Source organism: Mixophyes fleayi, chromosome 1, assembly GCF_038048845.1.
Source record: "Mixophyes fleayi isolate aMixFle1 chromosome 1, aMixFle1.hap1, whole genome shotgun sequence".
Classification (NCBI taxonomy): Eukaryota; Metazoa; Chordata; class Amphibia; order Anura; family Limnodynastidae; genus Mixophyes; species Mixophyes fleayi.
In genome coordinates, this window is record NC_134402.1 from 430,487,349 (window position 1) to 430,631,527 (window position 144,179).

At 39.7% G+C, this 144,179-nt stretch overlaps 2 protein-coding genes across 3 annotated transcripts in view; one reads left to right on the forward strand and one right to left on the reverse strand.

Moving 5' to 3' along the window:
• Positions 1-2,763: 2,763 nt before the first annotated feature.
• On the forward strand, positions 2,764-88,168 carry RICTOR (RPTOR independent companion of MTOR complex 2). The gene is made up of 38 exons (XM_075184209.1): positions 2,764-2,855; positions 5,842-5,889; positions 22,974-23,071; positions 36,701-36,765; positions 37,980-38,111; positions 38,376-38,439; positions 43,059-43,185; positions 44,163-44,332; positions 44,453-44,520; positions 48,278-48,345; positions 50,734-50,816; positions 51,109-51,196; positions 51,694-51,784; positions 53,590-53,656; positions 53,763-53,843; positions 54,117-54,217; positions 54,357-54,522; positions 55,131-55,232; positions 55,709-55,755; positions 55,913-56,048; positions 57,709-57,908; positions 59,514-59,640; positions 60,961-61,125; positions 62,116-62,192; positions 62,268-62,346; positions 63,728-63,837; positions 65,232-65,319; positions 65,966-66,058; positions 70,386-70,492; positions 71,046-71,275; positions 72,367-73,369; positions 74,242-74,419; positions 74,732-74,816; positions 75,423-75,644; positions 77,098-77,256; positions 80,560-80,683; positions 84,094-84,232; positions 86,530-88,168. The coding sequence occupies exons 1-38, from the start codon at positions 2,807-2,809 to the stop codon at positions 86,602-86,604; spliced, it is 5,112 nt and encodes a 1,703-aa protein (XP_075040310.1). The 5' UTR covers positions 2,764-2,806; the 3' UTR covers positions 86,605-88,168.
• Positions 88,169-98,746: 10,578 nt separating this feature from the next.
• The window catches only part of OSMR (oncostatin M receptor), a 64,981-nt gene continuing 19,548 nt past the window's right edge, over positions 98,747-144,179 (reverse strand). For both annotated transcript variants that reach the window (XM_075184220.1, XM_075184219.1), the window contains 17 exons: positions 134,029-134,129; positions 132,669-132,835; positions 131,307-131,481; positions 128,550-128,825; positions 126,976-127,105; positions 122,867-123,012; positions 121,216-121,346; positions 120,550-120,718; positions 115,576-115,652; positions 111,925-112,141; positions 110,601-110,783; positions 107,602-107,703; positions 106,958-107,137; positions 104,013-104,174; positions 102,439-102,532; positions 101,006-101,078; positions 98,747-100,337 (listed from right to left, as the gene is read on the reverse strand). In XM_075184220.1, coding sequence (XP_075040321.1) covers positions 99,807-100,337; positions 101,006-101,078; positions 102,439-102,532; positions 104,013-104,174; positions 106,958-107,137; positions 107,602-107,703; positions 110,601-110,783; positions 111,925-112,141; positions 115,576-115,652; positions 120,550-120,718; positions 121,216-121,346; positions 122,867-123,012; positions 126,976-127,105; positions 128,550-128,825; positions 131,307-131,481; positions 132,669-132,835; positions 134,029-134,107 — 2,892 coding nt within the window. In that variant the 5' untranslated portion in view covers positions 134,108-134,129 and the 3' untranslated portion in view covers positions 98,747-99,806. The remainder of the gene's footprint in view (positions 100,338-101,005; positions 101,079-102,438; positions 102,533-104,012; positions 104,175-106,957; positions 107,138-107,601; positions 107,704-110,600; positions 110,784-111,924; positions 112,142-115,575; positions 115,653-120,549; positions 120,719-121,215; positions 121,347-122,866; positions 123,013-126,975; positions 127,106-128,549; positions 128,826-131,306; positions 131,482-132,668; positions 132,836-134,028; positions 134,130-144,179) is intronic.

Below are 144,179 nucleotides of genomic sequence, written 5' to 3' on the forward strand. Positions count from 1 at the left end.
GTCCTATACCCCTGACCAATAGTGAGCCTTGTTTAACACAAGACACATCACTACCCACTTTCTTCATCACGAGGTCTGATAGAATCTCCAGGCCTAATACTAAATTAAATACTAAATTCCAGGACTTTGTTATGTAACTTTCAGCATTACCAGTTCATATGTATTTTCACTTGCAGACTGTTCCCACATCCAATACCTGACACACTGTGTTGCATCTACACACCTTTTGATAGTTACTTTGCTCTACAAAAAAGGAGGATGTAGATGTATGCTATATGTGTTTGATGGAAGTGACATCACTGCAAACCACTTGCCAACCAGGAAGTGCTGTCTGACAGGAAATACATGGCAGCCATTTTCCATTTTCAGTATATACCACATAGTAAAGACATGTTTTTACAGCTCCCCTGCTCCTTCTTCTTGATTTGAACTCAGACAGTTCTATGCAGAAAACGAGGCAGAACGGGGGCAGCCAACTATGGCGTCACATGACCTCCTATGAACAGTGCAGGGAGGTCATACCCTTTTGAAGGCTGGAGGGTCATACATGTGGCACTCCGGCTAAACCAAGTTGCCTATCACTTGAATAAGGTCTGAGCACTCTACTATAGTCAATCTTCATCCCCTGCTTGTCCGGGATATCCTCAGTTTAAGTAGGCAGGAATATGAAAACCTGTAAACAATCAGACTATTGGAATAGTGACTAGAGGAGGTGCTGATCCTGGGGGAGGCACTGACTGTCCCTTTGTGTAATTGGGTTAGTGAGGGCTACATATGACAGGGACAGAGTCATGATGTGACGAGGGGAATGGAAGTTACAACGCCACAGAGTTAGCATTACATTAGTGAAAGGAGTGGGATCTTTAACAGCATAGAAACTTATGCAGGAAAAATGTGGTGTCAAATTCATCAATGAAATAAATTTTACACATCCAACTTGTTATTATGATTTAACAACTGAAATGAACACTTTATCATTCATTGGATGTGAGGAATAGATGCATTAATTGTTTTATGATCACGTTCAGTGGTCAAGTCATCTCTGTGGGTTGAGAAAGTATTATTTGCTTTGAAACACAGCATGTTAATTGCTTTGACACATCTATACAGAAGCAAAGTATCATTAGATATTAATTTAATGGTTATCTTGAATTGGGAAAAACAAGATAATGTCAAGTATGGAGTAAGAAAAACACAGTGTAAATGTATCAAGCTGAGAGTTTTCCGCGGGTTTGAAAAACCGATCAGAATCTAGCTATCATTTACCTATAATATAAAAGCCTAGTGGCGTGTGTCTGTGTGAGGAAAAAAAAAAACCCCAAGCTGCAGCGCCACCTGTTGGGCGGAGTTATACACTGCCCTACTAAATTCTTAGTGTGTGTGGAAAAAAAAACTCAGAAAGGGCTGAAATTTGGTATACTAAAATGTTTTTAATTTGTTAATTTAATTTGTTAATTGTTAAAAGTGTTTATAAAGATTTTAAAAAAATATATATATATTTCTTAAAGGAGAAGTGACAGTTGGGAGTGGTTGGTGGTTGCCGGTTGTGACAGTTGGGAGTGGTTGGTGGTTGCCGGGGGTGACAGTTGGGAGTGGTTGGTGGTTGCCGGGGGTGACAGAGTGAGAGGAATGTGATACTCAGGACCGCTGAGAGAGATACCTGTGTCTGGATAGACATCTGGATAGATGTGGCGATAAAGATGAAGGATGAGGTGATGGAGAAAAATGATGAGGTGGTGACATGTGGACAAAACCACGTTAAAAAAGGGCGCTTGCGTCGGGAAGTAACGCTCTTCCCCTGAGGAGGCCTGGGCTAGCCCCAAATGCATGACAAGAACCTTTTTAACACCTTAAGTAGCTTGATTTGACTCGAATGCATGAGTATCATGCATGGGTTAACTTGTTTAGTATATTCTACAAAATGACAGCTAGAATCTGATTGGTTGCTATAGGCGACATCTCCAATTTTCAAACCCACCGGAAAACTCTCAGCTTGATACATTTACCCCCTGGACTTCTTAAATGAAGTAGGAACAAAAAAAATATATAATTCCCATCTGTAACACAAAGGTTGATATCTATAAATTCAATTTAAAGAAAAATAACGTGTTTTTTTCCCGATTTTAAAAGCAAGCCAACATTCTTACCCCTTATATATATCACCAGAACTAGTAGTTCATGGGGCTGCCACTAGTTCATTCTCCACCCATCGCTCACCTAGCACAGACCTTCTTACAAGTAAACAAATCGGCCATCTTGGCTTAGGGCAGAAACACCAGACGCCCCAATACTGATTATATGTTATTGACTATATAAAACACTGATAATGTGACTGGATTTTTCCCCCCCATTCGTCTCTACATTTATTTAATATAAATGTCAGCGATGCGTGGATCTGGAACTACAAGTCCCAGCATGCTCTGGCAAGTAATGCTGATATTTTTAATTCAGCGGCGACCTGCAGGTTACCTAACCCTATGTGAATCCGAATTACCTTATTTTTACGTTGTTTCTCGGAGTCTAAGTTCTCTGTGACAGAATGACTACGCTCACGACTTGCCCATAACAAACATGGCCGCTGCGGCCTCACAGACGACGTTTGCCCTTAAACATCCAAAATTGTATATATGCCTGTGTTACCCTAAGTCACCCCCACTGCAAAGAGCACACGAGTCTCCCAGACAAAACAGACCCCCCCACCTCCTTATCCTGTCAGCACCTCAGACTCCCCGCCTACTGCCTGTCCTCTCGCGGGACGGGCCGAGGTTTCCGGTGTTGTGATGTGAATGTCTCCCCACCGTGGAACATGGCGGCCAGCATCCGCGCCCGCTCCCTCCGGCACCTCAGGATAAGAGGTAACCGGGCTCTCTGCGCCGGCCGGCGGGCGAGGTGGGGTTGGGAGAAGGGTGCCCCAGGCCGGGGATAACGGGGGGGGTGGTCTGAGGGGTGGAGGTGGAGAGGGGGCTGCGACGTGACAGGGTCACCGGGCAGAGGCAGCCCGGCCTCCCTCTTATGCTCTGGGTGGGGGGGTATCAGGGGGATATGTACCCCACCAACATGACAGCAGTGACACCACATACCCCTAACCTGGGAGTGACCAGTAGGAGCTTTGTCCTTGTGACACCCCCGTCTCCTCTGTTTACCTTCTGCTGTTATCTCATATTTTCCTCATTTATTTCCTATTTATCTAGCCCTATATATATCTCACAATTACATATTCTCTTTACACCCCTCACACCTTATATTTATCTAGAATTAACCCTGCACACTAATTTTCTAAATGTGTCTTTGTTGTATTTCAGAACTGTCCATTATCTGTCAGTTGACACATTTATTTTATCCCCCTCTGTCATATGTATCTTTTTCATATTGCTTTCATATATCTTTCATTTATTTGTGTTTTCATTATCTTGCTGATCCCATATATGCATTTAGATCTGTTGTCTTGGTTTTCAATGGTTTATTTTGGATTTGACTTGTGCAGGAGAAAGGGTAAATGTGTTTTGCATTTTTTAATAGTGAGTATGTAATATGCTGCTTTTTAAAAACAATATGTCTGCCATTAGGGGTGATGTATTTTAAGACAGAATTTTGTTTAGAGATGTTTACATTTGTGGTGTAGAGAGCACACAATACAGTGTCTAGTTGTATATGCCCACATCCTTTTTTAGCAAGGAGATGATGCTTCAGATAGTGCTTTCAAAACATGTTTTGTGGTGGAAGAGCAGAAGGGTTTGGACTGACAATAACATTAAAGTACTGCCCCCTAGTGAACAATGTGCTTCCACCATAGTCATTGGACCCACTAAATGGCTACAGTCTACTGTTTATTTTCTGACTGCTGACAAATGGGCTTCTGCCTAGTGATCTAAGCTTGGTGCATGCAGTTATTTACATGAGAGCACTGCTGGAGAAGCGTCTGCAGTTTTCTCTGGTTGCTAGATTATTTTAACCCTGTTGTAACACAAAGCAGCAAATCAATATGCCAGACATTAAGCTAGGGAGCTGCTGGTATATTTTAGTAGGCTATAACATGACCAATGTATGTACTTTTGTTTTAAAAAGAATAATAAACAACCAGCTAATAAAAATAATAGATGACATAATGTATCAACAAAGTCACACATTATTAGGTGACTGCTTTTACTTGTGCAATTCGTATATTGTTTTTTTTTTTATTGTATGCTGCTAAAACAGTTGTTGTTAGAAACGTATTCATTAATATTTCCCATAAGGCAGTTGGTTTTGAATTTAATTTTTTTTGTTTTTGAAACCAGACATGACTCATGTTGCATGCTTGCATTAACACACTACTGTTAGTCATCATCTTAAGGGTTTCTTTCATTTTTGTCCTTTTGATTTCATTTACACATCAGGAATCTTGGGCACTATGAAAGTCTTTTAAAATAGCTGATGAATGATTATGGAATTTCATTGAATCAGTGGGATGTATACAAGAGTTAGTAGTGATCTAATCTGATTTCAGTTCCTGATACCAGTGTAATGTTATATTATAGTAAATTAACGGTATGTGCTCTTTACATTCAAGTGTTATTTTTGTGATGTAAATTTACACAATGTACAGTATAGGCATTATTGAAATCAGGGTCACTGCTGATAGTGTCACATAAACATCTTGCTGTATAAGTAATCAGATTGCAGCTATCAGGCTTGCAATCTTGCTTTTCCCCCTGCTCTGAGCCAGTGTTGTCAAAGTATTTAGAGTTCCACATGTACGTTATAACTGTATGCTTGATGGGGAATACAGTAATAAAGTCCTACAATTGAGGTTAACAGAGGATGTGCATTACTACAGTTTATCAGCCCTGTTGTAATGGAGTATGCACCTCCCGCTGTTTAGATAGAATTAGAAATTGATATATAGCTTTCCCATCTCAAATTAGTACTTTTATTCCCAGTACTTAAGCCTTTTAGTCTACATTTTGGTCACTAAATTGAAATGACTAACTTGTTTTGTTTGCTAGATTGGTTTGGAACTGACAAACCTTTTATATGGCAATTTGGAGTCAAATAATTAGTGTAATCTAAAATCTCTATTAAAATCAAGTTAAGACAATTGTCACATTTTCTCACATCGCTGTCATATTGTGATGTTATTAGTGACATGTAATATGAAACCTATTGGCTGTGTACTACATTTGTTCTCTGTATCCAGTTTAAATCTTCATCACTAACTTGGACATTTTCTGGGTTCTGTGTTGTCACACTTTCATAGGGAGAGTCTCCTAGTGGGCTCTATCACTTAGTAGAGCATTATTGTAAAGCTATGAAAGGAAGATTTTTGAAAGATTTCAGTATTACAAGCTCTGATACCCTGGTGGGTGAGTATTATACAAACCACCTGTATTGGCATGGGGAATACTACTATCTGTATTGTGTGGACACTTCAAGCTGCTGCTCAAGATCATAATATGATCAATGTCATTTGAGTCAACGTTTTGCCCAGCGCTGGTCTGGATCATGCAGGATGCATCCATTAGGTTTAGCTAAGGCAGATTTTGTATTGTAGCTCGTCGGGAACACCCACCAGTTATTTGGTAAAATTGGGAACCAAATTGCATCTAAAATCTTGTACAATAATTTTTCTATAAACTTCAAGATTACCGCTGTGTGCTCATGAATGGCTTTCTCCTCTGCTTCATATATCCTGTTTTGTTTTTTTTGTTTTTTTTCATAATGTAGGAAAAAATTTGAATTTTAACATATAACCCGGTTACTATATTGTGCGTTTTTTCGCCTATTGTTTAATTTCCCTTGAATGCTATCACCCATATTCACGTGTGTTACTGGCGACTATGTAACTGTGCTCTCTCTTTTTAGGTCGGAATGACAGCGGGGAGGAGAACGTCCCTATAGATCTCAACAGAGGTAAGATAATGGGATGATTTTAATGAGCTCGGAGGTGTTTTTCTCTTGTGTAGAATTGTACAATTGCTGGTCAGGTTTTTCTATTTCAACATCATTGATTGGAAAGCTAAGTCATTTTGTTTGTATCTCTTATAACATAAGTGGAGAATATTGTGCACCATTCAAAGGAACGAGTGTGGCAATATATAATATGTCCTGTTGTTGTGTTCTGTAACCTACTTATAGTGTGATCCTGCTATGTAGGAATTTGCTTATTTCACCTTGAACTAACATTTTTTGATTGAATAGTATATTGAAATAAAAAAAGCAAAACCAAGAAACCTATATATCTTGTGCCTTGTACCTTAAAGTTGTTTGTGTGTTTTTTGTTTTATTATTATTATTATTATTATTATTATTATTATTATTATTATTATCATTTATGACTATTAATCTAGAGCGCCTTTTCTTTTGAATTTTTCAAAATATAAGTGTTAAGTGAGACAATAGAAAAAAGATTCAGCAACCATATAACAGTTTCCAAATAAAGTAATTGTGAGACGTGATGGAAAAGTTTTCAGCACAGTAAACTAGATAAATCCTTATTTGATGTTTTCAAGAAATGAGATTATTTGGGCAAAGCAGATCCACATAAAATACGTTTCTCTTTATTAGGATCAATTTTAGTACTTGATATAGTTTTTAATGTACTGTAAGGAACACAGAACATGTTTGACTGAGAAAGGCGCACAAAGTGTATACTGTAATGGATAGCGTGACAATTTTAAGGCTGGCTGGACGAAGCACAAACAGTTTGTCAACTGTCAAATGTCAGCTGTTGATTTATATGCAACGTATAGGGAGATCACGAGTATCATCCCTGTGACATCAATTGTCAGATTTATGGTTGTCTTATTAACACAAAAATCCTATCCTAAAGAACCATCAAATCGCCTTATTCATCATATTTGATTCATGGTCATTTGTTTTAAAACAATTTGTTTTTGGTGTCCGTTTTCAGATGAACTCCGTGTACTTATATCAAAACGTGTTTAAAAAGGAAGTTTTATATACTGCATGAATTAACGATAAATACAGAGCAGTGAAATAGAAAAAAAGTCCCTTATTATATCTTTATGGTCTGTTTTGCATTGTATTTGTCTCCAAATCTCCTACACCAAGCTGGAAAAAAATGATTAAGCCTGCTGGTGGTGCATGTGTTTCTTATTCTCCCTTGCTGGTTTAAGCGTTAATGTACGTGTGATGTGAAGCACTCTGCAGGTATCTGCATGTTGTATATCTATCCAGTATGGAAGGTGTCTATAGCATGGATGGTGCTTTCTAAGGAATATGGAGTTCCTGCCCAGCCATAAGATTGCTGCATTTTTTTCATAATAGTCTTTATCACCCCCATTAAAACGGTTTAGCTTGTTCTTCCCTGACAGGTCTGTATTTCACTTAAGTGTAATGTAGTATAGTAGAGCCATGATTCTTGGCTTAAAGAAGAGTACCACTCAAAACTAAGATTAAGTACAACTTCTATTTTCCATCTGCCATGTCCGAATAGCAGATCTCTCCCAGAGGCCCAGGCGGCTCAGCGCTGCGGAACGCTATACTATTACGACTTTCTAGTTTCACATAGGTGAATGGGAAGCTCACGGGGATGGGACATCGACAGCACTGCTGTTAGTTTGGATAAAGGCTTGTTTTGGTAGGAGAGAAGATTGCGGGACTGGAGCACAGCCGTAATAACACACCGTAAGTAGCTAGACCTTTGTATTTTATCTTATTGAACTCCACCTAAAACTAAAAACGTAATTATAATTTGAAGGAAGCATGCGCCGTATTGACATGTTGTTTTCAATTTTTATTCTGTTAAACGAATGGAGAATAGTGTGTGTTTGTTTTTAAAGTATAATTTTATTTTTCTGATGAAGACATTCATTAGTTTGAATGGGATAATGTTAGATTGATATCATTCCTTGTCATTTTATACAACAACCCAAACTAATGGCCCAATTATCGTGGAAAGCTGCAGAATACTTGCACTGAATTATTAAGCAATATTTTTTTATTTAATCATTACCCAGACATGGTATAGACAGTTATATATATATATATATATATATATATATATATATATATATATATATATATATATATATATATTAAGCTTATGCTAGGTTATTCTGAAAAATCGCTTGGGTTTCTTTGTCAAGCTAAAATATGGGACTGTTTGTCCTTATCTCTTCCTGAAACATTTCTGAAATCATATCAAATTGGTGTTATATGTTCCTGTGACATTAATGCTTTCTGGTGGTTACATTTAAAACTTGGGCTAATGTGAATCATATTGCCCAAAAATAAAGTGCGTGCAGCCCTCCTTGCATCTATGTGTTGCCCACTTATTCTGTCTCAGTGTTTCATATGCCTGCTGTGTACAGCTATGTATTGCTGTGGGAGCAGAACCTCACAATGGACTGTCTGCTCGTCTAATGAAAACTAAACTGAGAAAATTAAGGAAAGACGGTGGGATATATGCACTGAGCTGCCACATATGTTAGTGTTGGTCTGCAGCTAAGCAACTGAGTGTGCAATATGTTATTGGCTATTCATAAATTGTAACAAGCTTCTGACAACTAATTAGCAAACAGTGCAAGCAATGAAACTTCAGTACAAATATTATTGCTGTGTGTGTGTGTATGTGTATATATGTATGTGTGTGTATATATATGTATATATATATATATATATATATATATATATATATATATATATATATATATATATATATATATATATATATTATGCATATATACACATACTGTCATGGCCAAAAGTTTTGAGAAGTGAAAAATATTTGTGTCAAAAGTCTGCTGCCTTAGTTTTTATGATGGAAATTTGCATATACTCCAGAATGTCATGAAGAGTGATCAGAGCAATTGCAATTTAAAGTCCCTCTTTGCCATGACAATGAACTTTATCCCAAAAACATTTCCACTGCATTTCAGGCCTGCCACAAAAGGACCAGCTGACAGGTCAGTGACACTCTCGTTAAAACAGGTGAGACTATTGACGAGGACAAGGCTGGAGATCACTGTCATGCTGATTGAGTTAAAATAACAGACTGGAAGCTTTAAAGGGAGGGTGATGCTTGAAATCATTATTCTTCCTCCGGTAACCATGGTTACCTGCGGGAGCAGAGCACCACCAGTGCAGAGCTTGCTCAGGAATGGCAGCAGGCAGGTGTGAGTGCATCTGCACACACAAGTGAGGCGAAGACTTTTGGAGGATGGCTTGGTGTCAAAAAGGCCAGCAAAGAAGCCACTTCTCTCCAGGAACAACATCAGGGACAGACTGATATTCTGCAAAAGGTACAGGAATTGGACTGCTGAGGACTGGGGTAAAGTCATTTTCTCTGATGAATCCCCTTACAGATTGTTTAGGGCATCTGGAAAAACACTTGTTCGGAGAAGGAAAGGTGAGTGCTACCATCAGTCCTGTGTCATGCTAACAGTAAAGCATCCCGAGACCATTCATAGCCAAGGGAGTGGGCTCACTCACAATTTTGCCGAAGAACACAGCCATGAATGAAGAATGCTACCAAAACGTTCTCCAAGAGCAACTTCTGCCAACCATCCAAGAACAGTTTGGTGATGAACAATGCCTTTTCCAGCATGATGGCACATCTTGCCATAAGGCAAAAGTGATAACTAAGTGTCTCAGGGATCAAAATTTTGAAGTTTTGGGTCCATGGCCAGGAAACTCCCGGGTCCTTATTCCCATTGAGAACTTGTGGTCAATCCTCAAGAGGTGGGTGGACAAACAAATACCCACAAATTCTGACAAACTCCAAGCATTGATTAGGCAAGAATGGGCGGCCATCAGTCAGTATGTTGCCCAGAAGTTGACTGACAGCATGCCAGGGCGAATTGCAGAGGTCTTTAAAAAGAAGGGTCAACACTGCAAATGATGACTCTTTGCATAAACATAATGTAATTGTCAATAAAAGCCTTTGACACATATGAAATGCCTGTAATATTACTTCAGTATACCATAGCAACATCTGACAAAAAGGTCTAAAAACACTGAAGCAGCAAACTTTGTGAAAACCAATACTGGTGTCACTCTCAAAACTTTTGGCCATGACACTGTGTATATATTTGTGTGTGGGTATGTATATATTATATATAATATTAGCTTAAGTACCCAGAGTTGTCAGTGTTTAAATTTTCAAGTTATTAAGTTAATGTGTTGGATGTAACTGTCAACATTTTAAAATTGCAGCTTAGAAGCTCTTCCGACACACCCATTAGGTGGCTGCCCAGCATAGTTTTTTGGTTTTATATTAAACATAATCCAAATCTATCCAGTGGAAGGTCCTGAACAGGTTCCCCGGGTTAAAGTTCTGGCCAGCGTACACTAACGGGAGGTCCGACTGGGACCTCAACCCTCTGATATGTCTTCTGGAATCCAGTGTTACCAGTCTGTGAAATTTTCATCCAAATCCATCCAGTGGAAGGCGCCGAAGGTCAAATTTCTTTCCAGCGTACACCAACCAGGTCCCTAAAACCCTTAGAATCTGCCCGGGATCCAACTGGACCACCTTGTGTTGGTTTCATCTGAACCGATGCAGGGGAGTCGAAGATATTTATTTGCCTACAAATATATATATATATATATATATATATATATATATATATTTTCTCCAGTATCATTATTCTGTGTTTTTTCACAACTCAGATGGAACTGTTCTGATCCAACTATTATCCTTACATTGAAAAACAGAAAAATATTTCTCGCTAGCTGCTATTCCAAAATGTAATTTTAAGTATAGTTGGACAATCCATGCACGATTATGCATCAGTAAAGCACAATGCTCATTAAAAGATCATTCAGTCTTAATTGTAATTCCATGCTAATCAGTACCCACCGGCCTTATCTTTATCACAGGGGTGGGTTAGTGTGTGTCAGGGTGATGAAGCTGGTTTCATTACTTATTTTTAAACAAGCTTTAAGGATAAAAAAAAACGTCTTGGCACAACACACGCATTTTATAAGATCTTTTACAGAACAGATTTTCACAGGGAGGTAAAAAAGTTCAGTGTTCAGTGGACCTAACCCAATAAAATGAAAACTCAATTAAAAAGCTATAAGTAAGATACCTTTGAAATACTGTATGGGCAGTGACCCTGACAAACTCATAGCAACCCATGTTATAGTATATTGTACCCTTTATAATTTTGGTTTAGAAAATGAAAGCAAATATCTAGTTGCTATAGTGACAGGTAATATGTGCTGCTCTCCAGCCTTCGAAGGGGCACACAGAGAAAGTACCTTTTTAATATTAAAATCTCCTGACATTGTAGCGCTTTGCCCCCCAATACAAGTATGATGGTCTCTAATGATACATTTGCAATCGGCTGCATTGTTTCCCTTTAACTCTGGTCCACAGATGCCGCCATCAGTCTTTTGGTCACATTATCCGGTCTCTGCAGGGTCCAGAAGTGATCCAGTTGGTTGGCCTTAGGTTCAAATAAATGGATCATGTCCTGCTTGGTTACCCACTTGTGTAACTGAAAGAGGCAGTGGGCCTGTTGTGGTTAGCATTGTATCGAGACTAGATTCTAACTGATCAACTAGTTGTCTTCTGAGTAACCAAGGCCATTCTTACAAATAGTGGAAGGTAATTCATTATCGACTAAAATGTTAAATTGAACCTATATATGTTGTTTTTTTTGTTTTCTGGCCATACTTAAAGTGTAATTTCCATAAATCTGTCTTCTGTTAAAATAAACCATTTTTTTCACTGAAAATGTTTTTTGTTTTGTAATGGAGAGGAAAGCAACTTTTAGAAAACTATTTTGGTGTCTAGATTTAGCATATTTGGACTGTTATAGGTCCCTTTTGGTCCCCATGCTCTGCACAAGAAATGGAGCATCCAAATGTGCAGTGGTGTTGAGCATTAACGTGTCATGACACTGCTTCACTTTGATATTACTTATCTGTGGAATAAAGCCATGACACATGGGGGCTGGACCCTCTCCGAGCTCCGCTGTGACTGGCTCTGCACATCCATTCCTCCTGTGTGCAGGACCAGTTTCATCATAAAGTCTGCGGCACAGAGTTCATTAATCCCATGGAGATTACCTCAGAAAAGTTTATGGGGTGAAAGTGTCCTTAAACCTCCCATGAAGAGCCTAAGATGTCAAGCCGATTGCCCTTGAGGAATGTTTTTGCTGTCTCTATACCTCCCTCGTATCATTACATAGCAGTGAGTCTGGAGCAGTATAATATAGATAATTTTACTTGCTCCAGTTGTGCGAGTGAATTAATTTACAATAATGTTGCCATACCTATGCCTTTTGCCCTCTGAATATCCACTACATTGTGTGCATAGTATATTAATTTATAAATGTCATCCAGTATCCAGCAAAATAATTTGCTTCTGATCTAACCTTATGATTAGTTAATAACCTTTACAAAATTAATGTTTGTAATCCTTTTAAAAAAATAAATAATTTTATAAAAGGTGGTTTGTTTTATTTTGAAAGTGTTTAATGCTCCATGAAATGGTTTAAACCTGTATCAAATCAACCCCTATTTCTGTGTGATTGTACATTGGAGGTTGTCATGGTGATATGTTCTAGCTGTGATTACAACTGATATATAAAGCCTGCATTTCTGAGTGTACTTGTATGTGTCTTATGATTTAGTGCGTTGTGTTGCCTCAAGTATACACATTACAAAAGTAATGTGTTCTCCTGACGAGCAATAATTGTTTTTATTTTGAGTTGACTTGAATCCTATTCTAGTGAGCCTATAAAGCTTACAGCTGGCAGCACTTGTCCACTTAGTGGCCCTAGCTGGAGGTCTGTGAAGTGCAGCCATTCTTGATCACATGGGGAGATTCTCTTCCTTTGCCCTGGTGGTGACTTCTGTCCTGGCCGGGAGTAGCTTCTTGATTAACTGTGTGGCCATATCAACCAGAAAAACACTGTAAATTAGTTGTGCTGCAAGCTAGGGATTAGTGCCTCAGAAAAGGTCTTGTGACCCACACGCTTGTGCTGTGCAGGGAATGGGCTTTGTTTCTTAAGATATTTATGACCGTATCCTAGAGTTATTCCAGTCACTGTATGACTTCAGCAATAAAAAGCTTCCCGTATCAGCAGCCTCGCAGAGTGCCTCTTGCATAGTAATTAATGGCCTTATTTAGTGGACTGTTAAAACTTAAAAATAAAGCAAACAGTGGGCTTATTTTCTATAACTGGTCTAACTTCTGCAACATGTGAATGTTACACAATAAAGATCTGTTATATATCGCTTTACTTAAATACCAGCATTTTGTGTCTTGAGACAAATTAAATATAATAAAAAATACTGCAAAATACCTGTAAACCTATTGGAAGCAATTTACAAGTCGGCATATTGATAGTTAATTTTAGAGGGACATGATGAAGTCAGTTACTCTGAAGACATGTTGGTGTTGTATAGCGTTTTCAGATGAACAAAACAAAGGTTGCTTTCAACTCTGACAAAATGTAAAAGAGGGAGAGAAAGAGAAGTAGTTGTCTTTTCATGGTGCACGCTTAATCACTCAAATAATAAAAGTTAATGACTTTTTTATTCATTTCTTTAAAATGGCAGCAACGGCATAAAAAAAAGCAAAATGTAAAAAAATATATACATAGAGAATGTGAAGAAAAATTATGTGTGTTTAAAACTTTAGCAGAAAATAATACTTGACTCTTTTTTTATAATCTTTGTTCAGTTAGTGAGGGTTGTGCGGGGAGAACATTGCTTAAATAAATATTAAATATATAATCCTGTATAAAACTTAATAGAGAAAATGACGATAGAATTGTGCAACGCTCTCATTATTTAAGTATATATGTCTTGCAAAGGCATGAGGCTAATTACTTTAATCAGTTTTTCACGGCCCTTCTATTAGGATCTCCAAGTCAAACCATGCATTTATCCAACAAGCTGGAGTAGCAGTCCCGCCTCTATGGATTGATGAGTCATTGTCACTAATTGCTTGAAGGTGTATTGCTAATCTGGTACTCTCACTATTGTAGTCAGTGGCTATGGCCTCCTGTTTGTATCGATAAACAGATTATAGTGAATTGCTGTCTCAAACCCTTGCTGATGCGCGTAACTAACCACAACCTTATGATCATTCCTGGAAACGGAACAACTCTGAATCCTTATTATTCATATTAGATTGTGCTGCATTCCCTGCTAGAACAGATATGCGGTTTGCTTATTACCTTGTTCACCGATCTCTAACCAATACTAAGGTTACTAAAACATCTAAGTGCAGACTGAATTAGCTGCTAGGTTTTTACGTGTAGAAATACCGCAGTTACGGAACAGAAATCTTTGCTCAATTTTGTTTGCAAAAAATAAGATTCTAAAAGTATCTGCCTCTCGCTTCTGTCTATTAATGCTATTGTATAATCCTAGGAGTTATCCAGTAATCCCATGAAATATATAATTGGTATTCCTCCTACACTCCACTGAAACCACCCTGGCCAATGTAACTAATGATCTCCTCTCTGATAAATTCAGGGGTCTCTTCTCCCTGCTCATCCTCCTTTTGCAGACCCTTCACTCTCTCGGCCTCACTGGCTCTGTCCTCACATGGTCTACCTCATACCTCGCCAACCACTCTCTCTGTATCCATGTCTGGTTCACATTCCGCCCTCCCTGTAGGAGTCCCTCAGGGTTCTGTTCTCGGCCCTCTACTATTTTCACTTTATACTACCTCCCTAGGTGCTCTCATCACTTAATTTGGTCTTCAGTATCACCTATACGCCGATGATATTCAACTTTACATTTCTTCTCCTGATTCCCCCCCTCCCCCTCTCTCGTGTATATGACTGCCTTTCCGCCATCTCCTCTTGGATATCCTCACGCTTTCTCAAAATTAACATTGCAAAAACCGAACTCATTGTTTTCCAACTGTCTAAGTCCTCATTCCACCTAGAACTCTCCATCACTGTTAAATACACCACCATCTCTTCTGCCCCCCCAACTCCCCTGCCTGGGCGTCGCCCTCGACTTCTCCCTCTCTTTTGCTCCCTACATTTAATCCCTTGCCCAATCCTGTCACTTCCAACTACGCAACATCGCCCGCATCCAGCCCTTCCTATCTCAGGATGCAACCAAAACTATTATCCATGCCCTCATCATTTCCCAGCTTAACTACTGTAACTTTCTCCTCACTGGCCTCCCCCTCTTCCACCTTGTCCCCCTTTGCTCTATACTCAATGTGGCTGCAAGGCTTATCTTCCTTTCTCGCCACTCTTCTGCCTTGCCTTACACTGGCTCCCCTTCTCCTACAGAATCTCTTTTAAACATCTTACCCTCACCTACAAGGCTTTCTCCCACTCTACTGCCCCTTATATCTTCAATCTCCTCTCCATTCACACTGCCACCCTGTCCCTGCAATCGACCATTGACCGTCACCTCTCCTCCAATTTGATCACCTCATCCCACTCCAGAATTCAAGACTTCTCCAGAGCTGACCCCCTCCATTGGAATGACCTCCCACGCTCCATTCGTTTGTTCCTAATTTGTGCTCCTTCAAACGGGTGCTCAAAACTCATCTCTTCCTCAAAGCCTACCAGCCTTCCACTTAACCCTCTCTCCATGCTCGCTCTCATCACCTCACCCCTCCTCTGACTTCCTTTGTGCCAGCCGTCTGTTTGCCCTCCCTTTAGGCTGTAAGCTCTTATGAGCAGGGCCCTCTTCCCTCCTGACTCTCTACATATTCTTCTGCTATAATTGCTTTGCCTGGCGCCTCTGAAGTCATGTTATTACTCGTTTTAATGTTCTGTACTGTTTTCCCTGTTTGTATTGTTGATGGCGCTCCGAAAACCTTGTGGCGCCTTATAAGTAAATAATAATAACTTCCACGCAATGAGCCACCGGACATCACTGTGACATCCGGTTACACTCGTTATCAGGTACTATGGCACCCAAACACTATGGTTTTTCCTGCGCACCTCTAGGTGATGCAAGGAAAAATCTGTGATGTTACATAACCGTGACTGTGGAGCTCATCCACACAAGCTATCCCTCAACCCCCACCCCCCGCCCCAACACCAACACCCTACATTGTTTCAAACCGAATGCAATATAAGTGGTCCATCTATCACTTTTGGTATTGTCCAAGCCTTGTGCCGTTATCTGTTTGCAATGGAAGAGTGAGGGAGAAATAAGTCATCACACTTTTTTTTACTTTTTAACAATCGGTCAGGTCAGAAAAGTTTGTCTGTTTTAACAATCTGCTGGATGTGTTTTCTAGTGTAAGGATTTACTAATTGCGCTTGGCTGGTAGGGTGTAAGTGTGGATGCGCTACAGAACACAGGTTCCTCCAACTAGTAACCCTAGAAAAAATAATACTTATCTGTTCTCAGCCATGGAGCACAGACTGTAGTTGGTTGGTAGTAAGGGTTTGCTTGGTGGTTGTTGTTATCAGAAGAGTCTAGTTGGGGTGATTTGGTCCTGGCCTGTGGTTCTCAAAGCATCAAGCTCGGGTAAGGATATTGGAGTTAGTATTAATGCACATGGAGGTAGTTGGTAGTGTGTATCTGGGCATGGGGGTGGGGTGGGTGCAAGGGGGAGATGGTAGAGATGGCTGTTGGTGTATGGAGTAAGAAGAACGTGTACGTGCTGATAGGAGACGTATAGGGATAAAGGGAGAAAGAAATGTATAGGCGGATGCAGAGGGGTGTGGTGGTCTAGGGAAAGACAGGCTGAGTTTAAAAATAGGCATTGTAAGAAGTAGGTGGCATGATAAGAGGTAGATGGAATATGAAAGTGATGAGAATGTGAACAAATTGTGGTGACTGGAGTTAGAGGAGTTGGACGTATGGACACAAGTGTAGAAAAGGGAGTTATGTGTTCTGGAAGTAGAGTATAGCAGGTATATGGTTGAGAGGGGTGAGTGTAAAGGTGTAGTCAAGGGGGATGATTAATGGAGAGTGATAGATTTGGTCAGGTATAGATATAGAGTTTACACACAACATTTTTTCCCCCAGCACACTGCTATAGCCAGCAACAGATCTGCCATTTCTACTGTAGATAAAAATGCAAAAGTCTTTGTTGCACACATTTGCAAATGTATGTTTAAGCCATCCGCCACGCCAAGGCGCTTTTGCTAATAGGATGGTCCTACTCTAAACAATGAGAGTCCCATATATTTGGGCCATACATATGTGTTTTTAAATTGAGAGCCAACGTACCAAAGAGGTACCACAGAAGCCTCTAAACAGCAATTCAGTGCCAGTACCCCTCTCAGCTACTGACACCAACATGCCTCTCAGACAAATACAAAAGTGGAAGCTGCTCAAATCAATTTATAGGCCATAACAGGTGCTTGAAAGGGTGGGGTTATCCTGCAAGGAACATACACACAACAGATATAGAGTTATAAGGATGAATATGGAGTCACTGAGGTAGGGACGCTAATTAATTTATGATGTGTGTATATATGTAAGGAAGGGATCTAAGCAATTCAGTGTAAATGTGCTGATTTGTCAGGTGGGTGATGGGCAGGAGAGGGGATATAGGGTAGGGGTGCAGTGGTTTGTTAGAGTAGGTGTAAGGTGAGAGATGGTGGAAAAGAGGTGCGTGTTATAGACAGAGTATGAGGGGATTGCAGTAATAGTATAAAATCAGATTTTGAGCAGATATAGGTATAAAAAATGCAAAAATACATAGCAATGAAATAAAATATAAAATTAAACTGTAGGTATTCCCCAAATGTGTTTCACCACATGTAGTGGGTTCTGTGGGCAGAATTGGAGGTGTTTTCTAATTGGTTGATTGAAAAGATTTTTAAATGATGGTCTGTGGTGACTGATCATTGTCACCCTGTGTGTGGTCAGCAGTCTGATTTTCAGTAATCACCACCTTGTACAACCCTCCAGAGTATCAGTATGTTACTTTTTGGCTTTAGTTGTCCTGCCCTGTATGGATACATGATTTGTATCGGTCCTTACGCCGTTTGTTCACCTTTACCCTGCAGGCGATGGAAGCAGATATCTCCTCTGATGTTCTTGCTCAGTTGTCTTGAAAGACAGGTACAAGTAATCCAGGCTTCTGTTGGAAACCATTTTCAACTTTTCTAATGTTTCAAAAGGTTTACCTTCATTCATGTTCCTATAATGCACTTGAAGACATTCTTGTATGACCAGTGGGGACTGTATTTAAGATACATAGGCACGTCAATACATCTGAGACTTACTGTCATGTTATAAGTTCTCTTATCATCTCTAACACTTATAATGTGCATAATTAATCTGATTTCCGTTATAATATGGTCTCCTTTTCCAATATGTAAAAGAATGTGGCTATGCTTCCTAACTTGCATTCATTTGGGATGAGTGATAAATACTGTTCTTAGATACATTGATACTTGTAAAGTTAAGATTTCCCAGTCTCTCCGCTGAGCTTATTGTGGGTATTTTAAACCCTCTGTTTGGTGAAAGGTGGTGTGAGAGTAAACACATCCTTTCAAGATGTTGTTTAGCTTTTGCTTGCTAAGAAATGTAGCTGGTATAAATGGGTGGATTGTAATTGCTTGTGCAGCTCTGCAAAGTTCAACCTGCTCTTGTCATCCTGTAAATAGGAACTCTGAGAGTAAAATAATCCAGTGTGCAGTGATGTGTATAATCATTCTTCTTATTCTTACAAAAAGAAAGACAGTAGAATTGGTTCACCCATCCCTTTTCCACTTGGTATTTCACTTCTAATCAGCTGGACTTGTCATAATGACAAATTGCTTGTTTGTCTGCGTGCATGTCTGCGTGCGTGTGTGTGTGTGTGTGTGTGTGTGTGTGTGTGTGTGTGTGTATATATATATATGTACATATACACATTTTTTTGTAGGACAATTACTCGCTGGTCTATATATCTAGAGCTTATGTGCAATTTCATTCAATTGGGGTTATTTAAAAATGTGTGCACAGGAAAACGAACAACTGCTGAACATTAATACATTGAAGGGCGAAAAAGGCCTAACATTTACGACAACAATACTGACTGTTTGTATAAATGTTCCCCCAAATTGAGAAGTTCACCCCCTTTTTTCACACTGCAGTGCAGGGGGCTGCAGGAAATGAAATGCATGTGCACCCTGGGTACTGTTACTGGTCTTGCAAATACATTCATTTACAAACGCCTCTTCTAAATGCCTGTATGTGTTAATATATAATAATTCTTGTTATAGGCTTATATGACAAAGCATAGTAGATACAATCTCCTGTTTACTCATAGCATGCATAGACAGAGTCTTAAACTACAGGGCTCATAAACCACACCAACAAATCAGCTGTGAGTTTTTATCAGTTCAGTGTAAGGTAGACAATCATGGTGAGTGTGGTTGATGTGGCTTAGTATGAATATTGCTATTAAATGTAATGTTAGTAAATTAGCACTATATACATTCATCCATTCTACAGTCAAATTTTGGACATTTTATCAGTTAAAAACCCTTTAAAGTACCCCACATATGTTACAATTTAGTCATGCAATTAAATTTTTATTGCTTTGTACAGGCATCTTTCCGTGTATAAAAGATTTGCAGTCAAATCCAATCAAAACAATGCAATCAGATTTTATACAGTGCAGAATTGAGGATATGATCTTAATGCAATTTAATTGTTCAGGGTGCTGTTAATTGTACAATTCTTTCCCCATTCCTTGCAGCGGTGCCTGTGTCCTGCTAAGGTTAACAGGGCAATCTGTGTGTGCATGGGGTTTAATCTCTTGCTCTCTTTCAGTGCAATCCAATTTGTTTCTTCAGATCTCGTAAAAATTTGCAATCTATAATAAATCAAAAATCACATTTCTTTTGTGAATTATTGTAACATCTGTAACAACAGCTTTATTATGTGAGCAATGTTAGTTGTTGTGCCTCATCTCCTCATGTGGGACGTTGATAACTGACAAACTGAAGGTAAATGTGAAAGTGTAATGAAATACTGTGTAGATACATTGTTTAATCATGCAATTTATAGAACAGTTTGTCATTGGGGAAAATGAATGATATTTAATTTGAGCTCAGCAGATGAAAAATGTTTCAGTTTCTAATTCTGTCAGTAAATTAAGGGATGTTTTTTTCCTTTCTACCACAAATGCACTGAATTTTATCAGGTGCAGTGATTGGTGTTTTTTCTTACACCGGCAATAAGCTAGAGCTGGTTTTGGTAGAACTGAGGCTACTGGAGGACAGATTTTGGATTATGTAATTTAGGGTGCACAGTGTTTCAGAATGGGTTATCTGACACTGTATGAGATGCTGCACAGAATGTAAGATCGTTCAGGCCATGGTGAAAGGCCCTTGTCATATATTCAAGGTCAAAATATCTTTATTGGATTATATTAAGGCTAAAGATCTGCTCTCTGCAATGCACATGATTGTATCTAAGGGCAGGAAAAACAAACCTCTGCCAGGGTGGTATGAATGACATTATAATATGACTATTATTTCTAGCCAATAACCTGCCAGCTAGCAGACCTGTGGAGGTCCTATGCCAAGGACCCCTGCAGCTCTGGAGAACTGAACAAATAAGGGGCGATTGGGGTTAGAGTACTCTACTAGAGCACTACCGTGAAGGAAGCTGCGGGGTTAGGGATGGGTTATATGGTATACAAATGTCGAATATGGCAATGCGTCTTAATGCTGGGTCCTCTTACTGCCATCCAGTAGCCAATGCCGTATGATGTCTCCAGGTGTGATCGTTGTGTTACACACCAAACCATTGATAGTTTTACTTGCAGTACCATGATTTGCTGTCTTTGTAAATATGTGAATATGTTGCGGCAGGAGCAGTGTTTGCACTAACCACTCTTTGACAGTATTGGTTTCCAGGTTGTTTATAGCTTAATAAAAATGTATTTTTAAAAGGCAGAGTAAACGTGAACAAGTTTGGGACCCCTGGAGTTGCTTTTCCCTCACAGCCCAGCTTGTGATTGGTTCTTCTGCTCACACAACCCTACACTTTGAGGAGCTGATGTAGAGTTCCACCCATAGGGAGAGCCGTACACATATTGAGATGTCTGCCTCCGTCTTCGCAGCGTATCCACCTATTTTTCTAGAATTTGTCAACATCAGCCTGTATTTACGCTTGCCCTGTATCCGGTGCAAAAGATGGGCCTTCTATCAGGTGTATTCGGCTGTTTCTGCGTGAGCCGCACTTGCACCTTTACTGCATTCGCCCTCAAGGTTAGAACGCCCTTTCCTTCCTCCATCCCACTTCAACAGACGCAGAATCATGCAGGTTAGCGTAAGCGCTTTCTGGGCATACTTGAGTATTTTCTAGCAAACTACGCTATGTAAACTGGTCTACACCCCACTCTGCATCAGCCCCGTAATGTTTAACAAAAAACTGTAGGACCTCCGGAGGTTCCCTGTAGCAGCCCCTTGCCCCCGGCTAAAGGGGAGGGTCCAGTGACTTTTAGGAAAATATTTTGCTATGCAGTAATGCAGCTTTGTATCCTGAATGGAATCATTTATTTGATATTGAATATAACTCCAGTAGAGATACTTTGGTGTAAGTCCTCTAATAGTCTGAAAATAGAATCCATTGTTTCCAGTGACCTTGGTATTATATTATATTGTATTTGGGAGGATTGTGAGTGTGTTCTGAGTGCTGCCTGCTACAATCCCTAGCATCCTCAAACACCCCCTGAACGCGAGTTAAAAAAAAAAGAACCTATTAACAACGGCATGTTAGATGTGACATGCGGTTTCACTGGTGTTTTAATGCAAAACAAATGCCAGTGGGTATGTGAGCCTTTAGCTATGCAAATGTTTGTAGATTCATGCCTTCACTGACAGACCTGCCTGAAATGGGTTTGCCAAAACATATCGTCTCCCACTTGTTAACCCTCTTGATATCCTGCGTAAGTGATTCTGACTTCTTGGTTGGGAATACTCGAACAATGATACACTTGATTTCTGGCAACATCTAATTGCATAATGAGTTCATATTGGTTGGGATTTAAGGCCGAATTACCGTTACTCACTTAAGCTCATCACATACAAACCACTTTCAAGTATTTTGGAATGATGCAGTGATATAGTAAGAAAATAACTTCTGTGCATTTAAACAGTGAAGACACTTAAATCTCAAACTCAAAATATTTAGACCAAAACATTGAGCACATGGGCGTTTCAGGGTTTTTGCCAAAAGCATACATTTCTTTAACCCAGTCTGTTTCTCCAAATACACTCAATAATAATTATTCCCACGCATGAAACAAATACTATAAATAAACCTAAATATCACTTAAAATGGATGTTTTAAAAACTGCTCTTGGCAGAGAGATGTTATCCCAAAATTTGTGGATTTGTACGGCTAGATAAGTATTCTGGCATTGATTGCACCCCCGCCCTCCCCCCAGTTTTGTTTTTTTTTGTTTTATTTAATTATATGGTCGTAAACCAAGACGAAGGAGAAGGCAGTTGAGTTTAACACAGTATATATGTTATTGTGTTTGTTCAGCATATATTATTCAGATTATTTGATCAATAGCACAACACCTGAGCAAAATACATAGACATACTCACAAATGTTATTGAAAAGGTATATACAACATGTAATTTGTGCTTACCATGACATGTAGCAGCTGATAAGAACTATATTGGCTGAGTTTATTTAGTTGTATCTTGGCACTAGAGGGAAATATTTAATTTATGTGTGGTTTCTTGTTTTGTTTTTTGTTTTTTTCCATTTTTCATTATTTGTTTCTTTTATTTCTTGCCATTTGTTTTCTATTTGACATTCGAGTATTATGTTGATCAGTGGTGAGAATTCCAGAATAAATCCACTTTGGCATTTGTCACAATTTATTTTCTTGCATCATGAAATTAAAAGCGGTTTCTCCACAGAGCACATTTGTTATATTTTTGCTGGTATCTGTTTCTGCTGGACTATCAGTGTTATTACTTATTAGCGGTTTGCTAGAGCATGAAATGTCTTTGTTTATCGTTAACCCCTTCCATGTGGTTTGGCTTTGGGTTGGGAATATTTAACGTCTTTATAATTTTTTTGTCTTATGTTTGATTTTTGTTTTTCTTCCAAACCAGAACCAAGTGACAACCTGCGAGAAATTTTGCAAAATGTGGTCAAACTTCATGGAGTCTCTAACATGCGGAAGTTGGGTCACCTGAACAATTTTATTAAGGTGAGAATTGTAGTGTTTCTATGTGTGGTCACTTGTACGTCACCACCCTAAAGGTCAGGACTGTAATGTTTCATATTACTGAGAAGTAGTCTGGGATTAGTCGTCCATTTTGTATCGTGGCTGTAATAAGATATGTGATTGCTTTTATATTTATTTACCTCAATGTACATGTAACACATAGGAATATGGGTCAACTTGGAAATATTAGATGCTGTGCTTTGTATGCTACAATTGATGAACAGCATTTTATTGCTCTGAATGTGACACCAGACTTAGATTAGATCAGACACGAGAAGGTCAGTGGTTTGGTATTGGGGGTGGCAAGGCATGCTGGGACTTTCTTGTCTGGTGATATCATTCCCTCCTGCTCCCTTCGTTCCGCCAATGACCGTTGCCTCTGGTCCCCTCCGATCACCTCATCCCACTCCAAAATCCACGATTTCTCCCATGCTGCCCCTCTTCACTGGAACGACCTCTCTCGCTCCATCCATCTGTCCCCTAACTTGTGCTCCTTCAAACTCACCTGTTCCTTAAAGCCTACCAGCCATCCACCTAACGCTTTCTTAATCTCCTCCGCTAGCTCTTATCTCCTCTCCTTCCAGCCCCTCCCCCCCTTTTTTTTTTCACTCCTGCTGCGCTATATCCCACTATATCCTCCCACCCCACCCCCAACCGGCTCCCTTCTGTGCCGGCTGTCTGTTTACCCTCTCTTAGGATGTAAGCTCTTATGATCAGGGCCCTCTTCCCTCCGGTCTCTGTACCTATTCCTCTGCTCGAAGTCTTGGTATTATTTGTTTATTGTTCTGTACTGTGTCACCCTGTATAGTCTACTGTTTGTATTGTGTACAACACCGCGGATATCTTGTGACACCTGATAAATAAAGGATGATAAAAATAATAATCAGCTGTGTGACTGAGAGAAAGGGTTAAGTCTGGCAACTGTTGTCCTGGATGATCTATCGCTACTGCACTGCTTGCCTAGCAGGGAATTCTATTAAAAAAAATCTGCATATTTAAAATCGAAGAGCACTCCTGTTAATGTTTGTTGTTCGCTTTAGCTGATTTATCCTTAAATTTAAACTCGTTCCTTACATGGTGAAATACATTTCATATATTTACTATCAATAAAGCAATAATAAAAAAATGTTTTCTAACCATGTCTATATTTGAAACCTTATTCACCACAAACATCATATTGTAGACAAGAGGGGCAAATCTTCTTTGTTTTATGCCTTTTTAGGTGTCATTTTGTATAAACAAATTGTCAGCTTCAGAGTTTGTAGAAGTCAGATGTTGTTTTCAATGTTGTTAGATTCTTTTATCTCTGCTTTAAGTGATATAGGTGGTATCTCTTGCAGTGTGTGGGTGGCAATAAAGTTGCTTGGACCTTGTTCACAATATCTACTAGTTCTGATCCTCCACTGGAGTGGGACATGTAATATTTAGTATACAATGTTTAAGGAGCTTCCTCCTTTGAATGCCTCCCTCTTACACAACAACAGTGTAATTAAATCCGTTTATTTCAGAGTTTTCTCAGGTTTTTTTTCCCCCCTTTTTTTTTTCTAAATGGACGTTATAAAGGGGGAGCTCTTTGTGGAAAATAGAGGACATAATGAAATAGAGAAGACCATTAACATTTAACATGTCAGTTCATTTTTTACCAGACACAAAACAAATCACAGAAGGAACTGCCCAGACGTGACATACGGGGAATATGTCTTTAAAGACTATTGCCACCCAAAACTGGAGTTTCCTAAGTGTTTTGTTCCCTCCAACTGGCAGTGGTCAACTCTGACAATGTTGGCCACCTGCCGCTAGCTCCATTGTAATTAGGAGTGGGTTTAATTTAGTATATTTCATCCCAAACTCAATTCCTAAACGAGTTGAACCAGTGACGTCTCAGCATCTCAGATGGCTTCAATGTCTCCTCTTGTAACAGATCCTATAAGGACAGTGTCACAAAGATTTGGGAGGTGATCTTCACTTTTAAAGTGAAATGATAACTTCCAGATCCCTTTTTACGTTAGTATTAGACAGATCTGCAATAAAATGTCAGGTTATCACTGAACAATATATTTTACTTCACGCTTCATAATCTGATTTACATTTTTAATTTTGCACAGGTTTTGGTCTATGGATTGTAACCCAGGAATGATTGTGCGTTCCATTTATATTGGGTATGCATCTTCATTCTGCAAAACTATTGTAAACTAACAATTGTTCTTTAATAATAGTTCTACCAGTTTACCTAACTTACGTTTTATAAAAGGAACCTAAAAAATGGTAAATTGAATTGCTAGTCCCAAAGCATAGTTAATCAGGAGTCCTGGTTTGATATATTGTAGAATACAGTAAACTGTAATCTCTACTGTGTAAACAGTATTTAAAATTGTTCCATAAATGCAACCATATATCTGTGAAAAAAGTGCTTATGTCTGTAAGGCACTAATATAATTAATATGAAGATATAAAAATATTTTTATAAAGGAGCTACTTGCACTTGTCTATAGCATCTTGGACAAGTGAAACATAGAGAGAAAAAAAAGAATAGCCATGCTAGTTGTCTTTGAACTTTCAATAATAATCTGATTTAAAAATCTAAAACCAGATATGAGTCAAACATTACATGCTAGTGTTTTTTTAAAAAAATGATGGTGTGTTATTCTTGTGAATAATTTAAAAATGACTCCTCTGTTATGTGTTATGATTAGTAGTGATGTTTTTCTGTCTCTAATGAGCCCCTGGAAAGTTACTCCTAAGAAAAGACAAAACAAAAATACCATAGTGGTGGACTTGTGATAAAAATGTGAAATGTCACGTAGCTAAATGCACTCCCCTTCAGAGTTAGTGAAAATCATCCTTAGGTCGTAATAAATCTGTAGATCTGATCAGATAAAAATAACATCTTTATTCTATAATAAAAAATATGTAGTGCATTATTTCAAAAGTGACATAACTTGAAAGTTACACTCAGAATTCTTACGCTTTTTGATTGCTCACCTATAATGTGAGAATTATCTGCTATCACAGAAAATATGTACTTGCAATCGCCAATGGTAGTCGACTTTTCCTTCCAGTAACATCACCTACGCGTTTCGCAGGCATTTGTCCTGCATGCTCAAGAAATGCCTTGGTCGACACGTTTTAATGGTTTATTTCACAGCAATGCATTTCATAACCTGCTCTGAAGATTTGTGAGCGAACCATATTCAATCTAGCATTTCCTTTTTTTTTTTTTTGTCCTTTTTTTTTTGTCCTTTTTTTTGTCCTTTTTTTTGTTGTTAAATAATAATAATTTTAAATTAACCACCTAGCACTTCAAGCTATACCTCCCCTTGCTGAATTGTATCACTGCAGGGGAACATCTACTGTTACAATATAATATTAAAAGCATAGTGATAGTGCTTCTGACATGTCAGCAAATAGAGAACTACCGTATGGCTTTGTGAATCAATGGAACTCCACCTCAACCACAGGACAGGCAGTTACCTCTCTTCACCCAATGTTTGTCCAATGAGTCATGCAGCAGCTTTATCTCGGCAGTCCTGAGATGGTTTATAGTCCTGAAATGGTTTATATTTGCTTAGTATGTACCTACAGGTCATGGGAAACACATGGATGAAAGAGGTAGACCAAGCATATTCAAATCAAGGGCTTCAATACAGGTATATAACTATGGTTGCAAGATTTGCTGAGTCCCTTTTAAAGAGGGATGAGTGTTGGCAGTAGCTTCAGTGACCTAGACGGCTCAACTGGCTAATGTTTCACCAGCAGCAGTGTGTAAAGTGATGTCAGCTTGGAACTGAAATGAAATAATCATCAGCAAAGGGGAGCTGTGAATTTAAGAGCATTCTCCAGGATCCTGATATCCATGTATTAATTTGAAGTGTATGAATATAAATTTCAACCCGTGGAGAAAACCAGCTAGTTTAATGGAAAACAGTCCAATGAGAACTCAACAGAGAGCACAATATCAGTTGGGTTGTAGTGTTGGGTTGTCGCTCCTGGCAGTGTACATTTGCCAGCTCGGTGGTATAAGAAGCACATACAATGGGCTACTTAGTAGAGGAAGAAGGTAATCTGTCTAGATTAATTATACTTCACCATGTTCTTGACAAATGGACGAGTGCTGTTGTGGCACCGACCCAAACAACTTTACAGCCTCGTGGGCTTCTTTCGACCAGTGGCATGTTCTGGTGGTCTATAATGCTGTGGGGTGCATCTTCCTGGCTTAGTGTGGGTGCAGTCATTCTCTTAGACTGCATGGTCAATGCTAATCGCTTCTTTATGGTACTGAATGACCATCTTCACCCTATGTTGCAAAGTTTCTTTTGTGATGGAAATAGTGTCTTCCAGGATACAGCGCCGGCAACAGCACGTGTGGTCGCCCAAGAGTCTGAAAACACTGTGACATATGGATAACATCAATCACCAGACATATACTCATTTGAGCATGTATGGGATGTTCTGGAATGAAGCCTGAGTTGGAGTTTTCCACTACATCAACCCGGTGTCTGTTTAGGTCCTTTCTTATGATAGATGGTGCTGCAGTTTTATTTACACCGTTTATGGTGCACCGGGCATCACTTAGACATCATACATCCATATACTTGCCTAATCTCCCAAAATGTACAGGAGACTTCTGGAAGAGTAGGGATTACCCGGTACCCCCCCAGAAACAATAAATAGACAAGTAGCAGCCTGACCTCAGATCCAACTTTATGATACATTTCTCAGCACTGATGTTTCTGTTTTGTTTTGTTTTTGTGCACAGTCATAGTGCGACACCGCCTCCCAATTCTTAATGAGCAGTTTGCAGAAAACACATCTATTGCAGCTGACCTTTATATCAGAGATGGAATACTATAGTTATGTCTTGTAATCAGTTGTTGAATTGTATTAAGGAGTTCATGCCTCTAAAATAAAACTAAAAACATATTTTTTTTTTATCTAGTAAAACGTGTAATTTTTTTTCTTTTACGCTATTCTGAAGATTTTGGTAATTGTGTTTTGTTTTTGTTTTTTTGCTTTGCTCTTTGTTTTGTGCATGTGGTAGTGTGGTGTTGCTTTTGAAGTACTCATGACAGGAAGGGTTAATTTTAGCTTTTGTATTCTGATTCTTAAAGTGGAAGTACAACTGTTTCTCTTTAATATAGAAGTAACTTTGTAATGTAAGATTGAAGCATTTTGTCTACATCAAACTATAATTGTTATTACTGAGCTGAATAATATACATGAAACATCTGAGTGACTACCATGGTCTGTCACCTCTCTGCTGGTTGTGTGGCATACAGTATGTATATATGTGTGTATATGTAGAGAGACAGAGAGAGAGATATGCACACGCACTCAATTCACAATAAGTAACTCAAAGCTTAAAAAGCTGTGCATAGTCCATAATTAAAAAAAAACAACCCAAAAAACAGGATCCATAGTTGTTCAACAGACCAGCACCAGCAATAAGAAAAATACATAATTTAATAGAAAAAAAATAGAAAGATACATCACAGTAGTATGCCCTACACACACTTATACACACTGACTGTAGATTAAGGCCTGTTTTTAAAAGAAAAGCTTTTGGTATCGCTGCATAGATAGCTGCGTTCCGGTAAATTGCTGTAGGATAGTCTGATCTCCACTGCACCTCAGTGAGTGTAAATCTGATTATTCACTCACTGTTTTATATAGTTTCATGAAATTAATCCCACTCTTATTATCATTTTTACTACATTTGGAGTTTCCTGGAGCGCACTCAGGGTTTACCTGATTGAACCCCCGGATTAATTGTCTGCACTCTTGGCAAAGGCTGCATTTTAGAGCAATATCTTTTTACAAACCGTGGGATGGAGGGGACTGGACAGACTATTAATTCATGTGGCCATATTATATCGGGAGATTATTACAGCACTTGCTTGGCTTTATTAAGCAATACCTTATGTAGCACTATAAAAGAGCTACTAATGTATTGATTTTAAAAAAGATAATCTTTTAGTATAACGCTCCTTGAAATCGGCATATTGTTCACACATCCTGTGCGGCGAAGGTGGTTGGTTGTTTCCTGGAACTACTCCATCTCCAGGCTAATCTTTCTCTTTGGGTTATTGGCCTATTTTAAGAGGTAGCGTACTCATTTGAAGATTGAGCACTCTGTCTACATCTACACTGTGGTTGATTTTGAAAAATAACACCTGCTTGATTGCTGACTTGGCTAATTGCTGGTTTAATATTGAGTTACAAGTCAGTTGGACACATACACACCACAATGAGACGTTCACTGGGTGCAAAGTGCCCTACGTTTATAAAAACTACACTGACCTTCCTTGCTCTTGTCAGACGTCGGGTAAACCAGACGTAGGGCAAGTGCCTTATTCTCGGCACCATGCTAATTTGCGCTCCGCACCCAAATAGTGATTGGGGACACAGTTGTCCATTGCGTTGCTTTTCATCAGCTTCGTTATATGTAATGTAGTCTCCTCTCGGTAAACAAAGCTGTTGAATCTGTTCTGTTTCAACAGCGTATAATCATCCAGTTGTCCTAGGGCTAATGTTCTGTTTTATGTATTTGATGTCAGTATGGATGTAGCATGTTCTATCTTGCCCAGTGGATGGTTGGTCATCCATGCACACACAGCCTGCGTAAAGGACAATTTCATTGGCATGTGTTATTATTTCTTAGGCAGCACATGCCTAACATGGATTTAAAGGGGTTTTGACAACTCCTTGTTATGTAATCCCCATGTAGTAGTTTGTTGTAGGTACCTCTCCAGAATGCACACAGCACGATGAGAGTGCTATCGCTGCTGGTAGACTGAACCCATCCTGGCTATCCACACCGCTGGTACAGTGATGTTCAATGTATGCAGCGCGTGATTGGATAGAAGGAGCAGCCAAGGTAGACAACCACTTTATAATATCCCTGTGTACAATTTTTAGAATGTCACAATTGCCTCATAGATAAAATTTGATGTTAAGAAAACACTTGTCAAATGATCTGTGTAGTCAAATGAAAATACGGTTTCCTCCAGGTATAGCGGAATTCCAGTGACCTTCACTGCTAAAATACTCCCCCACCCCCCCCCCCCCCCCCACCCCCCCCAAAAAAAAATAATAATAAATTGTTGGGGTCCTGTCCCTGTGATCCCCTGAGCTCAAGTGTAAGTCGCCCCAACCAGCACCTGCACAGATGCATTTCCAGACATGACTTCCTGGAGGGTTTATTAGACAGAAGATGATTGAAGAGGGAGATTATTCAGAAACGTGGTCATTTTGAGTTTGAACATTTTTGTTGCCCAGTATTTCAAAACTGTTGTATTGCTTTGTGTGGGCAAATTAAATGATAATTGATCTCTTCTGGGCATGTTCTTTGAATGAAAATATTGATTGTGATTCAGAGTTGCCAGTGTGCAGTTAGAGGACACATACCCGTACAGTTTTATATTTAGTTATGTTACATTGATTGCCCTGTGTAACATTCACAGGATGATCTGTTTATCACTATTCTGAGGTCTGCTCAAGCTGTAGTCGTCATTCTGTGAACGCACTGTGGAGCCTTTCATGAAGACCTGGTTTCTCAATTCATTGGTGCACATGTAAAATATATATTGACTCAATTGTAGGTTTCCTTTAAGATCAGTGCCTCAATTTTCCTCTTTAACTTATGTAATGGTCACCTCATCAAGAATCGCTGCTTCCACTCTGTGAAAGAATAGGTAGTAAGAATTATATCCAGCATACAGGACAAGTGTATGCAGTCGTGAGAGGTTGTCCATAAGTAGTGAATAAGAAGAGAATCTACCAATGAATGTATAGGACAGCAAGAGATGACTGCTCAGTTTCAGCCAGTACTATTGCAGGGATCTTATGGGGTGACTGCAGACACATTCCCTTTGAGAGTTGTGGGTTACACCTCTGTTGTGTAGGTCTTATAGTGGCTAATTGCCAGAAAAGCATAACGTTGCTGCTCATTCGCTATTAACTTTTGCATACCTCTCGCCATTTGAACCTGCTCATTTGGAATAGGGGGCGTGGTCCTGTCACTTTGGGGGTGAGGCAGCATTGGGGGTTAGGCTATGTTCACCAAGGAACGTAGCGAATGCGTGTGGCGCCAGATCACCACTATCAGAGGGGTGCACATCCCCCGCCAGTCAGGATGGCAGGACTATTCTCTTGGATTAGGAATTTCTTGTCTTTTTCACACAGTAGCTTTATTTCCTGTTTCATGGAAAGGAATACGTCTCTAACCGACTTTGATTGTGGTCCTTAGTACTACCAGCGACACACATTTTGTTCTGAATTTATGTTTTAGGTGTGTTTTGCCTCTGAGTTGCTTGTCTTGGTGCTTTGCTCGCAGACCTGCCCACTTATGTAACGTTATGACATTCCATGGTGAAGGCAAAACACCCTGTATATTAGGATTACGTAATACGAAAACATTGTGCTTATTGTGCCCACGTATACATTCCAAAACAAAACTTTGTGACTCAACAATCTGCTGTTGGAAACACAGCTTTTTCGGACACTGGCGATCTGAAGAGATGACATGAGTGTATAGTGTTAGGAAACAGTTGGAATGCCAATGAGATCTGCAGTTTTTGGGCTTAGTCATTGATTATAGATTTCCAGCCTGATGAGAGGTTTCAGCTCAGCTGTTACATCTCTTAGCGTGTCTTACTAGGAGTCTATTTAATGCTGTGCTTAATATATTCCACAATAAGGTGTACTTTTGTGCTCCGAACTCAACAAATGGGCAATCCGTGCAAGTTCTAGAAAGGAGCACCGCCACGGCCCCAACATTCATACAAATTTCATAACACCGCAACGCAGCCCAGTAAGGGCAAAAATCTCCCAAGGGTGTATCTTTTATTCAAGGTGCTGAAGTGAAAACACAGTATCTATGGAGCGTAGCCCCTTTTTCAGGTAGTTTGTGTTAAAAAAAACCTGATCTCTTTCAGCCGAGAGTTTTCATTGAGAATTTTACCGAATGGGCAATTCATGGGACTTCAAGGAATAACAGACTCAGATGATCATTTTGATGTTAAGGCAATTCAGGTAATGGGCAAACTATTACTGGAGAGCTTTAACCTTGATACATTAAACACTACTGATAATCTAGTTGGTGGAATGTACAGTGCAAATCTTTTATAGAACGAGAAAAAGACACAAACTGATGACTGCACATTTTTGAATGTAATTGGGTAATGCTTCAAAGAAGTTCTAATTACCGTAAAAAATATTTGAAAAGAAGCCTATATTTGTATACAGGAAAGTGAAGACTATTAGTAACATAACAGGCAGGTTGTACAATGTGTGAGACAACACTAATGTCTGGAAAGAAAGGGACTTTTCCTTTGCTTATCTTGGGCTTCATGCAGCTCTACTATAAAAGGGGCTATCTGTTTACGTGTAATAGCCCTAATGTAATATATCTATTGAGAACAAGACTGGTTGAAAATAGTCCCATCAGAAATTGTAACTCTGAAAGTGCTGAAGCAAATCTAAAATCAGACGCTTTTTTTGCTAAGCTTTTCTAGCAGTAGAAACGGAAAGTATCTCTGCTCCATTGCCAAGCATTAGATTGTGGAAGTACCGTCCAGAGTGGGTAATATTATTAAAAAGTTTAATGCAAAGCAAAGCTAAATGGATTGAATTTAAATTTGTATACCATTTTCCCAGAAGGTTTAAGTAGAAATTTAGATGATAGACTTTTGTCTGATTGCCCCTTGTTACATACCGTAGATACACTTTTGAACGTAATGCAAAATAAATATATTTTGAATTATGATACAATTAAGTGAACATTTTTATACCTTTTTTTTTTTTTTTTTATAGGATATGCAATTCTGTGATGCATTAAAGCGAAAAACCTTTCATATTTGCATGCATATGACTGCATTAATATAATTTTGTATGTTTTTAGATATGTTTTAAGTCATTTTCGGCACCTGTGCAAGCCACAATAAAGACACTGGTCTAACACAACCACGAATACCTGAAGAAGGACTTAAGCCTGCAAAATATTGTTTAAGAAAACAACACACTTAAACAATGTACTCACTGGACTGACATTTCTTTGCTTAGGCTTAATATAGCGGCCTGTTTTCCCTTGTTCTCTATGTGACCTAATAATGGAAATTACTACATGTACTTTTCATCAGTGCTACTTACTGAGCTTCCAGTTTGTTAAATCACCAAACAAGCTGATAAATCAGTTCATATTTGCAATTTAACACAGTAAAACATTACTGCACGTGAAAATATGAAAACCCAGATTTGTATTTTGCTGTAGGATACCTCAGCGACTGACACATGATTTAAGAATAACTAATGTGTCGACCTCCTGGGAACATACACACATTGCTACTGTTTGAGCCTGTGTAATGCAACTGCCCTGATGGAATGTAAAATATAATATGGATCATTGGTCATTGTAATTAACAGATTGTCGGTACACACTGACACATTTAATTCTTTAGCTCTGATGAGCATTCAGAAATGTGTACTGACATCATGTTTAGTAAATGGAGCAATGCTCCCTAATTTTTTTGCAGTTCTTTAGGCTGTTCCCATGTGGTAAATTGTACCCATGTTTATGTATTTAATAGCTGTTCAATGACTAAGGTATTTAGAACGTTGTCTTTTATACCTTCTCTAGTCCCAACATTTATATTAGAATACATTATTTTATACATTTACACTCTAGATTATAGGTAGACAACCTGTGGCTTGTTACCTGTTGAGCAAATCATGTGTAGGGTATGCTGAGACTTTTGCCGCTTTGTATTTCCTCACCCCCCCTCCCCAAGATTGTTTTGATTGTTTAATCAGTTGCTTCAAGTGAAAAGCTTGTCTAAAACTGTTGTTACCCATAAAGCGTATAAAATACAGGGGTGGTCTTGAGACGTTATCAATGGGAAACGCTAGTGTTAGACTAGGTACACACTACAGAAAATTTCTCCCGATGCGATATCATTAACGATTTTTGCCATCGACTGAAAGTCTCGATCAGCAGCCGATTCCTGTGTACACACTATTTACAAGGTTTACCTTCAGATCTGTGCTCTTCATCTGTCATAACCATTGGCTGAAAAGATCCGGACTCTATGGGGATCTGCCTACGCTGCAGGTCGTGACTGCATGCGCACTACAGGATTTGCCTGACATCATTACGTTGTTTATAGAGATTTTTAGTTCGGTTATAAAAACGAATGAAGCGATATGATGTTCTTTGGAACGATAATGGTTCAGTGTTGCAACATTCATACTATTGCAATATCTGGTTGAACTGTTTATCGTGTGATTGGCCCGATAATCAGGTGAAAACCCTGTAGTGTGTACCCAGCCTTAGTCTTATCTTGACCTAGATTCACTTTGCATTTGATTTAAATCTTGCTTTTTATTTTTTTATTTTCCTTTATTTTCTTTTAAGCCAGACATAGGGAAATATCTTTTCCAGTGAAATAATTCCCTAGATTCATTCGTTGTCGGGAAGCAGCTCTCCTGCAATTGGTCGTCTTTCTGTTTGCATTCCTTTCTGATGACCTGACCACAGCTATGGTTTTCTTATGAACGTAGTGGAGTAGTTCTCTGTTGTGGAACAATCATTCTTTTTTTAAACGTTGTGTCTTATTCATAAGATCACAAGGTCTTAAGGAAACTTTCTGCTGTTTTCAGTAATTGTATTTGCTTCCGATTTGCATGTCCTTTAACCGCTTGACTGCTTCCATACATTTCACAGCACATTAAATTATCGGTGCTTAACTGTGCGCATTGGGGGCAGCCTGTTTTACAGATTGCTCATCACCCAGAATCCTTTGCAATTAGGACAGTTAGGATTTTTTCTTGAGTAGTTTTGATAATTTACTCATTCTGTACTTGTGTTTTCCTTATTTCCAGTTTGGTTTTACTTTTTATTACAGAATACATATATCAAGCTACTTAAAATCTATTTTGCAGCGTATTATAGATACCAAGTTGAAAATAGACGCTATTTGACCTCACCCGTCCCCTCCCGCCCTCCAAAATGGCGTGATTCACTGAGAATTCTCAGTGAAATCTTGGATCCGGGAGAAATGCCAGCTCCCCCGGGAGACTGACCCGAATTTCGGGAGTCTCCCGGACTTTCCGGGAGAGTTGGCAAGTATGCTCTATTTATGTAATATTGTATGGTATAAATGCCATCATGTGACCTTGCTTCAGCCCCTCCTCCCCCAAGAACATTAGCATGTCATCACTCACAGGCTGATTCACGGCACTGTTACCTGCAACAGTCAATCATCAAGATACTTCCAAAATGGCAATTTTTTTCTGTGCATGTCTTATAGCTTCATTGGTCCTGCATCAAATGTAAGCTGGTTTCATGGCTCTTCGTGTTATTCCAGGTAGTACTATTTTAGCCTAGTTGGTGATTCCAGGCATTTCATAGCATTGTACTGTAAATGCAGACTAGTGACAGATAGCAGAAATGGTCCTACTTATAGGAACTGAGAATTTCAGATGCTTTAACATAAAGGATTACAAACCATACCCAGAGCAATGTTGTTAGCTTGTAGGCTTCTGTCCATACAGACTATCTTCTCAGACATTCACTGTAGAATAATGAAACATGTCTGCTTCAATCTTCGTACTATGTAACTATCCAGGAAAAACATATGCGTGTGGATGTAGCTTTAACTGACTCTTATTATGGGGAAGCACTGAGGAAGGCCTTACTAGGGCGATATATAATGTGGGAACGTTTACACCACTGAGAGGTTGGGGTAATTTTCCTCTTTGATCATTGTTGTAAATTAAATTCTATAGATGAGCAACAGTGGAGGGTTTAATCTGAAGAACAATGACAGGATAACTGACTGTACGAAGTAGGACTCTGTGTTCTTGTCGTACACACATCGCTTATATTCTAGAATCCCCGGACAGCTTGGTGGGAGCACCTCTTCACATTGTTACAGCATGTGGCATTCCAAAGAAGGCATGTGATGCCCAAACAATATTGTGTTTCTTGAGTGTCCTGTTTGTCTGTTCCAAAATTATAAAACCTTTAACATAAGGACATACTGTGTAAATTAGAAGAAAACCCCCCCACTGAGGAGGAGCAGCAGAACTGCTAATTACCAGTAAACGTACAGTGAATATAGGAATCAGGGCAAGGCGCAGCTATTTACAGTTTAACACGTTCATGTTGCATCCTGTTTACAGCTCTTGTTTCAAGCTGTACATAAAAGTCCAGAGGCCAAGATGCATTTTATGTATGAAAAATTCACCTTTGTGTTAATAGTATTGTATTTATTTTTATTACTGTTTATTATTCTGTAAAAGTTCAAACAATCCCATAATCTGTTTCCGCTCATTGTTCTGCTTAATTGAAACTCAAGTGTTTGTTTTCAATGCTCCTCTGTTAAAAGAATATATTAATCTGACACTTCAAGCAATATGTCATATTGCTGGTGAAAGCATGGCAGATAATGTGTGCTTGTTCAGACTGGTGTTAAGAGTAGATATTAAAATATATTGATGTTTATTGATCATTTGCATAGAAAATATTGTGTTATGTTAACCTGTGTATAAGGTGATGTGTTGATGCGTATTATGTGTACTACTAATCTTCACCTTGTGTATTATGTTTCCTTTTAGCTTCTATGCAATGTTGGCCACAATGAAGAAAAATTAGGCTTTATGTATGAAGACATAATTATTTGGTAAGTGTTGTTTGGCGTACAGTAACTTTTTTTTTTTTTTTTTTAAATAAACAAATTTCCTTCCCACATTGCATTGCTGTCTATCTATATCATGTTCATTGATGTTGTGTCCTTTAATATAATAAGTGCACCTGTGAAGTACTATTTTATCTAATGCTGCTGATCACCCATCACGTTGTACCATGCCCTACCATCCCTATACCGTAGTATGTACCGTACACTTGCCATATCACCAAGTGCATACATCACTACTGAGTGACTTCTCTCTAATTCTACCCTTCACAATCATAAGAATCAGACGCCCGGTGCAGGAGACGATTACTCATTTGTGACACAAACATTAGAGTAGCTCCTTGAATTTAGTGATTGGTAATCACAGGAGGCCGATGTGGGGCAAACAGCAGCTTCGGGTAAAATAACACTTAGCGGGCGCACGTAGCGTTTTAACATTACATTTTCAAGGATATGCATACGCATGTATATATGTAACAGGAGAATTAGGTTATTTAATGCAAGATTCCATTCAGAAGATAAAACATGTTATGTACATGTTTTTGATTTTTTTTTTTTTTTACAATTTAAAAACCAGTGACTTAAGATGGTACTAACCACGATAATAAAGCTGCAAAATATGTATTGTGAAAGCTCTACAGCAGGCCTGTCCAACCTGCGGCCCTCCAGATGTTGTGAAACTACAAGTCCCAGCATGCCCTTCCAGCTATCAACTGGTTGCCTACCTGCAAAGCATGCTGGGGCTTGTAGTTTCACAACACCTGAAGGGCCGCAGGTTGGACAGGCCTGCTCTACAGATTAGATGAGATTTTTCTTGTCATTAGTACAAAAAAAAATATATGTATGGGCGTAAAGTTGAGCCAGACATGCAGCTGGTCTCTCCAGGGACAGAGAGAGGCGTTGGGGTGACGGTACAGCAGAAGTGTAAGCCTCTCCAAACATGGGGTTGGCTGGGGTCAGGAGACCAGGGACCTGATCTCTATGAAGAGCTCAATACTATAATATTGCAGGATACATTTGCATGTACACATCTGTTTAAAGGAAACCATTTCGGGCTAGTCTTGTGGTTTTTATCTAGTTATTGCATAATATTGACCTGTGTTTAGTATGCTTGGCATTTCTAATAATCACACATCGAAAAGACAACTAACGAATGATTGCTCTTTATTCATGGCCTAACTAAAGTAATTTCCTCTTTCCAGCTTGCGATTAGCTTTGTTAAATGAAGCAAAAGAAGTGCGAGCAGCGGGCCTCCGAGCTCTTCGTTATCTTATCAGAGATTCCAGTATTTTACAGAAGGTGCTAATGTTAAAAGTAGATTACCTAATAGCCAGGTAAGTGTCTTCAGCAGTCACCTCCTGTATTTCTACATAAACCATATAGTTGTAGCTACATTGATACAAGTCTAAGGCCTAAGCTGGAGTGTTCACTAATGGTATTCAGAAAGGTAAGCTATTGATTTGTAACATGCTGTGTATAGTGCAAAGTTTGTGGTCTGTTGTAGAGAAAGTTCATGTTTATTATATATATTTATGCCTGTTGGTATAATATCAGTTATATTTATATTTATTTCATAATGATTTTCTGTTTCTTTTCAGGTGCATAGATATTCAACAAAGTAATGAAGTAGAAAGGACGCAAGCGCTTCGACTAGTCAGAAAGGTACAGTGGAGACAGAGTATAATATTCTGTTCTTCTGCAATTGGTTTTATTAGTGCACATTTTCTATTAGGACTTTTAAGCTGGGATGGGATAGTAGTTGTCTGTTTTAAAGGCCCTTTGAAATGAAAATATGTAGCATAGTCATTACAACGATGAATGAAACGCTGACAACACTTACCAGACATGGTCATTGCGAAGCTCCGATTCCCGACATACTGCTAATCCCGACTGTCTGAAAAACTGACGTCCAACAATTGCGACCCTTCAACATTCCGAGACCACAGATGGACGTCACTTTCAAGGGAAACACCATTATTCCTGCTGTTAAGGGGGCAATGCAAGGAGGCGTTGGCTGTACAATGTAGAAGCCTTCGTAAAAAACATAGTACTGCCAGCGCCCCCTTGCATTGCCCCCTTAACAGCAGGAATAATGGTGTTTCCCTTGAAAGTGACGTCCATCTGTGGTGTCGGGATGTCGATGGGTCGCAATTGTTGGATGTCAGTTTTTCAAACAGTCGGGAGTGAAAGGTTCACGATGACCATGTCGGGGTAAGTGTTGTCGGCGGTTTCATATTCGCACTATAGTACCCCACCCGAAAATGTGTGTTGGCTCATAAAAAATGGCTACAAATTTCAGCATATAGTCAAGACAAGTTGTGATTGTGGTTGATGATCTAATTCCCTTGCACTTCAGTGCTTCTGTCAGTAGTCCCTTTAAAAGCATAACTCCATCCAAAACTATAAAGTTAATTTTGGGGTGTTACATAAATGATGTTACTGGTGAGGCAGCATGGTGGCACATTGGTTAGCACTGCTGTATCTGGGTTTGATTCCTCCCATGGCTCTATCTATGTGGAGTTTGTTTGCTGTCCCTGTGTTTGCGTGGGTTTCTTCTGGGTACTCTGTTTTCCTTCCACACAGACTAAAAACATACTAGTAAGTTAATTGGCTTCTGCCAAAATGGTCCTTAGTATGTGGGTGTGGAGTAGGGAACTTAGACGGTAAGCTTCAAAGGGCAGTGGTTGATATGAATGATTCCATAGAATAGCCGGTGATAAATAAATTATTATTAAAACACAGATTTCTCCCTGTCTCAACACTCCAGCGACCCACTTCTCTCTCTTACCAGGGCAGGATTCTTTGTCCCTCTCTCATCAACTCCCAATTGTCCATTATTATGAAAATCACATGGAGGGAGGAAGGTGAATCAGTAGTAGGATAGGCGAGTGCAACGTTAGACCTTTTGGAGTCCTCTGAAGACCCTCCAGTTGAGGGCAATGCCTAACCCCACATAAATAAAATCCTGTTTTATAGCATTATATTATTCTGTCATTTTTTGGAAACTCTTTGATTATTAGTAGCAGCTGTTTTATATAATGCAACTTTTAATTTTGTTAATCCTTTTAAAGATGTTCTAATACCTTCATTGTTAATGGTAGTGCTGAGTTCAGAATGTCTAAAATGATTCTGAAATGAGCAAGTTATATTGTTCAGGCTTCTATGTAAACAGTTGCTTTGGATGCAGGGATTTGGTTAGTGTGTGTCATCGGTGCAGCATGTCTGGAACTCCACAAACGTACTTTGCTTTCATACGTACACACCAAAACAGAACTTGCTTTGGTTGCACATCTACAGTCATCTGTTGACTGTATAAACATCCAGTCTGTAACCCTGTCTTTCTCTGTGCGCACACACGTCCTCACTTGACCTCTGCTCGTGATCCATTAGATCAGGCAAATTCTTGGGGTGGTATGAACAGAGGTGCCAGCTTAACAGTTCCAGTACCCAATGTGTTACGATTTTTTTTTTCTAAAAATGCAAAGCCTAGTGCCTGTGATTTTATATAAAATGTGCATTACTCTTTGTAATTTTCTGCTCCTGATTAAACTATTTTGTGAGCTCCCAAATACACAGAATTCCCATCTCCTTTTTTTCTCTTTAGCAGTAGGGGGACAGATGGTGTACTAGAGTTATTGTTAGGAGGCTTTGCACTGAAAAATGATTCCTCCTCCTTTATAACTGTCCTCGCTGCTTTTTAGGTCTTTACCAGTGCACAACATAGGAGGGTGGGCACAGGACTGTTGCCCTTATTTTTGTCGTCTTTTTAGAATTTGAGGGACAGTCTCATTTGCCCCTGTATTGTTGTCGGGTAGTGCTGATCGGCCCTTCTATCCAACCGTGGGAGTCCCTGATCTGAGCTGAGTGTGAAATGGCCCATTGGTCGCCTATGGTGAGGTAGAGTTTGAACTCGCTGTGCATACCTTCAGCTTAGCCAGTCCTCCCATTCTGGTCACTTCAATATCCTGGGCTGGTAGGGCAGATGGGCAGTCATGCTATTCTCAGCAGCCTGGGGCCTCCCTGAGACTTGGGCTAACCAGAGGAGAAGAGGGTGTGCTTAGAGAATGTGTGTTCCATATCGGGGTCAGTAAACTGCCCTGTTGGCTTTTTTCTGGGATGGCGGTTGCTGCTATCCTCCAGATTGCCTTCAGCCTGCCAAAACAGCATGGCTATCCACCACTCTTGGGTCCAGCCTTCCACGAGGTTACAGTGATATGTGGCTGATGAGGGCTGTCTCCTGAAGGGTTTTGTCTCTTTGCGCTGTTCTCTAGCCTGCATAGCGGATGACAAGTGATGCTCTTTCACACTTTAATGAGGTGGAGCAGGGTGGTCTTAAGACAGCACTTTTCATTGATTTTACGGAATGTCCTAATCAGTGTCCAAGAAGAGTAATGGTAGGCCCAACTTTCTGGTCCATGGTTATTGGTGTCAAATACCAGACTGAATAACCTGTGGGACAAACAGGCCCCCTTTTTGTTTTACCTATATTCCTCTCTGCAGACCCAGGTGGCACCCCTCATGTAATGCTTGGATCCTAACAAAGCCTGTGAACTCCCTTTCCTCGCTTACCTGTTCTGGTGGGAGAAAATCCAGTTACCTTGAGTGTTTCTGTCTTTGGTCTCATGAATTTTTCAAGGAAAGTTGTCTGCAGATGACTTGTTTCCTGAAGCACAAGTTAAAAAAAATAGGCTCCTGGGGATGTTTTGGACAAGTCAATGGTGGACCTTTTATCATGAAATGAGGAAGCCAAATCTAGGGAAGACAACTAGGAGGGGCCCTTCCACAATTTAGTAGTTCCTCTGAAATTTCATGAGTCCCTCTGTATGACTGATTCTGTTGACCGCTTGAACAGGATAGGTATTTTCAGCCCACAACATTGAAGAACCAAGGTAGAATAATGTTCTCCCTTTTTAGAAATCGTCCCCCTTGCCCAGTTGTATTTTCCCCCAGTCCTTTAATATGTTGGTCTTGGGCCAATGGGCTTTTGCTCCTCAATTCTAGACACAAATTTCCTGGTATCTTTGATTAAGGTCTAAAACTATGCATACATTCAATTCTCCGGAGGCAAGAGCTGTCCTTTAAATTCACAGTAATACTCACAGGGTCATGACTTTTTAAAGTGCTCCGGTCACGTATAGTCAGCTATTTTGCAATCTTAATCAATATTCACTTTGTCTATCATGTCTCAGTGGTGTCTCTGGTACCTAGTACAATGGTAGGGTAAATTGTTGTTGTTATTGGTTTAGTCCTCAGAACAGCTTCCTCCACTGTGTGTTGGTGACAGGTGCGTTTTAAAGGGATATTATTCAACCTTTTGCATAACTTGGACTCTGGTCCCGTTGCCTCTGAGCAAGCTGTATGGAAGCTTCCACTTGAATTACTAGAATAATTTAAAATCTTTAAAATAATTTTTAAAATCATATAACACACATAAACCAGAGTTAAAGAAGGTCGAATTTCCCTTACTGAAGTTTCCTCACCCTTCCCACCAGTTATCTGTTATGTGGAAGTATTATGCAAATAGCATTGGATTGAACTTCAGATCTTTGCTATAGCCGATAATATATGCTGTACTGATACTGTTTAAAATCTGTATTAGTCCACCCTAGTATTAATAACTAATTTGTCTGTCTGGCAGTCAGTAATCCAAAAACATACTAGTAGGTTAATTGGCTGCTATCAAATTGACCCTAGTCTGTGCGTGTATGTTAGGGAATTTAGACTGTGAGCTCCAATGGGGCAGGGACTGATGTGAGTGAGTTCTCTGTACAGCGCTGCGGAATTAGTGGCGCTATATAAATAAATGGTGATGATCTCCTGGGCCACTGAGGTGTCTCGGATGGATTCCAGCAGTACGTCATGCTGGTAAACAAAAAATAAGGACAATAAGGAGTAGATTTATCAAACCTTCTAAAAAAGGATAAGTGGAGATGTTGCCAATAGCAACCAGTCAAATTCTAGCTATCATTTATCTAGTACATTCTAAAAAATGGTATCTAGAATCTGATTGGTTGCTTGGGATACTTAAAGGTTACTTTGGATACATTTATACAGTTTATAAGGTTACTTGGGGAAATTTTAAACACATCCAGACTTACATGACAAACATTTTGTGTCATTAAGGAGCAGGTTTGAAAGAACTGATTTTTTTTTTTATTTCAGAGAGATGAAAAATCTGCATCACAAACCAGTAACTGCTGATCTGGAGTGTCGCCAGCTGATCTGTACACCTGGGGTGCACAAACACTGTAGTTACATAATCTCTTGCTTGTGTTTTTCAGATGATTACTGTGAATGCTTCCTTATTCCCTACCTCTATAAGCAATTCCTTGATATCAGTTGGAAATGACGGCCTTCAGGAGAGGGACAGGATGGTGCGGGCCTGCATTGCCGTTATATGTGAACTAGGTTAGTTCATTAGCTAATACAAAGAATGGCATACGCCTGATGAGTCCTTTCATCATCTTATCAGAGGGAGTTTTGTCATTTCTAAACATTCAATATATTTGATCTCTAAAGTATTTGTGTAACTTCGATTTGTAATTTGCTGTAAAAAGTTTTCATTTTCAGTAGAATAAAGTAGAAGCGTGTTCTAGCATGTCCATGATGTTAAGATATGTAACCATTTTAATGCAAGGAATTTCAGAGTAGCAGATTCTATAATATCAATTTTTTTATGTTCCATATAAATGGTTCTAGGACAGATAATGCCAGCCTGAGACTCCAGATGTTGTGAAACTACAAGCCCCAGCATGCTTTGCCAGTAGTTGGCCAGCCGTTAGCTGTCAGGGTGTGCTGGGACTTGTAGTTTCACAACACCTGGAGAGCCACAGGTTGGTCAGGCCTATTCTAGGGGATCACTGTATAATGCTACGCAGAAATGTTTTATCTGAAGGGATTAATGATCCTGATAAATACTTTCATTGTATGTGTTCACCCTACATGATGACACAATACAAAAAGCATTCACTATGCCCCATTTGCAGAAGTGTTAGTGTGCATTGGTTTTTTTTTTTTTTTTTTTGCATGAATTATGGCCCCTGTTCTGGTCATTTATATCTCTAATGCACTGATGCAGATACCCAGGACAGAAATGCTACTGCAATGTACTGACAGCATATATGGGTAGGCATAGACTGAAAACTGGAAAAAGAAGTTGCTAAGCTTACTGTGTGTGTGTGTGTGTACACCTCTTCTGGCCTCTTAGTGGTCCGTGGTCCTTCTTACACTGGCTGTGTTCTGAGTGCTAAACAGAACATGTGACTTGTTCCAAGTCCACACCCGCGCACAATGGTTTGGTAAATGAATAATTGGATTGACTTGTTCCATTCTTAGTTTCCAGCTGGTGCACTTTCATGATTAATTTCCATTTTGTTCTGCTCCAGCACTTCAGAACCCAGAAGTGGTGGCGCTCAGAGGCGGGCTCAGTACCATCTTAAAAAATGTGATTGACTGCCAATTAAGTCGAATAAATGAAGCCCTCATCACCACAGTCCTGCACCTCCTCAATCATCCAAAGACCCGACAGTATGTGCGCGCTGATGTAGAATTAGAGGTAGGTGTGCCGATCAGTGGACTGTAGCAGGGACAGCGTTTGCTGGTATTCTCCTCATCTATTTATTCCATGCATTATTGCATTAAGCACAATCTAATTGTATATTTGTTTTTGTTTTAGCAAATTTTAGCACCATACACAGATTTTCACTACAGACACAATCCGGATACAGCGGAAGGGCAGCTGAAGTAAGTGGTTAGAATTTGCATTGCTTGATGTCTGCATGCATGATGTACAGCTGGTAGAAATCTAGCAGCCAATGAGGTGGCACTCCAATTTAGAGTATTAGAAACTAACACAAAATTGCAGGTATCGGTATTAAATCTTTACAAAGTCCAGCTACCTAGTTCCTTGTATTTGTTTAGCTAGGGCTATGTACAGTATGTAGACAGCCCTAAGCTAACCCGTATGTATGTGTGTATATATGTATATATATATATATATATATATATATATATATATATATATATATATATATATATATATATATATATCTATCTATCTATATCGTTTTTTTATGCTTTGAAGATGATGATTTGTTCCAGTAACGTACGCACTTAAATGTCAAGTCCAATGCCGATGGCGGTTTTCTTACAAAGGCTCATTCCCTACATACTGTTCTAGAACTATTACGTGTTACGGAGAGACAAGATCCTATTGATTTCTTAAGTGGGCTAAATGGCTCTTTCAGCCGTGGAAAGGTGTTTGTTGCTGAGTGCTTTAATAATTTATCACCGACAAGGAATATCCTTTGCAGTTTTTTATGTCTCCTATCCATATAATAATCGCTTTTGTTGCCCCATTGCTAGAAACAAAGTCAGTTTGAGCAATGTGTGAGTTTTGCACGGTCACAATGGTGATGTTACCTGCTCATGGGTATCATTGGACTAATCAAGGTTTCCTTTGAACAAAAAATAAATTGTATCAATTAATGAAAGTTTTAAGAACAGTGATTATTTGCATAACTGGATGGGGATATAAATCAGACTACATTTGTGGTATGCTTATGGGATTGTACGAGTAACAAGAACAATTGAACCCAAATTTCTATTTCCATTGCCAATCATGTTTTTGTAATTTGTTGTTGGCAGTACACACTTATAGGGAATGTCCATTCAGGGATGTTTCCTTCTACTGTTGGAACATCTTATAACCACAGGGCCCCCACACCGCTGCCTGTACTGGCAAACACGCAGTTCTCTTCATCCACTTGATCCACTATTATACCTATATAATAGTGTCAAAACTATTATTAAACAAAAACAAAAACCTGGTGCTCAGAATGTGACTAAAAAGGAGTGTCGGCGCCTGCAGCTGAAAAGATCAGTGAGATTTTAAAAACAAATAGTAACAACACCCAACAACAGCGCTGGTCCGTGAGATAAATAAAAACAATTTATTACATAAAACAATAAAAGAAACAAACACTGGCCAGTCTGAATATTAAATGCAATGAATAAGCAATAATCACTGATAACACCACTCTCCAACCAGTAGACGGAGGTGTATGTTGCACAAAGTCAATAGTAACTATACAAATTCAAGTAGTGTTGACTCCAATACCGGTAACGTGGAATGTGGCCACACCAAATATGGTACGTAATAGTGATCTCAGATGATGATACATTTTCCACGCTATAGTATGCTGACAATAGCCCAAATACAGGTAAGTGTTAAATGGATGGTGCCCAAATGCAGGTAAGTATTAAATATAAATTGCTGTTAGTCCTCCTCCTCCTTAGCCCGAATGACATAAAATCCACTCCCCGTAATAATAATAAACTATTCTTTATATAATGCCAATCCTATTACGCACTGCGATACAGAGGATATATCCGTCCCTGCTCCATAGGAGCTTACAATCTTAATTTCCTACACACCACAAAAAGACTAGGGTTTGTTTTGTCAAAAGCCAGTTAACCTACCAAGTATGTTTTTGCAGTGTGAGAGGAAACCAGAGCACCCCGAGGAATCCCTCACAAACACGGGGAGAACATACAAACTCCTCACAGATAAGGCCCTGGTCAAACTCATGACCCCAAAGCTACTAGTGCATGGAAAACTCCCAATGCCACCTCATTCTAGGAAGCTGCACCGTAGGGACAAAACTGTTTAGGGGGCAGAAACGGTGAGAGCAGATTTGTGTCCGATTCTCCCCGACACCTCGTCTTTACCGCGGCGCACCAGTGTGACTTGTTCAGAAGATATTTATAGGTAGTATCAGGGTTCCAGGGAGGAACCCTGCCATGATTTTACTGAGCATTGTCATTGCCTTGTCAGAGTGCACATTCCCTGTTGAGGTTCTTCTATAAACACATCAGTCCTCACCTCAAGTAAATATAACCCTGGGAGTTTCTATATCCATTAAAGATGGTTGAATTGTAAAAAGTTTTTAGCTTTAGTGTGTTGCAAGCTTGAGAAAAGAACGGTTTGGTTATTATAGAAGTGTCTGTTTACATTAATAGTATCTGTTGTTGCTGTTAGTGCTGAGATTCCACACCACAGGGTGTTGTGTTCTCTTAAAATATCACTTGGCTGATCCGGTGCTAGTTAAAACATTCAGCTCAATTTGGATTTGCAAAGCTCTGTCATAAATATTGTCATAGTCTAATCAATAACACTACTGTACCTCTGTTATGTAGACTGCCAGCATTGTGTGATCCGGTGACCCCTGCTGGTCAGAACAGTGATATATAGCACAAGTGACATGATTTGCAGGCAAATTGATTTATATTACATATATGGGCATCACGCTGGCGTAGTGGTTAGCACTTCTGCCTTATAGCACTGGGGTCATGAGTTCAATTCCTGACCATGGACTCATCTGTGTGGAGTTTGTATGTTCTCCCCGTGTTTGCGTGGGTTTCCTACCACACTCCAAAAACATACTGGTAGGTTAATTGGCTGTTATCAAAATTGACCCTAGTCTGTCTATGTGTGTGTTAGGGAATGTAGATTGTAAGCTCCAATGGGGCAGGGCCTGATGTGAGTTCTCTGTACAGCGCTGCGGAATTAGTGGCGCTATATAAATAAATGGTGATGGGGACATATCTTGGTTTACGATGTAAAATATACTATATGGCATATTTAATGGACTCTAGGATTGTGTGAAGTGCAGGCCTGTCTGCTCTAGTCAGGTGTTTGATGCAGTCTCTTTGTTTAACTTGGATTATGTACACTGGTCAAGTCTGGCGTTATATGGTGACATTACAAAGGGGGTGAGATAATGGAATTATACGTTTCAGAGTCGTTGTATAGCGGGGATGATGTAAAGAGGGAGCGCTGAACTTAGATGTGTTGCTAAGTGAGAATTCACACATTGCTGGCATGAAAAAAAAGTATTGCAGTGTGTGACTTCCTCCACATTTTTCTCTTCGGATTTTTGCTGCATCCTATGAATGCTTTTTCACATGATGAGAACAGCTGACGGATTGGAAGTGATTTGTTTTATATAAAAGTTTGTTTTAGCACTATGTAATGTCCACATTTGGATTTCTGGGATATTCGGAAATTGAAAGTAATAGTGCTGTCATCTCACTGTATATCATTCAGTTTGGTAAAGCTTTATTGAGATTCCGTTGTATTGAAGCACAGGTGTGGCTCAGTTGACTTGTCTTATCATGGTGCAGAATGCGCTAGCATTGGTTCTTGCTTATGAAGATCTTTTATTTTGTCCTAAGCATATCTTTATACTTTACACATTATGAAAGATATTATCTACTTGTAATAAGTTAAACCTGCAGCATATAACACTGTATAATGAATTCTCTTAATAAGTGTTATACTTTATATGCTGCCTACATTGACTTCTCATACATTTGCAGACCATTGCGTTTTACAGGAAACCAAAGTTGTCTTTGGAAAGATAACCCTTTATGACTCCATCCACAGTTGTACATACGTTGGTGTGTTCTTAGCTTCTCACTGAGATGTTTTCCCTTTCAGAGAGGACCGAGAGGCCAGATTCCAGGCGAGCAAACTGGGAATTGTAGCTGCATTCCGATCGTGGGCAGGTTTGTGCAAGTCATTGGATATTACTGTGGTGTGAATGGCATTATTTTAACCGAATTGCTGCTACTTCTCGGTTTTGCTGGTTGCATGAATGTAGTATCTGGGCAGATTTAAAATTGGAAATGTGCCATGGAGCTCGCCAATTAAGGCTCTGATTTTGGCAAAATGGTATTAAAACACCAACATTGATTTCATTGCAATTTTGTAAATAAAATATATATTTTTTTTTTATTATTTTTTTCTGGTCTTACAATATTATACCTATTAAAATACCTAGATTTGCATTTGATGCACAGTTCTCCATGTGTCACAGAAAAGATTACACTGGTGGTACATGCTGTATGTACCAACACTACTTCCCACCATTTACCAGTGGCTCTGTCAGTATCAGCCATTGATTTGTTAGGTGTCTGTTTCTGTTGCTTTCTTACAAAATCAAACCCTGTATATTATGTATTACATTGCTGTGCGTTTCTCTGTATCACACACTAGTGCAGATCACTTGTTAACAAACATTTTTCAGTTTTTCTTTCCAAATTACAAGATGCAGAATATTCCCGTTTTGGTTGTAAAAGGTTTGGGCACAGGCTGTTTTTGAACATCTTGTAAAATAGATAATTTGAGCACCGTTTTATTTTCACATTGTTGGTTTTAAGCATTTTCTTTGGGAGCAGTGTATCTGGTTCAGTGCAGTGTATGAATGCTGCCTACACGCTTAAATCGGATTTGGAAAATGTTTTTTCATTTTTTTTGTTTTCTTATTCCTTGGGGGATATTCAATTGTCGGCGGAAACGCCGAAAATCTCGCCGTCCGTGCACTATTACCGTTATTATGGTAATAGTGCGCGGAAAAACCGTTACTACAGTGATTTTCTCCCTGAGCCGCGAGCTGAAATCCAGCTAACTACTACCGTAATAACGGTAGTAGTTTATACGCGGCGGGATTTCCAAATAATTGAATACTATTTTTCTAAGAATCTAGGAGCCAGCCCCAAAATTGTAGGAGCTAGGAAAATGTTAAAGCCTTTTTATATTTATCCGCTAATATAGCGGACCATACACACATCCCCCATCCCTTTATAGTCATAGTCACCCCTCTTAGACATTACACCCCCTTCAATCCACATCATAACACTTCTCTATCCTCCTCTAAATCAGTTCCTCATGTCGCTCCTATATCTCCCCCCCCCCCCCCCCCCCCCATCTGTTCTCTGTGCTCCGTCTCGCACATCAAACCAGTCACCCCCGTCTTCCACATCATCACAGATGCAGAGCGTTCTCAGAGTGCAGCACGACCCAGCGCTTGGAGGAGAAATGTCCTGACTCGCGCCACCAGTCTCCAGCGATTTATCGCGCCCTGCTTTAAGTCATTGTACATACTCTTGCTGCTTTAAAACCCCAGCCATTTTCGGACATGAACCTCACATATTTTGCTGCGTTAACCAGCAGTGCAGCTCTACTGGGGGAAAAAAAAAAAGTGTTCGCACTCTAGTCCATTACAGATAGTCAATGCTCCTTCTACAATTTTAGGAGTGTGTCCTTATTGTAACTTCTATAGGTCAAAAAGCTGAGCATGCAGTTATTTAAGTTGCCTCTTTATATGAATCTGCCAGTCCACACACAAGTCTGCCGAGCGGTCAGTCATTCTGGTTCTGCTCAGTTAGTAAACATGGCAGCATGGTAGATACAGTTAGTTAAATATTGACCCTTCAGTAATTTCATGTATGTTATCTAGCTCAGTGATACATCCTTTCACATATTAATGTCAATAGAGGCTTCAGTTGCTCTTTAATGAAATGCATTGTTTTATTTTACTAGCTCTTTCTGTGCTCTGTAGCCATGTGTTTATAGCATGAGGCAGAGTTGTTTTATTTGCTTTGGACGGGGATAAAATGTAAAACTGCTGTATGGGTACAATTTATATTCAATGCAATGTTGCCGGATCCAAGGCCAACAAGAAAAGAGCACAGATGTCTGCTAAAAAGAAAGTAAATGAATGTTGTAAAGGGTCCAGGCAGGGGATTACAAGCAAATTCATTAAAGCCCTATGAAGGTGGAACTGTACTGTCTGTAGGTACACGTCCGTAGTTCCCGTATTCCAGGGGCATAACGTTTCTGCCCTGTCCTGTGCAGTTATCATGTCAGACACTTACTCTTGAAGGTTCCCTTACCTACTTATCTGTAACCTGATCTGTTTGATGTGCAGCATGAGCAGAGTTAAAGTACAAAGGTGTCTGTGTAGGATGTTGGAGCATTATAAAGTCTCTTCTTTTACTGTTGTTTGTCTTCAGCTTTGGAATCCAGCCAAATGTTTTACATCTCTTTATAAACATGTCTTAATCAGTAATACATATCACCCGCAACTAGCCTGCTTTTATTATCCTACTTAGGTATCATTAGCCTCTGTAAGCCTGGAAACTCCGGCATCCAGTCTCTGATAGGAGTTCTTTGTATACCAAACATGGAAATACGGGTAGGTCCAAGCAGAATGTTTGTTACTGAAATTTTTGTTTTTGGCCAGAGACACTTTTACTTTTCATTACGCAACTGCCCGTGGTCTTTTTTCTTTTATTATTTAAAGGGGCAGAAGATAAAATATTTTGTGCAAAATTAGGTTTGTTTTTATTTCACTTAAATCAGATATTTAGCAGTTTAATGCTATGTAGCTCTTCATCCTGCTTATCTTTTTTAAAGCCACATTGGTACAAAATAAGAGTTTTCAACGTGCAAGTGTGTCCATTGATTTGTGTTTTGTTGTTGTATAGCGAGGTCTTCTTGAGGTACTGTATGAAATATTCCGCCTCCCTCTTCCTGTTGTGACAAAGGACTTTATTGAAGCTCTGTTAAGTGTAGGTAAGTACAGGAGAGGGCAAGCAGTACCTGTCAACCTGACTCCTTTCCATAGATGTGATATTAGTTTGCTTTTCTCATTTCTTTCCCATCTGCAACAATTTGGGCTGAAATAAGCAACTGATGAATAACATTTTAAATGCAAATTCCACTTTATGAAAAGTTTCCACCACTCCCCTAGCTTAATAGTGGGCATCCTCCCCGGGCACCCTCGTACTCTGCTCAGTTGGAGTCACTAATGACATTTAGGCCCCTACATAGGAGTGGACACAGTGGACCTCTATAATTCACTTAATGGAGGTGGGAGACTAATTTTTTAAAATATTAATAAGGTGGCAATATCTGTAACCAAGATTATTGCAACTGGACAGTAAGTGAGTAAAAACAGTTACATTGAAGGTTTTAGGTCAGGTGGGATGTTGGATTCTATATACATCATGACTATACTGCAAACCTATCTTTAACATTTTATTATTTTGCTTGTGTCCTTTTAACTTAAGACCCAAGTCGCTTTCAAGAGTCTTGGAGGCTGTCAGATGGATTTGTAGCAGCAGAAGCTAAAGCTATTCTTCCACATCGGGCGCGGTCCAGGTATGTGTTGTGGACAATGTTTTATATAATGTGTGGGACGGGGTGGGCAACATTTGGAAAGCTGCTGGCATTGAGTATTTAACCGAAGATGACTGCTGATGTGAAGAGACGGATGGATAGGAGTTTGAGTTTAAAACAGTGGTCGAAGTGGGCTGGTATACATCGCCTCGCGCTCCACTGTGCCGCCCGGGGCCTCGCGCTCCACTGTGCCGCCCGGGGCCTCGCGCTCCACTGTGCCGCCCGGGGCCTCGCGCTCCACTGTGCCGCCCGGGGCCTCGCGCTCCACTGTGCCGCCCGGGGCCTCGCGCTCCACTGTGCCGCCCGGGGCCTCGCGCTCCACTGTGCCGCCCGGGGCCTCGCGCTCCACTTTTAGATTTCACAACATATTTATCAGTGAGCCTGACTAAAAATCAGCAAATCATAAGGTTATACTAGAAATGTCACAGGTTTTATAAAGTATTTCCGTGTCAGAATTACATGTGATGTATTTGTTAGAAGCCAGTTGCTGGAACAGTGGAGTTCCTTAGTGTGTGAGAAGTAGGTCATAGATTAACAATTCTATAGGTAATATTGTCCCCATAGAGATTTCAGGACGGCAACTTTTTTATGAGTGAACCCACTTGACCTGCAGTTATTTTAATCTGTATCTGATCTACCTAGACTGGCTTGTTTTTAAGATTGTTTGCTGAACCGTCTGTGTAATTCTACTTCCTACTGCTCACCACTTTGCAGATGCTAAATGTGATTATGTAAAATTGTTCTCAGAATTGTGTAATTGTTCTTTGTAACAGATTGGAATTGCAACTTGAAGGCTCTTTGTTTATTACATGATCATTTGTATGCTGTATAAAATAAGTATTTGGATTTATTGGGCCTTGTTTTATGTCTACATAATGTTTGTGAAAGATGGCTTACATTGAAACACACAGCATGATCAGTCTTGTGTCCTCACACAGCTTCAGAGCACAGCACTGCGGAAATGGCATTTTCCAGCTGCTGTCTGTATAATTGTGTGCAGGGTGGAGATGTGGATAGACTCCCACTATTGGATGGAAGACTCACATTGTAGAGATTCTACTCTACTCCTGTATTAGGGGCACGGGGCCTGGTTTACAGCTAGGGTATATCCAGGTAGCAGGTGTTCCTCTGCAGGGGAGAAAATATAAATTGTGTGGACAGATTCAGAGTTGGGAGAAGTAGCGCATCCCAGCTCAACTCTAAATCGGTGTAAAATACAGCTGCCATTGTTTACCCAGAATTTATAGCCCATTCAGCGCAACATGGTTTGTGCAGATGACTTGCAAATCCTAACTCTAAATTAGGCCTGCTGTTTGCTGGTAAGCAGCAGGGACCCATAGTTGGGGAGAGCTGTTTAAATTATATTTAGAAGAATAGTAAAGCTTTGGATATAAGGGATGAGTTTTTTCTTTTTTGTCTTTCTCTCCTCATCTGACATTCCCCTTCTCACTTACTGTAGCAGTGACTGTTTGAAGAAACACTTGGTGATCATGTCTTTGTGTATGGTATTATCAGTGAGCAGCAACAATTATTTACTACTTGATCTTTCTGGTTTTCTTAGCAAACAAATTTCCTCTCTGGCCTGGGAATTGTTAATATTTTGTATTTGTAAGAACACGGCAGTGTACATGCACTCTCCATGTCTATATAAATGTTTACCTCGCTTGCTTCATATTATGTGTTGGTATTTGATCAAGAACCCTCCTTGTATTTGTCAACGGTCATGGAACTAAAATGTAGGGTATAATTTCTATTATCTAAATAGTACATGAATATTTGTTTTACAGGCCTGATCTTATGGACAATTATCTGGCGCTCGTACTTTCTGCTTTCATTACTAACAGCCTATTGGAGGTAAAACATGAAACAAAAGTGACATACATAAAACGCATGTTATAAACGTGAACTGTACATAAAACGCATGCTATAAATGTGATGCTAACTACGTGACTTTACTTAGGGATTGGTGGAGGTGATTACAAGCAGCGATGATGATGTATCTGTCAGAGCGACCATCATCCTGGGAGAACTCTTGCACATGGTATGTTAACCTGATTCTGCTGGCCGCTTACAGCGTTGCCGTAGAAACGTGCATGTTGTAAATGTGTAGTCTACATCAGAGGATGCACTGAAACCTAAAAGACCCAATTCATTTGTAGATCAGGGGTTGGTGGCTGTATATATTATACACTTTAATTTCCTGTACTTCTGTGCAGAATGATGTGGTTTTTGTCAACATCCTGAGTTTTTGTTGTTTTTTTATTGCAGCTGTTTTATTTATCTCCTATTTGTTTTATTTTACTTTTTTCCATAGGCGAACACAATCCTCCCCCATTTACACAGTCACCACTTACACTGCTTACCAACGCTAGTGAACATGGCAGCATCGTTTGATATCCCTAAGGAGAAGAGACTGTAAGTATTACCGTTATCTGATGGGAGGTTTACATGATAACTGATTAGCTGGAGATCACGTTATCTGATGGGAGGTTGTAGAATGTACGTGAGGCTTTTCACATCAGTAAATGAAGTATAATGTACGTTATGTTTACAGACGAGCTAGTGCGGCTTTGAACAGCTTGAAACGCTTCCATGAAATGAAGAAACGAGGCCCCAAACCATACAGCCTGTATCTAGATCACATTGTGCAGAAGGCAATCACTACCCATCAGAAAAGGGATCAGCACCTGCGTGTCCAGAAAGATATATTCGTTCTGAAGGCAAGTACCGACCAGGGGCTCATCCTGTAATCACTCTGATCATACAGGGCAGGGCAGCACGGTAGCTCAGTGGTTAGCACCTCTGCCTCCCAGCACTGGGGTCATGAGTTCAATTCCCGACCATGGCCTTATCTGTGAGGAGTTTGTATGTTCTCCCTGTGTTTGCATGGGTTTCCTCCGGGTGCTCTGGTTTCCTCCCACACTCCAAAAACATACTAGTAGGTTAATTGGCTGCTATCAAATTGACCCTAGTCTGTCTGTGCGTGTGTGTGTGTGTTAGGGAATTTAGACTGTAAGCTCCTATGGGGCAGGGACTGATGTGAATGAGTTCTCTGTACAGCGCTGCGGATTAGTGGCGCTTTATAAATAAATGATGATAACATGGCATCACTATGTCACAAGAAATGTGCTAATATGGTCAGCTTCATAGACCTGAACAATACACACGATTTCTTTATTATACATTTTATTTACCCTTTTCATTTCAATTTATTTTCATTGATCAGTTCTGTGGGTTTAACAGTATTGTGCCTTATGGTTATTAAAAGGCATTTTAAGAGAGCTGTATTTATCTTTCTAATACATAGTTTATTTGTGTTTACATGTAGGATACAGAAGAAGCTTTGGTGATGAATCTACGAGACAGTCAGGTCCTCAATCACAAAACTAACCTGGAATGGAACTGGAATCTCATAGGGACCATACTCAAGGTCAGAGTTGTATAACCTGTTCTCATGTAGGTCTGGCCACTAAAGTAATTCGGTAAATGAACTTAAATTGAGTACTGGTCACAGATACAGCAATGTTTATTATTCAAATTCCACATACCCCATTTGTTAGCTCTGTCCCTTTTAATCTGCGTCTATCATGAGCAGAATCGGCCATGCTGCTTGCTTCATAGACACCAGTGCAGCAGTGTCAGCTGAGGTTATGTTATCATGAGCAGAGTTGACCTTACTGCTTGCTTCATAGACACCAGTGCAGCAGTGTCAGCTGAGGTTATGTTATCATGAGCAGAGTTGACCTTGCTTCTTGCTCCATAGACACCAGTGTAGCAGTGTCATTTGGAGTTATGTTATCATGAAAGGGTTAGAATCCATATTCTCAGCCATGGGCATTCCCTTGTTTTAACAAGACCTTTTTGAATCGTCCTGTTCTAAAATAAAAATATTTGTTAATTTTTCAGTGGCCAAACGTGAATTTAAGAAACTGTAAAGATGAGCAGCTGCACAGGTACAAAATCCTATATCATTTCAAATGTTTTTAAGATGTTTTGCTGCACAGACTGTTTCCAGCAAGAACAGCTTGCATAAATTTTTTCTAAACTTTGAAACCGCTGGAGCATTAATCCATTTCTTTTGCTTATTTCCCTTTGTTCTCTCTGCTAAAGGTTTGTACGGCGGCTACTGTATTTTTACAAGCCCAGCAGTAAGCTCTATGCCAATTTGGATTTGGACTATGGCAAAGCCAGGCAGCTGACGGTAGTAGGATGCCAGTTCACAGACTTCCTGCTGGAGTCAGAGGAGGTGAGTCACGTTTATCTTAGGATGCTGTCATTAACTGGCAAACACAAGAGAGTCTGTGTAACTCTCAGGGGAGTACCTCTAGTCCTGTTCTGTAACTTATGTTTTGTGCACATTTATATCTACAGCTGGGATTAGTGGCCCATCTCAAATGATCTTCTACATATATTGTTGAACTAGAAATCCCAACTTGATGTTGCTGTTACTTCACAAACAAAAGGAGAGCCACAGTTTGGTCAAATCAGCTGGTTATTTTTTAATCCATACCATAATTTACTCACTTAATGCCACTTTCCTGTATTTGCAAATAAAGTGCTGTTTTTTTTTAAATAAAAGCTAAATTATAAAATGAATTATAGCTGCACTGTACACTTGTCTGTGCTCTCCTCGCATAGTTGTATGTTCCCTTTGATGTTTATGCCATGTGATTTCATGTCACTCCAATGGCCAATGAACCATGAGTCAGTTGTTGCTGAAAGGGACAGCTGATCACCACCGCCATGGGAAATTAATGTTACCTGTAATGTGCACCACAGTCGTCTTTCACTTATCTCGGAGAGAAAAACATTGAGATTTATCAGCTGTGACTAGAGGATTGTAATATAAGTGTATGTGTACAACTCTATGTATAGGTCTGTGGTTCTAAGTGGCTTTTATATTCCACTCCTGTATTCCCACCATTCACGGAGAGGTGTCTTAGTAGTGTGATCTTGTGTTCTGCACAAGAAATAGCAACACAAGGTTTTTTTTTCATTACTTACATTTGTGGGGTTTAATTTGAGTTTGAGATTAAATGGCCAAAGATATAGAATTGATATGTATACATAAAACAGAATATATTTATGATAGGACGTTAAAGCGCCATAAATGAATGCTCTTGGCACATATATTATTTTGTGATGGCATGTGTCTGTATTTCTTGGCCTGTTAATTATGTGCTCCCCATGCGTCTATATGGAGAAACACATCATTTCAAACCAAGATGGCAACGGTGGTGCGAAACGCTGCATCTTCTGACGGGAGGAGCTGGGAGTATTGATTCTTTCTTGCTGAGTACTGACTAAGTGTACTAATACTCCTTATTGTGTCCACATGCAAAAACATGTTGAGCAAGATGCTTAAATGAGATCCAAGGGATTTAGCGTGTTCCTTGCTCAGCGGATGGCCACCAAGCATTTTTCCTCTTCCATTTGCAAAATGAATTGATTTTTAAATGTTCTCGCAGGTGGAGGCGATCCAACCTATTCCCGTGCTTTTAATAGGCATCCTTTACCAGTGTAATGAACACATTCACATGTTCTATAGAGACGTAATAAAGACAGTCCGAGTGTCTTCTCACTGTTATGTTTTAGACATAAACCTGGGTATGGAAAGTTTCTATATTAATGAAGCGAGGGATAGTAGCAGGACTTAGAAGTGATGTTTTTACTCTTTACCACTTACAATCCCATAAAAGTTCTCACAGCATTTTTACAGGGTTTGCAAAAGCAGAATGTGTATGTGCTATGGGTAGAGATGGGGGCACTTGTGCATGTGTAATAAGTAGGACAGTATGTTGTCTGGCTCAGGAATAACCCCATTGGCCTTCATCACTGCATTATATGTAATATAAGATAGAGGTGACTTCATGCTTGGGGAGTCCTTACATATTTCTTCTGCTCAGGATGGACAAGGTTACCTTGAAGAGCTTGTGAAAGACATTGTGCTGTGGTTAACGTCCTCATCGGGAATGAAACAAGAGCGCAGTCTCCAGAACAATGGCTTACTGAACACGCTCAGCCAGCACTACTTTCTCTTTATTGGCGCCCTCTCCTGTCACCCTCATGGTGTCAAGATGCTGGAGAAGTGCAACGTATTTCAGTGGTAAGTGCCATTTGTCCCAGTATAAGGACCATGACTGGACCTAACCTTGTGACAAAGTGCATGTAGACTATATTAGATGACGCTCCTCCGTGTCTTCGTCCCCAGTCCTGTTTTATTGAACTTGAATCATGTCCTAGAATGCAGACTTTTGTTGCTCCCTGATGAACAGAATTAATATGCATGACTTCCTATAGTGGCTGGTAAGGGTCATGTGAGTGTCCAGGTTTTCTGTTCCAAAAAAACGGTACTCCTAATTCTGTTCCTTGCTCTGTATTTTACAGCCCAGATAACTGGATGTGCCCTCATAGCTGTACTATATTATTTCTTTCCCGTCACCAATCATTAAAAATACAGAAGAGTCAGTTGTAGACCATCTAAAATGTTGCTGGGGACTGTTCAACCCAACAGCAAAATATACAGATGGAGCACAGTTCTTTGCCACAAATGGAATAATCGAACACCACTTAATTTTGGGGGCATGTTGTATTAACCCCTTCTAATTTTAAAAAATGTCTGCTGTTTTTTATTGAAGCAAAAAGTATTATTCCTTGAACATTGAATGTTGGTAAAATAAATGAAAAACTTTGCTTATCCGCTTTGACTATTTTGCTTTTCAGATCTCTTGCTTACTGTACTGTCCTGCTGATCTTTCAGTAATGCATGTTTGAATTAAAATATCTTTATTGCTTTTGATTACAGTCCCTCCATATTTACATGACATTGGTCCTTTGTGGAAAGTGGGTATCTGCAGTTATCATTGACTATGGAACTTTGGCATCAGCAAATAAAAAATATTTTAAACTAATTTAATTCTAGTTTTGTGGGGAATTGGGGTATCTTATTAGGTAATTTCCAAGCCAAACACACAATAACCAAATAACAAAAAATCCAAAACGTAATAGACCGTTTTCTTTTATTCCTCGAGGAAACCAGTTAGATTTATATAGAGAGATCCTTTTTCCAAACACCCAGGAACCCAAATGCTATAATTGTCCATGTCAGGAGGGGAAGCGAACTGAGAATATCTGTGGCCCTTGAATCACAGTGTTGTGTTATGCTAATACTGAATTGAAGGACAGGTTTTCCATTTTATTATATGTAAACCACATCCAACTAAAATTAATCATGTTATCACTTGTGCTATTTTATGCTATTTTATTTCCTGAATTCTTGCCTTTGACCTAAAACTCTGAATCCATGCAAAAAAGAAACGGATGCAGCAATGTAGCACATATTTCCATTCCACCCTTTCTATGAGATCTCTATTTCTACCCATCAGCTCCATAAATTAGTTTGTTTTTTATTTTTTTTTGCTTTTGTATCTTAATGGTGGCCTGTTCCTTCCCAGCAGTAATGTTCTGTCCTCTATACACGATGTGTGTTACACCAGCAGACAGTTCCAGGGCATAATTGCTTTTCTCAATCTCAATAACCTGCTCTGCTTGGAGGCTCACATGAATAATGCTGGGTGTATTGATTTTCTGCCTGAGTTAGAGAGCTCATCTGACAAACTGTCTGATTGACAGCAGCTTTCACCTTGTTTGAAGTTTGCATTTCTTGAGAGCCCCCTGTACAGATGCTCACATTATCTCTTATCTATTGCAGTCTCTTAAATCTTTGCTCACTTAAAAACCAAGACCACTTATTGAAGTTGGCAGTCTCCAGCTTGGATTACAGCCGAGATGGGCTTGCCAGAGTTATCCTGTCAAAAACCTTAACCGCATCCCCCGATGTAAGTCTGATTAATGTATAATGTATGTATTTTCTGTCCTGTTGCTTTCTTAGTGTATTCTTTCCTCTTCAGTGCTTTACTTTTTCTTCACATTTATGAAGCAAACAATTACATTTTCTTTATCCTTGTGTTTTCATTCCATTCATTTTGCAGTGCTTGCTATACCTTATGTTCGCTCACAAATTGTGTGTATGTATAATATAGGCCTTGGAAATGTTAATGGGGTAAAATGGTCATATTGTATTATAGAGAATTTAAAGAGAGTTATCTGTATTGTAAGAGCTACATTTTATAAACTAGTGATTAGTGTACCTTACAATAGAACTTCCACAATAAAATGCTCTGTGACACATTGCATGGAAACATCACTGCTTTGTGTATTTGTTAGGTCAGAATTTCTCATGAAGAAAGTGACCAGCCCCCCCGCCCCACACACCCCATCATCCCCACCCCCCAACCACACCACAATATACAAGAGTATACAAGTGCCTAATTGGGACAAAATCGGCTCCTTCCCCGTTCTGGCCAAACTCTGACCACAAATAGTCTGATTTGGGTAAAACCTCCACCCATTTTTATTAAGCCCCACCTTTTTGTGGCCCACAAATCGGGATGTCCTGCCAAAATCGGGTCAGTTGGGAGGTGTGCCTTAGCCACTCCTGGCTATAAATTCCATGACTTGCAATTTTACAAACTGCACAGAACAGTGAAGCAAAAGGGGGGACTCAAAAATTGTGTCACTGGAACTTTGTACAGCGAAACCTCACTTATTTCTTGTTATCTGTAAATAGTTTACATACACTCTAGTACAGCGTTTCCCACATCCATGCCTCAGAGGCCCCTAACAGCGCATGTTTTCCATATCACGTTGCTTTAGTACAGGTGTATTCATTACTGACTGACACATTGTAACAGATCTACAGGTGGTATAATTATTTCACTAGTCACCTGGAAAACCTGCCCTGTTAGGGGTCCTGAGGACTGGGTTTGGGAACCACTGCTCTAGTATTATCCTAATACAATTCTGTAAGATGTTCTGCATAATTTCCTCATTGGCTTTGCCATTTTAGCTAATGTTAAGTTGAGTTCCAGGTCATGCGACAAATTAATGTGAAATATCCACTGAAAGTGGTAAGAGGATATATTTTTCTGAATGTTTGAAAGCTAGTTGTTAAATGCTCAGAAAAGCAGAAATGGTGGGGTAAATTAGAAGGGACTATTTATTTTAAAACACAGCTAATATAGTTTTGAATATGAAGTAACGTGTTGTGCCATAAGCCATGATACAGAAATAACTTTTAATATGTTATCTTTGTGCAGAGTTGTCGTCTGTACGCCACAAAGCACTTGCGGGTTCTCCTGAGAGCCAACGTTGAGTTCTTCAGTAACTGGGGGATTGAATTATTGGTGACACAGCTCCATGACAAAAGCAAAAATATCTCCTCAGAAGCCCTAGATATCTTGGATGAGGCCTGTGAAGATAAGGTGATTAGAGGAGTCTGTAAGAAAATCAATGTGTCTTCTGTATAACACCCGTCTGTATCATGCCACCCTTACCACCAAGTACATTCTCTGCACTGACGCCATTAGACTAGATTCAGTCTGTTATAAGGCTACCTCGCTATTATCACACCAGCTGTGACCTGTGCTTTAAGCAGACAGAATTTTAGTACTGTGATCTCAAACATCATTTACTAAAAGGTCCACTAAACTTACAATACCTGCTGACTTTCAGTGACTAATCAGAAGATACTGAGATAAAGTTTTGATTGTGAGGGGGGTCTTTATTGTACTATTTCTTCTTGTCATTTATCTGAAAATGTTTGATAACTGACTAATCGCTTACATTCACCAGCCAATGCTAATTGTGAGTCTCAGCTTGTGTCCAGGTATAGGAACTGTCACGCTTATATTGGGGAATATTAGCCATATAATTGTGCCTGGTATATGATGTGTATTTTAGTGACAGGTTAAGCTATTCTGGGCAGACTATGAGAAAACGTAAAGCAGAAAGATGATGAAATCACAAGCTTCTAATAGGTTTTTGGTTTTATTTTGGTTTCTTGTTGTTCAGACCACCTAGATGTGACCCCTAATAATGTCACCCTGTTACTAGACCATGTCTCCCAAGCTGTTGTATTGTGAGATGATGATAAAACATAGTTCACTCTGCAAACCCCCTTAGTGCTATTCCTGCAGCACGGACATTGTACATACATCTTTTACGTGTATTGATCATGACACTGTTAAACAGAGCCTTGGTGAAGGTCCTGATTGAAGATAGATATAATGTGTGTGTGTGTGATAGTTGTCTGTAATTAATAGTCCTTCTCTTAGTCTCTATAGTATAAATCAGATTCCATCCAGTCTGAAAATGACACTGAGAAAAACAAATATAGTCAAATGCCTGATAAAGTTGAGGATGGCATGTACAAGATGTATAGTCTGTGGATAACAATGTCTCCCTCCGCCTAGGCTAATCTCCACGCTCTCATCCAGATGAAGCCTGCCCTCTCTCACCTTGGAGATAAGGGACTGCTCCTTCTGCTGAGGTAAGCTGGCCTGTGCTATGTACAGTTCATTCTCTATCCTAAGCCTCTTGTGTTAACCTGGAATTTGTTTTACAGGTTCCTGTCCATTCCAAAGGGTTTTTCCTACTTGAATGAAAGGGGTTACGTAACCAAGCAGCTGGAGAAATGGCAGAAGGTAGCTGACCTGAATTATACATCTTATATATTAATGTAGAGGAAACTGCAAACGCTGCAACTAAAAATAAACTTAGAGCGCTCTGCCTGACAGCTAAGAAGGAGGCTTGTGCCTTTACTAGTGACACAACATTGCTGGTCTATCTACATGTATCAGAATGAGTCTCCTCTGAGCTTTTCACTATAGACATGTACAGCCGTTTCATCGTCTAATCTTTTTACATCATCGTAAATGTTGCAGGGTTTACAGAAAACCCTGGAAATATCTGTCGTCTACACACACTCATTAAACAGATATCTAACTAGACATATGTTATACTTCCACACAAAAAGTCAAAAACAACTAAATCTCTGGCGCTAATAGGTCCCAAATAATAATCAATATGTTATTAAATATTAGGCAATAAATGCAGCAACTCAAAAAGGAGGTAGTGTCAAACCTCCATATAAATGCAACGACAACAAACAGAGAGTTGCGCAGGAATTGCCTGATAAAACATTTATTAAATCAGATCATGTGAGAGCAACCAATGTAAAGCTTTCATAGATCATTAAATAGTGATCATATAACAGTAATAGCATATAGAATATATAAAGATATAGATAAAAATTATGCTTATAAAAAGCAAGACATAAAACAATCATATTACATGGCTTTCAAAAGAGAAAAACATTGCTATCAATATATAATTAACCCTTATTAGACAGTATCCAGTTAGATAAGGGTATCCAACAGCTGAATCAATAACATTTGCAGGTGCTAGTAACCCTTAGAAGATCCTAAGCAGCCGTGGAGAAAACCAATAGAATGTCAATTCCAATAAATCATCTGTAGAAACAGAAGTTGTCTCTTTTGATAAAGAGGACAACTTCTGTTTCTGTGGTTGCTCTCACATGATCTGATTTAATAAATGTTTTATCAGGCAATTCCTGCGCAACTCTCTGTTTGTTGTCGTTATATGTTATACTTCACCTCTTTGTATGCCTGCATGATTTTCTCTTCTGGGCATCTGTAAATATTAATCAGTTCCATGTAAGTTTCAGTGACCTCACCGTACTCTGTCAGCTTTCAGCACATTGTCTCTGAATGATCACATGAGATCAGCATCACAGGAAACTCTCCACACCAACAGCCAATTTATCTATTTCCTAAGGCCCTTGTTACACAGAGCTGGAGATCTCGTTTTATTGATCATTGTTCTCAGGAATGGGATGTCGGCTAGTAATTGTACATTAGAGGCAGCCTGTAATATTATTGTTGGTTTATTCATAACTACACAGTTACAGTTTAGGTGATGAATAACTGAGCTCTTGGGTATCTCCAGTAGAGAATAGTTTAAAACAACGAGCATTGATTGACGCGTGTCTCTTCCTATGTTTAGGAGTATAATCTAAAATATGTTGATCTAGTAGAGGAGCAGCTTAACGAGGCTCTGACTACCTACCGGAAGCCTGTGGATGGTGACAATTATGTCCGACGCAGTAATCAGAGGTAATTAGGATCATCACAGAGTCATGGAGACCCTACAAAAGGGGTTGTAACAACACTTAAAAATGCACAGCCACAAAATCACTCACTTCATGATTTGTCTCTCCTGCATCTATTTGTACTACTCTTGAGGTGGGTGCAGCTTAGAGCTGTTTAAATATTTATTTTGCGAATAATTGTATTTTGTTTAAATGTTAAATTTGAGGAAGAGAAAGGAAAGCAGGGACATGATTGAAACTCTCTAATACATCAAGGGTTTGAACAAGGTACAGGAGGGAAACATTCTACAAAGGAAGAGAAGTATTAGAACACGAGGACATGCACGGACACTGGGGGGAAGTAGGTTCAGAGGAAATTGGAGGAAAGGGTACTTCACAGAAAGGGTAGTGGATAAGTGGAATAGCCTCTCATCAGAGGTGGTAGTGGCTAATGGAGTAGAGCAGTTTAAACATGCTTGGGATAGACATAAGGATCTCCTTACAAAGAACTAAGGATCAAATAGAGTTGGAGGTTACCATAGGTTAAAAAATGGGCAGAGTAGATGGGCCAAGCAGTTGTCTGTGTTTCTGTGTGCCGGATTAGACGCACACAAATGTAGAAATAAGATAATGTTGTGCAGGATGGAATATGATGAACTTGAGCTGAGGGCTATAAAGCCCATACTCTGAGCACAGTGTTTTAGTCTTGTGCCACCTCAGAAGTACTTTACCTCTATTGTCTGACATCCTTTTTAACTGCATCTGTGCATTTACACACAGCACTGTGGTAGGGTCAGATAACGAATATCCTAAAGCTAATAATGTAAAACTCTGACATCTTAAATACTCCCCAGTGTCCACTTACTATTTAAATTACTTAACACATAATGGAGGGTGAAATAGAGGAAGTTTGATTGAATTAAGGGATCGTTCTAATGTGATGGGAAGCAATTCTTTAAGGTGACCTATTTACTTTTTCGGATAGGTCTATTTGTACCGACCACCAAAACTGTGTTGCAACCCACCTGCTCTAAGAGACCATTAAAATACTGAATATGAGCATAAATGTATCTATACATGATTCAGTAAAATAGGCAATATGTCAACGTTAAAAAATGAGTTTTTTGATCTTGTTATAGCATCTCATATAGCCCCCAATCACCCTTTTATTTTGGTGGCCTCTCCCAGACTGAATAAAACATGGACGCTGTTATGCCTCATTTAACGGCTGTCCATAGATAGGCATTGTTATGTGTGTTACTGTTCTGTCCCGGATAATCTGAAGGAAACAATAACAAATGGCTTTCTCATCTAAAGGAAAAGGCTGTAAGCAGTTGATAACTTATATTAGATTGATAGCTGTGAGATGCGGTGTTCTCTACTTTAGAGCACATTCTGATGTTTTGTTGTTATTCACAGAGTTCAACGTCCCTATGTGTATCTACCGGTTCACTTGTATGGGCAGCTGGTACATCACAAAACTGGCTGTCATCTCTTGGAGGTCCAGGTAAGAATAGGACTGCCCGCAGAGGGAAGCGCTTCCATGTATTTACCTAGCCTGGGATTATACAAAGTATTTATAAGACAGTTGTATATTAAAGCATTTTAAAAAATAGTGTTTATGACAACAACTGTTTTTTTAATGTAGTAGATTACATGTGCATCCAGTGTTTCTGCTTCTGTTCCTACTCACATGTATAATATGTATGTCTACGTACAGCTGAGATTTCCAGTCAGCGCTTTATGATTTGCACTTCAGATAACATTTTAGTATTTTATATAAAATAAAGCAACACCACTTAACATACTTGTACAAAACATGCAGTCTGATAAGTGCAAAGAGTGAAGGATCTTAACTAAACACAAAGCATAAACCTTGACATCACAGACTTGTTACATCTCAGTGATGGATTGTAGGTGCAATTAAAATGTTATGTCCATTGTGCAATCTTTAAATGCTTGTATTATAATATTGTATTTATTACCAGTATGTTTATCACAATTTGTTTTTTTACATTCTTAGAAATAGCATATCTGCCTCAAGTGCAGAAACCTACATATTACTAGTCTGTCTGAGGGTTTAACTGTGATATTTACAAGTTTATGCTAAACCTTTAGAACCAAACCCCAGCTCTTGTCCATCTTTTCTGTAGAACGTTGTTCCTGATCTCAGTTACACGGTTCGATCGCCATCGTTAGACAAGTGGGAAGGAATAAAACAACTGAAAGCTGCTCTTTGGTCATTGGTAAGAAAGAAAAATGCTTCTATATAGCACTGGTATTATGGAAAACTTAATGAAAACTAACTTTACATAACTTTTATAAAGTTAAATGTATTTGAGCAATGGAAGAAAGCCTTGGAAAATCTTTTTTTATTATATATAAAAATAGTGCTTTATAAACATATGGCCTTATGATTGAAAACAGTCGTATGGCCCTATATATTCAATTATTATTATTATTATATTCAACAATTTATTGAGGATTTCTCTGCATGGCTCCCTCACTTCTTATCTTCAGACATCCCCACCATCATCATGGGTGACTTCAACATCCCCATTGATAACCCACCTTCCAAAGCTGCTTCCAAACTACTCTCTCTAACATCCTCACTTGACCTCTCCCAGTGGATTGAATCATCTACTCATAAGGATGGCCACTGCCTTGATCTTGTTTTCTCTAGATTATGCTCAGTTTCTAATTTTATTAATACACCCTTCCCCCTCTCGGATCATCACCTTATCAGCTACACTCTCACCCCCACTGCTCTAACTTCTCTACTGTCTAACTCAACCAAGCCTCCTCATACTCGTAGAAATCTTAATTCTATTAATCTTCAACAATTTTCCACCTCTCTCCAACACCTTCTCTCCCTTATCTCTACATTCTCATCCCCTGAGATGGCAGTACCTCATTTTCACCTAACCTTAGCAACGGCCCTTGATCAAGTGGCTCCAGCGACACTTCATACTACACGTCGACTTCGATGTCAACCGTGGCACACCAAAGCAACACGAAATCTTCAAAAACTGTCCCGTAAAGCAGAACGTCACTGGCGTAAATCTCGAAGCTCTAATGACTTCTTCACATATACTTCTGTCTACCACTCCTATCGAAATGCTCTGGACACTGCAAAACAAACATACTTTCAATCTCTTATCTATGCTCAGGCTTCTAACCCCAAACGCCTTTTCAATACATTTAATCATCTTCTCAATCCTCCCACCCCGAACCCTCCATCTACTATCAGTGCTCAGGATCTTGCTTCCTACTTCAAGGACAAGATTGACAAGATCAGACTAGAAATGGTATCCTCTTCCTCAACAAGCCATCAGCTCATTTCCTTCCCACTACCCTCTGACACCCTTTCTTCATTTGACCCCACAAATGAAGAGGAAATTTCTACGCTCTTCTTATCTTCCTACTCTACCTCCTGTCCTCTTGATCCTATTCCCTCGCAAATTGGTAGATCCCTGTCTTCTGTGCTCATTTCACCTCTAACTCAAATCTGTAATCTCTCACTCTCTACTGGCATCTTTCCATCACTATACAAGCATGCAGTGATTACTCCTATTCTAAAAAAACAAAACTCCGACCCAAACTCTCTCTCAAATTACCGTCCCATCTCTCAGCTCCCTTGCCCCTCCAAGCTTCTAGAGAGACTTGCCTACACTCGCCTCACACGCTTTCTTTCCGCAAACAACCTGTTGGATCCTCTTCAGTCTGGCTTTCGTTCTCAACACTCCACAGAGACTGCGCTGACCAAGGTTGTTAATGATCTGATCACTGCGAAGACTGAACGCCATTACTCTCTCCTAATTCTCCTTGATCTCTCGGCTGCATTTGACACCGTTGACCACTCTCTTCTCATACAAACGCTGCAATCCCTAGGTCTTCAAGACACAGTTCTATCCTGGTTCTCATCCTACCTTTCTCATCTTAACTCTCTAATCGCTCTTTCACTGTCAATTTCTCTGGAGCCACCTCTGCTCCGCTTCCCCTATCAGTTGGAGTACCACAAGGCTCGGTGCTAGGTCCTCTGCTGTTCTCTATCTATACCGCTTCTCTTGGAAATCTAATAAGTTCCTTTGGCTTTCAGTATCATCTCTATGCGGATGATACCCAAATCTATCTATCCTCTCCTGATATCTCGACATCTGTGTTGTCCCGTGTAACTGACTGTCTTTCTGCCATTTCATCTTGGATGTCCTCTCGTCAACGCAAACTTAATCTTTCTAAAACAGAGTTAATAATATTCCCACCCGCCAACAAGAGCATACCTGACATTTCTATCTCTGTTGATAACATGACCATAAATCCCACCCCACAAGCTCGCTGCCTAGGTGTAATCCTTGATTCACGCCTATCCTTTGTTCCCCACATTGACTCTATATCTAAATCATGTTACATACATCTAAAGAACATTTCCAGAATCCGCACATATCTCACACAAGACACTGCTAAAACCTTAATTCATGCACTAATCATCTCCCGCATTGACTATTGCAATTCCCTCCTTACTGGTCTTCCCAAAAACAGACTCAAACCCCTAAAATCTATTTTGCATGCTTCGGCAAGACTGATTTTCCTTGCAAATAGCTATTCCTCTGTTGAATCACTCTGTATGTCTCTACACTGGCTGCCTGTCTTCTACCGAATCCAATATAAAATACTTTTACTAACCTACAAGGCCATCAACAAAGCTGCACCAACATACATCTCCTCTCTTGTCTCAAAATATCTCCCAACTCGGCAACTTCGTTCTGCAAAAGATCTGCGTCTCTCATCCACCCTCATTACATCCTCCCATTCCCGGTTACAGGACTTTTTTCGGGCTGCACCCACTCTATGGAACTCTCTCCCTCGCACAATAAGACTCTCCTCTGTTCTACAAACTTTCAAGCGTTCTCTGAAAACCTACCTATTCAGACAAGCTTATAATATTCCTCAACCACCATCTTAACCTCACTACCTTTAGCCTGTTACACAATTTCACACAAGACAACTACCCCCGGACCAACATTGTTGTGTGACAGGATCATTTAGCTTATGAGTCACCTTACCTTTGCAGTCTGGCTGGGCCAAGATGCAAAATGTATACTTAACCTCATGTGTCAATCTCCCATTGTCCCATAGATTGTAAGCTTGCGAGCAGGGCCTTCTCACCTCTTTGTCTGTTTTACCCAGTTTGTTTATTAGTTTATTACGTTTGTCCCCAATTGTAAAGCGCTACGGAATATGTTGGCGCTATATAAATAAATGACGATGATGATGATATTCAATCAGATCCTTATCGGCATGTTTGTATATGCAGTTGTTAGATGACCGCTATTGGCCTGTGTGTGCGGTCATCTTTCAACTACATTAATGGGCCTATCAATGCAGTTTGAGGAGACAAACAGCCGGATCTCGTCCAATTAGGTCACCTATGTCTGGATAGTGATCATGTCACATAGTAGATCTGACCAAACAATGGTGAATGCAGTCGCTTATCTTCAGTAAGATGTGATCTATCATTGTGACTCACAACTAGTGTGAGTGGGGTATATTTACTAAACTTTACTAAACTGCGGGTTTGAAAAGTGGAGATGCCTATAGCAACCAATCAGATTCTAGCTGTCATTTTGTAGAATGTACTAAATAAATGATAACTAGAATCTGGTTGCTATAGGCAACATATCCACTTATTCAAACCTGCAGTTTAGTACATATACCCCTATATGTAATCCACACCTATTTATTCAGAGTTCTATTTTTTTTTTTTTCTTATTATGATATTTTAACGCTGGTGTCTCAGACTAATCTCGTGACACCAAAAAAACACACATCAATCACATTATATAGGCAACATAATGCAATAATTATTATAATGTAAATACTTTTATATATACGTTTTTATACAATTTTGTGTTCTATGTGCCAAACCTCTTAGTCATGTATGTACTGTATGTGGTGTCCTGTTGTAAGCATTGATAATGTCCGTAGTGTTCTGCTCTTGCATAAAATGCTAAATGTCACAGCCTAAACTGTATGTACGTCACACTGTGCACATAATGGTAAACGCAGAAGATGATTGTGACATACTATTAAGACACTAGGGATTTAAGGTACCTTATTACATCCAGGCATATTTCATTTACCTGTGTTATAAGGCATTATGTCTTACTATCTGTTGTTAGGATTTTCTGCCTTTGAATATTGTCATCACCCGTCATTAACTTTTGTAAAATGTAAATATTACACGCAGCAGTATTAGTTATTGCATTTTATTTAAAAGATTCTAGTCGGTGTCAATATCTATGTTTTATAAAAAAATAGACCACTCAAAGGTAATTGTGTGTTTTATACTGGACATTTTCACGGTAGAACTTATATTTTGTACATGGTGTGTGTTAGATTTTAAGACACACAATCGGTAGGTTTTTTTATTTTATTTATTTACATTGGAGCAGTAATTGACTTAAATGCTCTTGTTTGTTAAATATGACAGCACAGCTGGTATGTCCTAGTTTATGTTTGATATTGTTTTACGTTATTGTGAAAAGGTTTTAGCTGCTGTTTTACCTTTTGTAGGGTAACATCGGTTCTTCTAACTGGGGTCTTAACTTACTTCAAGAGGAGAATGTGATCCCGGATATAGTTGCCCTCGCCCAGCACTGTGAGGTGCTCTCCATACGCGGGTGAGTTTCTCCCAACGCCTGGACTGTAGCGGCCGTCCTCCACAGCAGGCGTCTCTGAATAAATTGCCCCCTACAGAGCGGGGCTCGATTTGGATTGGGCTGAAGCAGATAACTATTTTAAATGAGAAAGCGGGATTTGGGAGCGATATAGGAATAGTTTGCAAATATGCTTTATCGGGCATGGGCACACTTCTCCAAAAGTGAAAATTTGTGGGTCTCACAGCGCTTTTTCGGGGTGTGATGTTTTAAGTTGGCAGGTAACACAGTACCGGTCCTAAGAATGACCAGCGTATAAATATCCCTAATATTAAACCTCATCCCATTGTACATTTACCTGTCTGCTCCCCCATTTCATATATTACACTCTGTACCCCATCACCCCTATACTGCTATGTTGGGGCCCCATCACACACTCACATTGTCACGCACTCAGGTTACCGCCCCACAGCCCCCATTAGCATCGTCTCCTAGCTGCTCCTTCTTCCTCCATCTACTGCTGTAAATTGTACTTGTGAGTATCACAATGAAAAGAATCTATTTTCTGTATTTCTAGAACCTGTGCTTACGTTCTTGGCCTGCTTTCCAAAACCAAACAAGGATGCAACATACTAAAGCAACACAACTGGGATGCAGTAAGACACAGTCGGAGACACCCCTGGCCAGTTGTTCCAGATGACTTGGAACAGCTTTGTAATGAACTGTCATCTATACCCAGTACGCTCAGCTTGAACTCTGAGTCAACCAGCTCACGGCATAACAGTGAGAGCGAATCAGCACTTCCCAGTAAGTTATAAGAAGCATTTCTGTGTATTCTGAGCAGTTTGATGGTGTCATTTGACTCATTTTGCCATCAGAAGGGTCACTATGAATAATTAAGAGTTTAGTTAACTTCTATTTTTATATATAAGTAAAAATAATGAGTAATTTACAGTTCATAGCTAACAGTAGTGGAAATCATTGCAAACTTTCAAGGCAGTGATAAGGCAATCTAATACAATACAGGGGCCACATGGGTGATCCTCTAACCTTCCAAGGGGCCGCACACTACCTTTAATCTCAGAAATATAAGTTAAGCAATACATTTAACCAAAGTTCGAGACACATCTACAATAACATACCAGTGATGTAAGATAAACAAGTGTTCCAAGCTATAACAAACACATCTGACAATAAAACAGGAAGGAGCTGTGGGCTGCAGGTAAGGGCTCAGTCACCTGTTACTGATCACAAGTCTAAGGTCTGCCCGGGGATGGGGCCTCAGAGCCTGGAAAGTTTGCCAAAGTATCCACTATAATTTGCTATTAAGGTATCACCTTTGAATTATTTTATTATTTTTAGTTCTAGAGGTAATTGACAATCCCATCTGTTCTATGGCTAATAGGATACTGCTATCTATTTGTGATAACGTTTTCTATGTCAACTCACTGAATGGGAATTTATTTTTTTTAAGAAGAAAGCTTAAATACTGCTTCATTTTTGCTCATGCAGTGCAGTTGGAGACTTGTTCCTTTACAGTAACTGATTCTACCTTTTTAAATGATGTACTTGCCCCTCTTTAGTGCTTGTACTTGTGGGATCCCCATCTGCACTGTGTGGATCATGATATACAATCTGATCTCAAACTGCAGAGTAGCAGGCCTGCCCCCCTCCTCCCCGTATCCCCCAGTCCTGCATCATTACAGCAATACAAGGTAATGACGCATGAACGTCCCAGTTCCAATACGGGCATGCTCTGCAGTTCACCATCAAGGTTCGCAGAGCTAAGGACATTATACTACTTAAACGCCTGTTTATATTGGTCCATTAAACATGCATTTAATATAAAACCGCTCACTGTGAACTAAAGTAGCTCCTATTCTTCCCCCCCTGTACAGGTATGTTCATCATTGAGGATGATCGTTACGGTAATTCTTCGACTAGCCCCTTCTTTTTTACAGAGGACTCTGAGCAGACGTTCTATGACAAACCCTTAAAGGACAAGGACCGCAGCCCGTTCACGCTCCTTGCTCAAAGCAAGTTTGTGAAAAATCGTTTTTTAAACTCATTGACTCTGCCAAGTAAGAAGTTTCGGAGCATCAGCAGTAGCGATCCCAAAACCAGTAAACTCTTGACGGAAAACAAGCCGGGATTGAGGCGGAACCGAACGGTGACTGAGCCCTGCTCAAATTCCGAATTCAACTCCATGGACAGTTTGGGCTCTGTGTTCAAAGTTCCCAAAATAAACACGCTCCGCTTGGACACGTCCATCAGTAAACACATAGATGACAACGGCAGCACACCCAGTATTACCGAAAATGATCTCAAGCTTCCAAAGAGTCTAGGCAATGAAATCCACAGAGACCATGCAAGCAGAGAGAGGCTAATAGGCGACGGAACAACCAATACGCACTTCAAGAGTCGTAGCTTAAGTTTCAATACAGACACCACAACTAGTGGCATAAGCTCGATGAGCTCTAGCCCTTCCAGAGAGACTGTGGGAATAGACACTACAAACCTCGATACAGACTGTGGGAGCATGAGTACAGTCATAAGCACCAAAACTGTCAAAACAAGCCTGCACCCTAATCACTTGCCCCTGTCAAAGTCAAACTCTGTGTCCTTGGTTCCTCTGGGGTCTTCCCATACACTTCCTCGGAGGGCACAGTCACTCAAGGCACCTTCCATTGCTGCCATAAAGAGTTTGGCAGATTATAACTTTAGCTACACCAGTTCACGAGATGCTTTCGGCTACGCCACACTGAAGCGGCTACAGCAGCAGCGGATGCACCCTTCACTGTCTCATTCGGAAGCTTTGGCTTCTCCAGCCAAAGACGTTCTCTTCACTGATACAATAACTATGAAGACGGGAAGCTTAGACTCCAGACTAACATCAAGCAGGTATGTATCCAAGTACAAAGTTGTAGAGGAATGAATACTTACTACATGAAGGAGAGTGTGGACTCTGGCTGCTTTTCTTAATTCTATGGTATGTTTACTCTGAGCGTCCATTAATTGATGTTTAGCATTTTTATAGCATGTTTATATTCATTTTTTTTCCAGAATTGTTTCATATGTACATAACTGAAAATGTACAGTACGCATTAGTAGTATAGGTGTACTCAAACATTAACCACACTAGATTACATACAGATCAAAGATCACTTTCTGGCTCTGTATCCTCAGCCTGTAACATTCGTTTCAGAACACACAGTGGTGAAGTGCAGCTAAATTAGTGGTTTAATGCCTGCTGGCAAACTCAGACATTGCAGACTGGTTTCATAAATATTCATGAAATGTGTCTGTGTGTATATACCTTTAGGCAGCATTGGCTCTATTCTATAACCGAGTCTAATACCTACCAGAGCAGATCATCTGAGTAGGTGTGAAATCTTACAGATGAGCCATTTATTGGCGGTCTTGCAGGCTTACAAGAGAGGAATTTAATGCTAAGATAAAAATAAAAATTTTGTGTCTAAAATAGATATTCGGTATGTAAGTGACTCCGTGGTTACACATAGCTGTTCTGTAATGACAATGTGTCCAGCTTTCTTTCAGGAATTAGTTTGGAATTCTTAAATAGGACACTGATTAAAAAAGGTTGAAGTCCATTTTGTAGCTGTTTTTGTTCCATAACTAAACCCAAGTGTTATAACTTCCAGCAGTAGTTCCACATGGGCAGTTGCAGGACACAAGTCGCTTTTTATCATTACTGAATGCAGACAATAAAGGGAGACTCCTTTCTCCTTATCTGTTCCTCTTGCTCCTTGCAGGTTCATGAAGGCATTGAGTTATGCTTCACTAGATAAAGAAGACTTGTTAAGTCCGATAAACCAAAACACTCTCCAGCGATCGTCTTCTGTCCGCTCCATGGTGTCCAACGCAACCTATGGCAGCTCGGATGATTATATCGGCTTAGCTTTGCCAGCGGATATCAATGATATGTTTCAGGTAATTCTTTCCTCTTCAGTTGTTATGAACATATTAATGCAAATGTCTATTCCTGTATTAGACTAAGTAATATTGGATTATTTAATGAGTTTTTCCTGAATCTGGTACCACTTGGCTAACTATGTATTGTTCATAGTCCTGGAAACCGTGCTCCACATACTACACCTGTACTAGTGTTTCATCAGTGCCACCAAAACTACTGTGGACCATTGAAGGCTCCTGTGTGTTTAATGTGTGCCCCCTTCCACCAATGCAGCTGTGTTGTGTGACATTTAAAAATCTAAAATGTGACTGACTTTACTGATCTTACAGGTTAAGGAAACTCCTTATTTTCAGAAGACGATGATGCCGTTAAGTGAAGAATATGCTCCTAAACTGTTTGCACCGGAAGTAGGAGGTACAGTGATAATTATATTTCTTAGAGATATGTTTTGAAGCGGGTCGAGCAGACTAGAATGAAAAGCTGTCGGCGCCTCTCGCTACAAACCTGATCATGTTGGGTATGTAACACGGTGATGTAGGCTGGGTATAGATAAAGGTTTGTATGTGACCGCCCGAACCCCCCCCCCCCCCCCCCCCCCCCGCCAGGTTAGGATGCTGCTGCTAATGCTGCAGAAGGTACCAGTTAGTAATAGTTGTGGGAGTTAATAAGTTATGATCAGGAATTACAGTTGAAAAATGGATAATCATCAAAAAGAAAAAAATAACTGAACTTATCTTTTAATTCCTCTTTACAATATGTGGGTTGCTAACAGCAATGCATGTGATAAATGATATTCATGCTTTACCTGGAGTAGGAAGATTTTCTTGAATTGAGAATTGTGTGCCTAACGCACAAACCCAGTGCGACCATATACTGGGACATACCCTACAGAACTTACATGCTTATCCGCATTATTACAGCAAACGTAGAACACAATCTATTGGAAATCCATTTTCAAAGTAGCAGTCTGTGCGCTTGTATGTTTGTGTTTTCATTCTTTATTTATTTCATTTGTTCCAGGTATTACAGGGTCTGGGGTTAAAAGCCCCTACCAGGCATTGCGGCAGCAATTCAGTATTACTGAAATCATGAACTCCAGCCGCTCAGATGCCTCCCAATTCCTGGAAAACATGGAGGACACCGGCCTGCAGGAGCACACCAATGATAACTGTCTGTACTGTGTTGGTAGCCAGATAACGGGTTACAGCCATGGTAACCTGTTAAATGACTATAGTCGTTTAGGTATGTCATGTTACAGTCTCATTTTACTAATCCTGGTATAGTTGTAGCCTGGGCAATATATGCCACTAAAAGGCAGAAAATGGGTATCTTCTAGTTCACTTTTAGAATGGGGGACTGGGTACATTGTAATACATTTGTGTCTGTGCTGTCACCGTATTTCACTCCTGCCATGTGGTTAGTGGGACGACCAGGTTACAGTTATTATCCAGACTGTGGCCGACTGTTCTTTGTATTTTGGTACAATACCTGATCTATTTAGCTGCATATGTCATGTATGTTCTTGTTCTAATCTATTTTATTTGCAGGACGCAGACCTTGCGCAGTGGTTATAATTTCACCGTCATTTTAGCGCCAAGGGATTAATGATTTTGTACTTTGGTATTAACTAGTATTAGAAATGATGGTGTTTCTGCTTTGCTGAGAGTAGCATAAATTAAAAGTCTGAGCTAAAACTGAAGGGGGAGTCCCAGAATCTGCTACTGACTGATTGATATGTAATACATGGTATTAGGAGCTGCCTCATTGGGGGGTCCAAGCTTAAAGAAACAAACAGGCGAAGTGGAGTGAATTCCAACATAACAATTTTTGGGCTATAATGATGCTTAATCCTTATGTGCAATCTCTTCATGGATAAATGTATCATTTTGGTACCACCTGCTTAGAAGGTTAATTGTTCTGCAACATCCTTCATAAACTGCTTTTGTTTTTTATAGAAGCGTTTAAACCACTGGAATGATTCCCTTAGACGTGATTCAAGAAAAATCTGTTTAATATATAGCTAGGGGGGAATTCAGATTAGCAATCCAGACACCCGTAAGGAATGAATGTGTCATCAATTTCTTGCCATTGCTTCATGCATTTATTCACTTATCCTACATCTTAGATCTTTCACAGATATTACTATTGTGTTAAAGGGTAACTACAAAAAAAATAAAAGCTCCTCATACTTAGAATTTCTGTGCTAAACTACCTGACTGAGCCTTGCAATATCTGATTTAGAAATCCTATTACAAGTATCAGGACTTAATCTAGTATCTTGTGGTACCCTATAATAATTTTTTATCATTTTAGAGTTGCCCATTATTTCTTAAGCTGTATCAGGGACTACCCACAATAGCAGTCTGCAGTGGGTTAATATAACACAGAGCCCATGGGTGCACTACTCTAAATGCAGGATGCCATATCTCATTATAACACAAGTGCACTTAGCCCATGTCCCTTATAGCTGAATAGTACACTTTCCGTGCAGCTCCAGTGGAAGTCATGTACACAGACTCCCTGCCTATATGGGGAGGGGGGGCTGTAAGTAAGAGGGTGGGTTGTGGTGACAATCCTTAATTGCAAAAGATACAATGATTTTACTTTGTGCATAAGTGCTTTTGTTATTCCATTTTTGTGTTTTATTCCTTATCCATTTCACTCATTTTTAGCTTTTATGCCATTTTATTCCCAGACTTTCCTGACATTCCATATTCTGACTGGTGTGCCCATAGCATCCCCAATCATTTAGAGGTGGTGTCCCATTCTTCAAAGTATTCTGGAATTTCAGGGTGTAGTGATGATGTTTCCCAGGGCTCTGCAAGCAGTACCAAAAGTGCAGAGTTAGTTCTAGGTAAGTAGTCACCTAAAATAATGTTATGATGTTGTCTTTGAATGGTTATGTATCCAAATGGACAAACGTTCATTTTAATGCAGCGCTGCTTTCAATCATTAGCGTGCAAAGGGCAGATACATTTCCAAGGGTCTCATTACTTGCTCTTGACAATTTTTGCAAAAGAATTGGTAATTTAATACTCCTTCATCCTTCTCAGATGACACAAGTGAGATATAGCGAGAAAATGGGATGATATCTCTCACTCTCACCGGCAGAAGTAGAATAGAAGAACTAACTCTCAGCCAGTCAGATTTGTCTTTTGTTAGTGACTATGAGAGACCTCTCGTTAGGCCTGATTTTTGTCCTAGCCTGCATGGGATAGGATGCGCTTTTCTTTCTTGCTGGATACTTTTCTTCACCTTGTTTGTTTCCAGGAACTTGTTTGATGGTATTCAGTTCTACATAAGTTAATCAGCGTGTTAGTCTTTCTTAAGTCCTGGGGATTTATCTGAATTAAGCAAGGTATAATTTATTCATGTATCTGTGCCTGCCCTCTGAGCTATTCATGATGGTGCAAATCGTGAGGTATGTATGTGTCGCATTAGAACACCATACATACGATTGCTACACATGATTGTGCAGAATCAGGTGGTTGTGGGTTACTATAGCCATAGCAGTCTGTGTGATGGCTATTGGGCCCAGCAGCACAGGGGCAGTGAACCACAGAAGATAATGTGATTCTGTCATTTAGCCCATTCTCTCTACAGTAGTACTTTTCTATCGATCACCACCTCTAGTCAGTAGTTTTCCTCATCAATCACCTGCCAGCTAAGTTAATATTGAGGGATCATTCGCACCTATGTATACTGATGTGCTTGTCAGCTGCTTAGAACTGTGGGCTATAAACTTATTGACCAGTATCTCTGCTGAATTATCTTATTTAACACATTCTGACCCTTATGAGTGGTCACAAATCATTGTGGGTTAGTGCCAACTGTCTGCTCTCAATGTATTATTCAGTTCTCCTGGTTTTTAATATAATCCATTAGAAATAAATCAACTGTTATTTAATAATCATTTAGAAATAATGAACTGTTCTATTAGGTATTAGAAATATTATTTATCTCCTAGTTGTATGCCTTGCATACCAAGCCCTTGAGATATGATTACCCATCTTCCTGCTGTGTGATTTGAATTTTTTAGGCAAACATTTCGTTCTGAGTCTGATTACTTTGCACTAGATAGTTATACTGTGTTAAGTGATCGTATATGTACATGTCTATGGTAACTGATAAATGTCTTCACATTGCTTAGCTCGCACGATTACATTTGTTATTTTGTAAGTTGCATTCTGTACATGTACCAAGTGCTAGATAGTCTTTATATATTGTGTGAATGAATCCAGTACACTGTACTCCTTAACAATTCCATCTACTGCCGTGGACGGTGTAGACACATTATCTCATGTGATTCTTACTGTGTTTGTCGAGTACTTTTGCGAACAGCAGTTACATTGTATCCAGTGTTCGCTCTTATTGGAGAACCTAGCATTTATTTCAGCTAAGTGGGTGCACAAGCATATATGTCCATCCCAGCTACATGCATTACATATACATACATATGCCGGTCAGGTTTGTTTTATACTAGATACCTTTGTCTGGTTTTCCTTGGTGTATAATGTGGAGAAGTAAGACATATGGCTGGATAGCTGTTCCTTGATTCTTAGGTAATCCTACAGTTCTATGCTTAATCATGGCAAGGTGTGTGTATACTTAGAAATTTATTAATAGACCTACCAGCTATTTTTAGAAATACATTAACCTTAACGTACTATGATTTTATTGTACATACAGACATACTGATACATATGTGTAGTATGCTGCAGGTAATGAGGTGTCCACATTTAGGAACACTCATACTCCGTTCCTAGCAGGAGCTCTCTGGATTTTACTTTACCTGCTTGTAGCAGCTCTTGTCAGTAGTGGTTTCAGGTCCATTCTGTATGTGTTTTTGTGCTGTGCATTATACAGGCTTGGCATCCTTCTTTTCTTCTCAATTACTGATGTGGTAATATTAAAGACAGGCATACTTAATATATGCAGAGATGTCCATTGGGAAAGTGAGTTAACTTGATATAGAATGACCTTCAGTTGTTGAGTCAGTGCGACACTGTGGTAATTTTTATTTTCCCGGCACTCAGGAACTTCAATGAAAATGTCTTTATTACTTACCTACAAGTAACATTAGTATATTCTTTGTCTTCAAGTAGATACACTCCTGGTAGGTTTTCAGTTGGCTGGTATAATGTTCTAGTCACATATTGATGTTCTAAGAGTACCAGATGTATAGTGCTTAATTTTGGTGTTCAAGATGAATTGTTCTTCTTAAATAAGCTTTCATGGAGCCCCCTGTTCTTCAGAGCCTCATTGTTTTCTCTAACTTCTGTGATTTGTGGTAGCTGCATATCTTACTCTACCCTTCAGTTACTTTGCTTAATGTTAGTTCCCTTATGTTTCGGTACGGATGAAAAGAACGTTTTCATGAAGTGCTACATATACTGTGGTGAGGAAGGCCTTGGGTGTTATCCCACCATTCTATATATTTAGAAATTGTCACTTGTGGCTGAAAGGCATAAAGAAGAAAGGGGATTTCCAGGTAGGTACCTCTTTAATTCTTCTAATCCCTCGTAGCCAGTACACCAATCGCTCTCTTAGCTGGTTACAAGAACGAGGTGTCCGGAGAACTGGGGTCTCTTGTCAGTACTTCTACAAAGAATCCTGGCTGAGGGTTTGTTCTTTTGTTCCACCTCTGCCGGTGGATGGGAGCCATCTGTCACACTGATTTTCAGGGGGTAAATGAGAGAACATTTCCAGTTGGGTACAAAATTCAGTCCTTTCAGCAGTACAAGGGGCCAAAAGTGTAAGGAGACATGCAGTGTGTTGTGTTACATCCTATGTCCACTTCAGCTGTATTCAGTAGGAGTTTTAGTTAGTACTACAGTGTAGTGCTTGGCCCTCTATCGTTTTGCTGCATTAGGGGTCAGGATGGACCGATGGGGGTTATACAAAACTTCTTTAAGAAACCAGCAATATACATATACTGTATGCACAAAAATGTCCTTCAAAGAAATGAGGGACTAAAAAAATGACAAGGTGCAAAGTAAGTCTTATATTTTCCTAAAACTAAAGACCATACTGAAGATGGTTTTTTTTCTTGATAAAGAGAAAAATGTTGCATAAATAATTAGTTTAACACAGTTGTAAAATTGATTTTAAATCCTGTTTGAAGCAATTGTAATAAAGTGTAAATGTCTTTTCGCAGGAGGAAAACCTATTCCAGAAGACACACCTGTGTGCCGAATATTGCTGCGGAAAGAGGTCTTAAGGCTGGTCATTAATTTAAGTAGTTCTGTAGGAACAAAGAGTCATGAAACGGGACTTTTGACGTAAGACATTATTATTTTTTTCATATTTACTTTGTATTTTTTAAAATCTACTGTTTGAAGTAAGGCTGTTAACTGTATTTCTGTTTATTCTTTTTAACAAGTTCTTAAATCTAAATATAAAAATTTACAATATTGGCAATGTTGACTAAACCTGAAAAGTATGTATGGAACTGCAAGTCCCAGCATAGCTTTGCTTGCCTTACAATTTGCCTACAGAAGACATGGGTGGGTTCTTTCTCAGTGTAGGAGATAAGCCTGTTGAGAAGGGACTGTGGAGAACATTTATTTGTGAATTCCGTAGTCACGATTCTAGAACACTGAAAACTTCCACTTATTGCTCCAGGTTCCCTTTGCTCCATGGTGGTAAACCATCCTGCTATGTGTTTCTGTGCTAAGTATAGTCCAACAAAGGTGGTTCTGTGTTCCTGTAAGAAAAGAGTTGTGCTGATTACTGCCCCGACTCCACTAATTGCACCGTAATTACCTATGGTATCTTTTGGAAAAAATGAGTACTATATATGAAATAATATTTGCCTGGGTTAAAGGAATGTATTAAATTTGAATTGTCCCCTTAAATGTATCATACTTTTCTTCTATTCTAGACTAGCCATTACTTCCGTTAATGACACTTTGTTGTGTGTAGTTTACAGTGTTTTTCATGATAGTGTCATATTCAATTAGTTCCTGAGATCGCGGTTACGCATTACATAAGGTAATACAGTACCGCAACAACCCGGATTTTCCTTCACAACCCTATGGGGGAGGGGGAACGAAGAGAAAAATCTGCATTTTTGCGGTACCGCGGATAAACGTCGCAGCCTGTTCCAAGGCGTAACCGCGATCTCTGGAGTTAATTGAATATGCCCCTTGGAACCCTCTACCATGTATGTTCCTTCAATGTGAAAGTCTGTCATCCTCTTAAATTTGCTGTAGTCAAGAAATGTTCCTGACAGCTTCGCTGTCACTGATATTTATTTCATATGTGTAAGTAGTGATCAGTTCTAAATGTTGGGGTTTAAATGTCCAAATACATAACAGCCTTTTCCATTAATGTTATTCACCTAAATTTTGCTAAATGTCATATTGATTGATATTTTGTATTATAACATTATGTTAAAAGCTTTATAGTAAATGTTTATTTTCTTGTGTCAGTAACAGCAATGGGGAACTGATGTTTTGTATCCATTTACACATTAGTCTTTTCCTATACCACACTTATCTAAGACTACCTCGAAGAGTAGTGGTCATTACTATGTACAGTGAGACCTGACCGTATTAAGAATTAAAATAGATAATGATCCCGAAGGCATTGTTAAATAGAAGTCTAATGTAGCTTGTAAGGACTGGCTAGTTAGTAGGATGTATACAGATAGGAAGGTTTTGCATCCACTCATGAAGCATTGACCTACACTATATTCACTTCATAAGAAATGCAGCTTAAAGAAAGCTGAAAACCGTGTTAGGTCCCAGTAGAGGAATGTGGTGACAATACTCGCAGCACTTCCCAGATGCCTGACAGGACAACATAGAAGAGGGTGGTGACCAGGGTTTGTCTGATGTATTGTGTTAATTTCCTTTTACCTTGGTTCCAGAGAGGTGTGACATGCACCTATACAGCGACAGGTACACAGGGTGCCCGCCTATGCGGCGGCGGGTGCACTTGGTGCCCGCCTATGCGGCGGCGGGTGCACTTGGTGCCCGCCTATGCGGCGGCGGATGAGCTGGCTGCGCGCCTATGCAGCGGCGGATGCACTCAGTATTCATCAAGGTTGGGGAGAAAAAACACGTTTATAAAGTTAAGCCTGTTTTAAAAATGTTGATCCAGAGGGGGAGAGAGGAAAACTCCCAGAAACATCAGCCAATTTAGCCTCACACGGGGAAAAAGTATTTCCTGAGCACATACATGCCAATCTAATTCCCTGGATGTTTGTTCATATGACCACATGATAAAGATCATTTAGTGTTAAGTAGATCTCACAATCAACGTTTTCCAGGTTGAGTAGCAATTTAGTCTCCTACTTCAGGGAACAAGAAGCTGCTGAAGATGTTTTGTTGCTCCAGCCATCTGTAGACGGTATTTTTAATTTGAGTGCCCTATGTCAGATCACTAGTGTACATATAATATAGATGAAATTAATTGGGCTTATGGTTCAGTGCTCAGCTCGAGGGATCAGTACTTGTAATCAATCGCAGAGCAGACACTCAAAGTAAACCATTAAATTAAAGCAATTCCACAGTCCTCGACCCCCCGGCTGTTATGATGTGCTCTTCCTGTTCACAAACACATATTTCACCAACAAACATTCCCTTTCATGCTGCCTTCTGAACTAAACTGGCCGCCTAGGCTCAGTCAGTGCAGATTGCTTGCTGTCCCACTGTCTGGTTATTAGCGTTCTTTGACAGTCAGTAAGGTTTCGTTGAGCTGGTGGGATGCTAACCTTATAACTGCACAGGTTACATATAGATTCTAGCACTTTATGTATGGTGGCTCCAGTCCTTTTTTCCAGCAGCATGAAGAGGAGAGTAAGTTAATGATGGGCATTTGGGTCTGTGCTATATAGGACACAGGATCCAAAGTTAGGCTGGGTGCACACTACAGACATTTTCTCCCATATGTTGTCTATAACGATTTTTTACCAATGACTGATTTAAAAAAGAAAAGTCTCGGCACGCCAGTTCATGTGTTCACACTATACACAATTATTCTTTAGATCTGTGCACTTCATCTGTCATTACCATCGGCTGAAAAGATTGTGACTCTGCAAACCCCATAGAGATCTATGGACACTGCTGGTCCTGAGTGCAGACACACTGCAGAATTGTAATGACATCATTCCATCATTGAAGGAGATTTTTAGTTTCGTTTAAAAGTCAAATGAAACGATACGATGTGCTTTGGAACGATAATCATTCAGCATTACCGGGCCGAGTGGTGAGAATCGTGTGATTCGCCTGCTAATCGGCTGAAAACCCTGTGGTGTGCACCCAGCCTTATGTTTTTGTGGTGTACTTCAGGTATCCATGTTAAAGTTAACTTTAGTTTTCATGGGCACAGTCCTACTGGATGGAACTGATTGTATCCTAGCTCCACTTGACATTTTTGGTTTTTTTTCCAGTCACTAGCAGTGTAGTTGCTTTAGGTGGGAGGACTTACTATGTGATCCATGCAGGGCCCTGCAGCAATATATGTCAAAAGGATGTTATTGCATGTGAAAGGATTGGATGGATTCTATTTATAGACCTATAAACGCACAAACCTCAGGCAATGTGAACTGTAGAAAAGAAAAGGACGGTTTGCAGATAATTGTGTGTGACAAGACTGTGGCAATGCAGAGTTGGTGCTCAGCTGTGAATGTAAAGTGTGCTGAGATTGCTGTTACTAATGGGGTGTTTTATTTCCTGTGTTTCAGGATTAAAGAGAAGTTTCCTCAAACGTTTGATGACATCTGTCTGTACTCAGAGGTTTCCTACTTGTTAGCGCATTGCACCTTTCGACTCCCGTCTCGGAGATTTATTCAGGAGCTGTTTCAAGATGTACAGTTTCAGATTGTAAGTGTCTAATGAATGAATGAGTTACTGAACTACAGCGAGACCCCTTTTATTGAGTTTTCTAGTTCCATTTCTTTGCTCTTTTTTTGTTATAGGGGCTGTCATGCAGAAATTCAAATTGGCTATTGTATTTCCATGGAATCTACTTTTTATACAATGTGTGTGACTTGCTATGTTTCCCCTGGCTGTTCTGTTTGTTTTCTTTTATTTGCAGACTCTGTATGTTCGCAACCTCATTAATATTCTGATACTGTAGATCCACCTATTGCGGCATGTCCCAAGCCAGAGCTATCAGTAATGCTCTGGATTAGGGCTGGTGCACGGTTTCTCGGCGCACTAGGCAAAGCTTTAGCCTACCGCCCCTTCACCTCCAAATTCCCACTAGCCCCTGACAGACTTCACATTTGTAAAATAAAATAGTAACTCTTACCTCCTGTCTGGTAAGGCTGCAGTCCAGATGCACTGATGTCCAGGCTTCACTGATGTCCAGGCTTCACTGATGTCCAGGCTTCACTGATGTCCAGGCTTCACTGCTTCCCAGGCTTCACTGCTTCCCAGGCTTCACTGCTTCCCAGGCTTCACTGCTTCCCAGGCTTCACTGCTTCCCAGGCTTCACTGCTTCCCAGGCGCTGACGCAGGATATAAGAGGGGAGGCTCCAAATGTTAAAACAAAACAAAATAAATCCACTTGCCTGTTACACACTGACATATCCTCTGCTGTCCAACAGCTTTCCTCGCACATGCCACCATTACCCATCAGGTTTTGTCACACATGCCACCTCCATTCCACCAGCTTTTCTCACATGGCTCCTACCAACTAGCTTTTCTTTCATATGCACCCCTGCCCTAGGTGCCCTAGCCAGCCTTTTTCACACATGTCCTCCTGCCTACCAGAATTTCTCAACATGCCCCCCTGCCAAACAGCTTTTTTTTCTCACATGCTCTCTTGCCCACAAACTTTTAATAAATAAACCATTTAATGATACATGTTTTTCATTTAGTTTACCATTGTGAAAATATATTCTACAAATTTAAATTAATCATACTAATAGATAGCAACAGGGGGCAGCCCAATAGTGTGCAAATACTAATAAAATATATTGTTGCTCATACCCTAAGTTGCTTTAAATTAATAGTATGTAACTTGTGGGGATTTCTGAACATAACCCTCCCCCCATTTTCTCCAGCCCTACTTTCTCTCCACATTTTCTCCAGCCCTCCTTTCTCTCCACATTTTCTCCAGCCCTCCTTTCTCTCCAGCCCTCTTTTCTCTCCAGCCCTCTTTTCTCTCCAGCCCTCTTTTCTCTCCAGCCCTCCTTTCTCTCCAGCCCTCCTTTCTCTCCAGCCCTCCTTTCTCTCCAGCCCTCCTTTCTCTCCAGCCCTCCTTTCTCTCCAGCCCTCCTTTCTCTCCACATTTTCTCCAGCCCTCCTTTCTCTCCGTTTTCTTTGTATTACTGAAATTACCATTTTCTTTCTCATCTTCTCCACTTCTTGCCTCTTCCTTTTACTACTTCTCCGGTGCCAGAGGGATGCACAGAAGCGGTGCTGCAGATTTTCTTACAGGTGCTGCGGCATGGAGAAATAGTGGGCGGCCGTTCGCACCGCCTTGACCGCCTTTCTAACAATGTCTCATTCAGAGATATTGTTAGTGTGGTTATTCGCCCACAGTGCCACGCCTTCAGAACCCGTCACCCTAGGCAGCTGTCTAACGGTGGCGCTGTCTAGCGGGATTCCCTTTGATGGCAGATATTATGTGAGCAGTGCTGGAACAGAGTGTGAGTAACCGCTCTGACATAGAACCGCTGCAGTAGGTGGCTGTATGAATTGTCAGCATGCTAATAAAGGTTGCCATCAGGCAAAACCTGAAAGGGGATCTCTGAAACGATGCGTGAAACCTAGTGATATATATTATAGGCACAATTTTTTTTTTGTTTGAACCCCATTGACAACAATTGTCACCCCTTCTCTGTCTTTGTCTAGGGCTTCCCAGAGAATCCCTGCTAGAGAAATGTTTCCCTTTGCAGACGATAAGTGCATACATGGTTTTTCAGCTGACCATGTGAAATTGCTGTATTTCTAGATGTTGGGCTGGCTGCAGAACTTCTGATGGGAGTCCTGCAGGTGTTTAATATTCTCCTAATGCTTGAAAGCATGTGGGTGACCCCCCCACTACAGCTTCTCTTTATTAATGGTGCATTCCTTGTTCATCTTCTCAAGCTTGTGTCAGACCATTAATCTGATGGATTGTTCACAAATTCCTTCATTTGTGAAATTTTTGTGTTTGTTATTTCTGACAGATGCATGAAGAAGCAGAGTGTCTCCTAGCCGTTCCACCAAAGCAACCAGTACTTGTTCCTGATGCAGAATCCTGACCTGATAACTATTTCTATTATGGACTGAAAACTATGGACTTTGCCTGGCTGACCAGCCCGCTAGAAAGCAGGAGCACCTTTTCTCGATCAGTGCAAAGCGCTACGTGCACTGTGTATGAAGAACCCAACTTTTTTTTCTCCATTCTGAAAAACAATGGATTATTTCACCCTCCAATCGTTTGGAGTTTCCTGTCTGTTAACGCAAACGTATGGGTATTCCTATCGGCAAAAATAACTGTATGCAAGAGCCAAGCACTGAAACACCCACACAGATCATGTGTAAATAGACATTCTGAGGAGACTCGTCCTTTGTTCTTGATCTGCAGTATAATGCCTTGTACATGGACTTTTTGTTACAATTCGGTATTTTCCTGCATGGCCCTTCCGACTAATAAACACCTGCCAAGATTGTAGGGACACCCTCAGGGAGCAAGACCCCTGTGATGCATTTTCAAAACACTACTTGGATGGGGACATATATGGTCTCCTCGGTAATTTTGGATTTATTACCGTATCCACAATAGTATGTTTAATCTTCTTATTGCCACTGCATTTCTGTACTCATAGCTATTATAGAAATCCTATTTCCTGGATAAGTTATGCATCGTGTACTATTAATTCTGACTGATCTTATTCCTCTCTATTTTATAAGGCGAGCAAGTGTCTTACAGCCGGTCCCCCCCCCATCACGGTCAGCAAGCATCTAATCTATTGTAATCTATAGGATAATTCTGCCTCCATGATACATTTCAATGCTACATTGTAGGTCTCATGGGAAACGAGCAAGAAATTGGTCATTTTGCACATTCCGTGAGAAGACAAAGAAAAAGACAATCTCGATATCGATTTAAAAGTTTTTTTGGTTTTTTTTTATTATTATTATTATTTATCATGTCACAATATGACCTTACAAGACTGCTGGAAGGATACTGAACAGGCCAGAGAAAATTCTAGCACGAAATTGTCTGTTGATGTGTGTGTTTTCTTTATTTAATGCCAGTGTTCTTTTTGAAATAGATTTGCACAAGACAAATTTATACGATGTAGTTGGTCGGAGGAGGCTGATGGCTTTGATAAATGCACCTTTTTTTTTGTTTAGTATTTTTTTTTTATTATTTTTTATTTTTGTTGTTTATACATATCTATCTGAAATTGGATGGTAAATGTTCTGAATTGAAACTTTTTTTTTTTTTTTGTTATTGTTGCCAGACTTTATCGACCCTTGCAGAGCAAACGGTTGAATGTTGTCTGTGCAGCTAAAGGGTGAAGTTTATGCAAATATGTATATAAATGGCATGGGCAACGTCACTACATTGTGCGTATGTAACTCACATTTTATCATGTTGAATGGCTTGTGTGTATGTATATATCATCCAGCTGGACTGTTAGACTCTGTGCAAATGATGAAACAAGTGTGAACCGAACAGTGTACATCTTCATCACAAAATATGTCCTCTTTTGCTTACCGGAAATCAAAGGTTGGCAAACACGGTGATATTGAAACTTTGTTTCCATCTGTGAAACAATGTATAAAATGCAATTAAATTGTATAATTTAAAATGAAGCAGCCGTTTTTTGATGCTCTTTTCTGAAATCCAGTCGAAATAAAGGAATACAAACCGGCACGCCATGCCAAAAAATGACAAAACTGCTAATTTTTCCATCGTTGACTTAACATTTCCATGCAAGGTTGCTTAAATTTCTTCCAAATATGTCTGTGTTATCGGGGAATTTGGAATTAAGATGTGTATCACAGGGTGTGTTAGCAGTTGTAATATATATATAAATATAATATATGTATATCTGTTTTATTGCAAAAAGTATAGCTACATAGTTGAGCTTGTAAAAAATAAAACAGAAGCCCAGAGTTTAACCTTTACTAAACTTTAACTGCGTTGATCCAGAAATTGACAAAGCAAAAGCCCCACAGCAGCATCTGACAATTTAGACTTTGGGAGGGGGGGGAGGGGGTCGTGTCCTTGGATCAATAAAGCAATACATTTTAAAATCCATCTAGTTAATATGCCATGACAGTGTTCTTGGTAGGCAATTCCACAGCTCAACAAACCATTCCATGGAAAAACCCTTCTGTGTTGATGAAACTTTCTCAAGTTACTGTCCCTTTGTGACCTGCATAATCCTGGGTATGAAGAATACTTTACGTGAAGCCAATACAGAGATTCGTCAGTCAGTTTTTTCTGTGCATTTTTTATTTCCATCCTCATGACATTTGCCCTGGAATGAGGTTTTCCACTTTCATAATTTAGAAGTACCTTTTATATTATCATTTATGTTGCGTCAGTCATATTATGCAACGCTGTACAGACGATATTGAATCGTTCACATCATTCCCTGCCCCTTTCAGTCTAAATTCCCTACCGCACACACTAGGGTAAATGTTTGTCATAAGCCAATTAATATACCAGAATGTTTTTGGAGTGGGAGGAAATCCACGCAAATACGGGAGAACATACAAACGTCACATAGATAGGGCTCTGGTTGAAGTCAGACCCATGACCCCAGAGCTGTGGGACAGCAAATCTAACCACTGTGCCGCCATGTTGAGATCTTTTGATTTGTTAAAATAGTCCCTTTGAAAAGGGATTGTGTGATTTACCCCATTACCAGCACTTAATATTTAAATTATCCACAATAACATGTAGGGTACCATAGCATTATTATTTACTTCAAATGCAGCAGGGAAGAAAGCTTCCAGGCACTCAATCTTCTCCATCACCTTCCTCTCTGTGCTCCCTTTTTTGTGCTCCCTTTTTTACTGCGAGCATTAATTCTAAACCTGACTTGTCTGTAAATTCAGTTCTGCAAATAAAAAAAGGCTCATGCCCATATTACACACTACATTAAATGTGGTAACTATTATTATTATTACATAAAACAATGACTTTGACAAATGGAAAAAATACGCTCAACCATAAGGGATACTCATCATGGTGTTACATTGACCTCTTTAACAAAGAATGGCAGTAATGTTTATTAGAGTAATCCAACCCCCTGGCTTTATCAGGTATAAATTGGTGGTTTCCATGTCCAGAGTTCCATACCTGTAACAATTCTCCAAATCTCAACACCAACGGAAGCTAGGTTTATATACGTAGAACTGCGTTCCAGGCATTGGCTACCCAGGTGATTATACCAGCTGGAGGAGGATTGAGTTCTTTACAAAAAGAATAGGTGGAGTTTTTAATAATAGACCGTTTAATAAGAAACCCCATTAACTTTGATATTAAAAGGAAAATCTTAAACGAAGTATAAAGTGTATACATCACCTTAGGTAAATTAGCACTGCTTCTGGGGTAGAGCAATAGACGGATAATTCTTGATATACAAATGAAGGTCAAACAGATATAGCAAATAGTAATTGCTAATGTAAACATAATGATAATAACCAAACATAATAAATTTACAAACACTTTCAGGTACTCTGAAGATATTTAACAATTCATTTTAGTTATACCTATGACTAAAGCTCTGGGATGTTATGGAAGGGTGTGAAAACTCTCAATTACATGTGTGTTATCAAAGCTGTAGTGTAAAGTCAGGTTAAGAATGAGCATTTATATTTTAATTACTTTTAAGAGACCCTAACCTGCATTTTATTAGTTTTGTGCAGCCATGTATAATATTGCCTGCTTTCTTTTTCCTAGTCTGTGTTTTTGTGTGTCTGTTAAGGAATTTAGACTGTAAGCTCCATTGGGGCAGGGACTGATGCGAGTTCTCTGTACAGCGCTGCAGAATTATTGGCGTGATATAAATAAATGATGAGGGGTCCTGGTTGGACCCTTCTACTCCCTCCCTTATACCCCTCTCCCCTATAAAAAAAAAAAAAAAGTGTGATTAAAAAAAAAGTAAAGTAGTTCTACCTGCAATCACAAAGGGGAGTTACTTGCCAATGGGGGTGCGTACGTACGTACACGTCTTATATGTAAAAACATCAAAAACAATGGTGGTGTTCACATCCCTCATTCCAACACACACATCCCCTCTCCCCAGTCTTTTTACAGTTATGGTGTCTGGTGCTTTCTTCCTGTCTCCCGTTCTGCGATATATTGGATAATTCAAACATTTGCTTTTGTTTGTTTTTTGCCTTCCTCCACTGGTCATATAAGAGCCCTGAAACTGCCTGGCCACACATTATCTTGAGTTACCAGCACTTGCTAGTTGTTGCTTACACGACACGGGGCATGTTGTAGCGCCAAGTGCCCCAGTGTAAGAGAATCGGCCCTGATCTAGCACGTCATTAGTATACACCAACAAGGAGGGAAATTGAAGTATATACAACACAGACCAACCTTTTCACAGGGTGTATTAAAAGACTTCTACATTATGAAAGGTAATGAACTCGAATAGAAGTAAAGTGATTTATTGGCAGGTTTTTATTAACATAGGAGTGTTTCTTTTTCTTTTTTTTTTTTTTTAATAAATGGTTGTGAAATTTCTAATAGTTTATTCATTGTGCCTGTTTTGGGGCATTCCATAGGTCACACCAAAGCTACAGGAAGTACACATCTATATTTGCCTATGGAAAGTATTTTCATACCTGTTCATGAATACTAATGCTATTGACTTTAATAGCAAATGGGGCACATCAGCATGAGAACACAATTGTTCATATTACAACTCTCACTTCTTAAGGCAGAGATGTTTAGAACGCAAGGAAACTGGAGGAAATGTTCATAAGTGTGAACAAGTCTAAAATTACTGCTAAGTGAGAGGAGATATAGGTATTGGCCATATGGAATAGTATAAACACTAAAGCCGTAGGTTTCCGGTACATTTAAACGCAATAACACTTAGAAAATCATCATCCGCTATGTATGTAGCGCCACTAATTCCGCAGCGCTGTACAAAGAACTCGCTCACATCAGTCCCTGCCCCTTTGGAACTTACAGTCTTAATTCCCTAACACACATACCGAGAGACTACGGTAAATTTAATAGCAGCCAATTAAACTACAAGTATGTTTTTGGAGTGTGGGAGGAAACCCAGGCAAACACGGGGAGAACATACAAACCACACAGATAAGACCATGGTCAGGAATAGAACTCATGACCCCAGTGCTATGAGGCAGAAGTGGTAACCACTAAGCCACTGTGCTGCCCATCATTGACTAACCACAGTATATGCTGATACTACTGTGCTCCTACTTGTCTGCAACACGCATACAAAGGAGCGAATCGACTTCCTGCATTTGGGATACTGGTTAAACACTGTCCCGTTAATATCTTAAGGCAGTGAGGAAGCATGAATGTGTAGCAAGTGATTTCCTTCGTTGGCTAACTGAATAGATGTAAGTGATGAGCTCTGGAGTATATACTTGGGTCCCTTTATCATGCATGAGGGTAAGGAGACATTGGGACTGTGTTTTTCTCTTGTGTCACATTTGTATACTGAAGTCTTTTTATTACATTGGCATTTGAGGGCATATAAATACAATTTCTCATATAAAGTGCTCCTGGTTGTGAAATATAGGACAACTCTCTGGTACCTCTAGTGTGGAGAGCAGAAATCCGTACATGATCTCACAAAATGGCATTTGCATCGCAGGCCCGTCATTAAGTATATAGTACCCTCAAGAGACCGATTATACTTTGTAGCGCCTCTTAAGTTCTTTGGCAGTTCAGATTTGTACCTAAAACGCCCTACATTCTCTTGACAGGAATTCTACAGAAAATACAAAAAAAAAAGTTCATTTTCTGCATATTTGTTAAGGAATACGCCAGGCACAGGAGAGGTGAGGACTGCTTCATTCTTCCACGCTTCCCACGCAGCGTGAGAACAACCGTCTGGATGTACCCTAAACGGTCCCTCTTGTCTACTGCAGGGGCAACAATTGTAGAACTGAAAATGTAATAACTACTTTTTTGAATATATCAAACCGAATATATTAATTATGCTAAAAACTCTTCTAATCCCAGTATAATTTTACTTGTGACTGGGCAGATCCTGTACACTGCATAGTCAGAGTTTTAAAGCCACCTATGCTGAGAATACTGGGGTCCAATATAAAATCTTCTTTCTGATTCAGATATTAAAGACTAAAGTGGAAAAAATATTTTTTCCTTTAGTAAGGCTATTAGTTTTTCAGCTCTACCATATTTGTCCCTGAAGAACACTTAAATTCCATCATAGCTGTAGCTTACCACAGTGTTAGGTACAATTCAATCCACACAAACGTGGTTTTGTCCACATGTCACTACCTCATCATTTTTCTCCATCACCTCATCCTTCATCTTCATCGCCACATCCTTCATCAAGCTACTTAAGGTGTTAAAAACTCCCCACTGTCACCCCCGGCAACCACCAACCACTCCCAACTGTCACTTCTCCTTCAAGAAATATATAGGTCAGTGTATAACTCTGCCCAGCAGGTGGCGCTGCAGCTTGGTTTTTTTCCCCCCACATTTCTCCATCTTATATAAGATGGAATTTAAGCTTTTGCAGCATATTGATGTATAAGTCACACAATCTGTATATATGCAAATAGATAAATAGGGGCTATACAACTGTTTGCACAGACCCTTGTTTATCTTCTTATTTTTGCGTTTATAAACACAAGTGGGAATATAGATATGACCTGTTATACTAAGGTGAAATTAAATATGGACTCTAGTTGATGATGGTGATGGCCAAATTATTGTGGAGCCTTTTGTAAAGCTTGCTGGCTTTGCAAAGTAATAACTTAAAGAACAGTCCCCTTGTGTCATTCAGAAATAAGCACCTTAGAATAATGTATTGGTACCATGTCCTTATAACTGGGCTAATCTTGGAGCCATTTAAACAGCAGTTTACCAAACTGGCTTATACTGAGGAACATCTGAGTAATGTATAACTATATAACACTTTTATTCGCTTGTGGTGCCAATCTATGTGTGTTTCTCAAACCCAGTCCTCAGGACCCCTAACAGGGCAGGTTTTCCAGGTGACTAGTGAAATAATGATACCACCTGTGGATCTGTTACAATGTGTCGGTCAGTAATAAATACACCTGTGCTCCAGCCAGGAGATATAGAAAGCAAGCGCTGTTAGGGGTCCTCAGGACCAGGTTTAAGAAACACTGCTTTAGATGAACTGCTTGTATTCCGTTGTACCATAGACCTCAGATAAAAAACAGATGGATGCAGGATTATGTTCTACCCCTCTCCCTCTCTTTTACCCCCAACATTCAATCTCTTGCGCAATCCTGTCGATTTCAACTTCGTAACAATGCCCGCATCCGGCCCTTCCTATCTAATGAAGCAACCAAAACTATTATCCATGCGCTCATCATTTCCCGGCTGGACTATTGCAATCTTCTCCTCACCGGCCTCCCCCGCTCTCGCCTTGCCCCCCTTCGTTCTATACTTAATGCGGTGGCGAGGCTTATCTTCCTTTCTCGACGCTCCTCTTCTGCCTCCTCTCTCTGCCTTGCCCTTCACTGGCTCCCCTTCCCCTATCTAATTCTTTTCAAACTTCTTACCCTCTCCCAGTCTACTGCCCCTTATATCTCCAATCTCCTCTCCATCCACACTCCCGCCCGTTCCCTGCGCTCGGCCAATGACCGTCGCCTCTCCTCCACTCTAATAACCTCATCCCACTCCAGAATTCAAGACTTCTCCCGAGCTGCCCCCTTGCACTGGAATGACCTCCCTCGCTCCATCCGTCTATCCTCTAACTTGTGCTCCTTCAAACGGGCACTGGAAACTCATCTCTTCCTCAAGGCTTACCAGCCCTCCACTTAACCCTCTTTCCATGCTCGCTCTCATCTCCTGGATCCTCCTTTGAAAAGGGTGCGCTTGCTCCCCTCCTCTGACTCCCTCTGTGCCGATTGTCTGTTGCCCTCCCTTTAGGATGTAAGCTCTAATGAGCAGGGCCCTTCTCCCTCCTGTCTCTCTACCTTCTCTTCTGCTCCAACCTCAATATTCTTGATTTTCCTGGAGCATCTGAAGTCTCGGTATTACTCGTTTATTGTTCTGTACTGTTATTCCCTGTACTGTCCATTGTTTGTACTGTGTTCGGCGCTGCAGAAACCTTGTGGCGCCTTATAAATAAATAATAATAATAATAAATAATAATAATGCAGTTAGACTGTTTAGCATAGGGTTCATTGAACCCTATGCTCAGTTCAGTTAGCACTCTACCCACAGATAAAAGGAGTGCCACATTTTGTTTTCAAGTGATTTACTAGTGTTCTTACCGCTAGCACAACACATGTATACAAGTTTAAAAAAAACAACAAAAAAAACACATTGTTTCCAATGTCTCATACCCATAAACATCATTACTAGCCAGCGTGGGCTGCGGTTTTCAGAGTACATTGCATGCTATTCCAGATGAACACATCAGGAAAGCCTACAGCGACTTCCCAATGCTAGTAACAAAGGTATGTCCATATCACTCTTCCGTCTCAGTTGTTGTTTTCTGTTTAATTACGGTTTGCGCAGACTGAACTCTAAAAGGATCATTAAGCGATAGATCTTAAAGTATTTAACATTTCACCTCCTTTGTTCTGTGATCCATTCAACCTGTGATACCCCGAGAGGCCATGTGATTGGCCATCGTGATCATCAGGGATTAATGATCCCTTTTTAAAGTTACAATTAGAAAAACGAAACGCAGCTAAAGTGGAGAGGTAACATGAGTTGAACTCCTATTTGGGCAAAAGCCTTATTCATGAACAAGGGAATAAATCTATTTGCCTGGGTCGATAAATAAACTATATTTTCCCAAATAAGAATATCATCAAAAAACATATTTTGTTGGTGCTTACAATCTATATTCCCTATATACAGAGAACATACACACAGATAGGGCCCTGGTTGGACTCCAGCTCATGACTCCGGTACTGTGAAGAACAATGCTAACCTTTGGTCTACCATGCATCTATAAATATTGTCCATGTTACTCTGATAGTACAAATCCAATTTAGAGATTTGATCCAGAAAATCGGTGGTTCCCAAGGACTGTTCTGGAGCAACACGGATTATACATAACTTATTTTCTACTGATAACAATCGTTGCCATGAAAACAGTTCTGTTGAGGAATTTAATCACCATAAATCAATGTAAGACAAGGACATGTTTTGTGAGTGAAGTGACTGACATAACTTTTCTGTTGTGCACTTGTGTGAATCGACACTAAAGATGTTGTGACTTTATGTTCCGTCAGCAACAGGCTGCTGCTACTCTTTTGGATGTAATATTTTGTGGGTCTCTGAACAGAGATGAGATTCTTATTTACTCATTTACGTTGTACATTTGTAATATAGAAGACAAATATGTATATCTTCACAAGAATCGTTCGTTTAGTTCTGTATAATTTTAAGAAGACTTGTTCCAAATTAGTTTTATCCTTTTTTTGTTTTTTTTTTAGCTTCCCTCCCCCCACCTTGTATATTATGTACGGATATTATCTAAATGCATTGAAAGCATTCTGAAGCATAATCTTATTAAAGGGATATATTAATAAAACATACTAAATATTCTCCAAAGTTTCTGCTTTGTCTTTTTGGTTGGGGGATGTTCAGGGATCTACATAGTAAGGGGATGGTGACAGACATAGACATCAGAGGATTCCAGTACCTAAATAGTGTTTGTTGGGCCTATCCTACCCCTCTCACTATGCACACCCCAGAGGAAGTGGGATGTGAGGTGAAGGAATAGAACTTGTGAGGCGGTGGATTTGGGAGTCTAACATACCTCTATATGGAATTGTGTTCAAACATCCAACTTGTTACACAATTATATGAACATTGTCCCAGAGATTTAAGTTATGCCATAACAGCGGCGCGAGGTGTCTCCGCGGATGTTCCGGAGACACCTTGCGCTGAATTGAATTTCCCCTTGTGAATCTAAATATGGCTTGAAACTGTTTTTTAAGGAACTTGAAATCCGAACTAAGGGGGTAACTCAATTCGCCGTGAGGTTCCGTAGTAATCTGCGGCTATGTCACCACGTTATGTAGTAGGAGTTTTTGTTACTATAATTGCCAGTAATGAGCACAGAAGCACAACCTCTGGGTTACTTCGGAACCTCGCGGCTAGTTGAATCGTTCACTAAGAGGCAGCCAAGTGTTTATATTACTGATAACTATATGTCTGACTGGTGTGATTTGTAAGCCTAATAGACTGGTTGTGCTAGTAAATAGATTAATACTCATGGTTCAGATAGAATAAGAAAACGTGGATATGAATTTTTTTTGTGTTGACATCTAAAATCCATGTCTAATATTAATTATAATTTACATGTATGAACTTAATTTCACATAAAGATGCATTATTGCCCTTGTCCTCTCCGCCACATCTCATCCACTCCTCTCCTTTGTTGCGTTTGCTTCCCTAAAAGCACATTTCAAAAGTGGTTACACCATAGGGCTTTCACAACTCTGCCTAAAAATTGTGCAAAATGGAATTATGGTATAATCTAGAGTCAAGGTTCTTAACCTGTATATGATACCCCAAAGGGTACCTCAGATGTTCTTAAGAGACTTACCTATTCCACGAATCCAACTCAAAATAAATGTATTAGAGAACAATAAGACTATACAAGGTAAACAAATCAGAATAAGTATTTTTACAATCTGTAAATGGTGGTACTTTGAATCGGAAGTTGTTAATAACTAATTAAGGCCAGGACCAGAGGGAGTTGTGCGTATTTAAACAGAAAATACATTAACCACTTAATGGATGGAGGTTTTTCAAACCCTTAGGCCAAGATTATTTTTATATTTTAACGTTTTGGAAACATCAGTTTAACCTGGAATAACTTTTCTCATTTTTATTGGTCTATCCAAGCTAATGTTGTATTGCTTTATTTGCACCAGAGAAAACTTTTATTTTGTTAGCATATTAGAATAAAAATTTTTTTTTTGTGGGGGTGAAGGGGTGTATAAAGGGGTAAATGTGCAAAAATAAGAAACAGAATTTGATATTCTTCCCGAAGATACTTTCAGGCAATTAGTGCAACCCTAGAGCCTGTGTGTGGAGTTTGTATGTTCTCCCCGTGTTTGCGTGGGTTTTCTCCGGGTGCTCTGGTTTCCTCCCAAATTCTAAAAACATACTGGTAGGTTAATTGGCTGCTATCAGTGTGTACTAGGATTAGCAGGGACATTATTTTCCAACCCTTGTGTACCTTGTATCGGTTTCATCTTATAACTTTTTATTTCCCCTTTCCAATGTGATTGGGGTTTGTGAATGTGGCAGCCTCTAATTTCTACTACACTTTTTATACCCTTATCATTTATATACCATACTTCAGGACAGGCTTCTGTTATCATATACAAACAATTAAAACTTAGCTTAGTACTTTGCAGACTGCAAAAAAAGATCTGATATTGTCGAAGTACTATTCCAGACTTTCTTCAGATAAACTGGTAATATCCCCTTGGAGTTAGTGAAATTTCACAAAATTACCTTACACTGTGTACTAAACCTAGTAATTGTGTTGAATTTAACTTTTATTAAATTGGGGGGTTTTCATGCTTAAGTGTTTCTAAGGTTACAGATGCAGATAGAGAACTCCTGACATGCTCCTGTTACAGCGAATGAGATAGCAGAAATCATAAAACATGAGAAATTTGGTAAAAGACCAGGGGGTATATTTGCTAAACTGCGGGTTTGAACAAGTGGAGATGTTGCCTATAGCAACCAATCAGAGTCTAGCTGTCATTTTGTAGAATGTACTAAATAAGTAATAACTAGAATCTGATTGGTTGCGATAGGCAACATACACACTTTTTCAAACCCGCAGTTTAGTAAATAAACCCCCAGATGGGTTCTCCAGTTTCTGTCAAAAGATGATGTCCCATATTTTGATCCCTTACTTAGTACGACTACTCAACATCATATATAATAGACATACCATCTGGAAGAAATATTATCTGCTTCGAGTTCAGTGATACCCAAAGATGTCTGCCTCCGGTATCACAACCTACGGGGGTCAAACTAGGTTCTGTTCCTGGACTTCTGCTTTTGTCACTATACATTGCTTTTCTATTGGTGAACTCTTTCATTCTACCTCAACACTAGACACCCAAATCTATCTCTCCACCATAGAAGTCTCCAATTCTCTACCATCTCAATACTAACATGGTAAAATAAAAAAACTATTAAAACACATTAGTTTTTTAAACAAATTAGAAACATTTAATGTGCATCAAAACATATCATTTCTTGTAGTACAAAAGTGAAAAAAAAAAAAAATTCCATATCAAATATATATATTTGTAGTTCGATAGATCTCCCATATCTTAATCAATCATAGTTCATCATTTTAAATGAGCACCCCATTTAAAAAAAAAAAAAGTACATTTAATAAATGTACCCTTTTTACTTGCTATAGACCCACACTTCTTTTTTAGCGTTCTGCTTTAAATACAAGCTGGTGTCCTTTAATTAATACTCTAAAAATGTAGTGTCACGTTTGCATTTTCTGCTTAATTTGAATCCTATGCATGTTCATTATGTGTCTCCAGGAGCCCAGCACAGCAGTTAGATCAGTGTTGGCTAACCTGTGACACTCCAGGTGTTGTGAAACTACAAGTCCCAGCATACTTTGCCAATATATAGCAGCTTATTGCTGGAAGGGTATGCTGGGACTTGTAGTTTCACAACACCTGGAGTGTCACAGGTTAGCCAACACTTAGTTAGATCTTACCTGGTGATATTCTTGCTGTTGATAATGGTTTTTACCTAATTAGTGATAAAAGACAGCTACCTCTTGCTTTGCAGTGTCATGTTACTGAGGTTGAGAGACAACCATATCATCAAACCATATCAAATCATGTTTTTAGGATAGTGCCCTAATGGGGCATGATACAGGTAAAAACACTGAGAATGCAGTCATCTGAGTTACTGTGACATCACTGGCATTTCAGCAAAGCAAAACTGCCAAGCTGGTAGTCTCTCCCTGTCTACTCTTTTAAAGAAGCACCTCATTCCTAGGTACTTAATACTTGATGAGCTCACAAAGTCACTGACTCGCCTATGTGTACACAACATATACACTTAAAGTCCATAACGCAGTAAAATAGTGAAATGCAGGTACAATAATACATTGCGTTACGATGAATTGTCTGTCTGTTTTTCTTGTCCTTCACGCACTCACTGCAGAGCTACGGCGGTGCATAACTGAAATCTATATTTAATGCCAAAGTGTGTGAAATATCCACGTTTATGTAAGTCTCTTATAAGGTGTGAAGCGTTCCTTCAGTCTACGAGTATGAATGTGGTTGAGGTTATTGAAGTTGGGCTCCTTGGCTCCCTTTCAATAGCAGGAAAACTTTCAAAATATACATCCACCTCATCAGGGCTTGCCGCCAGATCTGTAGATTCCAAATGATTTAAGTCACTTTGCACAAGTACATCATCCAACAGGGAAGGACCACTGTCTGTCTGAGGTCTATATCCTACGCTTGTTAAACATTCTAAAGTATCATCCGGTGAGGTGGTATAATTCTGGTTAAAAAATTCCAGGTAGGTCGTTAACTGAGGTACGTGTAACGGTTCATCTGGTGGTTGATTCAAGGACTCTGCATTTTCCGCACCATTAGTAAAATAAGGGGAGATGTCTTCGCACGTGGTCTCTTTATTTTTCTGTATGCAGTCATATATCAAATCTAGTTGATTGCCAGTTGTATTGTTGACGTCGTCACAGATTTTGTGTTGTACATTCTCCTGGATTCTCACAACATCCACCTTTTGGGGTAGGCATCCAATGCTAGTTCTGTCTGCTACTCCCTGTCGTATAAAAAAAACAAACAAAAAACTGTTACAACCGTTAAGTGCCAAGATTTTGAGAGTGAAGAACAGCATTGGGGTACAAGGGCTTGCAACTAGATTTAACATCTTCCATACTGCAAAATGATGCTCATATGCCGGACACGAAAATAAAAGAGAATGGGGAGATTCAGTAGGGGGTATACAAACAGTACAATATCCTCTATCTGAGCCTCTGAATCATTACTCCAGGCCTCATAGTAAACACTGTCCGGAGGCATACTACAATCATCGGACATCGTATGCTTATATGAATATGTGATAGCAAAGCTCTACGTTCCAGAGCAGACCATTCTTAAAAATATTCAACATTTGCTCTAGTAAGATTATTTTAGAGGAAAAACAAACACCAAATTCACATGTAAAAATGATTAATCAGACTTTTATTATTATTAATGATCATAACACGCATTAATCAAGCAGTACATTTCATCATGACCCGTTTCATCTGGGGCACAGAGGTACTGTATTCCCAATGATTCTCCAATTAGACAAAGATTAATCGGGTTAATCAGGTTGGTCAGTAACAGCCGACAGTAAGACAAACCCCAACAATCTATAAAGCCCCATAACAGGGTGGCAGAGTTACCCCAGCCTGTCACAAGGTATACTTAGATTTCGTCCTTTACCTTTGATGCACCAAAGGAGAAGATTTTGCTCTTGTGTGGGTCAGGAATATCAGGATAACACATTTCCTTTAACCTAAAATAAAATAAATGATAGTTATAGAGATCTATACATACTTTCTGTATGAATGTTTGTTACAATATTTTCCTTGGTTATGTATTGCACATATATTCTATTCTAAAGGTTATAATAATAATGCAATTGGCCTATGGATATGACAGCCTTTTGCTGTACAAACATGTTGGCTGCAACCAACCGGCTACATTGCATCACTCTTGTTGGATAATCTGCACACAATGGTCCATAGTGCGGCAGGCTACACGCATGTCTGGATGTCAGAGCCAAATACATCCAGACATGTATAGCACACGTGTCCCATAGGAGGTCGGATGTAACTCTATCATGCAGTACCCTTCTGAACAGTTGTGTGATTTATCGCTCATGTAGCCTTAGGCTTGGTCTACACTGACATTCTTTTGTTCCCTTCATGTGTTATTTTTAAGCACTTTTCATAGACTATTTCAACAAGTTTGTGCCCATTACTTGTTCCCATTAGTTCCCACACTCTAATGCAGCATGGAACCCCCTCGTATATTTGGTTCCATGGATGTTTTGGGTGTGTCTTGTGCAGGATTCCAGCACTCAAGACATCCCCCAGCTGCAAGATAAACACATCCATGTGCTAAAGCTAACAGACAACTCTACACCCAACAACATAATCTGTCATTCAAACATAAAGTACAAATAATACATGGGTTGTGTAACCATGAGAAATGTTGTCATTTCTTCCATTGATATAAAAACTTTCCCTTTGTATGGGGTACATGGGGGATGAGTCATTTCCCAATAGAATGTTAACAATAATAGGTAACTAGGATAATACAGGAAACATCAGTTATGCTGATTTAATAAACAATATAAATAACGTGGGGAAACTAATGGCTTAAAAAAAAAAAAGAGTCCCCACAAAATGTAAAACTTAGTTTGGGCAGGAGTTCTCAAATATATGATAAAATATGGAGTTCTACTTACTTTCATTGTGGCCCCCATTGATTCTCCCAATAATATCAGTGCTGTACTGCTCTCTGCTACCACCTTCAGCCTAAATTAAACAGTTTTATCAATGCTTTTCCCCAATAAAGTCCCTATTCATAGGAATAGGAAGTTCATGGAGGAGGGGCGTTGACAACGCCATTGTGTGTCAGGACTGCCTTATTATGAGAGTGCAGAGCAACGCTGGACCCATGGAGCCTTCCAGCCTATATACCGATATGCCTGAAACCCACTGCCTGAGTCATCAGCCTCTGTTTGTCCCAGGACCACCCCTAAAAGGCATGTACAAAGCTAAATAAAATAACTCAATGAAATCTATCTATTGTTCAAAACTTGGATCACGGTGAATGTGTTCTATATCCTCCTTTATACATACACTTACCAGGCCCTCTTCCAGCATCCCGTAAAGAGCAATGCTAGCGCCAGCAACGAGACTATAACAACTGGCAGTATAATGGGCAGGATTACTGTTCCTGCTGAGAAAAGAGAGACAGAGGTTACTGAACATTCTAGGGATCTGTATCCAATGATCATTTTACAATCTGATGCAGCTGATGCTGAGGGCACCGTCATGGGGACAGGGGCAATATTTACAGTTGATGCTGCCCAGCAGTGTAAATAATCCACCATCAAAGAGTGATTGTGTGCCCAAAATACCCATCTACACTGTATTACTGGAAATATATAATGTAGCAAAGAAATAAATCTGAAAAGAGTCCAGTAAATAAAATCAATATAAAATGATTTCTGTGCTGCCCCCATAGCAGGGCTGTTGGGGTCTGAATTGTCTATATGATTAGAGGCTATGGGAAAGAATCCTTGATATTCATACCTCACCCTTGTCATGTTGCAAGTGCCAGCATGCTGTGTAGGTGGTTTGAAATGTTAGTTATGGCCCTCCAAATTGCTGGATAATACATCCGGTGATTTGGAGGTTATAATCGCTGGTGATGTGCACCCAAATAAATAAATTTAAAAAATGCAGCTTGATACATTTCCCATGTCTTCTCTTTCAGACAAAGGTTCACAGTAACAGTTGTCGTGATTATTTAAGTAAAGGTTACATTTTGTGCTAATTCCAAACTGTTAGACCTAACTCTCAGCCTAACAGAGTCAATGATTGGTTGGTGGGATTCTGTCTCAGAAGTTGGCATGTGAATCAATCTGAATGTCCAGTGGGTAAAGCATCAAGTCAATGGAGCTTCCAGGTATATCTATAAATATAAACTTCTCATAGGCTAACCGAGGGGGAGGTGGGGGGGGGTTTCCTAGTGCCTGAAAACCCCCTCCAAGCCTGAGGCACTGTATAATTGAGGTGGCTGGACCCTGTCCCCACTTCACACGGCTCTGCTTGAAAATAGAGAGCTGCGTGCACCTAACAGTAGTGCAAACAGCATTGCCCATGTATAATATGTGGAAAGGAAGAGTTGGAGAGCAGCCAAGCACTGTCTAAAATTATAGCCACGCCCCCATGCATGCTTGTCACGCCCACAGGTGGCGTGGTGTGGAAACCCCCCCTCTACAAATCCTGCGTTGGCCCCTGCTTCTGATTGAGCAGACGACATCATTGGTAAGTGAAATAAGCTTAGCTCAAGGCAAGTCTTTAGCATATATGATCGAGTACCCTATATATGTTACTAACTACCTAGCATCTTTCAATCTTTACCAGGTACCCACTGGTATGTGCAAATGCTTCCGGAATACACCCTTAAGATTTTTTTTGTATGTATTTTGTACTTCAAAAAAATCATTTTGAATAACATTTACAGTGGTGGAGGAACAAGCAGCGAACAGTTCTCTAGAATATATGTATGTAGGCTCTATCAATTACCAATTATTTTCTATACTTCCAAAAAGTGTTTTATGTCATTGTAACATGTAATTACTTTGTTACTATAAAATAAATAAAAGCAATACTGTATAATATGCTGCAACTGTTAAATAAATGATACTTACTGTCCAATGGCGTGTGAGCTTTTGTAAATTCAGCAGTGGTTTCCCCTCCACCTGTGATGGCCGTAACTGCGACTTCATACGTTGTATTTGACCTTAGTCCATATATAGTAATCTGCTTCTTGTTTGGATCGTCATTTGAAAATCTGCAGACATATGAGCCATCTATATAGTGCAGCGAGAAATGTCCAAAGTTAATCATGTCCAAAGTTAATCAAGCTTTCTATTTCCATGAAGATTTTCATCCAAATAAACAACTGTTGATCACCGTTATACTTTACAAAGCTGTGAGATTTCAGCCAAAATGTATCAAGTGAGCTTGTAAAGACAGTAGATTGTAATCTCGCTCCCTTTAATCACTACAATAGAGCTTGTGAGACAAAGAGTATCCAAAACGTAGCTAAACGGTCCAGTGTGCTTCTCTTTTCCCCCATCGCAACTTGACTGCATCATTTTTAATAATCCTAATTGTGCATGAAGTGAAGAGTTCACCAGCAATATTTTTTGCCAGACAAGAAGAAACGTGTAAGTATGAGAGAAAATATGTTCATGTGGTCAGGACTTGTGCTGTAAAAATTATCACAATTAACCCTTAAAAAATCTTGAAAGGGGACAGAAAAATGAGTTTAAAAATAATTTTATTAAAAATTTGTTTTATTCAAAAAAACTTTAAAAAAAGAATAGAATCTAAGGCATCAGGCGGCCTTCGAGCCTTCCCCTGCGGGCCTCCGAGCCTTCCCCTGTGGCCCCCTGCTCCTTGCTGCCTTATTGTCAGATATATTTGTTATAGCTTGTGACACTTCTATAAAATGCCTGCTGATGTTGTTACAGAGATCTATCTCTGTCTTTGATGAAATGTATTGTGTTAACTTATTAGTGAGATTAAGGGTAATGTACGGCCCTTTTGAAGGTAAGAGGGGTGCACCATACGGCCCCTGGAGTGTTTCAGGTTGTCCATCGCTGATCTAAGGTCAATAAGCAGTTCAGGCAATGTTGTCGTTTTAATGGGTGGGGTACGGAAGACCGGTGCTGAGTGCACAGGCAACACTTTCCACGACATCTGGAGTCCGGCTGGCTGCTTCCACCACGAGGGTCCATCACAACTCTTCACTAAAGCGACTTCAATCAATCCTGAAGAAGTGAAGAGTCGTGATGGATCCTTGTCGGGGAAGCAGCCAGCTGGACTCCAGATGTTGTGGTAAGTGTTGTCGGTGCACTTATTATTATTATTATTATCATTTATTTGTTAGGCGCCACAAGGTATCCGCAGCGCCGCACACAGTACTAACAGTAGAGTATCGATATGCTGACTACCACCAGTTTTAATGTGTCTGAATAACAGTATGCCCATCATGTAAGACCTGCAATTCCACCTTCATCCCGGTCCTCAACCCCTGATGGTGATGACAGGTGAGCCCGTTGCGATATAGAATAGTATGTGCATGTACATGTGCTATATCCCATAACTGGGTACGGTTTACAATCTCTAATTCTAGGATAAACCGGCGTTATAATATCCAAATATTAAACTTACCCTAAGAACTATTGCAAATCCATATAATGTGTAGTTACATTTTGTTCCATACAAGGCGTATAAATCACTCTATGTGCTCCTTCGAGTTCTCTTTTTTTGTATAGGAGCGTTTCAATATTGTTCTAGGAAAGCACTGAAATCTTCAGCAATACAAAAAAGATTAAAGCCCAATTCTGGACGACATAAAGTACTAGTATATTGCTATGAACTAAAATGGGAAGAGATTCTTAACTTGGAACTGGAGGTAGAGGAATGGGCTAAGATCAGGATGAGAGCTGCTAAAAGCTCTATCTGTGTACGTACTAAAGAGAACTCGTACAAGCTCCTGTATAGATGGTATTTGGTCCCAACCTGCCTGAAAGCCATATACCCCGATTCCTCTAGTCTGTGCTGGAGATTGTGTGGGCAAGAAGGTTCATTTCAACACATTTGGTGGTCCTGCCCTAAGGTTGTGGGATTCTGGCGAAGAATGCATAATTTAATCCGTAGAGTCACCTCTATAGAAATTCCTCCCTGCCCCTCCTACTCCTTACTACATAGACCCATACCAGATACTGATAAATATACAATGGCTCTGGTAAGCCATATACTCAACGCTGCCAAATGTGCAATAGCGGCAAACTGGAAACAACCAGAACCCCAATTGTAAAGCGCTACGGAATTTGCTGGCGCTATATAAATAAATGTTGATGATCATGATGTTGATGAACCCCCCCGCGTTACCTGAAGTCATTAACAAAGAATGGCAGACTTACCGTTGTGAACATATTACAAGCATCATTAATGACTGCCCCAACAAATTTCGAGCAATCTGGAACAATTGGCTCGTTATGGAGCAGACCAACCAGGACCTGATTAGTTCGAAAACTGATGTCTCCAATATCAGGTTAGCACCATATGTGGAGTATCTATGATACATAAATCCAGATGCCAGGCCAGATGCCTAACTTTCTCCCCCCCCCTCCCCCTCCCCCTCACCATACTAACATGCCTTTCCTCTCCCTCCTGCCCTTCCTTTCTCCTTCGGAGACTTCCCTTCCAACTTCCTTTCCTATCCCCAGCTTTTCTTTTCCTTATGTCTACTTTAATTGTCACCATTCATATTGATCTATTTTTTTTCGCAATAGCTCTTTATTTGTTATTTGTTCAATGTGATTTATGTTATTTACTGTTTAAAGATTGAAAAATACCCTAATAAAATATGTTTAAAAAAAAAAAAAAGTACTAGTATATTACTTACAACTCATGATCATTTCCCTTTGACCTAATATTTAAAACATTAAAGAATACCTCAAGTGATTTATAGTCAGTTATCAAAAAAAAAAATACAAAAAAAGAAGAATTTAAACACGAAACAGAATCGGATTTTATGTTTCTAAATCTTTGCTGAAACGAAACACTATCCACGAATTACCGAAAAGTATCTGATCAGCCAATGGGTCCAGCTTGCAGTCTCCTCCCTTGTCTCTCAAGTAAATGTTGTATCCAGTTACAAATCCTTCTTGAGTCTCATCAATGGGATAATCCTTCCAATCCAAGATCAGGGAATTTGCGTCAATCTTATGTACATCCGCTTTTGGCTTCACTGAAGATACTAAAACAATGAGCACGTCTTTAAACTTTCTATAGTGACTGTAATATATCATGTATAAACTATTATAAGTAATATTTGAATAACTAGCAATGTAATAAACATAATGGACCTTAGTCATTAAGGAAAGGAAAGCAAAAAAATTAATAAATTTGTCCCTTGGCAAAACCATGTTGCATTGGAGGGGGAGGTAAATTTAAAATGCGAGGACAGATTTATAATTGGGGTATGGCATGTCCTAGATCAACTTTAAATGTCACTGTAAAAATAAAGTATTTGCATCCTACATGAAAAAAGCAGACAGTATTGTCCTTATGTGCAAAGCAATAAACTCATTTGCACCCCTTGCATTGTAACATGGCTTTGCCAAGGTTCTAAGTTACTCATTTTTTTGCCTTACTTTCCTTAATGAATCAAGCCCAATATTTAGAATATGGGTGTTTTATAGGGAATAGCAAAGTGTTTACCCAGTTCCATCGTATACCCTGTCCTCTTCCCCAGTAAGTGTTCTCCATCTTCTTTGGACGTATAAATCCAGAAATTGTATCTCACACCTCGTCTAAAGACATCTAGAATCATAAGAGAGAACTCGTTAAACACTTTTCACCTACCTTCTGAACATCCCGCTTTTTGTGAGGCTCTCCTGTTTCTCTGACCCTAAAAGGGATGTGATCTATCAGCTGTGACTTCACCTTATTGAATGTAATTAGGCAGATTGGGGGTGGATCCTGACTTGTCCTGATTTTGCATTCTAAAATGTTTAGACGTATATTTTTATAGGCAAACAGAGACGTAGGTAAGGAAGATATGAGGAATAGTTCAGTGGTTATAGCTGCTGATTCCATGAAAGTGAAACTTAACCTTCCAGACCCCGCTCGAAATCCCAGTGTTAGGCTGGGCACACACTACAGGGTGTTCAGTCAATTATTGAGCCAATCAAACGATAAACGACCATTCGGCCCGATATAACATTAGTGTGTATGCTCCAATGATTAACGATTATCATTCCAAAGCCCATCGTATCGTTTCATTCGATTTTAGAACCGGACTCAAAATCTCGTTCAATGATGGAACCCTGTTGTTCCAATCCTGCAGTGTGTACGCACTCAGGACCGGCAGTGTCCATAGATCTCTATGGAATGTGCAGAGTCTTGACTCTTTCAGCCGATGGTTATGACAGATGAAGAGCACAGATCTGAAGGTAGATCGTGTAAAACGTGTATAGTGTGTACACATAAATCATCATGCTGATCCGGACTTTTTTTTGTAAAGTGTTGATAAAATCGCTCAAGATATTGCAACGGGAGAAATTTTGTATAGTGTGTACCCAGCCTAAGTTTCTTGCAATCTTGTGCAAGTCAATCTCCCTTCGTCTGTAACACATAAAACTAGATTGTAAACTTGCTATGGAACTGATATGTGCTCTATTTATCAACGGGTGAAGAGCCCTATCACCGGCAAAAACAGTTTTCGCCATCGATAGGGCTCAAAGGAGTTGCCTATTTGATAAGTTTCATGGCGGTACAAGTATCTCAGCAACAGAACAAAATAGCTTTATTCTTAGAATAGAACCTTTTTAATGTAGTAACGTCTAAATAACGTTACTTTGATTAATAAAAAAAACCAAAACACAACATTGTGTACATTATACACCATGTATTATATAAAATGTTGTTGGTTATGTGTCTGTGGTTTTTAATATTTGTTAAATTTATTTAATTATTTTTTTCTTCTTAACAAATTGATCTGAAACCCCCAAACTGGACTTTTTGTTCCATTGCGCATGAACTAGACAGCAAGCCGGATCACATATACGAGGGATTGCAGGTATCTACATCCCCTTACAGACCAGGAAAACTAAACTCAGGGGTTGAAAAAGTGCAGAAGTTGCCTATAGCAACCAAATGGATTCCAGCTGTTATTTTGTAGAATGTACTAAATAAATGACAGCTAGAATCTGATTGGTTGCTATAGGCAACATCTCCACTTTTTCAAAGCCACAGTTTAGTAAATATACCCCAAGGTGTTGCAGTTTAAGCACTCTATAGAGCCTGGATAGCAGAAAAATCCTCTGACACCCTAGTAAGACAGGGACACCTTGTTTCAGAAAGGCAGTGTATTTTTTAACTTCCCTTCATTTTATTGTCGCTCCCCAACCTAAATCTCAGGTTGTCTCATCGCCGGTAGATCTGCCTCCATCTGTGAATAATACTCCCAGCACTGCAGCATACAGTACTAATTGCTTTAATAGCATTCTGGGACAGGTGCCTGCGCTATGATCACATTCCTTTATCCAAATCATACAAAAATACTGTACATTGGGTGTAATTCCTGTCTGCATCTTGTTAAGGGATAAATCCACTGGAAACTAAAATTGTAGTTAGGTATGAACGGACTTCTGCAGTTCCATCAATGCTGAACTGGATCCTCTCCAGCCAATAACATGGGAGATTTATAAAGTTAATTGCGCTGTGTTAGTTTCTGATTGGATAGAGTCAGGGCCTGCTTTAGAAACAAAATAACTTGCACCTTCTTTTCCTGTTCTTGAATCGGGGAGAGAATCTGGTGAATATGAATATGAGTACCAGCGGAGCTGAGTAATTCCAAACTACGTAGTTCCCTGATCCGGGACTCCCGTAGTTTAGCTATCTGGTAGAAAATGTACTTTTTGGGGATGAGCATACCCTTTAATATTGTTTCTCCTGCTCGCTCTGGCTTTGTTTCAAGATTAGGGTTACTATAAAACCCTCCCTTGGTAACCTATGGGAAGTTCAGTGGGCAGATGTTTTCCACCATTACAGTAATAGGAAAAAAGGAGGAGAATCTCTGACATTGGCTCAACTCTAAATTGCAGGATTGTAAAATAAAGCTGCCTAGTGTCTGTGCGCTACATGAAATGCAGCCAGAATTGATCTAGCATGCAGAAATAATAAATGCATTTGCATCCACAGCCTTGCAACATGGTTTGTCCAGGACCAAATTTTCTCCTTTTTTTTTGCTTTGCTCCTAACGCTAAATGAGACCTTTAATGGACCTGTAGTTATTCTTTAAAAGCCTTTTTGTTTCATAGGGGGAGATTTCAATTCCCGGTGATATTAAACTTTAATTTCCAGCTACTACAGTACCCGTGAATTGCTGAATCTCCTGCACAACTCTATGTGGTGTGAAGAAAAATCAGTGTAGATACATCAAGACCTTTCTGGCACATGGCGGTGAATTGAAATCTCCTATAGTGTTATATTCAGGGACTTTTTATTTGTTTTTGTTTTTACCATTTTTTGTTTGAAATTCACTGTTTAAAAAATCGTCTTGTACTGTGCAAAAAAAAAAATGGCAAAAGAAAATGTTTTGTTCATACTAAATATATTTTTTGTTTACATGTGTATTGCAGATATTTTTAAGCAATAGATTACGATTCAGCTAGAAATAAGAAATTGTATTAATTTAATTTTCATAATTTTCTTACTGGATTTAACAACATCACTATCGACGCTGGAGTTGTACTTTTTCCACTGAAGATCACAATGAAGAGATCTGGGCACATTGCACCACTCCACGACATATCCCAGAACAGCAGGGTCTCCTTCCCACTTTAGGAAAACTCCCCCATCTCTGCCGGATGTCCTCTGAGCGGTCACATGTTCAGCCACTGGAATTAGAACCCAAGAAGACTCAATGAACATTCTACATTGTTGGCTACACCAGTGATTAGCAGCTAATAGTAAAGAGTTAGGATGACTGGAGTAAGTTAAATTATAAAGCACAGGCTGGATACACAGTATAGACAAGATGCAAAGGTGGAACATTATCAGCGTGATGTTGTGATGAGATTTCAGTTATTTACAGTAGATAAAGATATGTCCAAAAATATACTCTGCTATTATCTAATACAATTTTCAAAGGAATGGTACATTTATAGCAAGTTCACTGTATGCACTATACATTAGTAACACAATCATAAGACCCCAATATTCATTAGAAATATGTTATTTCAGTAAGCATACATCAGAACAAATTCTGAATAAGGAAAATCCACCCAGATTTTCAGAAAGCGAGATTAAGAAAACATTAATATCTGAAAAAGGAAGATGACATTAACATTCTAAAGTTAACAGTTAAGAATGTTAACATTCTAAAGTTAACATTCTGAAGTTAACATTCTAAAATCTTTAACAAATATTTTAAAAAAATGCATTTCCCTTTCAGAGTGTATCAATCTATTGTGGGTGTTATTCTAAAATACATTCCTGGAAGGAAAACATGAGCAATAAATATTCTAATTATTATTACTGCCCCATACACACAGCAATGCAAAAAAGAGAGAATTACATTCAGTATACTGAACAAGTAGATATGCTACTACTCATACCTACAGAACAAGAACGAATACTGAGAATTACATGCAGCAAACAACTAGAGAAGTAGTACTGTGCAGTTAGTTCATTTGGAAGAAACATTAGGGGGTAAATGTATCAATCTTCGGTTTTGTCAACTCGCGGGAGTTCGGCGAGATGACAGCTTAAATTTAAAGCGGCGCTGCCTTGTAAAGGGAAACATTTACCCCTAGGAGTCTATTTATTAATATGCAGTGATAAGGCTGGTTTTCTATGAAAGTTGGACTGTGGTCTTTTGCTATTACATGATCATGGAATTACTTGGTGGATATTAATATCTTTTTAATTTAAGGGGCACATGGTCACAAGATGCATATTATATTATGATCATTATTATTACAATGTTCCTATAGATAGAGCAGTGAGTATATACCCACACCATCAATAAGCACCTACCATTTGCTCTTGGGATTCGTATCTCAGTAGCTGGAGATGTGCCAACTCTATTTTCCGCTGTAACGCTGATGGCATAAGCTTGTGTACCCAGCTGTATCTGTGAGCTGTTTTGCTGGGCAGAGACTCTGCTGTGGTCGCCCGCAGGAGTGCCCTCTAGTGTCCACCATCTAACATTGCTGTGAGAAATAATTCCATTGGCACTAAATGTTGGTGAACCCTGAAAATGTAATAGAGAGCACAAATGATAAACTAAAAACAATTAGCTATATAAATAATGCAACATAAGATATATCAAATACAGATGCAATTTTGTACAATGTAAAACTACTAATGCGTTTTTATTTAAAGCAAATACAAATTCACTGGTTTTAAAGCAAAGAATGACGTTAGTAAGAATGATAAGAGGTGGGGTGGATCATATTTCAGTGGTGAACGGATGTTTCAATTACTTCACAAGCGCCAAGCGGTAAAATAGGTAAAACTAAGAGAGCAGTGCAGTAGCAACTCCTAAATACTTGTATATCTTCCTATACAGAGGCTATCAAATATTCAATTTGATAATGGACATTTTGGCAAGTTTCGAGGGTAATAATATAATGGGCAACTGAAGTTCCAATAAAGAGTTGGGGGCGCGGGGGGGGGGGGGGGGGGGGGGGGGGGGCGGGGATGCGTCAAAGTCAAATCAATAAAATTTAGACAGGGGTCCGAGATTAATTTGCTCACTTGGTTCCAAAAAAAGGGCATGACTATAAGATACAAAGTACATTCCCAAAAGCATTATATCCCTTGGGGGCATCAGATGGAACATTTGATAACCCCTCCTGCTCACTTCATAGTAAAACATGCCCAAATATTGTATTTCCCCAATTTAAGATCCCCCTATACCAAACTGGATACAATCTATAAATCTAAAACTGGTTTCTTTCTGGCTGGTGGTGATCATGTGACATATTCATGGCTAGTTCAGCGAGGTTTTACCAAGTAACCTGGTTAAAGATTTATCACCCGTTTATAACCATATTCAGTTCTGCTTAATGTTCAGTTCTCTAACACAGTCCTTACAATGCTGCCACGGTCCCACGAGCAATACAACGTGATTTCTATCATGAAGAGAATATTTAGGCCGTTGTCTATTTGTAGGGTACTTCTATGTACCCGCTATTAAAGGACAGTCCTGTATTATGCTACATTCATCCAAGGATTTAGCCTCCAACCACACATAGACTTATATAGTAGTGAGTGCTGGATCCAACACTTTTACTGCATAGGGTACACAAAAGAATGAAAGGGGTGGTCGTGTTTAATTTCAACATAATTACATAACGAACCATTGGTGACATCGGACCACACCCAATGAATAGATGTGACTTGGATCTGTTTCCAAAATGTCTTATTTTCATCAGTTCTCATTCTACAACATTGGGCCTCATTTAGAGCTTGGAGAAAATCCATCTAAAGGTGTAAATGTGCACGTGGACAAACCAGTTTTATATTTACATTGCCCCCCTTACAACTCTAAGGGGGAGATTCAATTCAGAGCTATGTCCCGCCAGACATCAAAGCAATGTCCAGCTGCGCATAATACCGCCTATTATGGTAAGGAATCCTCGCTCATTTTTCTGTGAACCACTACAGGGTGTGAGGAAATATGAGTGTGGACTGTACCAGAGGCACATCACTCTGAATTGAATCTACTCCTAACTCTGTCCACACATCTAAAGACCCCAGAGTAACAAGGTGCAAAATTGCACCTTCTTGCTGGATTTACTCCTAAATTTAAATGAAGCCCATTGTGTAATAAAATAGGGAATTGCAAAAGGGAAAAGTAGTATATTACACTTTGGTCCATTGCATTAAACATCAAATGTTCCTCACCTAGAGCACATCACATAAGGTATATATTTCAACTCACTTTTCATTCCCTGGATTCCAATTTAAAAGGCAAAATATAAGTGTCTCCTGACATGATGTACCGTGGATATCCATCTCTTATCGCTCACCACCTTGTACTACTCCCTTCTTCATAGAGTTAGTCAAAACCATTGATGTCCTTCACTTTGGCAGACAACACTCCATATTACAAAGGCAATACTATCTTACTTTCCACAAATAGCACAACCTCAACTCATTAGTGGCCCCACCACTTTCTAAAGCCACTGTATCGGGTGATAAAGATCAGCACAAGTGATATGTGCCACGTCCAAACATTAACCTCATCTCTTTCCAATGGCAACGCTGCAACACAGATTATCTCCTTTGTCCAGTATTTGCCATATGGGTATATAATCAAGATTCTCAGGCTGGTAAAGTAATATCATTTCATAAAGAGGTTTATTAGTAGTCGGGAGTAAGTCTGTTTTTTCTGTAAGATAAACATTTCCATACCGCGCATGCATCCTGCTACGTCTGTAGAGGTGGACAGGAGCCGGTCAGGGGAAGTACAGTAAGGAGAGGTTCACGTAACTGTGACACAATTAGAAGTGAACATTAAGTGGATTTGCTTTTTAAGTGACGTCTCTCTTGCGGGTGCTGGAGGACTGGTGCAGCTATCAGACATGATGATGATTATAACACACAATCTAGCTGCTTCTGATTGGCTGATTGCGTATTGACCCAGCTGATAATACTTTAATCATTAGTGTGACAGCTATATTATATGAAGTCACAGCAATCTATTCACATTACTTAATTAACGTTTCCATTTGGACGATGCAGAAGAGAAGATTCACAGTTGTTTTTTAATGGATAAACAACAAATGTTTGTATTTCATTTAATTTGTATATATGTTTGTATTTAATTACATTTTATATTTTATTCATCAATAACTGCCCAGACATTATTATCTGTGTTGTGTTTATGACTCTTCATTTCATTATTATACAGTATTGTGTAACATTATTATATTGTGTAAGGTCATGTGATTTTAGCATCTACAACTAACACTGTCGAGCCGCATCTCTATACTATTTCAACGCTATGGTGGGACGCAATGTCTGGTGCAAGTGCCGGACACATCTGAGGTTCCTCCAAATGAACATATGCCTAGTAACGTGTTTGCTTGTGCACGTCTTTTCCTATGTACAAATGTGCAAACGTGTCCACTTCGAAATGACCCCCAATATTAATTCAGCCCCATGTTGAGCATATTGAGCGACAAACATACAGTCAGTACACAGACTACATTCCAGGCGGTCTCACAACAGCAAACTAACAGGTGGTATCCAGTTCCTTCTGTGCTTCATTGGAATCAACCAAATCTGGAATTATATTACTTTACCAGCCTTCCATCAATGCCGCTGGGCTGCCATAAGGAGATATAGTGGCATGAAAATAAATATATATATAACCTATAGAAACGGGTTAACTTAAGAATGAAGATGGAGTCTGGTCAGTAACAGTTATACCAGTCAGATGCCACTGTCCCAAGGGTGGTTCATGCCCAGGGACAGGCTGGGCCTCAGGGCACGGGGCCATTTGCACCTCGGGCCGGTCCTATAGTGAACTACCTTGGGCTGGGTCACTGGGCCACCTGCATTTTTTAAACCTTTAAGATGTTCCTAATAGGCTGCTGAGTGGAATCCATCCTCTAGGGCATCCCATCTACATTGAGAATACAGCTCTTAATGAGTTACGTTATATAAGCCACTTACTCTCCAGTAAAGAGTCACAAGTCTTCCACCTTCACTATCCTCAACTTGTCTCCAAACATCTAGCGCACCCGAAGGCACTGAAATCACAAGGAAATGACAGAATGGTAAACATAATCTTACTCCTTACAATATGACCGCTATTATACTTAGAAGTGTGTTTAATCACTAGAGCAAAATTAGTGTGTGCAGTAATATTTTATAACAATCACTTCTTATATTTGCTTTCAACTTGTGAAAGAGTTTCACAGACTATAAAGAAGTGGCCAAACAGTCTTTGGGGTATATTTATTAAAGTGCGGGTTTGAAAAAGTGAGATGTTGTCGATAGCAACGAATCAGAATCTAGCTGTCATTCTGTAGAATGCACTAAATAAATGATAAGTAGAATCTGATTGGTTGCTATAGGCAACATCTCCACTTTTTCAAACCCGCCGTTTAGTAAATATACCCCTTTGTGTTTCTATATCTATAGGTGTAATGTATCAAATACCAAGACAAATCTGTATTTAAAACCCGGTTACCAGTAATGCTAATGTAACCCAAATGACAATAAGAATAAACACAAAAGTAAGAATATTAATAGTTTTATTCTTACTTGCATAATCACATTTATTATTTTATACTTCTAGAAATAGACATTATTACAATTACAGCAGTTTATTATTAATGCGTAAATCATAATGTTATTCTTTTGCATCTTAAATTATGATACACTTATTATCACATTCTGATTGTAATTATTGTTTTTGCAACGGGTAATAAATACATTGTTCACACAGACATTTTTGAAAACTGCTACCTACATGTAAGTTGGTTTAAATTAATGTTAGTGGTAAATACAACTCGCACTATAAATAAATTGGTCAGAGGCTAAATATATATTTTTACCGTCCGATTTGATTATTTTACAATTAGAAAATCTGTTACATTTTCAAATTTTGAAGGAAGAAAAAAAAATGCAAAAAAAAATTATAGCTATAGATCTAGTTCAATATAAGTCAAACCCCACATATGTGCTGAGGAGGGGGGGTCCAGCCTACAGGTCTACACTGTTATAGAAGCCTGAAGAGTTTGGATATTGAGGAAAGAGTCAGTCTGTCCCGGGCACCTGGTTGGATGGTAGATAAACGTTATGTGAAGGACCCGGCTCATTGTCACAGGAGATGCACAATTGTTAAAAATAGTGGGAAACAGAAAGTATATTCAGCACATATAAAGCATGGAGACAGAAAGTGATGGGTTGCAAGGAAGGGGTGGGGCGGGGCGTGGGGAGAGGGGAAAATTGGAGAGAGAGAGAGAGAGGGGTAGAGAGAGACGAGAAAGTAAGAGAGAGAGAGAGAGAGAAAGAGGGGGTAGAGAGAGAGAGAGAGAGAGAAAGAGAGAGGAGAGAGAAAGAGAGAGAGAGGGTAGAGAGAGAGGGTAGAGAGAGAGAGAGAGGGTAGAGAGAGAGAGAGGAGAGAGAAAGAGAGAGGGTAGAGAGAGAGAAAGAGAGAAAGAGAGAGAGAGGGTAGAGAGAAAGAGGAGAGAGAGAAAGAGGAGAGAGAAAAAGAGAGAGAGAGAGAGAGGAGAGAGAAAGAAAGAGAGAGTAGAGAGAGAGAAAGAGAGAGAGGGTAGAGAGAGAGAGAGGAGAGAGAAACAGAGAGGAGACAGAGAGAGAAAGAGAGAGAGAGCGGGGTAGAGAGAGAGAGAGAGAGGAGAGAGAAAGACAGAAAGAGAGAGGAGAGAGAACGAGATGGGAGAAACAGACAGAAGGAAAGAGAGAATGAGAGAGAGATGGAACAGATAGGGAGGGAGAGGGGAGAGAGAGATCGAACAGATAGGGAGAGAGAGGGGAGAGAGAGAGAAAGCGAGGGTGAGAGAAAGAGCAAAAGAGAGAGAGAGAGAGAGAGAGAGAGAGGAGAGAGATACAGAGAGAGAAAGAGAGAGAGAGAGAGGAGAGAGATACAGAGAGAGAAAGAGAGAGAGAGGAGAGAGATACAGAGAGAGAAAGAGAGAGAGAGAGAGAGAGATAGGAGAGAGAGAGAGAGGTAGAGAGAGACAGAGAGGTAGAAAGAGAGACAGAGAGGTAGAGAGAGAGACAGAGAGGTAGAGAGAGAGAGACAGAGAGAGAGAGAGAGATAGAGAGGTAGAGGGAGAGAGAGGAGAGAGAGAGGAGAGAGAGATAGAGAGGTAGAGAGAGAGAGAGATAGAGAGTTAGAAAGAGAGGTAGAGAGAGAGAGGTAGAGAGAGAGAGAGATAGAGAGGTAGAGAGGTAGAGAGAGAGAGGTAGAGGGAGAGAGAGGTAGAGAGAGAGAGGTAGAGAGAGAGAGAGGTAGAGAGAGAGAGGTAGAGAGAGAGAGAGAGAGAGGAGAGAGAGAGAGGAGAGAGAGAGAGAGATAGAGAGGACTTGCTGGCCTTTATGGCAGAGATTGGTCAGTCTGTGCATGTGACAACAAGCTTTACACCAAGCTGCCCTGTACGGCAGAGTGACAAGAAAGAATCATCTTCTTCCATACTCAGTCTGGTTTGCACTTGGCAGATTCTGATGCCATGTGGCAAAAGGTTGTGGGGTCAGATGAAACCAAGATAGAACTGTGTGGACTGAACTCCAAGTGCCATGTTTGGCACAAGCCAAAAACAGAGCATTACCCAAAACACTCCCCAGTGAGGCAAGGCGGTGGCAACATTACGTTGTGGGAGTGTTTCACTGCAGCAGGGAATTGGCAATCGGTCAGGGTTGAAGGGAAGATGGAAGCTGCCAAGTTCTTGGGGAAAACCTGCGTCCCTCAGCTGGGCAGCTGGAGAGGGGCAGGTGGTTCACCTTCCAGCACAGCAAGGCTAAACATCCCACCGAGAGGACAATTTACACAATGTGTAAATAAAGCTGGAAAAAGTTTGATTTGAATTTATTTAAATTTCCATGATGCAATGTGACAGAAGGTAATGATGTAACGGGGTATGGTGTCTTTCTATAGGCACTTTACACGCAGACATTTGCTTACATCTAATTACCATGTACAACTATCATCATCATCATCATCATCAACATTTATTTATATAGCGCCAGCAAATTCCGTAGCGCTTTACAATTGGGAACAAACATTAATAAGACAATACTGGGTAATACATACAGACAGAGAGGTAAGAGAACCCTGCTCGAAAGCTTACAATCTATAGGACAATGGGAGTTAGAAACACAAGGGCCTGTGCTACATCATATTGCCCAATGGACCAGCTATAACGCAAAGGTAAAAGTATTGAGTGGGCTGTGTGTGTTGCAGTGTAGGTCAGAGGGTTGTTGTATTGCGTTAGCAGTGTAGAGGATGGTACTAGGGTAATCTAGGGAGATTAAGATGGTGGCTGAGGAATATCATAACCTTGTCTGAAGATGTGGGTTTTCAGTGAACGCTTGAAGGTTTGAAGACTAGAGGAAAGTCTTACTGTGCGAGGGAGGGAATTCCACAACGTGGGTGCAGCCCGGAAAAAATCCTGTAACTGAGAATGGGAGGATGTGATGAGAGTGGAGGAGAGACGTAGATCTTGTGCAGAACGGAGGTGTCGAGTGGGGAGATATTTCGAGACCAGTGAGGAAATGTATGTCGGTGCAATTTTGTTGACGGCCTTGTATGTTAGTAGAAGAATTTTATATTGGATTCGTTGAAATACAGGCAGCCAATGTAGAGACTGACAGAGTGGCTCAGCAGAGGAAAAACGGTTAGTAAGGAAAATCAATCTAGCCGCTGCGTGCAAAATAGATTGTAGGGGTTCAAGTCTGACTTTGGGAAGACCAATAAGGAGGGAATTGCAATAGTCGATGCTGGAGATGATGAGTGCATGAATTAATGTTATTGCGGTGTCTTGTGTCAGATATGTGCGTATTCTGGAAATGTTCTTTAGGTGTATGTAACATGATTTAGATATAGAGTTGATGTGGGGGACGAATGACAGTTGTGAATCAAGGATTACACCTAGGCAACGAGCTTGCGGGGTGGGATTTATGATCATGTTATCAACAGAAATTGAAATGTCAGGCAGGAAGCTTCTGTTTTTGGGTGGGAATATTATTAATTCAGTTTTTGAAAGATTGAGTTTGAGTTGGCGAGAAGACATCCAAGATGAAATGGCAGAAAGACAGTCAGTAACGCGAGACAACACAGATGGTGAGAGATCAGGAGCTAACAGAAAGCAATATTATCATAGTTTTTGCTAAACTAGAAACAATACTAATTCTATTTTCTTTTTTGTTGCCCAATTCTCTTGATTTTACAACCACATATTCAGAAAAAAATGTAGATGCATTGCTATACGCTTTTTAAAAAAAAGTCACGTGAAATAAAAAATAGAAAAATAAAAAAAAAGGAACACGTGAAACACATTCTGAGACAAACGTTAACTATGTCAAATATCTTCTCCAATAATTAGTTGATTCTACATTTTTTTTAGTAAGCAGAAATCTTAATCAAATTTCCTAAAAAGTTATATTACTTCCATAAAACGTAGAGCTATTTTAAACTATTTCTTAGTGTGTTACAGGGGTAAAATTTATAAACTTTCTAAAAAGATAAAGTGGAGATGTTGCCCATTGCAACCAATCAGATTCTAGCTATCATTTATCTAGTACATTTAAAAAAATGCTAGAATCTGATTGCATGCTATTAGCAACACCTCCACTTTAACTTTTAGAAGTTTTAAAAGCTCTATATATTACCATCTTTAGGGGCATATTCAATTCAGCCACGCTCAATGCGATGTTAATTATATTACAGTAATTTTTACCCTGATTTCTGTTTGCAGCTCCATGAGCCGTGAGCAGAGCCCAGTGTTAAAAATTACCGTACTAACGGTAATTATGTGCACTATTACCGTAGTAACGGTAATAGTGCACAGGCCACTTTATTTCCGGCAGTAACATGACCAATTGAATATTCGTCTTAGTGTTATATGCTGCTTAGTGTGTTACAGTACTTAGCATGTTCTCCTCCTTAGTTTCACATACCATCTTCATGCGTCCTAACTGCAAGTACTTGACTCCAGTTGCTCCACCCCGCCAGTGATGACTCTGACCTGCATCGCACCTTCAGGTAATATTTAGTATATGGCTGCAGTCCGGTAAGGCTGACACTGTAGAACTCAGATGGCATTTTTCCTTTACTAGCTGTGGTCACCTAAAATAACATTATAAAACATGTTTTTCAGATCTGGTCCGCTGCACTATACAACACAGTACAGAATACATTTCTGACTTTCGTATTTGGCATAAAACAATATGTCTTAAAGGTCTGAAATACCCATTTTGTTGCACTACAGTGCAAAATATTGATTATGCCTGATTACCGCCAGTGATAGATGCTGCTGTTTTCTGGTTATAAAAAGCTTGAAACTTGCATCTGATCAAGAATTTGATCTATAATTTGTAAGATGACAATTACTTGCTGTCCAGAGCGACTCATTTTTACTTAGCAGTGTAAAAGCAATGAAACGCGTTTCTGCGTGGAGTTTGTCTAAATACAGTCACACAAAAGACTGTTCTTGTGGGTGTAAGGGGACAGGGGGATAAAGCTGAGGTTTGCGGTAGCTCACATTGACCAATTCAACGTTAAATCTGAAATTTCACCATATCTTAAGAAGACGTCAGATTTTGAACCAATAAAACATCACTTACCAAGTTCTGCTGAAGATCAGTCTGGCATATTATCAAAAGGGACGTGTAGTTTTCTTTTAAGACCCAGTCTAATATAACGCTGGAGGCATTTATATGTCTTACAGCTAGATTTGAAGGATCCAGTGGCAGAACTGGTAAATAAAAAAAAAGTCTGAAATTCAATGGAAAATGGATAATTTGAGGCAAAATAAAGTGTATGTAGTAAAATAAATATTGCAAAACATCTCCACTCTTCCTACGCATTTGCCTCCTGTTGGTCGCTTGGTAGATGATGCGTGGCCAGAAGTGTAGTTGGGCAGAGCTAGGGCACACTTTGCAAAGAGATGAATCATTTGCATACAGCGTCTTTCCCACGCCCTCCCCCGTCAGGCTGGGGTGGGGGGCATCTGCCCCCCGGGCTGGTCCCATAGTGGGCTACCTTGGGCTGCGTCACTGGACCACCTTTATTTTGTTTCCTTTAAAATGTTCCTATAGGCTGCTGAGTAGAGTCTTGCCCCCTGGGCTAAAATTTGCCAGCCCTCCCCTGTCATCTCTTATCTGAGCCAAAATCCTCTCTCACCTCTAAGGTAGCACTGGTCAGTTCATCTACATTTTTAGAGCAGAACTGCGTTGTACGCAATAAATAAATATTATATAGGATGCCTCTCTGGGGATCTAAGTACTTTAAATCTATTTAGTTAAGCACTATATAACAAAATAGATATACCAGATTGTCTTATAGTGGAAATTCTATATACAACTATTTTGGTAATGCCATGTGTTACTGTTAGATTGCACTTAATAAAGATTTGCAGATGTTTAGGAAGAGAAAGGGAAAAGTTAATGATGACTGGTAGATGGTGAATGAGTTTCTCTCACTCATCCTCTCTACAAAACAAATATATAACTCTGTTTAATAAACAGAGTATCCGTCTGTGTTCATTTTCTAGACCACAAACCACTCAGCAGGAAACTGAGAATACTCTGGGTTCTGATTCATTGCTGGAGGTTTCCTGGTCTGCTGCACAACATAACAACATGACTGCTCTTTTCACATCCAAATGCCAACATCGTGAGTCACATTTTATACTGAATTAATCCTTCAATACCAATATGAAAAGGGTATTCAGTGGATATTGCCCTCCCTTTAAGAGTAACTCACTTTCACCCTTGTGTACTCTAAGGGGTGTATTTACTAAACTGCGGGTTTGAAAAAGTGGAGATGCTGCCTATGGCAACCAATCAGATTCTAGCTGTCATTTTGTAGAATGCAGTAAATAAATGAAAGCTAAAATCTGATTGGTTGCCATAGGCAACATCTCCACTTTTTCAAACCCACCGTTTAGTAAATCTAGCCCTAAGAGTTGTGCAAATCTCAAAAACATCCATGTTCAGCTACAAGCTGTACACGGATGTAACATGATGCGGTCTTATTATTTTCTATTGTGGACCCGATGAATAGGTGGCCATTGGTCAATGTGTATGATAGGGAAGCGGAGTGATACAAATGTCTGAAATTTTGTTCTACAAACAAATGTGATGCAAATGGTTTAGAAAATGTGATATAAGGAGTATAATATCTGAATGTGATGCGTCTGATGACAGAGGCTCGTAATAATTTCTGCCCCTTGTGGACGATTCCAGTAAATGATCAGTTTGACATATAACTTACTTCTCTCCGTCAGATTCACAATGGCATTGATGCTTCTTTCTCCCATTATATTTTTAGCTGTCAATGTAAAATTATATATCTGCTGGTTCCTCACAATGGACCAAAAACACCCATCTCTAGGGCAGGACGAAGATTTTTGAGATAACCTTGAACACACAAAAAGACGCAATGTAAGTTGTAAGTAGTTATAGATATATATTTATATATATATATATATATATTATTAACCTTTATTTATAGGGTGCCACATGAGGTCCGCAGAGCCATACAGAGGGCAAGCAACAAGACAGTACAGGGTATAATAGTACAATACAGTAAACAAATAACACTACAACTCTACAACACAGCTACCGGGGTACAAGGGGTATAATCAGCGCAGGCTGAAACCTGTGCCCTTTAGCGTGGGCGCAACTTACAGGTTTAGAGCCACTGAAAAGAGGTGCATAGACAAAGGAGGAGTGGAGTTAATGGGCAGAGAGCCCAAGGAGGAGGTGCACTGTGTAGCTGGGGAGCAAAAGTTATAGGTAATAAGAACAAGAGGGAAGAGGGCCCTGCTCACTAGAGCTTACAATCTAAAGAGAAAGGGGCAAACAAACAGCTAACACATTATTATTATTATTAATTTTTATTTATAGGGCGCCACAAAGTATCCGTAGCGCCGTACAAGGACAAACAATGGCACAGTACAAGGTGAAACAGCACAGTACAAGTAACAGTAAGCACTATAACTCTGGGGGCTCAAGCACAGCATGAAAGAGAGGGAGGGAGGGGAAAAGTGAGTACAGGCAGGTAACTATGGCCCAAGAGGGTGGGCACGGATGACAGGTTGAGAGTCACTGAGGGGAGCGGAGAGAAGCGAGAGGAGACAGAGGGCAGAGGGACTGAGAGGAGGTGAGCAGAGTAGCTGGAGAGCGCAGTTAAAAGTGATGGAAACAGGAGGTAGGAGAGCCCTGCTCAAAGGAGGGAACAATCTAAAGGGAGGGGGTGAGCCAATGTAAGTGGACCATACATATAGCCCGAGGTGAGTTGCCCAGCTCTGTGTTCACAGGAAGGTACAGGAGACAGCTTTGTTTACACTCATTAGATAACAGACCATAGAGAACTTTGCATCAAGGTCCATCCAGTTTCCAGTGAGTGTAGACAATGGTTTCCTAGTGATCTATTTTGAAGTCCTGGAGACTGTATTCACCTTCCTGAAGTATAACCTGCTGTGAGTACAACCCGTAAGGGAGCGCAATCTGCAAATATAGAAAGTGTCTCGATATCTCATATACCATAGATGGAGGTAGATAAACACAGATTACATAGTTATTAAATGGTATATATCTGTCCCAACCATAGTGATCTTGCCACTTGATCCGAATAATAGAGGGAAAAGATATGTGTACTATTGTGCAACACACGTTGACCAATCTAAACACAATCTGGACATTTAGCATTTGGGCAGCACAGTGGCCTAGTGGTTAGCACTTCTGCCTCACAGCACTGGGGTCATGATTTCGATTCCCAACCATGGCCTTATCTGTGTGAAGTTTGTATGTTCTCTGTGGGTTTCCTCCGGGTGCTCCGGTTTCCTCCCACACTCCAAAAACATACTGATTGGTTAATTGGCTGCTATCAAAATTGACCCTAGTCTCTCCCTCTCTGTCTGTCTCCCTCTCTGTCTGTGTATGAGTGTGTGTCTATTGTAGGGAATTTAGACTGTAAGCTCCAATGGGGCAGGGACTGTTGTGAGTGAGTTCTTTGTACAGCGCTGCGGAATTAGTGGCGCTATATAAATAAATGTTGATGATGATGATGATGGATACATTCCAGTGGCTTTAAGTGTGGTTGGGAAAGCGCACAGGGTGATAGCGTTAATCTTCAGACTGCATTTACCAGCATACCCAATAATGGTTAAATAAATTTCTCTTGGATTTGTATCGGGCAACAGTAAAAGTTTTTGGTGTATACATGCTGCAATATTGACCAAATATCTCAATTCCCCTACAGATGTTTCAGTGTTTGTGGCCAGAGGAAGGCAATCTCCTCCATTCTTGTGTGTCTTTAATATCTTGTACTGAAAAGGACAAATTAACCCAAAAATTAATAATTCATATTATGAAGCTTCCTTTGTGCCCTTCTTCATTCCAGACATTTTGAAGAAATCTCCATCTAAATAAGAATACATTACACTTGTGCTTTTAGTAAATGTATCTGACAGTTAGCAGATGGGGCACTAAGGTGTCTTAGTTTTCCTAATTCTAGAATAGAACTATTTAACTCACAATGTTTATTTTAGTGGAATTCAAACAACTGGTGTACCTAAAATCATTAAAAAGGCCATACGGTTTTCTTAAGTTCTAAACACCAGTTAATGATAACTTGCAAAAAGATGAATATTTTAAAGTTATTTATAACCTCTCCACTTGTGAGCTACTGTCCCCTTTAACCACAATATAATCAAGTAGTGTTACTTTGTAACTAAAGCAATGCTGTCACTTTCTTAAAGGCAAATAACCCTTTAGCTCAATAATAAACATGACTCCCTATACATAAGTTTTTATTTGCTCTATATAACTTACAATTTATCATTTTAATATTACCCTCAATCATGTTCAATCATTCGTTTTTGAGTATAACTGGAGTTTTCTAAATGAATATAACATCAGGGTCCAGTTGTCTACAACTATTACAAAAGGTCATCAACCTTAGTGTATGCGCAGAGGGCACTTTTTCCTCTTTTCTTCAGTCCGATGTGTGTCTTATTTCCATGGCTGGCTGCATGTGTTCTACAATGAATCATTGACCCCTAGTGAGTAACAGACAGCTGTACTTACGGGTTTCTGTGTAACTGTAGCTACAGAACCTGAACGCAATTACGACATATAGTATTGCTTTCTGAGTTCTAAGTTTTTTAAACAGTAACCTGTAAAGGACCTCTGTAAAATTCATTGAAGTTTATTATCCATTGCAAAGAGCAACATTTCATATAGGCGTCCCCTACTTAATCAGTTGATTTGGTAACCTAATTTTGTCCACTAGTAGCACATCAGTTTGCTTATTACTTGTGCTTTGTATCAATAATTGTTATTTAAAGATGTGAAAAATGTTCTAAACTGAAGAAAGTTAGGAAGTCATGATACATTCCCCGGCCTATAGATAGATATACATTGAGTAGCTTTACGCATGAAGTTCCACATTCAGCCACTAGAGAGCAGCCTTAACCCAGATAACGTTTCTCGTTCTCCTTCACCTGTGCACCTTGTTATCAGACAAACCTCACTTCTCAGCAATGTTTTGTTCTGATTTATAATAAAACGGCTAAAATATGCTACAGTATAAAAGTATACTTTACAACTTAATTTGAAAATCCCAGTCCATGCATCATGCAGCAAAGCACCAAAATGAATGCAACTTCCAGAAATAGTGTCTGGAAATGACCAAAACATGGATATTTAGATTTATCTATCATGCTCTAAGTCCTTGAGTCATTTTTCCAAATACATTATTGTGCCAGCAAGTACTGGTCTAACAGTTGCATCCAGAACCAGAGACTGGTAGGTTACAACAGAGGTGCTCAAACCCAGTCCTCAGAAGCTACCAACAGGTCATGTGTTCAGGATTTCTGTCTGCAGAAACAGGTGGGATAATTACTTAACCAGAAAAAGAGATTAACTCACCTGTGCATGATTAAAGAAATCCCGAAAACATGAACTGTTGGTAGCTCTTAAGTACTGAGTTTGGGCATCTCTAGGATACCATATGGCCCCAACATGTTACATGAGCCACACTGAGCTGTAAACTAGTCCTCTTCATTAGAGCTGACCTGAAGCCGTCTGTTACGCTCTACTGTAAAGAATACCTCTGATCAGCTCCATTGAAGAAAGGAAAGTGGAGGCGTTGTCCACAGCAACCAATCAGATTCTAGCTATCATTTATCTAGTACATTCTAGAAAATGACAGCTAGATTCTGATTGGTTGCTATGGGCAACAGCTCCACTTTTTTAGAACGTTTGATAAATCTGCCCTTGAGTGTTTTTCTCCTGGCATCAGGTAACAGGAATGTTTGTTTTCTGGAGGGCGCCTAAGCTTGCACTATTTGTCCTTCAATATTAGGTACAACTTACCATTCTTGTAGTGTGTAGTTTACAGTCAGATGACTATAAAAGTTGTACATATCTCCTGGGCTCCAGCTACAGTCTAATGTTTGCAAATCTTGTGTTATGCAGGAGAAATGTTTTGGTTCATCTGGTGGTTCTGTAACAAGCGTAGAAGCCAAAAAAGAGAAATATGAATTCAGATTTAGCATCACAAGGGCAAAGTAGGATCATTTATAGAATATAGCCTAACTTCAATCTATAATTATGTATTGTATTTATAGGCACCCAGCATGTCTCCACATTGCCTGGCAGCCAGTAACTGTGACTATGTTACAATGATTACATAAATGTTATTTATACTTGTCAACTCTCCCGGAATGTCCAGGAGACTCCAGAAATTCGGGTCGGTCTCACGGACTCCCAGGAGAACAGGCAAGTCTTCCGCATCCTGCAACTGCCTAGCCTAAATGGCATAATTCGCGGTGAAGCGCGTCATTTTGGCCCCGCCCCCACACCAAAACGGACAAAATTACGCGTTTGGCCGCACCCCGTCCCCCTCCCGCCTTCTAGTCATGCCCCTCTCCCAGACTACACTTGCCGAAAGTAGGCAAGTATGATGTTATTATAAGTTGATCACTTCCTTTAGCGATTTCCTGCAATGAAAATACACTGGATAACTGAATACGCCAGTAAACGCAGTCTTGTCCGCTCTGCCTTTGAGCCTAATGGACACTTACTACAGCCTACAATTTTGGGGAGGGAACATGGCGGGGAAGGGGCGTTTTGCGAGCACAACCACGTCCGATTCAAGCTTTGGGCATCGTAAAGGTACTTCTATTTTGTTGCTCCAACTACAGGGCTATTCTAAGTCCTGAGTACGAGTGATGACAGTCTCGTATGCACGCTATAACATGTGTTTGCAAACAGGAGCAACTGTAAAAAAATTATTTTATGTTCAATAGACACTATTAACATTATTAACTGGTGAAATTAATTCTATTTTTTTTTTCTGTCTGTTCTTTTGCAAATTTATATTCCACATAGTTATTGGACGTATCCTGAAGTATGCGTGCTTTAAAGAATCAGGCCTTTTGGGTTTATTTGTCTTTTTAGTAAAACAGTTTAGACACTATCATGACTGTTATGCATACAGAGGTTTTACAGTGACCAGAATTAAGGCTCCCTGTCCTGGCGGTACAGTTGGAAGATCTTCACAGTGGCGCACGCAGGGGGGGTTTCTGAGTCTCTAGAAACCCCCCCTGCGCTAAGTGGCCACTGTCCTATACAGCAGCCGCGGCGCTGTCAAAGAAGCGTCCGCGGCGGTGCTGTAGTGTATACAGCACCGCCGCGGACGCTTCTTAGACAGCGCCGCGGTTGCTGTATAGGACAGAGCGGGTCAGAGCTGACGAAACGGGTTGTGTTTTTTTTTTGGGGGGGGGGGGGGGTCGGAACCCCCCCCCCCCCCCGACAATCCTCAGTGCGCCCCTGCTTCAATGAATTCATTTAGTTCTGGGATAAGTTGTGGCTGATGCATTGCACTGTAAATACAGAGACATTAGAAAACAAATGATGTAACATAATTAAATGAAAGTAGAACTTACTGCTGACAATAAGAACGTTCCCATAGGTCTCATCATTGTCCAGAATGCAGAAAACATTTTCTCCATCTGACCTTGTTGAAGTCACATTCCTCACGGTTACTGTGTAACTCTTAGTCTTCATTCTGACAGAATGGACATATTTTTTACTCTTATATTCCATCTCCCGCACTCCCTGGTTCTGCCGGGGTAAGCAGCAGAAAGTGACATTAGATCCCACAAGAACTGTTTTTTCATGTGGGTAAATTGCAGTGCTCCTTCTGTCCTCCTTATTTTGCCCTGTGAAGTAAGGAGTATAATCAGATGATAAATTAGGAGTTATCGAAATAAAATAATAGTATCAGGATCACTTACTAAACACATCAGCACAAAATCATCATCATTACTTAGCCATTAGTCTCTGTTAGCATAACAATGACATTCATTTCTAAGCTACAGGCACGGGGGGTTGGTGGGGGGGGGGGGGGGGGGTTGGGGTGGGGGTACTCGGCTCAGCAGCCTGTTAGGAACATTTTAAAGGGAAAAAAATGCAAGTAGTCCAGTGACCCAGCCCAAGGTAGTCCTTTATGCGACCCCCCTGGCTAACGGTGTGCAAAGAGAGGGTTAGTGCTGTAATTCACCATGATGGCAAATACTTACCAATGCTCTCAATAAAGGTATGTGGCCTGAGTCATTAAGGAGAGCAAAGCATAAAAAGGAGTAACTTTGCACCTGGGCAAAACCATGTTGCATTGGACTGGGAGGTAAATTTAAATTGTGGGGACAGATTTATAGTTAGGGTAGGGCATGTCCTAGATCAACTTTAAATTTCAGTATAAAAATAAAGCTATCATGTATGTGTGTGCTAGGGGAAAAAACAGCAAGTATCTAACTTATGTGCAAAATAATAAACTAATTTGCACCCCTTGCATTGTAACATGGTTTGTCCCGGAGAACATTTACTCCATTTTTTTGCCTTACTTTCCTTAATGACTCAGGCTCATGGTGTCTAATACCCAGAATGCTTCTGGATAAGGGCCTTTTCTGAAATTTGGAGCACTGTGCCTAAAATCCAAAATCCTTTCTAGATAATCCGTACATACCCTGTATGGGCTGTGTTAAAAGTAGGTTCTCCAATGTCTGTAGACAAACTACGTCTATATCTTGTTCCTTGTAATGCTAAGCCAGCAATCATTCATGTTTGATGATATTTTGGCCACTGGGGGCACTGTTTGCAGTGTATGATAATAGAGTTAAGTAAAAAGATTGGTCAGAGCCGGCACGAGTAACACAGCACCCTGGCTTCACATAGGTACACCAGGTGATGGTCTACAAATGTATACCGTATGAAACCCCCACTTTATCATACCTCCCAACGTCTCAATATTTAGAAGAAGGACAGGTCTAGCTATATGTCCTAGACAGCCTACATGTTGGATTGGAGGAGATAGACACCACTGACTGCTTGAACACAGGTGAGGCATCTTACAGCCATGGCCAAAAATATTGGCACCATTGCAATTTTTTCAATTAACTCCCAATTTCCTCTAAACATAAGGTGATATTAAAAGCTGTATTTAATATCCACAATTCTTTCTCTTTGTTTTTGATTCTGAATGTAATACTGTATATCCTATTAAATAAAAAAATGAAAATAAATGGCTCAGACACATTACTGACACTCTAGACTTGATGGTAGCCTTTTGGTTATCCGCTTCCTATAACCATGGATGAGCTTCCTGCACCTCTCTACTGGCAGCTTGGTCCACTCTTCTTATACAAACTGCTCCAGTTCTCCCAGATGTAAAGATTCATTCTCCCAACTGCTGTTGTCAGATCTCTCCACAGGTGGTCTATGGGATTTAGATGTGGACACATTGCTGGCCCCTTCAGAACAGTCCAGCGTCTTGTCTTGAGCCATTCCTGGGAACATTCCTAAAATGTGTTTAACGCTATCGTCCTACTGTAAGACCTACGACCTTTGACAGAGCTTTCTGACAATGGGTTCTAGTTGCGCTTCAAAATGGCCTGGTATTCTCCAGATGTCATGATGCCAGCACACGTTCAAGGCACCCAGTGCCAGATACAACCCCAGAACATCGCTGAACCCCCTCCATGCTTGACTGTAGGAAAAGTCTTCCTTTCATTTTGCTTTCTGTAAACATAGGGATGATGTGTTTTACCAAAAGGCTCTAACTCTGTCTCATCTGTACACAGAACATTTTCAGAAAATTTGACTTGTTCAGATGTGTTTTGGCAAACGCCAGTCATATTTTTTGTTTGTCACTCAGCAGTGTGGCCCTCCTGGCCTTCCTATCAGTACCTAGAATCTCCCATACTTCATTTGGAGCTCCTACTGCCTGGAACTCACAGCCGTGTACAGTCCGCCAAGCTAACCACCCTAGAAAGCTTCAAAAACGGACTAAAGACTTGGTGGATTATTATGAAAAAACTCCAATATTTTGGCCATGACGGTATAAGCTGAAATGGGGCGTGACTTACCTGTAGAGGGTGTGGCATCACATAGTAGAATAGTGGCATATTAATAACAACAACAGCAGTAATACAATTGTAATTATAATAGTAATATATTCCCTCTAATGTGGCTAATGTTAATATACCTGAAAACTAAAGCCAAGAAAAACAAATATTCCATAGAAAAAACTGGCTCCGAGACCTACATGTGTCTCTGCAAATGCATCCCCTATTTCAGAAATCCCCCAATGGAGGGGAAACGATACACTCAATCCATATAAAACGTGTTTACAAACCAACACTCACCATAATTTGTCTTCCATGGGCTCCACTTACTCCAAGGTTCCTCTAACGTAGCATTTTCTCCTAACACTGTACCCCGAATACGCAAAGAGTGAGAGTCGCATTCTAAAGGCAGCTGAGAATCCCACGTCCATCTGAAGGGTTTACCAGTCCTGGAAAGATTTGTGCTGTAATATTCCTGGAATATTGGGAATCATATAAAAATATAAAAAATATGGTCACTATGTTGACATATTGTGTACGGAGTATAATGTAACTCAAGTCAAAGATTTGTGTTCTGTAAATAAACTGCCCTGTTAGCATCTTCAATATATGCTGAAACAGATTGTGGTAGGAGTGTATATAGTAAGCAGCGCAAGTGTAGCAGTGTCTGCCTAGCACACCACATCCTAAATTATCTTCTTCCTCACACGCCAACTGCCCCATGATCTTGTTTCCTATGTTCCCCATCGTCTCTGTTCTCCGCCCTGTAGTATGTTAGCTCTCACTAGCAGGGTCCTCTCTACTTCCCGTCTCCTATTCTCAACGGCTTATCCTCATGGGAAGGTTTCAGGTTATGTCCTGCTCTTTTTTTTTTTGACACTTTAAAATGGGGGTGTAGGTGGTGAAGGAGGTTGGGGGGACGACGACCAATCACAATATGCAACCTCCTAATGGAGGCTCACGATTGGTCTTGCCTGTCTTCCACGATTTTCGTCTGGGACTGTGAGAGGGACTGAGAAGTCTTTGGAAAAATGGCTGCACAGAGCAGTCCTTGGTGGTCCCGTTTAGAGAGAGGGGCAGCTTAGTAATAATCTTTTACTGGGTGGTACTGCAGGTTTAAATAATTCAATGCTTAAAAGGGAACTCTAACCTCAGAAAATTCCAGGCAGGCAATGATTTGTTTATTTTCGAAGGCTTTTGATATGATAATTGATCTGATGTGTAGATATGATTATACCCAATGATTATCTTGTTTTACTCAAGGGCAGGAAAACTAAATAAATCAGCCTTGAAAATAGCTACTGTCTCTCAGTAAATACTGAAAGTGAAGTTCCCCATTGATAATAATTAAAGCAAGATTCTTGTGGTAGATCCCACGGGGAAGTCAATAAGTGTTACTGGTTCAGCACTTACAAAACCACGAATTGTCGCCTCTAGTATGACATTTTTAAATATTTACTATTTTTCATGCTATACTTTCATTTATTAACTAATGCTAACAAAATATGCCAAGGAACCATGTCAAAATGAACTTTGTTTCCTTAAATTACAATGCACACAGTAGTTGAACAGATCTGTTTTGAACATTTTACTTTAAATAGAGAAAAATCCTTATAGAAGAGAACATCTTGAACGTAAATATGCTCATATCAGTATACTTACATTCAGAAGAATATTTTGATTTTTAGACCGGGCCACTTGAATGTGAAACTTTATCTCCCCACCTGACCCGTAGTATTGTTCGCTGACGTTCCATTCTAGAATCAAACGCTGCAGTGAGGAATCATTGTGAACTTTCAGATTCAGCGGTATCAAAATGCCGGCAGGTTCTAGAACAGGAAGATGAGAAACATTAAACGTCTGGAGTCCGAAATGTTAATCCATCAATACGGATATTCACTTTAACATAATATAAATGTACATTATCTTCCAGATCCAACGAACATAAAGACTGCATATGATTTGTTGCATTGACTATTTTAGACAATTTTCCTGAAACATTGATATTTACATAAAAATTGTTGCAAATCAGACAAGGCGCAGAGCCCTTCTGAAAATCAATCTGTGGCTACATTTATGGGTTTGCAGATCATCTGGAAATACACTTGTGGAAAGAGTAGAAACAGCACTTTAGGGAACATCTCCCACTTCAGGGCACATCACCCCCTTCCTTAATTTAAACTATTCCACCTTCCTCCTAAAATTCTGATCAGTTTAGTTTCATTAATGCCTTCAGTGAATCATGTGAATGAGGGGTTATTAGTTCACTTTGTTTGGTGTCATATTTATGTGTTGAATTATTTTTATTATATTGGTTCCCATACAACGTGCTCTCGGAACATCCGATTTTCACTCACACTCAACAAGGGACACTCATATTCGGCTCAGCTCCTCCCAGCCATATATGCAAAATATTGCACCATGATAGAAACCGCCACCGTGGCCTCCAGATCCATGATCTTCCCATAAAAACTTTAATTTTTTTTTAGCACTTTCATATATGACCTTTATTACCTGTTTTCCAGAATGTCAGTTCTCATACGTAAAAGCTATAATTATTGTTCTCTTTTTGACCTGAACTGCTTACTGTAACTCCATCCACTTTTTGCATAAGCCGCATATAATCTCCAGCCATGTTGTAATGTCATCATCAGACAGAACTAAGCAGAAACGCAAGCTAAGATTTTCCTATAGGAAAAGTGATATCGCGCAGTCCTTAGACTGTTAAACAAATTTACATTCAAGTTAGTTAAACTTATCATTCATGTAATACATGTATTTAATAAGTAGAATTTCTGAAGAATTTGATTAACAGTGGCGTTACTGTCCATAAACTTGCCCTGTAGAAAATGTTACTGCTGGCATTGAAGAAGTCTGATACATCAGAGCGCAACAGTGAGTGTGAGATGATTCAATATTCAAAAGGAGATAGTACCCAAGGGTTGTGGTTGCTTTGTGCAGACTGGGTCACTATATATATAGTAAGTGATACTTATATTACACCATTTGGTTTATACCGTACCTTGGCAATTCCACAATCCAAGTTTAAGCGTCAGGAAAAGTGCAATGGTTATGCCATGAAGTCCAGTAGAATGGTCCATGGATTATTGTAAACACATTTATCTTGAATAAAAACAGAATATGAAAACAGAATGAACAATTCATACTGAAATGGATACAATCAGAGTCAATTAAGGGTTCAAGGAAAGATATAATGCTGAGACAGAAGCTAAAGCTAGAACAAAATATCCACAATGAACATGTGAAAATATTGGGAGACCACCTTGGTTTTACTCAATTAAGTTACAGTGTTATCTCCCTCCAAGGACAATTACTGTATGTTATGCATGAAATGTGTCAACTTTGTTTTGACCTCAGTATCCTCAGTCTTCTCACCATTGGCTGATAACTGTTCATTACAAGACAAAATTCATTTTTATAAAAGAGAGAAAAAAGGGCCCAATATTTAGACAATACATAAAATGTAAATGTAATTACCGTTAACGTTACAATGAGCAGCAAACAATTTTACTAAATCGCGGAAGTCACACTTTGAAAGACAGGAAGAATCTTTTCATTTAGACAAGGGGTCAAATAATTTACTTATTTCAAGCAATCCGATGATCTTTTATAGCAAATAAAAAAAATAATTCAAAAAAATTCTAAACTAATCCCAAAAAATTCTAAACTAATCCCATTGTTAGCTCTAATACTAACCTCTAATCACAACTCTGGATCGAACATTAGCTAAAGTCCTTACCTTACATATAACATTCGTCCGAACATTACAGATCATCTAAAAAAGGAAATCTTGATGTGTTACCCATAGCAACCAATCAAATTCTAGTTGTCATTTTCTAGAATGTACTAGATAAATGACAGCTAAAGTCTCATTGGTTGCTATGGGTAACACCTTCAGATGATTTGGAATGTTCTGACTAATGTTATATAGAAACTCTTCCTTCTTAGTAGTTTGATAACTTTACCACAAGTCTTTTAAGTACATTTTTTTATTGAATGCAAATATGTCGAAATACAGAAAGACTGAATATAACACTTCATTTGAGATAACAACATTATAAGCAAACTGAATTAAAGACATAAACAAAGGGAAGGGAATGTAAAAGAAATTCTAAGAATTGTAAACTGTCAATCCTCCGGTCTCCACTTATGTCCATAAAATAGTGATAGCAGCAGTACCAGGACTCACCATAACTAACTCACCAATAAACAATTAATAGTAATAAATATATAATAAACAATTACATATCTACCAAGGATAGGACCTCTCTGAGCTTCAACGCAGAAAGATATTCGAGCTTTAAGATAAACTATTGTATGGACTATGAGCTACAGTTTCCGTCTCATAAGTCCTTTCCATCTGGATTGTGTCACAAGTATAACATTCATTTGTATGTGGCCTGGGAAATTCCCCTTTGGAATAACCTCAGAGATGTTGAAGCGTTTGGATGCTTTTCCAGCTTATGATAATACCCAGTTTTACTGCCGCAGAGACATGAGCCACTGCAGTTGTTCCTTGTGGAATGATAGACTCAATTCCAATATTTAGAGCTAAGGCTGTACCAAGGGGCATTAATGAATGTATTATACATCTGCAGTAATTCCATGTGTAGCAAAGAGCTCATTCATATCCGCTTTTAGGGTCTGATTCATTAAAGCAGTAAATGGCGATATGTGCTGTATGTTTTGTAGAATCGCCCCTTCATGCCCAGACACAAACCATACGACAGGGAACTCAGAAACGTCCAATTAATCTTGGAGTGCAAACGGCCCTTATGACAGCCTACGGTTTCATGGGCGGAATGGGGAGAGGAATGGAGGTCGGCACATTGACAACGTACAGTAGGGGACGTATCCTGCAGTGTATTGTCAGAGCAGAGCAGACCTAGACCCATATTCATCACCAGATGTATCTTTACATCCACTCCTTGAAGAAAACAGACGTATTCCCGATTTATGTGCATTTTATGTGCCTTAATGAATCAGACCCTATTATATTAACACTGCATTTAAACTAGACCATACCGTGCCATATTTCTCATGCCTTAATGCCGCTACCACATTGTTTCTGTAAAAGCACAATACATGAAAGAACATAGAAAACGTGTAAAAAGATTAACAAAACGTGTATGAAGTGCGCTTCCTTTTTTCGGTTTGCCAGCGCATATATGTGAACGAGCCCAAATGTCCCATAGACACTGCAATTTGTCCAGCCCAGAGAGAGAGACCATGGGAAAACTCATAGAACACCTTCATTTAAACTTCTTTGATACCCAGATGGCTAAAGTATCTCCAGACTTTAGAAGGCCATTGCATTGCGTAAACCCATTGATGCTCAGTAAAAGATCTATTAAGTTAATTTTCCTATTTCAAAGTATTTAGTAAAAGAGAGAGAGAGAGAGAAATGGAGAGAGAGAGAGAGAGAGAGAGAAAGAGAGAGAAAGAGAGAGAGCGAGATAATATCCAAATATAAAGGAAAGAAAATATATAGGAACACAACAAACATACTGTAAAGTAAGCATTGAGGACCTACTCCCAGGAGCTTGCAATCTAGTGGCAATGGGCAATCTACATATGTAAAGTTTGGATAAACAGTAAATAGAGGGTTATGTGAGTAGCACATTGTTACAGTTTTCATTGTAGGTTTCATTAGAACATTTGATGGCTGAAAGACAGTCTGCAAAAATGGTTGTAAGTGTACAAGGGCCTGTCTATGCGCACACCCAGGGGAGGGCTGCAAATTTTAGCCCGGGGGGGCAAGACTCGACTCAGCAGCGTATTTTAAAGAAAAATATGCATGTGGCCCAGTGACCCACTCCAAGGTGGCCCACTATGGGGCTGGCCTGGGGGGCAGATGCCCCCCTTACCCCCATCCCAGCCAGCCCCTGCACACACCTGCTGAATCTTATACAAATATGTTGTGAGCACCCACGCTGTGAACTTGTACTCGAGCGTATAAGATATAAGACCATTTGCGTTCTATTTCCTAGTTCTGTCTACTGAATGGTTCTCATTGGACTGTGCTAGTTTATAGTACTTTTTTGTTCACGTGTGTGTGCTAAAATATGCGGTTTTAGGTTTTTGGTTTTGTGTTAGAAGGGTTTATTCTTAAATGTCACCCTTGGGTTGGGTCTTTATCAAAGATCCTTGATAAAGAACTTATGAGAAAACATTGGCAGGAATTTATGTCAGACTGGTGTAATTGTGCGGACATTTATTGTTGTAACAAAAATATGCAATGGCATAATTTTTTCTTTTTCACATGTGGTAAACAATATTGAGAACTTTGGGTGAATATCACTACAAAATAGCCTACGTAATGTACCATATTTTTTGATTATTGTGATTATTGTCTTCACACGAGACTATGTGGTATATTTACTAAACTCCGGGTTTGAAAAAGTGGAGATGTTGCCTATAGCAACCAATCAGATTCTAGCTGTCATTTATTTTGTACATTCTACTAAATTACAGCTAGAATCTGATTGGTTGCTATAGGCAACATCTCCACTTTTTCAAACCCGCAGTTTAGTAAATATACCTCTTAGTCCAAACTTAATGCAGTGTGAGGGTTAATCACATATATGTATTAATTTGCTATATCGGGATTAGCTGAAGGAAAACATATTTTTTAGATATTAAAATGTTCTAGAATGTGATGAAACTTACAACCTTGCTTCAAACAGGCTCAAGATTGCTGCTAGTCTCCAAATGTTCATTATTGTTAACAAAATATAGATTGGTTTGACTTACTTATCCTTGTACACTATGATGTTTATGTTCTCACCACATTAATTGCAAACGCTGTCTTAAGCATAGTTCACCCTGTAATTGGCATGTGCACGTAATATCAACAATATTCTTAGACTATAAAAATTGTCTATACTAGAGAGCTATCTGAATGCAAGGGGGGGCTACATCACTTTGTGTAGGGTTGCTCTCTAAACAATATCATGTATGCTTTGTTTAATAAAAGATCTCTGGTCATTTGAAATTGTCTTTCAGCCTTGTACCTCTATTGTAAAGACACACTATATACACATAGTTACCTACTCTTCTGGCAATGTCCGGGAGACTCCCAAATTTCTGGGAGTCCCGGGAGAGCAGTGCAGCAGGTTTCCAGTCATTTGATAAGTTAAGCAGTGGGGCGGGGCTTATGATGCGATTTGCGCGTCATTGTAGCCCCGTCCTCTGTTGTAAGAGACCAGAACATGTTATTTCAACTTAGAGGGTGGGGCTAAATGACGCAATTCAACGAGCCCAGCCCCCACACGCCCACCTCACCCCCAATCTCCCGGAGGCAATCTTGCCAAAGATGGCAAGTATGTATATACGTAACTGCCTTACTGTCAGATTTCAGGTTGGTTAAAACCTTATTAGCTACACTAAGTTGTTTATTTTTCCAGATAAATCTTTGAATTGTTTTCTGAAAAGAATTCAAGATATTGACCGGGCCATGAATAGAATGGTCCTAAAAAATACAAATTCCTAGATAAATCTAACATCTTCATAGAGTTAATTCTACTTAACCATCAAACCTCATGTTAGAGAAATTGTTTTAAATCTCTTTTTATTGCTTCCAAGGCTGGAAACACATTAACTGAGTGTAATGCTTAGATTTAGCATTGTCCTGTGTGCCCAATTGTAAAAGTGATACATTTCTGTATAGTTTTATTATCAATAATAATAATTTAATATATGTGATTTATTCGCCTTAATTTTATAGTAAGAAATTTTGAAGCTAAGGCTTTTCTGGGCGGCACAGTGGCTTAGTGGTTAGCACTTCCACATCACAACACTGGGGTCATGAGTTCAATTCCCGACCATTGTCTTATCTGTGTGAAGTTTGTATGTTCTCCCCATGTTTGTGTGGGTTTCCTCCGGGTGCTCCGGTTTTCTCCCACACTCCAAAAACAAACTAGTAGGTGAATTTGCTGCTATTAAATTGACCTTAGTCTCTATTGTTCTGTGTGTGTGTTAGGGAATTTAGACTGTACCTCCTGATGGGGCAGGGACTGATGCGAGTGAGTTCTCTGTACAGCACTATGGAATTGGTGGCGCTATATAAATAGATGTTGATGATTTTCTGCTAAAGACTGGTCTCTTATATGGGAGGTGCTGTGTGTGACAATATCTTTCATGATGGAGTAGGAAGCTCAAATTCTTTCTGTTAATGGTTCCTTACCTGGGGCAAATTCTGTAGAGGGCGGGGTGGCACTCCTGTTTTGTCCCCACAGGTAAGAAGGAAGGGATGAGAATGCAAAGCCGTTTAGACTATTCTCACTAATATACAGGGAAACAATAGCCTTTTTACATCTCCCTGTAAACCCAAGCTCAACTGTATGTAATGAGAGGTAGCCCCAATGAACTTTGACAATGCATTCTCTGCATTCAGAGAAAGGAGACAATGTTTAAGTTATGTGTGCGAGGTTAATAAATCTCCGTGTACCAGCAGGAGGCTGCCTCCCCTGGACAAAGACTACTTGATCTATCGCAACTAACCGGCAAAATTTGAAACAATCTCTTTGGTAACCTTTTGGAAATTGCAATTAAAGAGCAACAATGGTCTCACTCGATGATTTTAATCTTAATAGTGAGAAATGAAGATACATGAGCAAAATTCACTGTCAGTTCCTATCCTTAAACTGTTAACAAGAACCAGCAATCAATCAAGTTTATAAAACAGCTCTCCCATGGCCTGGGAGCAGAATTAGCTTATGCTGCAAGGGGTATGGTATGTAAGGATAAGGGGAGGTGTCTTTATGCTAAGGAGATCAAATGATAACATAAAACTGCACACATTTAACAAACAGTTACAATGAATAAAAACGCTATAACGTTTACATTTTTAGTTAATATTTTTTTTGGCTTAGTGTCTAGCACTTCTGCCTCACAGCACTGGAGTCATGAGTTCAATTCCTGACCATGGCTTTATCTGTGTATAGTTTGTATGTTCTCCCGTGTTTGCGTGGGTTTCCTCCGAGTGTTCTGGTTTCCTCCCACACTCCAAAAACATACTGGTAGGTTAATTGGCTGCTATCAAATTGACCTTAGTTTCTCTCGGTCTGTGTATGTTAGGGAATTTAAACTCCACTGGAACAGGGACTGATGTGAGTGTGTTCTCTGTACAGCGCTGCAGAATTAGTGGCGCTATATAAATAAATTGATGATGATGATGCTGTTATAGTTAAGAAAACACTAATAAATCACTCCACAGATGAGCTACATTTCACCATTGAGGATTTGATACTACCTTGTCCACAAGAAAACATAACTGCTTACTCTCCCAGAATAGATTCCCGGAGCTCCGAGAAGAGAGTTTGCTTGTGCTTATAATGGCAGGGAGTGATGATGCAAATTGTGTGACTTGTCACACTCCCTGCATGATATCCATGGCTTCATCAAGGAGCACGGTGACAGCTGCCTCATTAGATTCCTAGCCACCGCAAGTGGCGTCATGAAACCAGCTCCCGGAGCGCAGCTATAAAAGTTTGGCAGGTACGTAATAAAGTCTCTAGGTGGAGTAAAGCCTATCGAGTATTTGTGTGCTAGGTGAAAAAACATCCAGTATTTAACTTATGTGCAAAATAATAAACAAATTTGCACCCCTTGCATTGTAACATGGTTTGTCCCGGAGAACATTTACTCCTTTTTTTGTCTTACTTTCCTTAATGATTTAGGCCCATGGTGTCTAATACCCAGAATGCTTCTGGATAACGGCCTTTTCTGTCATTTGGAGTACTGCGCCTAAAATCTAAACATTTAAAATTCCCCCGAGATCATGTGTGTGTATGCTACAGAGTTACCAAAAATTAGAGATAATCACCGTTGTTTCCCATTCCATATTTGGACTTTCTAGATAATCCGTACATACCCTGTATGGGCTTTGTTAAAAGTAGGTTCTCCAATGTCTGTAGACAAACTACGTCTAGATCTTGTTCCTTGTAATGCTAAGCCAGCAATCATTCATTTTTCATGATAATTTGGCCACTAGGACTATCAGGTATTTGCGTCTTACATGGAAAAACTTATGTGAAAAATAATAAACTCATTTGCACCCCTTGCATTGTAACATTGTTTTGCCGAGGTTCAAAGTTACTATTTTTTTTTGCTTTACTGTCCTTAACGTATCATGCCCCATATGTGCACTGTACTTGTTACTCCTTCTATAATTGCACAATAAAATAGCTTTTATGAGCATATAATAATATAATTCCAGCCTTTGGTGTGTAGCGTTATTCGGTGATACGTATGCATATGCATAAATAAATTGCTTTTTTCACAGGTACCAGTTAATGATTCAGTTAAGCACAGAAAAGGGCTTTTCAGGTGCAGGTCCTGTTCTTCATGTGTTTATATAGAGGGTCTGCACCCAAACTCTTGTGCGTTCTTCTGTGCTTGCCTCAATAAACTTACCCCTCGCTGAATCACAATACATGGGCAGCCTTTGAATCATTGGTTTCATTTTTTTAATCTATTTTTGTGAAGACTTCACCCAGTTTTTTGCTAGCACCAGAGTTAGTGCATTAGAATAAAGGATCAGATAGGGTTTGAGGTTACCATAGGTTAAAAAATGGGCAGATTAGATAGACCAAGAGGTTCTTATCTGCTGTCAAATTCTAGTTGTGTTCGGCCTCTGTTTCTGAGATAACTATTACACAACCCCAATATGACATGACCGCTGGATGTCATTGTACTTTACATTTTAATTGCTACATTTCAAAATCGTTATTCAGAATACAAGCTGAGAGTTGAAAATGAAATCCCACACAGGGAACTTGAAATTCTAAACAAAAATTGACATTTTAAAAACATGTGACTGTCCCTATGAGATTAAGAACAATTTTCAACTACACAATAACGTACATTTTGCAATAAGCTCTAAATGTCAAGTTATCAGATAGCACAAGAAGGCTCTCGAGAACTCATTAAAAGTCTATTGAGCTTAAGAGGAAAAACTTACTCAAATAAAATTAAAGTGCAAACAGTATGGCTCTAGTATAAACAACAGCTGTATTTACAGGAGAAATGCAATATTTGCTTTACACAATTATTTTTCCCTTTTTGAATTGACACTTTAATACATCTTTCTGTATATAAATAAAGGCATAAATAAGATAGATAGGATAGATTAGGAACACAGCTATTCTTATGTACCCAAAATATTATTCAACTGCGGTTTCTGTTGTTAAAACTGAAATTAAATACAAATGAAAAACTGTATATACCAAAATGTACGTTTTTAAGGAAAAATATGTATAATACAATAATGTGTTTTCATAATTTTCTTAATTAAACAAAACTAGAAATATTGCTATAATAGTAATAAACAATATTCACTACTAATAAACCACTTCAATAAGTATTTGAAGTAGAATAAGCACCATGAGGTGGGAATCAGGACAAGAGTGTTAGTGAGGGTTTTTAACTAACAAAGTACAAAAGTGTAAATATATAGTGATCAGACATTTGCTTTCATTGTCTAATCTCCTCTAGATCAGTCAAAACTAGTTCCTGATTACTTGCTCTGGGCTGGGATACGCGGAGGTTTTAGAGCTCCGCAAATCTTTGACCAGGAAACTATGGTTTTCTAAAGAGAGAATGCGCTGTGATATGCTCACTAAGCGTAGAGCCACGCCGCGTAGCGATTACACGGTGATCTGCGATCTCGGTTTTCTTCAAAGGTTAAGGTTTGGTGAATAGTTTGTACAGTAAATTGTCCACAGGGGGCAGCATTTCATAAACTTCTATGAATCTGTTACAAGCCGCGGCGGTGCCCAGCCGCCGCGACTCCCCTACCTCTGTCCCGGCCGTCGCTATGGCGACCGGGACGTCACTTCCGGGGGCTCGGCAACGGACGGGAAGCTGTGTGTTAGAGCACCGCGTCCCAGCAAGGGGAACTGCTGGGCGCGTGCGCACATAGATAGCCTGTGGGCTAATTAAATATGGGCAGTATTCTGGCAGAGCTAGGCTCTGATTGGTTGGGGTTAGTATTTATTGCCGGTTATAGCTTCTGTGCTCCAGTCTGCTGACCTGCTTGTTCCTGCTCTAGTCTTCTGAGACCACTTCTGATTTACCGTGTATGACCTTTGGCTTTGAACTGACTCCGCTTGTGTATCCTGTGACCCTGATCCTTGGCCTGTTTACTGTTTCTGCTATCCGCCTGTGACCCCTGACTTCAGCTTGTTTACTGATACCGCTGTCTGCTGCCGGCCCTTGACCTCTGCGTGGACCTTACTGTCACGGGCACTAGGAGTCTTTACCCAGGGATCACCAGGTGATAGGCTTACCAGAGCAGTATAGGTGGTAATATGGTACTCTGGTAGCAGGGTGATCACGGAACAGGAAATAGCAGATGATGAGATGCTCAGGAAAGTCTATGACTAGCAGCACTGGCAATATGGAGGTAGTAATACACGAGGAACTGTATGGACAAAGGACACGTGAAGGTAGTCAGTGGTCTGCGGTAGCAAGTTGTACCACTGCTATAGTGAGGAGGAATGTCCAACAGAAACGAGGAGGTGATGAGAGTCAGTGGTCTGCGGATAGCAAGTTGTACCGCTGTCTGAGTGAAGGAATGGAATCCAAGTGGAGGTATCCGGGGAGTCAGTGGTCTGCGTTAGCAAGTTGTACCACTGCTATGTGAGAGGATACTGGAACAGGTGAAACTGTAAACAGGAGTCAGTGGTCTGCCACTAGCAAGTTGTACCACTGAATATATATGTGAGGAGGTGCACGGGGAGAGACTGCAACACAATATATACACGGGCACCTTGACTTTGATCCACAGTAATATGCACAATATAAATGTATAACTGACTGAACAACACTGCCAATATAGAAAGTCTCTTGAAGTAATCCAGCATGAGATAACACAGTCAATGATGGCAGTAGAGTCAGCAGATAGTACACTCCAGAGGAGAACCAACACAGTCAATGATGGCAATAGACTCAGCGGATAGTACACTCCAGAGGAGAACCAACACAGTCCAGCAAGGTATGCAATACACAGCACAGTCAATGGGAAGTATGCATACCGTGGTTCAGGAGAAGGCAGTCAGACAGGAGTGCAGAGATACCTGAAGGGCAGGAGGCCAGCAGGATACAAGTCCCTGGATGGGTGAAGCGGGGGTCTAGCAGGTGCAGCGCACA

What these genes read in the sequence shown, in the direction of transcription:
- RICTOR (XM_075184209.1), top strand. Translation starts at nt 2,807, where the DNA reads ATGGCGGCCAGCATCCGCGCCCGCTCCCTCCGGCACCTCAGGATAAGA. An exon ending in TATGAAGACATAATTATTTG is followed by an intron (nt 36,766 to 37,979) that starts GTAAGTGTTGTT and finishes TCCTCTTTCCAG; the next exon opens with CTTGCGATTAGCTTTGTTAA. An exon ending in AAGCTGCTCTTTGGTCATTG is followed by an intron (nt 66,059 to 70,385) that starts GTAAGAAAGAAA and finishes TACCTTTTGTAG; the next exon opens with GGTAACATCGGTTCTTCTAA.